Source organism: Mytilus californianus, unplaced genomic scaffold, assembly GCF_021869535.1.
Source record: "Mytilus californianus isolate M0D057914Y unplaced genomic scaffold, xbMytCali1.0.p SCAF_6, whole genome shotgun sequence".
Lineage (NCBI taxonomy): Eukaryota > Metazoa > Mollusca > Bivalvia > Mytilida > Mytilidae > Mytilus > Mytilus californianus.
Genome location: NW_026262712.1, coordinates 68,135,996 through 68,280,174, shown reverse-complemented (window position 1 = coordinate 68,280,174; position 144,179 = coordinate 68,135,996). Strand labels below are relative to the sequence as shown.

Below are 144,179 nucleotides of genomic sequence, written 5' to 3'. Positions count from 1 at the left end.
GCTAAATTATTCTGCTGTTGTTGTGAATATGGAATATTTAGTACAAATTTAGCATAGTACACACTATTGTTAGTTTTATTGAGGTATTTTTGTATTTTTAGCTTGTATTTGTTTGCCGCGGTCTTAAAAAGGCAAATTCAGGTGTTACGGCTTACTTTTGGGTTATCGACAGGACAAAAACACCCCAACAACAATATTCATCAAGGATCTATGAGTTTCAATGACTGCAAAGAGTAAATATAAGCACTTCTAAACAATTCAAATTACAAATATGCTTATATTATGAATTTATTTCGCATTCATGGCTTTAAGTACACTATGCATACTGTAAACTGTGAATTTATGCTGAGTCATCATAATTGAGGACCAGGATTTTCTCAATCTTCATGAAATATTTATAAAACTTTATACTGGAGTTAATTTCATTAAAATCTCTGAGATAAACCAGATTAGGTGAAATTCTATATGTTCTCTTTTTTCACCCAATATACAAACATTTATTCAAATAGAAAACTCTTGAAAAATACTTTTTCTCAAAACAATACTTATTTATCAAAATTATAGCCTAAAAGAAATCACTGCATATACTCTAACTTTTCTTTTACAGTACATTTTATACCCCACCACTGTTCCAATTTTTAAAGAATTTGAAAACAAGACTTTAACTATTGTCAGCTTACCCTATGTGCATGTTTGCTGACATGACATGGCTAGAACCTGTTTGAAATTATTCTGATAACAAATTGAAAGCATTTCAGAATACTATGAATGTAAAATTTAGTAGTTAATCATTCCAACATTCAAGACTATATAAAGTATCCAATCCTGCATCTGTGTCCAGTCCACATCTTACTGTATGCCTATTTGTCAATAAAAGTTCACAATTTCTGCCTCAAGTGGTCAGTTTAGAAATCTTGTCACAACAATATCATCTCTAACCATATATCTAACATAATTTAGCTAATATTTGAACTAGAAGTGTTTAAACAAAGCAATATTTGCAAAAGTTGTATTTATGAAATTACCAGTCTGATGTATGAATTCACCAAAAGTTTTATAGAACTGATTGCTAACATCTGTTTTTGCATAGCTTCCAAGCACAGTTATTTTTTTCTATACAAAAAACCTTTAAAATAATAAAATCATAGCATTTACAGGTTAAATTATCTGTTTTATGACTATGGGGTAGGCATTTTTCTCTGTTTTTTGCCACTGGGGCCTCACATTTGCTAAATTATTCTGCTGTTGTTGTGAATATGGAATATTTAGTAAATATTTAGGATAGAACACTAGTGTTAGTTTTATTGAGGTATTTTTGTATTTCTAGCTTGTACTTTTTTGCTGCGGTCACAAAAAAGCAAATTTAGGTGTTACGGCTTACTTTTGTGTTATCGACAGGACGAAAACACCCCAACAACAATTATCATCAAGGATCTATGAGTTTCAATGACTGCAAAGAGTAAATATAAGCACTTTTAAACAATTTAAATTTCAAATATGCATATATTATGAATTTATTTTGCATTCAGGGCTTTAAGTACACTATGCATACTGTAAACTGTGAATTTATGCTGAGTCATCATAATTGAGGCCCAGGATTTTCTCAATCTTCATGAAATATTTATAAAACTTTATATTTGAGTTAATTTCATTAAAATCTCTGAGATAAACCAGATTTAGGATAGAACACACTATTGTTAGTTTTATTGAGGTATTTTTGCATTTCTAGCGTGTATTTTTTTTAAATATATGTATGTTAAACTATTGTAAGTTTAAACTCATTTGATTTTTTCCCTGGTGAAGTGAGGCTGTTAAAATACAGGGGTCCCTAAGTATGCGACCTGGGCCAATCGTAATACTAATTTATCGTAGGACATGAAGAAAAATCCGTCCGTTCGGAACAAATCTTAACTTTAGTAGCTTTATGCATACGGGCCCTGGGATACTTCGGTATTTATATATCAGGAAATGATTGAATAAAAATATTTGTTATCGTTAAAAAAAAAAAAAAAAAAAAAGATTTTGGGGATAATCTCCCGAAAGGGTCATAATAACACATTTGAGGTATTATCGGCCAAAAGGGATATAATTTTTCAGTGCCAAAAATTTTAGTTTTGAATAATTTAGCAAAATTATTCAGAGAATGATCTCTGAATAATTTTGCTAAATTATTCAAAACTAAAATTTTTGGCACTGAAAAATTATATCCCTTTTGGCCGATAATACCTCAAATGTGTAAGATCAATAGTAGCACCTTTTTTGGTGGGGAACTTTTCCAGAAAATGAATAATTTCCTAGATTGATTCCTCTGAAAAAAAAGCATCTTCCAAGGGATCAATAGATAACCCATTTTTATGAGTAATTGCATATAGTATTAGATTTTCCAATTCATAAATCATAAACGTACGGTCGGAATGAGGATGTTTTAAATTTGATGCTTTGTGCAAAGAGAGTGCTGCACTCTCTACATGTTAAAGAATCCTTACAACTACTTTATGAGGTTCTAAGCATGCATGAAATATTTGCAACTGGATGTAAAGCAAACAAACGTTAGTCACATATCATTAAACCAATATATATACAATTCTTCAAAATTAAGGACGATAATCTATATAACTATGAGGAAGGGTTCATTTTATCGTCATTCTGAAAATTTATTACGAACCAGGCAAGCATTACATTTTTTGTTTGTTTTTTTTTTGTCATTCAAAGTGCTTAACATTCATGAATTTGATGAAATATCCTTTTGAATAAGACACAGATTTTTTCCCTGCTCCCTGGTCAAAATAAAGGTTTTTTCAATGTTGGGAATCAGATTTTTTATTAGAAAAAAAGCTATAGTTCAGAAAGAAATAGTTACTTTTGTATGCATGATATACAAAGTACTAACACGACTTATATAAAAATAAAAATAAAGAGTGGTTGTATGATTGCCAATTGCAATGAGACAACTATCTAACAGAGTCCTAATGACGTGAATGCAAGGAGCTTGAAGTAATCACACAGACTTCAAAAAGAAACAAAACCCATACTGTATAGTCTTCTTTAAAAAAAGGCCAAAACAAATATAACAGACAGCAACCAATGTCTACTTCTGAATTACAGATTCCTAAGAACGTGGCAACTTCGGACAGTCAAACTGTATATAGTTTTCTTCCCATGAAATTCTTCTGGTTTGAATACAGAGAATATATTTCCCCCATGAAATTCTTCTGGCTTGAATACAGAGGATGTTTTTTTCTTTCCAGGAAATTCTTCTCATTGAAAGACAAATGTATTAATTAGGACACATTAAGGAATATATTCCCTTAACTTAAATATGAAACCTCTACATCATGGATGAAATGTTGCTTTGAGCAAAATTCTGTGACAGGGAGAGAACGATTAGAATCCATCATATCTTTGAAAGATGTACATGTACAATATATGTCACGCATTCCTGCTGTGCATATAGAAATATCGGAGTAATACAATATTCTTTTGAGACCTTCTTCATTATACTGTTGCATTTATGATTTCATGTTGTATTTATAAAAGGGGTGGGCTGTTTGGTAAATTTTGGAAATGAAAGGCAATTTAAAATTTTTAAATTTATGTTTCATTTCATATTACATCTGATTCAATAGTCAAGTAAGGCTCCATTTGGTTAATGTTATTGTAGCTTGATTGACAAATAATTAGATGAAAAGTTCGCCGCCATCCAAAATTTTAGAGAACAATTCGTCAAACATGCAAGAATTTTATAAAAAATCTTAACTTGAGGGTATTTTTCATCTTATTCTTGAGTTTTGTCCTTGATAAAAAGTTAAAATGATGATATGCTATAGTCGTTTCGTTTAATTAACATTTAGCTAAAAAATAGACGTGCAAAATTTGAGATACTTTTGATATTGATCCAAGTGTCACAAATTGAAACTGGGTGTATCTTGTGACTAGGTATAATATTTGTTGGCCTGCAACCACATACACAATAAACAATACGAACATAATAAGAGCCTGCACGGACTCTGACTCTGGGACTAATTCTTCCAACAAATTACGACTCTGGTTAGCGCCGTGTATGATTTAATAGTTCAACATGAAATTGAGAATGGAAATGGGGAATGTGTCAAAGAGACAACAATCGTACAGTAAAACTCAGTTTAAAAGAAGTCCAAGTCCGATGTCAGAATAGGTAACTAAAGAAACTAGGCAAAATGACAATAATACATCAATTGACAAAGGACTACTAGCAGTTACTGATATGCCAGCTCCACTTAATTACTAAATTACTAAATCCAATCTGCCATATCGAAATAATGATTTGTAAAGAATAACTAATCGAAGAATTCAAATAGAGAAAAATATTCAACGAGTGACCGAACAACATATTAATTGACGAATGCGCGTAGCGCATGAGTTAATTATCAGTGTTGTTCGGTCACGAGTTGAATATTTTTCGATATTTGAATTCTTTGATTAGTTATTCTTTTTATTACATTGACAAATGGCTTTTTTTTTTATGAAATTAAAGTAGAAAATGTAAGGAACTATATCTTTTTCTACGCATTCACAATTTGTTTTGATCCGATGTAATCGACGTCTTGACAACGCCTATTGTTGTATGACGTCAGAGGAATGTGTTGTATGACGTCAGAGGAGTGAAATAACCACGTTTATTTCGCATGTAAAATCATCAGTTTTTATTTCACTGGGAAATCTATGTAATTCATTGCAACAAAAACAGTTTATATAAATAAACTGTTAACACAGAGATATGTCTCGCCTATTTGTTATTTTGATAATGCAAATGTTGAAATTAAAATAGCAATACTTTAACATGTAAGTTATGCAAATATTCAAAGTCAATAAACCATGACTAAAGGTACAGGGCTAAACAATCTCCATGGAAATGAGATGTGCCAATGCTAATACAACTGCAAACCAAATACCATTGAATTTTCATAAGTCGTTCCCTTTAAACAAACCTAAACACAAACATTAACATGTAAACTATGTAAAAGTTTCAGAGTCAATGAACCATAACTAGGAGGTGGTGTTATATAATCTCCATGGAAATGAAACTTGCAAAGAATATCATTGACTTTACATTAGTGGTTCATCTTAAACTGACCTAATCACAAACTAATACATGTAAACTAAGTAAACGTTTCAAAGTCAATAGACCATGACTGAGGGGTAAAGACCAAATATGCTTCATAGAAATGAGATGTGTTAATGCTTATGAAACTGCATACCAATTATCATTGACCTACCACTAACAGTTCCCCTTAAACTGACCTAATCACAAACTAATACATGAAAACTAAGCTAAAGTTTCAAAGTCAATTGACCATGAATGAGGGGGCGGGGCCAAATAATCTGAAAAAAGAGGTATGCCAATGCTTATACAACTGCATACCAAACATCATTGACCTACCACTAGTGGTTCCCCATAAACTGACCTAATCACAAACTAATACATGAAAACTAAGCAAAGTTTCAAAGTCAATAGACCTTGACTGAGGGGGCGGGCCTAAATAATCTCCATGGTAATGAGATGTGCCAATGTTAATACAACTGCATACCAAATATCATTGACCTACCACTAGTGGTTCCCCATAAACTGACCTAATCACAAACTAATACATGTAAACTAAGCAAAGTTTCAAAGTTAATAGACCTTGACTGAGGGGGCGGGGCCAAACAATCTCCATGGTAATGAGAAGTTCCAATGCTAAAACAACTGCAGACCAAATATCACTGACCTACCACTAGTGGTTCACCATGAACTAGACCTAATCACAAACTAATACATTGTTGATGCCGCCGTCGCCGTCGCCGCCTCTGACGCTGGAAACAGCATACCTATGTCTCGGCTGAGTCGCTTTTTGACTCCGTCAAGGCGAGACAAATCCAAAAATTACTAGAAAAGACTTGCAAAATATTTCTCTAAATGAGTGATTTTTTTTGAAAAAATAGCACATAGCTAATAATTAACAATAGAGCATATAGACTTATTTATCAAATTAAATATGTACAAGAATATTAGGTAAGATTGAAATAAATGTCACTAATATATAAACAAATTGAAACGTGAAATTTTATCAGCTTAATCTTCTAAACTTGACATAAACTTTTCACATAAAAAAAATAGAAAAATCCCTTATTGAAATATTACAAATATTAGAAAAAACAGTGATTTTACTAAATCTTTTACAAAATGTCTAAAAAGTCTCAAAATCAAACTTTGACAATTTTTCCACTGTGACACAAAGTCAAAATTGCTTGATTGCATATCCAGTCCTGCTAGAGTGAAGAATACATGTATGTACATGTATGTGAGCTGAAGTATTTTCATATACATGTAGCACCAGGGGATTTGAAAATAGCGTTGTATTCCTAAAATTATAGCAACGCTTTTAATATATAATACATTCCCTTATCCAATCGTTTCCGATATCAAATCAAATATAGCACCATAGTGCTGTGAGGCTCGTGGGAGAACAAATTAAAGTTCTTCATACAAGTTTGAATTTTAATGTACATGTATATACATCATGTATATTACTATAGTTTGCTATTTGCGTAAAGATACAATTCCATGGAATGTCACTGACATATGTACATTGATACATGTAAGAAGATTTACAATGATTGTGTACATATATATAAATTGAATGATTGAGTTATGGTGTGGAATACCACTTTCAATTCTCTTTGCTATATCAATGTCGTTGTGGTTGCCAGAAGAAGCCAAAGTACCAATAGAGAACAACAGACTTCGGCAGGAAAACTGGCAATCCTTAGATCGGAGTCTGATGAATATGTAATAGGGAAGGTTTAAACTCATACTCTCAGTGTTGACTAACGATCGCCGCTGTAGATCAACTACTTAGATGACTCGGCATCTGAGAACCTTTAACGAGAAAGGGTGGCACTCAATATATATGGGTAATAGGGATGAGCCCGTGAAATAAGTCACATTTTTTTGGATTAAATATATAATACAAGTATCTGAATTAGTTAGTATTTCTTCGGATGCAATTCAAATAATGTGATAAGGTTGAGAAAATTTGATTACATATATGATATAAGTATCTGAATGATTTTGTCTTTCTAAAGATGCAATTAAAACAACAGTCATGAATGCATAAGATATTTGACAAGTCTTATTTTACATTCTATGAAAGAGTGTAACAAGGCTAAAGGTCTTTTTTTAAATTCAAAATATATGAAAACTTTTTTGTAGCTGCTCACCCTTCTTCAAAAGGATAATAGTCATATCCTTTCATGAACATTATGTTTCAAAAAACATTGGAACACATTAACACTACTTTCACGTCTATTTTTTTTTATTGATATATTTTTGGCTTACATCTCAACTTGTATTACAATGAATTAGTAATTTTTTGTAAATTTTCTTTGACGTGTACATTTATTTTTTACAGTTGCAATCTATTAATTAGAAAATATAGAATTAAAGATCTTTCAACTTTTATGTTTCAAGAATATAGAATAATGCTATATTCTTTTTTTTGTAATGTGTTTATTGGCAAAAGCTACATATGTATAAATCATCATAGTAAGTAAGTCCTTAGTACATCAGCAAAATTGAGACAAGTACATATAGTTGGTATTTTGAATCATTTGAAAAACTTTAAAATAATAATAATGGAAAAAAAAAAAAAAGAGAAAACTAACCTGGGTAGCATGGATAATGCTTTATTCTAATTAAAATCTATTTAATGTAACATTTTAGGTTGGTCGCTCAAAAGCTATCTTTTTCTTGGCGTTGAGTATTTTTGTTATACTTTTTTCATTTCATTTTATTTCATTTCATTTCATTTCATTTCATTTCATTTCATTTCATTTCATTTCATTTCATTTCATTTCATTTCATTTCATTTCATTTCATTTCATTTCATTTCATTTCATTTCATTTTGATTTCTATAGTTTTAACAGCTTTGGTACAATTTTATTTAATTGGTTTGAAAATGTATGCGTATTTTAATAAATATATAAAACAGTGCTAATTTCTCTTTTCTATTTGAATAGCTTTTTGATCTGTCACCTTATAAGCAAATCCTACTGATGTTATATCTGTTTATTGTATTTTTGGTATCATATGATACAAAGTTTTCTCTAAAATTCTGAAGTATTGATGTATTGCTTTTTATATCTTGTATTAAATTCAAATTTTAAGATTTGATTTTTACCTATTTTTTTTAAATTCAAGTTTAGCCTTAGAAGACTATGCATGATGAAATCAAATACCGAATGGATACCCTACTGACACATTATATTATCACATTTGAATAGAATAATGAAACTCACAAGACCAAACACCCTCTAAATTTATGTATTGCATTATTTGTACCATTATCAAATTTTTTCAATGATATTTCGAAGTAGTAACACTTTTTTCTTGCATTGAATTCATATTTCAACGTTTCGATTACATTTAATTTTCATCTAAATCCTTTAAATTTTAGTTTGGTCTTGGGAATCTAGACATGAAAAAAACAAATATGCAACATATTTGCAGAACCACATCAGTCATGTTAATATTCAAATATTTTTCCTGAGATTTGTCCTTCATTGTTCATGTTTTGTGACTTCCTGATGTGTCTGTAGTATTACTATTTCAATGTAAAACAGCTAGTGTCAACATTCGCTCATGTGACAACACAACACAACTTTAAATTTGATAGTTGCATATGCTGTCACCCGCAAGAATCCACCCATTTACATATGATTTTCAAAATTAATTCATCATCAGATAACACTTGTTTTGAATAATAAAAAAAAAAAAACCAATAATTTTATACTAATGTATATGTTGCTAGATAAATTTTGTGTAGACAAATGATTTCTAAATATATAAATGTACAATCTAAGAAAGGAATGTTATAAATAATTTCAGTAAAGAAACAACGACTATTGAGCTAATGAGATCATCGGGGACTAATAGTCCAACAGCAGCGGATAATAAGCTTCAAAACTCGTTTTGTTTGAATATAAGGAAACATTGTATGATTTACAGCAGCGAAACGGCTGTCAATAAATCAACTTAAAAAGATGTGAACAAATACAAGACGACTTACGGTCTTCAACAATGAGCGAAACCCATACTACATAGTAAACTATCAATGCCTTGGTTACGGATCTGGTGTAACAAAATGTTCAAATACGGTTCAAAGAAAAGACTATGATAACATTATAAGGTCTCATAACATTGGTAAACAAGAAATGTATTGTTTCATTTCAACATTATTATATAGTATGAGTTATGCCGCTTTGTACAACAAAAAATGCATTCGGAATACAATTTACTATGACTTGACTATCTTGGCAAAGTTTTCCACTGTAGTTTTCCTTTTCATGTTCAAAATAATCATAAAATTCTGTAAAATGGCAAACATCTGAGTTATTTAAATTTCGCAATTTCTATGGTCAACATTGTTTTCGCGAGTTTTTACTCTCTCGGTTTGCTTATTCCTGGTTCAAAATTTTCTAAAAGAACTAATTGACGCGAGGGATGTTTTCCCAAATTAAATGAAATTTACAGTTAATTATTATTTGACAAATTATGCATGTGTAACGGTGATATTCAGATGAACCCAAGGATTTGCTAAGACTTGCTCATAGATTGAGTTCAAAAAAAATTTAAGCATGGCACTACTAAGATAATTTTGATAACAATCATTTAACAATAAAAAGAAAAAAAAAAAAAAAAAAAATACATGAGACATAGTGGAGATACAAAACTTTTGAAATATCTTTCTCTGCAGGACTTAATAGATTACTAAACCATTTTAATCCAATGAAAGTGTGGAAATAGAACAGTGCAGTTCTGACTACACTCGTAGAGTGTGCAAATCTCGTATTATAGCTGTATACGGACATGGACCATTGCATTTGGATCTCAGATATATAACTATCTCCTTTTTTTGTCAAAAGTGGACACATAACACGATAAGGTTAACACCACGAAATTATTCTTATGTGTTTCAGATGTTGTCATGATTAGTAAAATATTCTATTAAAGAAAAGTTTTTGCGAAAAATTCTATCGTGCTTTTACTTTTTTTAAATCATTTTATGTCCTCTTTTTCTTTTCTTACATAATCGTGTAAAATCTTATTTATTTCCGACAGTTAAAATTACTTGTGTATTCTCAAACTATGGATGTTAATTTTTAATGCACGGTGGCTGCAGATTGTTTTTGTTGGAGACTAGATCAATACCAAAGGAATAGTAAACAATCATAAAGCAAAGATTGGTACACGACATCATTGTCAAAAGACAAAACAAAGTACAATAAAAGTCAATCTAGTAAATAAATCTATTGTGTGTACCTTCACATGTGCTTTATGATAACAATGTATGTACATATGATATAAAAATTAGAAGATGTGGTATGCTTGCCAACGAGACAGCTCCCCACAAGAGATCAAATGACACAGACATCAACAACTATAGGTCACCGTTCAGCCTTCAACAATGGGTAAAATCCATACCGCATAGTCAACTATAAAAGGCCCCGAAATGACAAATGCAAAACAATTCAAACAAGAAAACTAACGACCTGAGTTATGTTCAAAATAATGAACGAAAACAACTATGATATGCAGCAACAAACGAAAACAACTGAATTACAGGCTCCTGGCCTGGGACAGGCACACACAGAATGTGGTGGGGTTAAACTAATTTGTTTGCGCCAAACCTTCGATCACCCTATCCTGGTACAGTGGTGTAACAGTTGAAAATAAGAATAAGCTATCAAAATCAGTTGAAAAGGGCTTAACTTATCAGATCCATAAAAGCAGAAAAACATCTAACAAAAACACAGCCCGGACTTGGTAGGGTATTAATACACCCCACAACAACAACAAAACACCGCTAAGTACAGATATGAGAGTATTCGCAGTTGCTGACAGCTAGTTCAAAGCCAATAACAACTAATTCAAAATCATGCATCTAACACTAAATGCATTTATAATCTGTTTAACCAAATTTTTGACATTAAGTTACACATCGTTAATATTAAATAAAATGAAAGGTAAACATAATTATTATGAAAAGAAACTAATAACGAGACTTAATAAATTGTTGCTTTAACATGTCATTTCTTTTACACTCAAAATGCCATAATTTACTACTACTAACATAGAACCGAACTAAAGTTTCCAATTATAAAGTTGAAGTCATCTCAATTTGATGGTAGTAAATATTATTGGTTGAACGTATGGAATATATGTGCAAAATTACTTTTCGAAGCTGCAATCCTGTCCTCGTTTCTTGTTTGTAAAATCAAAATATGCCCGATATGACAAGTTTTAATTTTTATATTTTATGAGGTACACGAGTGCTTGAAAATATTTGCCGGCTAAAATTCAGCAACTGATTGCTCATCCAAAATGTGTGTTGTAGTGTATTGTTTAGTGTTGTTTGTTCGTCTGTTCTTTTGGGGAACGGAGTTGTCTGCCTAGTTTTATTTTGCAAATCAATAATGCTCCCTTTGTATCTGTTATCGTTTGTTTTACTAAACACATGGCCCTAGAATGCATGTTGATAATGACGCTAATATGGTCATTATCTCAGGAACACACCAAATGAAGAGGACATCTTTAAAGATCAATTAATAATTTATATATTTAGATATCATGCCATCTGGGACTGTTACACTACACAGGGAAATTTCATTCACATCAATTTCACGTGAATTTAAATTCATGTGAATCTCACGTAAAATTCGCGAGAATTTTTACTTCAAACGACTTTATACGTGAAACTTACGTGATATCAGTTCATGCGAGTTTCACGTGAATCTCATTTGAAAATCGCATGCATTTCAAGTGAAAATCACATGAATTCTTTTCACGTGAAATTCATGTGAATTTTCAAAATAAATTAATTCAAATAACATCTTAACTTTCAAATTTGATTAAAATCATGAAAAATATCATTTTTTTGTTGTTGGTAAAATTCACATGAAATTCACGTGAAAATTACACGAGAAATTCACATGACAATTTTCACGTAAATTTCATGTATTAGCTCACTGGAGGTGTATCTCACATGACATTTTTCACATGAATGTCATGCGAGATTCGTGTAAAATTCACGAGAAAAAGTAAAATAACAAAAATAACGGAGTCCGAGGAAAATTCAAAACGGTAAGTCCGTAATCAAATGGCAAAATCAAAAGCTCAAACACATCAAACGAATGGATAACAACTGTCATATTCCTTTTTGGGAGCAAATTTTGCCTGAGTAACGTTAGTATGATAGTCCCAGCTAGTCCCAGTTTCCATGCAATGAATTTGATTGTGTCCTTTTGAATCTTAAATTCAAATTTAAACCCATCATTATAACCAATCTGTTTAACGACTTCAACTTTAATGTAAATAAATAATTCAGTTTCGCTTTTTAGTTTGACTTAAAAATAAAATGAATAAACAAAAAGCTGTGTTGAAAAGAAAGAGTCTATGACTACAAATGTATGCAGGAATTGTGGTAAATAAGTTTGGAAAGATCAAGTTCCGAATTCATTTTTTATACAATTACTAGAAAACACCCGCGACATCGCGGATCCGTGACTACATTAAAGTACCGACGCCTTATTTTAAGTCTGGAATTTTAGAATTCGTAAATGTCATCTGATAAAGTCGTGCTCAGATTATAAGGTGCATAGTTTTCCCTGCTATCAAAATCTCTCTGTTTGAAACCGTCCTGGTTTTCTTACTACAACCTGAAAATTCATGTGACAAATATTGAATTTAGTAGTATTAATCCTTGTATAATGACGAAGTTCATGACCTCGTTATTTTAGTATTATGGGCTGTGTTTGGATATACGCCTGAGACGGCTTATGGTTATCCATGGGTACCTTTGGGCAACCATATGGTTTGATATTATATATATCATAATATCAAACAATTGGTACCCACAGGTCTAGGCCACCTTAGGCGCATATCCAAACAGAGCCAAAGATTTCGCGGGCAATACGTCGACTGAGCATGCGCGAAAGCGTATAAGACAAGAATCGATAACGGAGGGGGTGGACAGGGAGTACCCTTCTCCCACCTCCCGCCCCCTATCTCCCACCTTCCACTTTTAGAATCTTTTTTTCTCTCCCACCTCCCGCCCCCTTCTCCACCTACCTACACCCCCTATCTCCCTCAAAAGCTGTCCACCCCCTCATAACGGTCTCCGAATTTGGATATTTTCTCAAAAATTGGTGTTTGCTGTTGAAAAAATATTGTTTCAAAGACAAATTAAGGAAGTACAAAACACCACATTTATACGTCATATCACAAATATTTCCGACTTTGTATGGTTCCAGAGGAGTTGCGGCTCAATGAAATCGGTCTCTTCCTTTAGTAGTATAGATAAGCTGGATGAAAAAAATAAGTGATATATAGATATAAGAAGATGTGGTATGAGTGCCAATGAGACAACTCTCCATCCAAGTCATAATTTAAAAGTAAACCATTATAGGTCAAAGTACGGTCTTCAACACGGAGCCTTGGCTCACACTAAACAGCAAGCTATAAAGGGCCCCCAAAAATGACTAGTGTAAAACCTTTCAAACGGGAAAACCAGCGGTCTAATCTATATAAAAAACGAGAAACGAGAAACACTTATAAACCACATCAACAAACGACACCCACTGAACATCAGGTTCCTGACTTAGGACAGGTGCAAACAAATGCAGCGGGTTTAAACGTTTTAATAGGTACCGACCTTCACCCTTACCTGAAACAATAGTGTAACATCACAACATAGATATGTATATATATAAAATCACTGTTCGAAATATTTATTAATAAACAATATCATTCATCCCTGAATATTTTACAATTTACCGAGAACCTTGTACCGGATACATTTCTAAGAATTACTGATAGACTTCGTAAAATCCGAAATCCCTATGTTTATATTTAGATAATGTAATGACCTAGAATTTGCTAACATATTTGCATGTCTTACAATTTTTACTGGTGATTTTTCAAAAATGTACATGATATAAATGTCATTTAAACTTTTAAAGGTACACATTATTATTCATACACTCAGGTAAAAGTCGATAATGCGAACAAACACGACAAAAGTCTGAACAAAATGGATGTTCTTTTAAATAATAAAAAAAATGAATTTGGAAAAAACCAACTTAGAAAAATAAACTTTTGATATTTCAGTATCGTTGCGAAAATCTTAAGACTTAATAATTTAATTTATTTCTCCATGTCTCTATTCTATATATATATAACAAGTGTAAAAGGGTACAACATCACCAAAAAAAAAACAATAAAATGAACAAATGTTAAATATTTCGGATAACAGATATCCTTCATCAGTATGAATATGATGTAAAATGAATCTATTTTGATTATAAAACTATGACAATCTTGAAATTTATACAATAAAACAGTTAAACCCGAACATCATAGAGACGCTTGTACAATTCTATTTTTTTTTTTTTTTTTTTTTTTTTTGTTAACATCTGTTATCCGAAATATTTAACATTTGTTCATATTATTGTTATGTTATGGTGATGTTGTACCCTTTTACACTTGTTATATACTATATTTTGTAGTGTACTGTATCATAATTATATGATCCATCGCCCCGTAAGATTTATCGTTAGCTATTATTCATTCATTTAATATATATATATATACACACAAGTCTAAATTGAAAACAACGTTCAAACCTATGATTGCGTTGGATAAAAACCGCAATTTTTATACGTGTGCTTGCAAAACAAATTTCTTGGTAGAGGGGTCTAAATACAGCACAAACAACATTTTCCAAAAGACCAAATGAGTGAAAAAGTATATTTTAACAAAACGCATTTGACTAGCAGGTCGAATAACTAATGTTCTAAAACCCTGCTGACTGCCATTGGCGATTGCCAGATAAACGGATCACAAGATGTAACAAAATAGATCTTATTAATAATTTATTACCAAATAGAAAACAATAAACTTGCGGAAAAGATGGTATACCGCAAACATGAGGTGCAAAAATTTGTACACCATATCCGGATTTCGACAATTAATGTCTCTTCAGTGATGTTAGGAATCGAAACGGTATTTGGAAGGCCATATAATTTACCTCAATTTAGGATAGACTCTTGAATTTTGAAAGAGTCAAAATAGGATGAACGGATCATATAAACCCGAAGGCAAATATAATACAAGCCCAAACGAAAAAATATAAACAAGTCTAAATTGAACACAACGTTCAAACCTATGATTGCGTTGGATAAAAACCGCAATTTTTATACGTGTGCTTGCAAAACAAATTTCTTGGTAGAGGGGTCTAAATACAACACAAACAACATTTTCCAAAAGACCAAATGAGTGAAAAAATATATTTTAACAAAACGCATTTGACTAGCAGGTCGAACAACTGATGTTCTTAAACCCTGCTGACTGCCATTGGCGATTGCCAAATAAACGGATCACAAGATGTAACAAAATAGATCTTATTAATAATTTATTACCAAACAGAAAACAATAAACTTGCGGAAAAGATGGTATACCGCAAACATGAGGTGCAAAAATTTGTACACCATATCCGGATTTCGACAATTAATGTCTCTTCAGTGATGTTAGGAATCGAAACGGTATTTGGAAGGCCATATACTTTACCTCAATTTAGGATAGACTCTTGAATTTTGAAAGAGTCAAAATAGGATGAACGGATCATATAAACCCGAAGGCAAATATAATACAAGCCCAAACGAAAAAATATAAATAAGTCTAAATTGAAAACAACGTTCAAACCTATGATTGCGTTGGATAAAAACCGCAATTTTTATACGTGTGCTTGCAAAACAAATTTCTTGGTAGAGGGGTCTAAATACAGCACAAACAACATTTTTCAAAAGACCAAATGAGTGAAAAAGTATATTTTAACAAAACGCATTTGACTAGCAGGTCGAATAACTAATGTTCTAAAACCCTGCTGACTGCCATTGGCGATTGCCAGATAAACGGATCACAAGATGTAACAAAATAGATCTTATTAATAATTTATTACCAAATAGAAAACAATAAACTTGCGGAAAAGATGGTATACCGCAAACATGAGGTGCAAAAATTTGTACACCATATCCGGATTTCGACAATTAATGTCTCTTCAGTGATGTTAGGAATCGAAACGGTATTTGGAAGGCCATATAATTTACCTCAATTTAGGATAGACTCTTGAATTTTGAAAGAGTCAAAATAGGATGAACGGATCATATAAACCCGAAGGCAAATATAATACAAGCCCAAACGAAAAAATATAAACAAGTCTAAATTGAACACAACGTTCAAACCTATGATTGCGTTGGATAAAAACCGCAATTTTTATACGTGTGCTTGCAAAACAAATTTCTTGGTAGAGGGGTCTAAATACAGCACAAACAACATTTTCCAAAAGACCAAATGAGTGAAAAAATATATTTTAACAAAACGCATTTGACTAGCAGGTCGAACAACTGATGTTCTTAAACCCTGCTGACTGCCATTGGCGATTGCCAAATAAACGGATCACAAGATGTAACAAAATAGATCTTATTAATAATTTATTACCAAACAGAAAACAATAAACTTGCGGAAAAGATGGTATACCGCAAACATGAGGTGCAAAAATTTGTACACCATATCCGGATTTCGACAATTAATGTCTCTTCAGTGATGTTAGGAATCGAAACGGTATTTGGAAGGCCATATACTTTACCTCAATTTAGGATAGACTCTTGAATTTTGAAAGAGTCAAAATAGGATGAACGGATCATATAAACCCGAAGGCAAATATAATACAAGCCCAAACGAAAAAATATAAATAAGTCTAAATTGAAAACAACGTTCAAACCTATGATTGCGTTGGATAAAAACCGCAATTTTTATACGTGTGCTTGCAAAACAAATTTCTTGGTAGCGGGGTCTAAATACAGCACAAACAACATTTTCAAAAAGACCAAATGAGTGAAAAAGTATATTTTAACAAAACGCATTTGACTAGCAGGTCGAACAACTGATGTTCTTAAACCCTGCTGACTGCCATTGGCGATTGCCAAATAAACGGATCACAAGATGTAACAAAATAGATCTTATTAATAATTTATTACCAAACAGAAAACAATAAACTTGCGGAAAAGATGGTATACCGCAAACATGAGGTGCAAAAATTTGTACACCATATCCGGATTTCGACAATTAATGTCTCTTCAGTGATGTTAGGAATCGAAACGGTATTTGGAAGGCCATATACTTTACCTCAATTTAGGATAGACTCTTGAATTTTGAAAGAGTCAAAATAGGATGAACGGATCATATAAACCCGAAGGCAAATATAATACAAGCCCAAACGAAAAATTATAAATAAGTCTAAATTGAAAACAACGTTCAAACCTATGATTGCGTTGGATAAAAACCGCAATTTTTATACGTGTGCTTTCAAAACAAATTTCTTGGTAGAGGGGTCTAAATACAGCACAAACAACATTTTCAAAAAGACCAAATGAGTGAAAAAGTATATTTTAACAAAACGCATTTGACTAGCAGGTCGAACAACTAATGTTCTAAAACCCTGCTGACTGCCATTGGCGATTGCCAGATAAACGGATCACAAGATGTAACAAAATAGATCTTATTAATAATTTATTACCAAATAGAAAACAATAAACTTGCGGAAAAGATGGTATACCGCAAACATGAGGTGCAAAAATTTGTACACCATATCCGGATTTCGACAATTAATGTCTCTTCAGTGATGTTAGGAATCGAAACGGTATTTGGAAGGCCATATAATTTACCTCAATTTAGGATAGACTCTTGAATTTTGAAAGAGTCAAAATAGGATGAACGGATCATATAAACCCGAAGGCAAATATAATACAAGCCCAAACGAAAAAATATAAACAAGTCTAAATTGAACACAACGTTCAAACCTATGATTGCGTTGGATAAAAACCGCAATTTTTATACGTGTGCTTGCAAAACAAATTTCTTGGTAGAGGTTTCTAAATACAGCACAAACAACATTTTCAAAAAGACCAAATGAGTGAAAAAATATATTTTAACAAAACGCATTTGACTAGCAGGTCGAACAACTGATGTTCTTAAACCCTGCTGACTGCCATTGGCGATTGCCAAATAAACGGATCACAAGATGTAACAAAATAGATCTTATTAATAATTTATTACCAAATAGAAAACAATAAACTTGCGGAAAAGATGGTATACCGCAAACATGAGGTGCAAAAATTTGTACACCATATCCGGATTTCGACAATTAATGTCTCTTCAGTGATGTTAGGAATCGAAACGGTATTTGGAAGGCCATATAATTTACCTCAATTTAGGATAGACTCTTGAATTTTGAAAGAGTCAAAATAGGATGAACGGATCATATAAACCCGAAGGCAAATATAATACAAGCCCAAACGAAAAATATAAACAAGTCTAAATTGAAAACAACGTTCAAACCTATGATTGCGTTGGATAAAAACCGCAATTTTTATACGTGTGCTTGCAAAACAAATTTCTTGGTAGAGGGGTCTAAATACAGCACAAACAACATTTTCAAAAAGACCAAATGAGTGAAAAAGTATATTTCAACGAAACGCATTTGACTAGCAGGTCGAACAACTAATGTTCTAAAACCCTGCTGACTGCCATTGGCGATTGCCAGATAAACGGATCACAAGATGTAACAAAATAGATCTTATTAATAATTTATTACCAAATAGAAAACAATAAACTTGCGGAAAAGATGGTATACCGCAAACATGAGGTGCAAAAATTTGTACACCATATCCGGATTTCGACAATTAATGTCTCTTCAGTGATGTTAGGAATCGAAACGGTATTTGGAAGGCCATATACTTTACCTCAATTTAGGATAGACTCTTGAATTTTGAAAGAGTCAAAATAGGATGAACGGATCATATAAACCCGATGGCAAATATAATACAAGCCCAAACGAAAAAATATAAATAAGTCTAAATTGAAAACAACGTTCAAACCTATGATTGCGTTGGATAAAAACCGCAATTTTTATACGTGTGCTTGCAAAACAAATTTCTTGGTAGAGGGGTCTAAATACAGCACAAACAACATTTTCAAAAAGACCAAATGAGTGAAAAAGTATATTTTAACAAAACGCATTTGACTAGCAGGTCGAACAACTGATGTTCTTAAACCCTGCTGACTGCCATTGGCGATTGCCAAATAAACGGATCACAAGATGTAACAAAATAGATCTTATAAATAATTTATTACCAAACAGAAAACAATAAACTTGCGGAAAAGATGGTATACCGCAAACATGAGGTGCAAAAATTTGTACACCATATCCGGATTTCGACAATTAATGTCTCTTCAGTGATGTTAGGAATCGAAACGGTATTTGGAAGGCCATATAATTTACCTCAATTTAGGATAGACTCTTGAATTTTGAAAGAGTCAAAATAGGATGAACGGATCATATAAACCCGAAGGCAAATATAATACAAGCCCAAAAGAAAAAATATAAACAAGTCTAAATTGAAAACAACGTTCAAACCTATGATTGCGTTGGATAAAAACCGCAATTTTTATAAGTGTGCTTGCAAAACAAATTTCTTGGTAGAGGGGTCTAAATACAGCACAAACAACATTTTCAAAAAGACCAAATGAGTGAAAAAGTATATTTTAACAAAACGCATTTGACAAGCAGGTCGAACAACTGATGTTCTTAAACCCTGGTCCAAAGTTATAAACAATATATTTTGTTTTATATAATTTTCAACTCTGACATGAACTATGCAAATACTTTTAACACTATTTGCGAATCAATTAAAAGTTGTACTAACTTAATTTGCAAATAACTAAAACCTAGGTTGCAACATGTCGAGCAGGAAGTTCCGAACTGTTTACCATTTACAGTACCTAAGTTCACCCATGTATTTTGTAGGTTTGTAATGCACACAGACGCGAATTTAGAGCACCCTGTCCCCCCCCCGCTTTTTGTGGGGAAAATTGGTTGATTATAAAGGGAATCACCGAAGCATGACTAGAGCGGCCCCGTCTTTAGCAGCCAGTGCCCCCGCCCCCCTCCTTTACCAAAATTTCTGGATCCGTCAATGGTACAATCATTAGTTTCTGTGAAATGGTAATGTTAAGTTATTATTGTTTTTATCTTTCATTCTTTTGGCTTTTCTCGTTTTATTGGATTTATGGTTATAAATTTCCACTTTAATTAGTATCCTCTTTCTATTTTACGGTTAACAAGTCAACAGACACACAGCTAAAGGCCATCATGGCATGTACTGTTATGTTAATTTTTATCCAACCCAAAAATAGTTTTTATTTTTCACTTGCAGGCCGGAGAAATCTGTCCAAAATTTCAGACTAAGGCTGTTTGGGTATCACAGTTTAAAAATGTTTTCATAGTTGATCTTAAACGACTTCTTTGCAGTACTTATTCAATGATCTTCAATGTATTCCCTCACAATTGTATTAATGCCTCCAACATTGATATTTTTGTTCCCCTTATAAATAGAATAAGAGAATTGAGGACACTTAGGCCTATTACACATGTTATTAACTTTGAAAGAACACAAGCAAAGGTAACTTTTGACACCACCTGCAGGACAGGAGGTGGTCACCAAGTCACTGGAGGTGGTAAGTTTATAACAGTAAACCCCTTTCAACCCATCAAATGCCGCTTGCTTGAAACAAAAGTAAAATAGATGAAGGTAATTATGTCCTTTGCTTTTATTCCACACCAAAGAAGAAGAAATGTATGATAAATGTACATTGTATAAGGGACGAAGTAAAACTTGTAATGACAATAATTGTTTGTCGTGATTTAAACACGTGTAACCGGAGAGAATGATTCTACTTGCAAAATCGTATGTCTCCACCATGTCGAACCCGGGACCTCTGTGTTACAAGGCAGCGCGTATACCGACTGAGCTAAAGAAGTACTTCCTTAGCTCAACCGCTTACGGCTGACTAAGTATCTACTAATGAAGGGAAGCAATCCCGTCACACTTCCCCCACCTCAAGAGTCATCATACCATTATGACTCTCACACACATACCCTAGCTAGAAATCCTCTCTAACTACCATGGGTTTTTATTGTTGGGCGCCAATGTAACCGGAGAGCATGGCTGTGTTCGGATATACGCATAAGGCAGCCTATGGTTAACCTTAGATACCTTTGGGTACCCATGGTTTGATATTTTGATATATAAAATATCAAACCATGGGTACCCGAAGGTATCTATGGGTAACCAAAGGCGTATATCCAAACACAGCCCATGATTCTACTTGCAAAATCGTATGTCTCTACCGGGACTCGAACCCGGGACCTCTGTGTTAAAAGGCAGCGCGTATACCGACTGAGCTAAAGAAGTACTTCCTTAGCTCAACCGCTTACGGCTGACTAAGTATCTACTAATGAAGGGAAGCAATCCCGTCACACACGATAATAGTGTTTCTTTCCCCTAAATCTTATGAGCCTCATTGAACAGGATGAAACTACCTCAGACTTCTAACAATCTGAAACTTTTCAAGTACTTTCTATATGCTCATGTGCATTGTCTTGTAAGCATATAGTTTTGTACTTGGACAGATAATCAGAATGATCAACAATCAAGTATTGACAATGTTAATTGGTCTCGTTTGTTTGAACAACCACTGTGAAACCAGGTAATTTTTAATTCAGCCTTGTACAATGTATATACAATCAGTCATTTTTATAACACAAGGGTTACAAATAAGAACATCCTAAACAAAATATGCAAATGACTAGTTTAATTTGATTATAGCGTCATAACTGTATGAAGCACATAAGACTAAAATATATCTTGCATGCCTTTTGCCAGTTTTGATCAAAGATAGTTGGGCAATGGCACACATGTAGTTGTACATATGAATAAAAAGAGATGTAAGAAGTTTTGTACTAATCTTTTGAGAAAGTTACCCAATAACAATAATAACAAAAACACATGTACAACATATCTTGATAATTTTGGCAATTGTTTAACTTAATTTAGCCATCCATCATTCATACCATTTGTTGTTTGTGGGGAAGACATCAGGCATTTTTTGTAATGACAAACATTAACAATAACTTCAAATTTAAGAAAAAGACTTTCTTTTTCAATTACATTTATTTTTCAATTACATACAGGAACAAATATTTTTTTAAATCAACATTGTTTTAATTTTTATATAATTTCACCATTCACAAGTTTACTCCTTTTCTCAAATTTTTTTTTGAAGAGATGTTAATGGTTGATGGAGAAGTACAACCATTTATGTACCTTAAATTAAATAATTGAAAAAAATTCAACAATCTTTTTATAATATGAAAGAATGTGAAACTGTTGAATCACCATGACTGTTGATCAGAAGCTTGCCAGTTTGTTTTGTAAATAACTATACCCTTATCATTAAATTGCTTTATTTAAATATTTAAATATTTCACACTTTTAGTCATGTGGTCTTTGCAGGATAGAACTCAATTCATGTGTACTTATATTATGCTAATAATTAAAGTTATAGGCTTGAAGTAGAGATTTACAATATGCATGTACATCTGGCATGCAGAATGTTGAAAGCAAGTTAAGAACTTACTTTATGCGATATCTGTAATGATTTATGCATACCTTCACTCCACACTGTAACTAAACTTACTATAACCTGTACTATATACAAAAGTATAGATACAACGCATGAGATTTACAACTTAACTACAATAATCGGATGAGTTGAGCATGATACACACATGACTTTCTCATGTACTTAGCTTTCATGCGTAAATCATGCGTTTACAATATATGCGATACACGCATGTTTTTATTACATGCGAAAAACGCATGTGAAGATCATGCGTTTTACGCATACTTCAAATAATGCATGATTTTCGCACGATTCACACATGATTTACGCATGTAATAGCCTTCATGCGTAAATCATGCGTTTAAAAAATTATGCGATACGCGCATGTGAAATACGTTCGAGAACCGCACGTGAAGATCATGCGATTTACGCATACTTCATATTTCGCATGATTTACGCATAATTCACGCATGGTTTTCGCATGTAATGGCATTCATGTGTATATCATGCGTGGCACTTTTGCCTGTGTAGCTATTAAACGAAGAATTCCAAGTGGTGAAGTTGAAATTATCCCTTCGAAAATTTACAGACGCTGTCATGAGTTGGTTATTGAATATCTGTTTCACAAATGAAGACACACATGATCCAATCGCCGTAATCACAATCCCGTCTTTCTTTTCCCAAAATGTGACCTACTGAGTTATACTCATCATTAGGTTTGTACTTACACGAGCAACAGAACGAGTGCCACAAGTAAAGCAGGATATGTTCACCCTTCCGGAGTACCTAAGATCACATCCGGTTTTTGGTGGAGTTCGTAATGCTTATTTAGTCTTTAGTTTCTATGTTGTGTTTTGTACACTGTTTGTCTTTTGGTCTTGTTTATTTGTTTGCCATGGCGTTGTCAGTTTATTTTCGACTTATTTGTTTGATTGTTCTTTTGGAATATTTCACAATATATCTGAAGATCATGTTTTACTGTGCATATAATGCTAGTAAGAACATAAAGGTGTTATGTCGATCATTTTGACGACTAGGCTACATATCGTTCTTTAGAAGGATTGTGGGGTTATGTTAAGGAATCAGTATAAAGACAGAGTTTTTGAAGCGCTTTTTTTAGGTTGATACCAAAGAAGAGAAGGACGGATCGATGACTTTATAAATTCTTTTAGTTCGTATATAATGTAGGGGTATATGCAGATTCATAGTTTTGCTGAGAGTTCTAAATTATATTGAACTATTCCAAATTATGATTTTTGAAAAATAAAAATAAATATTGTTTGAAGTGTTGAGATTGGTCCATTTTGGTTGTGCTTAATTCATTTTCTAGTGAAGTCTTCAACTGCATTAATCGTTAGCATGACGTAATCTTAGTTCATGGGCTTAAAAAATCTTTTAAGGGGTTTTTGGATAACATTTCTGTTATGTGTGCATTGTTTACGATGCCTGTTATGTGTGCATTGTTTACGATGCCAAGGTCTCCAGGAATAACATGACCAACGGGACTTTTTTGTCAATACGATATTTTCTTATCTTTTATCCATTTCGTTGCACAAATCGTACGTGCTTTATAGGTAAGAATTTAATCTGTTTCCAGTGTCAAATCGGTGTCCAATCCGTCACTTTGTCGTATGTGTCACAAATCTTTGTGCTTTTTTGATCAGATTTATGTTTTTTTTTAACCAGTCATGCTATGTCCTATGTATTGCCGTTAATAATTAAAACGTCAAACCATAAAGCAGCATTCTTACATCGGTACTTCCTGGCTTTTGTATTTTTGTTAGTAATAGTCTCGATGGTCTCAAAGTAGCTTGATCTTCTCGAGTGGGTTGGATCTACGGCCAGGTCAAACCATAATTGAAAATTGGTATTTGCTGTTTCTCCGCTAATCAAGCAACATTTAAAGGTAATGACATAAGCTAGTCGGTTTTAAGTAAGAAAAACATGATTGGGTTGATATTTATATCACAGGACCATGTTCCTGTTTTGAAAATACATCTGAAAATCCAATAAAAAAAAAAACATCATCATCTTTTTGGTTGTTGGCTTTTATACTTTGAGTCGATCTGATGAGTCAAGACCTTTCCTATTGATGATACAGTTTTTTTTTCTCACGCTGTGTCGCTACATCACATGATTATGTGAAATTGAGTGCTCTGAAACATGATTAACCCTCACCGGACACAGTTCTAAGGAAAGGACACATATTTGAAGCTTTGCATATATCATACTCTTACATATCATAGATCTGGGAACAAAGGCATTTAAAAAATACTAGGAATAATTGTTTAATTGACCTATTCAAACCATATCATTATTATTTGCTTTTATATATAAATCAGAAATAACCAATTTAAAATGGAAAATTTAAAAGAAAAAAAAAAGGAAAAAAAAATCCCCCCCTCAAATTTTTTGAACCCCCTTATGATTCATCACCCCCAAACTCAATCCCAGCCTTCCCTTTGTGGTATGGTACCTTGCAGTACAATTTCAGAGAGATCCATACACTTGAACACAAGTTATTGTCTGTAAACTAGAAAAATGCTTGTTTTGGCCCCTTTTTGGCCCCAAATTCCTATACATTTAGGACAATTACCCCCAAACTCAAACCCAGCTTTCCCTTTGTGTTATGGAACCTTGTAGTACAATTTCATAAAGATCCATACACTTACACACAAGTTATTGTCCTGAAACTAGAAAAATGCTTGTTTTTTGCCCCTTTTTGGCCCGTAATTCCTAAAATTTTGAGGCAATTACCCCCAAAATCAATTCCAGCCTTCCCTTTGTGGTATGGTACCTTGCAGTACAATTTCAGAGAGATCCACACTTGAACACAAGTTATTGTCTGGAAACTAGAAAAATGCTTATTTTTGGCCCCTTTTTGGCCCCTTATTCATAAACGTTTTGGGCAATTACCCCTTAACTCAATTCCAGCTTTTCCTTTGTGATATGGAACCTTGTAGTACAATTTCAGAAAGATCCATACACTTACACACAAGTTATTGTCATGAAACTAGAAAAATGCTTGTTTTTTGCCCCTTTTTTGGCCCCTAATTCCTAAACTTTCGAGGCAATTACCCCCAAAATCAATCCAAGCATTCACTTTGTGATATGGAACCTTGTGGTACAATGTCAGAGAGATCCATACACTAACACACAAGTTATGTCTGGAAGTTACAAAAATGCTTATTTCTGGCCCCTTTTTGGCTCCTAATTCCTTAACTGTTGGTACCATAACCCCCAAAATCAATCCCAACCTTCCTTTTGTGGTATTGAACCTTATGGTAAAATTTCATAGAGATCCATAAACTAAAGTTAGAGTGCGAAAACCAATGTGTCTTCGGACGATGACCCCGCCGGACGACGACGACGACGACGCGTACGACGCCAACGTCATACCAATATACGACCGCAAAATTTTTTTGCGGTCGTATAAAAACCTAAAAAGTATACTGAACAACACCAATAACTAAAAAAGGGAAACATTAAAGTATAATTTTAATGTAAAATGAATAATTTCAATCTTCTTTGATTAAACTATTACAATCTTAAAATCTATACAATAAAACAGGTTAAACGAACCTCATAGTTGAGACACTTGTATAATTGTCAAATTTTTAAACATGACGTAGGTTACATGTATATAGCTATTTATAACAGTGCTTCAAATAAAAAGGTAAAAGTTACACCACATCATCTTTGTTTTGTGGTTATAAGCATTGTGTATAAGTCTGATATCATTTGGTTAAGGCAAACTAAAGTAAGAGAATGGAAACCAAAGGAGTAGGGACAATAAGGCCCTTATTTGGCCCAAATATTAATGCAAATTTAAAAGTAATCATACATATTCTTAAATTACTGAAAACTTGTCTTAGGTTCAAGCTATTCAGAAAAAAAACAAAACAAATTTAACATGGAACAAGTTACCATGGCAACAAATCATGTCTTAATTTGCATATTTCGTAAAATTTTGGATTTTCCTTGTTTTTCATCAAATTTTAAGTATATTTTAGATTGAAAAAGTGTGTGCACACCCAAGAAACAACTTCATATTTGATGAGAATATGTCAATAGTTATAATAAAACTTCTGTTAAATTATTTGCTGTTTATTGGCTGCGCACGATGTTTCCACAACGGAAATAAAGATAGAAAACTGCATACATTCTGAATTTTTCATTTTTTTTTTGGTGAAAACAGTACATATTATGACGTAATTGTGACGTCATTAGATAAAAACTTAATGTTTTTCATTTATATTTCTTGGCCCTATGCATTTCTAAACATTATATGAAATTGTTATCTAACATTTTATTTTCTTGGGCCAAAACCAGGCCTTAATGCCCTTACTCCTTTGGGACGTACCTTTGGAAGGACATACATATTGACTAGTGTAAAACTTAACGTCCCCCTCAGCTACGCTTGGGGCATTAAAATATTTATAAATTTTGATACCACTTTGTAATAATAAGAAATATAGCCCAAATAAACTAGAGGCTCTAAAGAGCCTGTGTCGCCCACCTGTATTTACTGTTGCTTTGGAAATCATGTAAAATAAGGTTAAAATCATAATTTATAGTATAAGATATCATTAGATACTATAATAATATCTAAGATAATAGCAAAAAACTGCAAAATTTCCATAAAATTACTAACTGAGGGGCAGCAACCCAACAACTGGTTTTCGGATTTGTCTGAAAATTTCAGGGCAGATATATCTAAATCTGATGAACGTTTTTGCCACCAGTCAGATTTGCTCTAAATGCTTTAGTTTCACAGATTTAAACCAAAAACTGCATTTTACTCTATGTACTATTTTTAGCCATGTCTGCCATATTGGTTCGCGGGCAGGGTCATCGGACACACTTTTTAAACTAGATACTCTTATGATAATTGTGGACAAGTTTGGTTACATTTTGTTTTAGTAGTTTCAGAGGAGAAGATTTTTGTAAAAGATTACAAAAATTTAAGAAAAATTGGTAAAATTGACTATAAAGGGCAATAACTCCTGAAGGGGTCAACTGACCATTTTGGTCATTTGACTTATTTGTAGATCTTACTTTGCTGAACATTATTGCTGTTTACAGTTTATCTCTATCTATAATAATATTGAAGATAATAACCAAAAACGGCAAACTTTCCTTATTATTACCAATTAAGGGGTAGCAACCCAACAACCGGTTGTCCGATTCATCTGAAAATTTCAGGGCAGATAGATGTTGACTTGATAAACAATTTTAACTTGTCAGATTTGCTCTAAATGCTTTGGTTTCAGAGTGATAAGCCGAAATCTATATTTTCCCCTATGTTGTATTTTTAGCCATGGCGGCCATCTTGGTTGGCTGGCAGGGTCAACGGACACATTTTTTAAACTACATACCCAAATGATGATTGTGGACAAGTTTGGTTAAATTTGCCTTAGTAGTTTCAGAGGAGAAGATTTTTGTAAAAGATTACAAAAATTTACGAAAAATTGTTAAAAATTGACTATAAAGGGCAATTACTCCTTAAGGGGTCAATTGACCATTTTGATTATGTTAACTTATTTGTAGATCTTACTTTGCTGAACATATTTGCTGTTCACAGTTTACCTCTATCTATAATGATATTCAAGATAATAACCAAAATCGGCAAAATTTCCTTAAAATTACCAATTTAGGGGCAGCAACCCAACAACGGACTCTCCGATTCATCTGAAAATTTCAGAGCAGATAGATCTTGACCTGATAAAGAATTTTACCCCCTGTCAGATTTGCTCTAAATGCTCTGGTTTCAGAGATATAAGCCAAAATATACATTTTACCCCATATGTTCTATTTTTAGCCATGGCCAGGGTTCTCACTAAGGATTTTTGAAGGCGAGTCCAGGGACTCGTCATTTTTGGCCATGGTGAGTCCAACAGTAAGAAGAAGATATTTTATTGCAATCTGATTTATTATATTTGTCTCCTTGACCTTATAGAGCAATGTTATGACATTAAAATCAAATTACTTTTAAACTTTTGCTATAAAATGATGATATATGTGTTCAGTTTATACAAAATTTTACAATCTTGATGCATCTTTGGACTCACCAGTTTTGAAAATGGTGAGTCCAGACAGATTTAAATGAGTCCAGGACTCATGGACTCGCCTTAGTGAGAACCCTGGCCATGGCGGCCATCTTGGTTGGTTGGCCGGGTCACCGCACACATTTTTTAAACTAGATACCCCAATGACGATTGTGGCCAAGTTTGGTATAATTTGGCCCAGTAGTTTCAGAGGAGAAGATTTTTGTAAAAGTTAATAACGACGGACGACGACGACGGACGCAAAGTGATAAGAAAAACTCACTTGGCCCTTCGTTAAAAAGCACTACACAACAATACATCTTTTCATTTATCCAGTTTGGTGCCAAATTTTTTAATTATCTTTATGATCATAAACTAGCTTCTGTGTCTTTATCACATTTGCTCAAGTTTTCACTACAGTTTGGAAAGCTGGTCTTTGGCAAAATATTCTTATATATAAACAGTGAATGGGAAGATGTATGCTGCTTATTTAAAGCGTACAAAATGTCAAATAAAAAATGCTTTTGAACTTGGGAACATAATTATTTCCCATGTAATGTATGTGTACTATGAGAAGGAGGGTGGTCAAATGTAAAATGATTCTGATTTTTTTAAGTGCAAAAATATATGTCACTTGATTTATGTAGCACAAAAAATCAGTGAAAAAAATTACAAATCAGTTTAGAGATTATTTTTCTTTGAATGCTAAAAACAATTTTTTTAACAAATATAAATACATGAAATAATGGTTAAATAATTGCTACAAAAACAAAATGGCCTAGTGGCTTGGTACTTAAAAGGCTTCATGGAGCCAAGAAATGTATCATTCGCATGATTAGAATTATAAGTTCATTTATCTAGGTTTTAAATAACAATTTTCTAAACTGTAAAATAGAAATATGTTGCAAAAATCAATATTTCAAGATCTTTCTCTTATATATTTGGTCAATTGTCAACAAATTATTTGTGACTTTTGGTTCTTTGAAATATATGACTTTCTAACCATTTACAGAAATGAAGGACAGTCTTTACTAAGTTAGTATAGAAAGTCCCTGATGAAATACAACATGGTGAGCTAAATATTTAATGAAAATAATATTGTATTATCAGAGTATTTTTTTCTAAAGGTAAAGATTGACAAAGAATTTAATATTGGTATATCTTTTAGTTTCAAAAGGTTAAAAAGGCAAGAGCTGAAAAAGCAACAGGGGCTATGTACGATATTTCATAATTCAAATATCGGATATTGGATTTATTATACAGAATTGTAATGTTGATACTTTTGTATGGATTTGAAGTCTGTGAATTTGGTTTTAAGCTTTTGATATGAAAACTTGTGACACTAATCTCTGATACTAAAACCCAACTTCTTGATATATGTGGAACTTGGTCAAATTACACATTGTATATTTCATCAAATAAAAAAATATAAATTTTTGGTAAAGTTGTTACCAGAAATGAAATTCAACTCCCTGTTATTTTATTTAGAATGTAGGACAGAAAGTCACAGGACAAAAGCCACAATTCTGTTTTTAGATTATTTTTCTTTGGACAAGAAAAAAAAAATTTTGAAAATATAACTTTACTTTTTTCTTGAACTATTATACATGTTATATATGAAGCAACTTTGTAATTAAAATTTATTCAATAAATATCAATAATGATTGGAAAATTGTTATGAAAACAAAATGTTAATGTGGCTTGGTACTTAAATGGCTTCATGGTGCTAAGAAATATATCCTTTGCATGATTTAAATTTAATAAATGTTCATTTATCAAAGCTTATGAACAATTTCCTAAACTTAAGTTAAAAATGAATAGGCGTGCCATAAATATCTCGGTATTTTTAAAATGTGATTTGTTACTAACTTGCATCATGTAAACAAATTTCTAAAACACGACAGCTATCATTGTAGTAAACATTTGTTTACTAATTCCTAACACGCAGGTAACCATATTAACACCCACTTTACGTTTATATTTGCACCAATTAAACTGTCGACACAACCCGTCCCTCTACGTTTGAAGTACATGCGAATCCATCATTTTCTTTCACCTTGATTAGTATATTCGTTTCGGATTTAAGATATGTGATCATCCGTAAACTTCTGTTGACCTACATTCACAAAATTTAATGTTATAGAATTTGGTGTGCAATGTCTATCAACTTCGTAATTCTTTTGTTCGCCACTGATGATTTTGTTGTCGAAAAAACCTGCATACGGTGACATACCAACTTACAACCGGTTTATTCTTAAAGGATTTACATCAAGTAGTTAGCAGAGCTTAACTGATATCATTCATCAAGTACAGGGCCATGATTGTTATGAATATGTGTTAAAGTCCCAAGGCCTTACAGAATAAATACATGAAATAAATATGAAATGTCTCTTTAATGAATATATTTTGCTTCTTGATAACAATCATACGGTACAATGAATATTTGGCCTATACAAATAATAGCAACGCAATGCCTTCTTATTCAAGCATGGAAGTTTAAACATTGAATGCACTAAAGAATGAATATATCGATCATTTTTCTTGGTAACGATGTTAGTCATATCATAAAGTTATAACGGTTGGATAAGTAAAATACTTCCTGCTTGTAAACATTGTTGTGTAAGACACTTTTTTCTCTAAGGTAAAGTACTAGACGTAAATGATATTGTTAGATTTGTAAGAATAGTTTATAAAACATGTTAATTTCATAAAGGGTATATTAGTTTTAGTCTGAGCAAATGATAATATTCATCCGGTAGATATACTGGCAAAATGTGTTAAATTAAAAAGTTATGTATATATTGATATACTAAGAAATACAAATTGATACAAAGAAATAGCATTTTTGATAAGGTAATATAATCAAGGTCACAGCTCTTTATCTCTAGCATCTACAAAATGTTTTATGTATATCATATATATCACTGAATCGAATCTGATACGATATTTCTCCACTCGGGGAGGTTAGATTTTAAAATCTGAAATGTAAGGCCTGCCGAGCTTTTTAAATATATTTAACTGTCGAGAGTGGAGAAATATCGTATTGCCCTAGATTTAGTTCTGGACTCTCTAATGATTTTTAGACAATATCAAGACAACTTTCATAATTCGAAACAAATGTGTTCTTAAGCTTGCTACGTTGAGTTAGCATGGTCACCTTTTATATGACGACACCAAAGGAGACTTACAGAAAAATAAGACAATTTGACGTTATCAATAAAGGAGTAGGTCCGGTAAGGGCCGATTTTGGCCTCAAAATTCAGGTATATCTGATAAAAGCTTTTTGACACTTTTTAAATACTTCAGCGTCTACTTCAGTCGATTCAATCAGTTTGTGTGAAAGATTTGAACTGATTTAGTCATTAAAAACGCTCAAATTCAAGCTTAAATATGAAAAATCTATCAAATATGCCATAATATGTCACTTTTCAGATGGTTTTTGTCAAAAATGAAAGTGGACGCATCCGTGTTCATTCACAACCTTTATATATGTTATGTATTATCATCAAATACAACTTACATTTAAATATTAAGAATGAACACAAATGTGGCCACTTCCATTTCAGACGGAAACCGTCTAAAAATTAACCAAAATGCTGAAATTTCGAAGATTTCAGTAATTTAGCATGACTTAATGATGCTAGTACCCGATATATGTGCATTATATTGTCAAAAAACAGCCCATATTTATATAACAGAAATATTCTTCTTTCCAATAAATAGTTAAAAATTTACATTTTAACGATTTTGTTAAACTGCTTTATTTTGGGGCCAAAAAAGGGTCTTACTGGGCCTACTCCTTTATACCAATGAAGAACTGAGATAAAACGAACCAAACGTTGCTTATGAAAAAATACGAAAACCGGTCGGGGAAAGTATAAATCGGCTAAGAATAAAGGAAGTTGTTGTTTACACCTTTAAGGAACTGAGAAACAGAGAAACTAACTAAAAACCGCATTGTATACATTTGATCGTAACTTAGTTATATAGTACTGATTAACGTTATAAGATTTCTAGGAATAAATTGATATACAATTAGCATATGAAAACACTCACTTCATTATAAGGAAAATGACAATTTATTGATAAACTATTTCAAAGTTTCGAAATTTTTTCTAATAATATATGTTCTTATGTATGTTTTAAATTTGTTAAACCTGTTAGATCAAGGGAATTGGTTTGTGGTGTAATTCAGTTTAGTTCAATTAGTTCATCATGTTTATGGTCTAAAGTTAATCTGGTTAAGGTTGAAATAGTCAATTGTATATCTTATGTTTTGCTTTGGAACAAATGTTCATGTCTGTTAGAATGATTGGTAACAGGAACATGGCAATTCTGACATATTCAAAATACCAATATATGCTGCTTGTAAGGAAGCTCTTGAAGCAGTTGGTTTAAACGGTTGAGTTAAAATAATGTCGTATGAAATTTACTGAAGCCACCTTTATTTGGCTGATTTCTAGGAAATATCTGTGTCACGATGTTCGTCAATTTGGTAAATAATTTTGCCTTTTGAAAGTATTTGTAGTTAAAACACCTGCCTGATGTAATAAATTGTTAGTCTGGAACCACTTTCCACATTTACAACCAATGGGTCAATATCACTGCTTAAAGATGCTTTTTTCCCTATTGTATCATTAGCCAAGTCGTTTAGAGTTGTGTACTGACATGGATATCAATTAATAGTGTGTTTTCAACAAATTTATTGTTCATATTGTTTCATTAAAAAACTAACGATTGTTTTACCACCAGACAATAAATGTAAGGTTTTCACAATTTTCAAAGCTCCTCAATCTTCTTATTCTAACTGTTTTAATGCCCCCACCGTCGCGGAGGGGGAATTCAGTGTTACCCTTGTCCGTCCTGTCCGTCCTGAAAATTGGTTTCCGTTCTCTTACTTTAGTTTGCCACAACCAAATGTTATAAAACTTATAATTTGTTATACTCAATGCTTATTACCACAAAACACAGATCAAGTTCCTCAATTGAGTGGCGTCACTTTTACCGTTCATGAATTGCGCCCCTTTATAAACATTTAAATTGCTGAATTTTTCGTTTCCGTTCTCAAATTTCAGTTTTTCATCAACCAAATGTTATGAAACTTATTCAATGCTTGTTACCACATAACACAGATCAAGTTTGAAATTGGGTGGCGTCACTTTTGACGTTTCATGAGTAATACTCCTTTATAAACATAAACATTGCTGAATTTATCGTTTTCGTTCTCTAACATTAGTATGCTTCAACAAAATTTTATGAAACTTCTACACACTGCTTGTTATTACAGAACACAGATCAAGTTCGAAAAAGGGAGACGTCACTTTTACCGTTCGTGAGTTATGCTCCTTTATAAACATTTAAATTGCTGATTTTTTTGTTTCCGTTCTCTAACTTCAGTTTTCCTCAACAAAATGTTATAATACTTATACACAATGCTGATTGTTACCACATACCACAGATAAAGTTTTAAATTGGACTGGTTGCGTCACTTTTACCGTTCTTGTGTTATGCCCCTTTATAAAAAAAAAATTGCTAAATTTGTCTTTTCCGTTCTCTCACTTTAGTTTGTGTCAACCAAATGTTATGAAACTTATACACAATGCTTATACTCACAAAACTGTCTTTATTACGTGAATCCTCCATCTGTATATGGAAGTTCACTCATGCATATTTACAAGCGGGGGCATCTGTGGCCCATAGACCCTTTCATCATTTTTGGATTAATCCAGGGTCAATTGATGTCTTTTTGTAGACAAATTGCTCATCTTGTGGGTACTTAATAGTTATTGCTATATATGCCTGGTACTTTTGGTGACTATTTTAAACTGATAATGTTCTATACATTCCGCTGACCGTAGCCACACTCTGGTCCTCTTCTTTTTGATCTTAAACATCATCAAATTCAACTGGTCAACGTAATTTCATGTCAAGAATTCGATCAAAATAGTAGCAATAGTGGCACAAAAACTACTTAAATTGCCAGGGATCTGCGTTCTCACAAAGGTATTTTGGATTCATGTTGTTCAACGGCAAATTTTATGTGTAACGTATTGTGAATAATTAGGTCTTTCCACTTTTCCGTGGAAAGACCTATTGCTTTTGTTCTGATTATTATTTTTTTTCCTTCCGCCTAATTTTTGTTCTTGCGCAGTATTATTTCTTCACCAGATGTCGCTTAGATTTTTGGTATATGATATCGAACAGTTTATGCGCTTTTGGAACTGGCCCTATTTAAACAAACACTTTTCTTGTAAAAGTTATCTCCCCAAACACTGTTTTTCTACTACTCCTTTGCAACCGTAAAAGATAAAGACAAATTTATTTTACCAAACTACTCGCTTTATCTTCAGGATGTTGAGTTTGGTTTACACCGAATCGTTTCGGATACCCCATATGAGAGTTATTTCCCCTTATGCATTTGATTTAATTGATATGCATATGTAACTGGTAAACCATAAGTTATAAAGACGTAGGGTCTTTAGATTAGAGGTCCTTGGTCATAGAAAGAGATAATAAGGTCAAGGTCTAAGGTCAAGTTCATATTCTAAAATTTGAGTTTGGCTAATTTTCACTTTTTTTCCAAAACCGTATAAGATATTGAACACATTTTTTATTAAATTGTTAGTTGCGACATGTCGCAACACATACATTTTGAAAGGATACGTTGACATTTAATGGGAGTTTTCTCCCCTCTTATATCTAAAATTACGTGTATGGTGGTATTACTCATTAAACATACATAATAAAAACCTAGGGTCTTTTGATTTAAGGTCCTGGGTTAACGACCTTCAAATTGAGGTCAAAGGTAAATTTAACGTTCTAGATTTTAACCTTTGCTTTCACTTTATATGTATACATGATAAAGCCATGGGACTTTCTGCATTATAGTTGCAAGCCATTTAACCTTGGTAAAGCCAACCAGAAGTGACCAACGGTAAACCGGAAGTGGCTATTTTTTGTACTTATTCAATGTCAAAGTATATAGAACTATATATTTTTTGAATCAGTGTCAAGTTACCTATCAAATAAAACCTGAAATCACATTTTTCAAATCGGAAGTAACAAATCATCTCCCATATTTCAAACAAAAATGTATAGAAACCATATATTTTTGGAATCAGCATACAATAAGCTATTATGCGACAATGAATATGACATTTTAAACCTGATATTAAGATTTGCATATCGTTTCGTGTGGGAAAACCTTCAATTGGTTTTTAATTTTTTTTAAATATTTTTCGAAATGTTTGGCCATGTCGTCTAGTTATTCGATTGTGGTTTAGTTACTCCCTTGATATCTTCTTCACTATTGTACCCTAGACCTTCTCCGAACAAACTGTCACAGTCAAAAACCTCCTTAACATTAGCACTTGTAAATCTTTAAAGTTATTCAATTTGAAAAACGATTTTCAAATAAGTATATTAAGTACATTAACGACCTTGTTGTTCAACCATGCAATGTATTAGTAGGTCTTTTAACTTTTCCATGGGAAAACCTCACAGTTTTGATCTGATTATTTGTTTCTTCCACTTAATTATTTTCTTTCGATGTTTGGTTGTTTCGCAAGATGTGTAGCTTGGATATTTGGTATATTATATCGAACTGTTTATACACCTTTGAAACTGATACCGCTGAACCAAATACTTTTCCTTGAAAGAGTTATCTCCCCAAACACTTTTTTCTTGTTATTTCTAATACTTCGCAACCGTTAAAATACTTAACCTTGCTGTCATGTAATACCTGTATTTTTTTTCTATCCTAGTTCTTCACTGTCAACAGCATACATTTATAAACAATTTGTCATATACCGATCGTGTTGTTTTTCGTTTTCTAACTTTTGGGAAATTGAATATGAAGTTCACAGGTAATAACCTCGTCATATCGAGGAGCGTTTTGTACAGTGATTTTGTCATAGTTTGGTTAAGTTGAACATGGTTTAGTTAAGTTACTTCCCCGAACGATTGCCTCAGTTCTATTCAAAGGAGCAAATAAAAAGCAAATAAAATGTTTGGATCTGTATTGTAAGTCAAACGATCTACATTGGAAATGTTGTTTTCAAGAAATTAACGCAGAATAAGCAAACTATCGACTTTTTTATGGTTTGGTTAAGCGATTGACATGGTTTGGTTAAGTGTCTAGAAAATCGTCATGGTTTTGATCAAGTCTGTCATGGTTTAGATCAAAATAATATATATGTGTTTCAGCTCAATATTGATAGTTTGTTTTACATTTTTTTCTAGCAAACTAAACATCTGATGTTGTATTTTGAACCAGACTATAAAAGGAGATGTGGGGGTTATACGCCCATGATATAGTAACCCAAAACTAACCAAACGATATTAAGAGGACAACATAAGTCTTCAACCATCCACGAAACAAAATGTTAACGAGGGACATGGACAAAAGTTAAAAATTATTTGTTTTATAAACTAAAAGTGAAATTAAAATAACAAAATACTCACAAATTTCCGAATTTAAATATATAAAAGATCACAATTTCGAATTAGAATGAAGCCGATATAATTTCCATTTTTATCAATTATTATTACGAACGGTATGGATTTAGCTCATTGTTGAAGGCCGTACGGCGACATATTGTTGCTAACATCTATGTCATTTTGGTTTCGGGTGGATAGTTATCTCATTTGCAATCAAACCGCATGTACTTATTATATAATACTACATTGTATATGCGTTCATATATTCTTTTGTATTCCAAACAAAACAGTTTTATAAGAAAAAGTATTTCAAATAGTTGTATATTGTCTGTTTATTTTGGTCGTTACTCTTCCTTCATAAACGACAAGAATCACATAACTGAACCATGTCGAACATGAAATAAACCATGACACGACTTAACCAAGCCATGACACCGAATTTTCTGTAATCTTAAATTGAGTGCAAGAGTAGCTATTTTGGGGAATAGTTGACGGCAATTTTATATCATAACGAAATATGTGATGTAACAGACAGCAAACAAACAACTTTTCTTTATGCATTAGAAACGAATCACAACTTTTAAATTTTGACATACGCAAGCATTATTCTGTGTCAAATTATAAACTATATGATACAAATTTTGATGTACTAACATATTAGCTATAAACAAAGATACTTACAAGCTTGAATTTATGGTCAGAAGTTCCTTTAACAAACTATTTGAATGTTTATATTTTGGCATTGTTTGTCATCAAAAACACTTAACACAGTCATGTCTAACTTAACCAAACTATGACAAAATCACTGTACTAAACGCTCCTCGATATGACGAGGTTACTACCCGTGAAGTTTAAAAGGAGAATATTATAAATATTTGACTGAGACAAAAAAAGTTGAATTGGAATCGAATTTACGAACATGAAGAGTTGTCATATTTGTTTGTTTTTATAGTGATTAAGATTATAACACAATGTTGACTGATGTCCCCCTATTTTTGACATTTTTACCTATTATGTCTTGTTTTTTTGGCTCACACATAGTTGTCATTATAACATAATTTCATGCGACTGTCATACAAGTGAGAAATGTAACTAGTTATAAAACCAGGTTTAATTCATCAATTTTCTGAATAAGGAAATGCCTGTACCAAGTCAGGAACATGACAGTTGTTTTCCATGAGTTTGATGTGTTCCAGCTTTCGATTTTGGCATTTGATTAGGGACTTTCCGTTTTAAATTTTCCTTGGAGTTCGGTAATGTTTTTATGTTACCTTTTGCTCCATTATTTTTTTAATAGCCTAGCAACCATAGATAAATAAAGCACCCCCTTTTCTGGAGATAGACATACATTATAAAAACATGTATAATAGATTCATCCCTAGTTTTTTTTATTACAAAAGCGTAACTAGAGGATACAGACTTACGACTCCAAGTTGTTTTTTTTTTATATTTGTTAGATTCGTATAACCTTATTTAATAAAAAGTTGTATTGAGTGGTGCAGAATGTATGTGATATATTTAGCATTTTTGTTGTTTGGTAACTAACCCTTTGACGTATTATAGTTGTTGATGTTTTATGATTCTTCGGATGTTCGTAATTCTTTCTGGGGTTGTGTTGATATAGCAACACAAACCAGTAAAAGTCTGAAATGGCATATATCTGTACTCGACTGTACTGATTTTTACTCGACCAGTCTGAATTGGTCTGAACTTTACTTAATATTACTCGACCTAGTCTTAACCATACTCGACTGTACTGATTTGTACTTGACCCTTATCTTTGCTTTTGAAAATAGTCTGAACTATTACTCGACCAGTCTGAAACAGTCTTAACCCATTCTCGACCTGTAATCTACCAATACTTGACCAGCTTTCGACCTATTTTTTTCAGTCTGAACCTTACTCGACCAAAGGTCTGAACCTTACCCGACCAAAGGTCTGAACAATACTCGACCAGTCTGAACCATACTCGACCTATTATCTTTACATTTTATAATTTTGATTGTTACAATAACTTTCTTTTTAACTGACAAGACAACAGTCACAATAAAATAAATATATATATATTATATATATATATGAAAACAGATTTTCACATCCTTACATGATTCACGGATTAATCAAATTGAGATAGTTAAATTACCTAATTTTAAAGTCTGAGTCTTGTTAAATAAACCAGACTTTTTTAACCTGAAAACCACACATATACTGAGGGTAATAAAACCTTATTAAAATGCTTTTTGCTTGGCATGTGTTTTTTTAAACAAAATTTGAATTTCTTAAATTCCTGAATAAAAACTACATAGGTTTCATGGTTACATACAATTGTTATATAACTATCTTTTAATGAGGTAACAACAGCTAACAAAATCACTGACATTGTTAAACCTTGTATCAGAAATTAATTATATCTATTCTTAATATAATTTGGGATATACAAATATTTTAAAAAGGAATAAAAAATTAAAGAAATGAATACATTTTTTCTTCTGATTAAGGGTAAACTATAAAGTAATACATCCTGCTTGGGTCACACTAATTAAAAAGATCACGCATGGTCAGAGAGTAATACATTTTAGATAACATCCATTAAAGATTACAACATCCTGTAAAACTGAAATGCCTTTTGAATTCAATAGATAAGTAATACACGAGTTTAAGAAAAATAGGGTTTTCTTTTTACCTGTAAAACACACCTGTACTAAGGTAATTAAAACTTATTAAAGTGCTTCTTGTATGACAAAACTTATTTTGATTTAATGAAAATAAATTTCTACTGCAACATTGGAATACTTTTCCTTTTTAAAAGGTTATCAAGGATTGCTATGAAAGTCTTATTATTATTATATTAAATTCTTGGTTTTACAAAACAAAGATGTCAATGTTAACATTTATTAAGATGCTTTATATACTATTTTATTATACGTGTTGTTTTCAATTTTTTATATACATTTTGAAAAAACAATATCAATAAAATTTAAGATATTTGAATCATGGTTGAAAGTTCTAGTATATTTGATGTACATAAAGAAATGTGAACATGATATCATGTATATAAAAATTTATTTAACTAAACTTAATTTATTACATGATATTTTTTTAATCCAACCAGAAATTACTTACTTTGATCACCTTATTTTATTTTTATTTTAAATGAGATATACATTGCACATATATATGTATGTAAAACAGTTCCTAAATTGATGAAATAAAATAGATAGATACAAAAAACAAGTGTAGGTTGGTTAAGACTTGGTCGAGTATGATTCAGACTAGGTCGAGTATGGTTCAGACTAGGTCGAGTATGGTTCAGACTAGGTCGAGCATGGTTTAGGCTAGGTCGGGAATGGTTAACACTATGCCTAGTATGGTTCCGATTCGTATACAATGGTTAAGTGCTGGTCGAGTAAAGGTCTAGTACAAGTTCAGACTGTTAAGTAATATCAAGTAAATTTCAGACCAATTCAGACTTGTCGAGTAAAAATCAGTACAGTCGAGTACAGATATAGGTCATTTCAGACTTTTACTAATTTGTAGTGTAGTTTTATTCATATAAGAGGCAGATAAGTTTTTGAGTTGTAAAGTTAGGAAATTTGGATCCGACACTGTACCAAAAGAGGACAGACAGGGAAGTCCGTTGAAATGTGGCTTGAACATTTGAAAGAAACATACATTAACCTACTTTTCTCAAAAGCAGAAGTGGGTCAGTTGTTTTATTTAGCCCTAATCCAGTTGATCGCAGTATTTTGAAACAGTTGATAAAAGTATGATAAAATTAACTTGAAATTGATGATTGTGACTTTGGTTCATTCAGAGATGATATATCAAAGGAAAGTTTTGAAATAGTTTATTGATACGAATGATGCATTAATCAACATAACATAGCGGTGTTTACAGTCCTAATTGCAATTGGAAATACAGAACCTTCTCAAAGACTTGAAGAAAACCATTTTGCCTAGTTTTTTTTTCAATTTGAAGATTAGATATATCAAGATGTCCTGTCACTTTATAACCTACATTTCAGTCAGTGCTAACATTTCATATATCCCAGTGAGGATACTACTGAATCTAGAATGACTGCTTTATATCTTGACTTTTTCTTTGAAACTGACACAGATTGACGTCTTCAAACAAATATCTATGACAAACGTCACAGGATGGTTTTAGATTTCCAATATCCGTGTCCAAATTCTCAATAGTAGCATACTCTCTGCTCCATCGTATGGCGTTTGCGTATCTCAATTGATACTTAAGCTCGTGTATTTTGACACAGTGCCGAATTCATGAACAGGGATGTACTTCTGACACAAAACTGCTTAAAAAAAGGCGGCATATACCAAAAGAATATTCAAACTCAATATTCGAAGACAATCTCACAACGCCAGGGCAAAAGTCGAAGAACGACGTAAAGACAAATACAAGTATTGAAAACCCTACATGGAAAACTAAAGACTGACCAATACAAATCTAATTAAAAGCTGGGGTTATCTCATATGTCACGGAACGGTTAGCAGATTCTATTCTGCTCCACATGAGGTACCTGTGTGTTCTTCTCTTGTAAATATGAGTTCGTTTATATGTACACAGTTATTTAGCAGAACCGGCGACTGAAAAAGAAACAATTTATATTTGTTTTCGTAAATTGTTTTGTTATAAAATAGGCTGTTCTTTTTCTCAATTGAATCGTTATTTTTTTTTTCATGTTGGGGCTTATATAGCCGACTATACGGTATGCGTTGTTCTCATTGTTGAAGGCAATACATTTGCCTATAATAACTTTCATCCACCATGTCCACTTTTATTGAACTTTGGTGGACATTTGTCTGCAATCACACCACGTCTCCTTATTTTTGTACAAAGTAAAAAGTCACCACCACGTATTGAATTACATTTAAGCTTTACCGTGTCTCTACTCACTAACAACATCTTTTCGTGTTGTAAGATACTTTATTACTAAGTAGGAAACTTACCATTTGTGTCCGATTCCTATTTGTGACAATTTGACTAATTGTGATTTGCAAGTCGTGTAATGCATGCATAGCAAAAGACGCGTATGCTGATGACGCATCCGAACTCATCTTTTTAAAGTTCATGTGATTCCCTCAGTTTTTGTTTGAAAACACACGGATAACAAAGTGTAAATCAATCTATATTTTTCATATGCCTGCATACATTGTTATAAAAAAGCTACATTCAAGCAAGACAAGGGATTTGGACTCTAAAGAATAGATTCAGGTAAAATGTAACCTTTACGGGGATTCAAACTGTATTCATTAATTACATATTCAAATTTATAGGACAAACATTTTACCATAAGTACACGATATCAATGCTAACAAAAGTTCAGATATCAAATCAATTAATACATACCATGCTGTTAGGCAGATCAATCATGACAATCGAAAATTTTTGACAAACTTAAAATCATGTAAACAAAGCAAGCGTATGCTGTCGATCAGAGATGGGTTTCTTCTTGACTTTTGTTGCGGGATATTCAGAGCAGGACAATCTACTCCTTTCTGGACAGTGTTCATTTGTCGTTAGTCCTAGAATCGCCCCAGTGTTACAATTGTTTTATTTTCCCCATTATTTAATATTGATATGCCCAAAGTGTATTCTGCAATTTAGAAATGATTTGAAATGTCCTATGATGCTGGAGAAAGCTCGCTACATGTTTGCACAATCATTCGACCAGCACTCTATTCCATTGCAGAGCAAGTCAAATGTCCGAAGCTTAACGTTCATCATCGCAATATTATTAGGATTTGTGGTTTAAGAATATTTTCTTGACAGTTAACCACTATAGTGATACTTTGGACCAATTTTGATATTCATCATTAATTTTATGTAGTTTAACCTCGCATGTACGAATATAAATGTCTCAGCCAAATAGAAACTTGAAATAGCAATACAGAAGTCTTTTGAGGTCTGAATTACTTATTAAAGTAAAGTTTTTAGGTTATTCAGTACTATGTTAAATTATGCTGCTTTGAAGAAATTTTCTTTTCTTATGTCACTAAGTTTGGGATTGAACAACCGAAACTTTCACAATTTTTAAACGGATAAAACGCGTTTCTAGTCATCACAATGCCTTTTTAAAACTTTACGTCCAGTTTATAATGATTTATGTTCCTATTGATACATTTAGAAAAAGGTCCTAACATTGTTTAAACTCAAATATTAGTCTGTTCTGAAAGACCCAAATTCAACCTATATGCACCCGACCCTAAAATTTTCCGCTTTCATTGAGAAATAATATATAGTTATATTAACAAATACATATTTTTTTTCAAATTTGTCGATACAATTTTTATAGTTTCGACGTCCGTTGTTTTAATCTTTTTTTAAATACATTTTTTTTCGCTCTTCTTTTTGTAAAATCGAATACGGTTACAAGGGCAACTCATTAATTGATGGTTTTCCATTTTTTTTTTAAAAGTAATTAAGGAAGAAAAATATTCAATGTTTTTTTCTCATGAAAATAGTAAGTACCTTCGATCTTGATTTCTGAAAAAGAACTGCACCATATTTTCTTTTTACGACCACATAAATGTTTAAAGTACACATTTTCATGAGCCGTTTTTATGGTGTAGTAGTTTTGACGATAAAATTATGAAAATTCTGACTCTGGTCACCGGGCTATTAGCCATAAACGCTTTTCTTGAAGGATTCATCAAATAACTAAAGAAGTCTGGAAGACCAAGCAAACGGCGGTAAAATGGAATCGTGTATTCATTTTTTATTTGTTTCTTGTTAGATGAACTGTGACTTTTGTGCCGATCTAATGAATCTATCAGTCCTTTCTAACTGATTTTTACACTCTGCTTATATGCGTGTTAACGTTGTTACAAAATTGTCCACGATTAGGCCAGGGTTGACCCCATCGCATTCTATACCTGCCTATCCAAATTCACGTAACATAACTAATTGTCTACTTTTGATAAAGGACATTGACTTGTATAAACAATCATTGTTATGAAACCACGGGACACAGACCTTAGGAAAGATCACAAATATCGTGGCTGGAAAAAAACAACTGATTTGGGACACAGATCTTGAGACCGGACATATATTTGACTGAATATCTATATTACAAAGCATTGTGTTAGTTTCGAAATATGATTTATATATACATCATTTACCCCTTGGCACCAGACATATTAGCCATATTGGGAACATATATGAAATTTTTGTTTTGAATATTTTTCAACATTTCAATTGAAAGTTGCTGGTATTTGGAAAATTATGTTACAATAAATAAACGTATTTCGTATCTTTGCAGCTCTCTGACATTCATATTTAAGACAATGATATCTGCTGTATCGGAGCTGATTGTAGAAGACCTTGGAAGTTATAGTTTGAACCGTGTTCATGGAATCATTGAATCTAATCTTATTAAGCCTATGTCAGTGGTGGTCGAGAAAACTCCTGTACGAAGGAAGTTTTGGGCAGACAATCAGTACATAGTTTATAATTACCTTGTGAGTAAACTTAAGTCTGTTTTTATAACCAACTTCAGATATTTTATTGCACCAATAAATATTAAAAATGACCCTTGGTGCTACAACAATAATACATTTCATTAATTTAGCAAACTTCTTATAGATTCATATATTATGTGTAAGTTTCAATTTACAGAGTAATTTTGGCAAAGATGTATACGTTTTGGTAGCAGATCATAGATATATAGAAAAAGAAAAACGATTCTTTGGCTGTTTTTTGTTGCGCGTTTTATCTTCGGATCTTAAACCGAAATTAGAATTGATCGCAAAAAAATGGTTTCTAATCTTTAAGTCAACTTCATCTTAGGGGCTTTTTCGGAAATAGATTAACTGTTTACATCTATAAAGTATTAATTAGTGGTAATATTAATTGAAAGATATATTTTGTAAACGAAATTAAGCTCAAGGGATCAACTTAATATCACTTGTATAAATACATACATATAGAAATTGATTCGTTATAAACGATGATATTTTTCTAAACGTAGGACAATTGCAAGCTCCTACATTTCTTTCAGTGCGGAACCTTCAAATACTTTCAAACCTATGACGAGATCTACTAACTGTTTTGAGTACAGTACTCTTCCTGACAAATGAAATATACATATACAGTTTAAAGAGTACAATTATAGTATTAATAATAAAGACTCTTGACTTCATTCCTTTTCAATTGCAGTACTTTTAGTTCTAAAAAGTTAGGATCGATACCAAAAATATATTTTTTTTAATATTTTTTTTTTATAAAAACAGCAGCAACATAGTCCTGTCTGAGAACCTAATCCGCAGCTGCCTAAATTCCTGTCACCAAATATAACCCAAATTTTATGATTAGAGAGTGCGAGCATCTCATATATCCAAGTATTTTTCATATCTTGATCGTTTCAACAAAATTGAAACGGATAGACGACTTCAAACGAAAATTTATAACAAACGTAATGATTGTCAACTTTCTAATGAAGAACTTCCTGTTCTTATCAGTACCATTCCGTCTGCTCCATTATATGGCGTTTACATATATTAATAGATACTTTACTATTTTGTCATCATTTGAAATGCTTCCTTCTCATTTCTTTTCTTGTCTCTGGTGACAGTTCTTGGTTGGTAAAAGCCTAATTATCCTACTAGCGAGTATGTACTCTTTTTTCGCTCTCGAACGATACCCAGTTTCTTATTTTCTACGTTTTTGTTCTCTTTTCGCTTTTTATACATTGAACCTTTTAAAGGCTTTATTCTTATTTATTTTCTGGTGTTTGTTCTTAATTTGTATTAGTAAAATTACCCTTTTAGCGTGTATGTACACGTTTTTGCGCTCGACTGATACCCTGTTACTTATTCGCCACGTGTTGTTCCTTATTCATTTTTTTACGTAGAACCTTTTTAATACTTTATTATCTTTTATTTTCTTGTCTCTGGTGTCAATTTTTAGTTCGTAGTGGTAAAATTACCTTTTTGGCGTACAGTATGTACCCGTTTCCGCGCTCGACTGATACCCTGATGTATTAAGAGGTTAAATTGCCATTGAAACGCATGCGTACTCGTTTTTGCGCTTGACTGCTACCCTCTTACTCATCTGTTCCTTATTCGCTTTCTATTCGTTGCTCCTTTTAAATGGTTTTTTCTTTTTATTTTCTTGTCTTTGGTGTTTAGTTCTTGGTTCGTAGAGGTCATTTGCCATTTAAGCGCGTATGTACCCGTTTCTGCGCTCGACTGATACCTTGTTACTTGTTCGCTGCGTAATTGTTCCTTATTAGATTGTTCTACGTTGAACCTTTTTAAATGTTTTATTCTATTTTATTTTATTTGTCTCTGGCGTTAGATCTTAGTTAGTAGTGGTGAAATTACCGTATTAACTGGTATGTACCCGTTTTTACGCACGACTGATACCCTGTTACTTGTACGTTCCTTATTCGCTTTTCGCTTTTTATACATTGCATCTTTTGATGTTTTTCTTTTTTCTTTTACATGTTTTATTTTTCTTGTCTGTGGTGTTAGTTTTTTTGGTTCCCACAGATGAAATTATCCTTTATGTGCGTATGTACCCGTTTCCGCGCTCGACTGATACCCTATTACTTATTCGTTGCTCATTCGTGTTTTATACGTTGTACCTTTTCAATGATTTTTTTTCTTTTCTTTCCATGTCTCTTATGTTAGATCTTGGTGGTGGAGGTGAAATTACCCTATAAGCGCGTATGTACCCATTTCTGTTCTCGACCGATACTCTGTTACTTATTCGTTGCACATTCGATTTTTTAGGTTGAACTTATTTATTTTTTCTTTCCTTTTCTTTTTTTTTTTGTCTCCTGTGTTAGTTGTTGGTTCGGGGTGGTGAAATTATCTTGCAAGTGCGTATGCACCCGTCAATGCGTTCGACTTTACCCTATTCATGCTATTACTTATTCAGTTTTTATTTGTTCCTTATTCCATTTATATACGTTGCATCTTTTTAATTTTGTCTTTCCTTTCCTTTTCTTTTCTTCTTTCTTGTTTTTGTTCCTGGTTTGTATAGTTGAAATTATCCTAGCACGTATGTATCCGTTTCTGCGTTCGACTGATACCTTGTTACTTATTCGCTACCTCTTTGTTCCTTATTTGTATTTAATACTTTGCACCTTTTAAATAATTTCATTTTTTCCCTTTATTTAGCTCTGGTGTTTGTTCTGGGTTTATGGATTTGCAATAACCATGATAACGTATATGTACTAGTTTTTGCGCTCGACTTATACCCCTTTACTTATTTGTTCCTTATTCGTTTTTAATTACATTTGACGCCTTTTTATGATATGTTTTTAATGTACCTGTTGTGAGTTCCGGATTTCTTGGAATTGAAAGTATCCTTTAAGTGGACTAGGATAACTAAGAGATTCTCCACATGGTTCATAGTACCAGAGGTAGAGGTAAACATGGTGTTTAAAATAGCTCATCACACTTATGCGCTAGATTTGTACGAGTTTATCAGCATACGATTGGGGTATCCCGGTATGTTACTTAGACCAACTTAACTATTTCCGGCTGGTCAAACTAAGAGAATAGCCATGTGTCCCATAGTACTAGAGATAGAGGTAAACATTGCCGTTAAATAGGGCCCACAGCACTTGTGCCATTGACCCTCAGAAATTGATCAGCATACGAAGGGGGGTACCACGGTGTGTTACGTAGACCAACTTAACCATTGCCGGCTGGCTTAGCTAAGATATTCTCCACGGTGGCCATTGCACCAGAAATAGAGGTAAACTTAGCCTTTAATAAATGGCCCATTGCACTTATAGTCCAGTTCCTTACCAGTTTGTCAGCATATAATTGTGGGTATTAAATACGTCACGTAGTCCAATTTTACAATTGCTGGCTGGCCAAACCGAGCGATTATTCACGTGGTCCTGAGACCAGAGGTAGAGGTAGGAATGACCAATTGCAAAAACAACCTAGACATATACATGATATACGTGTTTGTAACATAGGGTGGGGTGTACCCAGTATGTGGCGTAATCCATCATATATTTGTGTAACCGTTGCCAGCTGGCCATACTTTAAGATTGTCCACATGAAGAATGATACAAAAGTACGTAGTAAGAAAGTGTAGATTATGAAAGTAAAAACTATAATTTGATTTTCGTTTTTTTTTAAGTTATTTTTTTTTTACCACGAAACCAAAATTGAAAAAAAATTAACAACATAATTAAAATATGGCATAAAAAGGACCTAATTAATGAAAGAATGGCATCAAAATAAAAATATAAAGTACATCTATGTTTGAGGAGGAGGTTGATAAATTTACTAGGGAATCCGTGTTGGGAGAGGAAGTCCATGAATAAAATTGTTTAGAGTTTAAATGGAAGGATCTCCTAACTGGAATGTTTTAATAACATTTTGAACGTGGAAGAGGTCAAGGGTAAGTTTGGATGACCAAGATTCTGACAACAAAAACCCGAATTGGGGAACATTGCAAGTATTGGCTTTACTGGGTAAGTATTGGTTAACAAGGATACAGACTTGAAAGGCGCATACATGAGAAGTAACGGTTTTAAATTTTATAAAGTCAAAGCAGGAATACTTTTCTTACTTAATGGTCAGAAACTAATGATCTAGGTTTGGAAAGAAAGATTTACAATTCAGGGAACATATTAAGGAGGCGTAAAACGTGTAGTGATTTGCGAATGCCCAGAAAGCTGTTTTATTTCGAATAATTTATTTTTATAAAGTAATTCTTGTAAACAAAACATGACACGAAATTACAATCGAACATCTGGAAAACGAACGGCGATCTCTAATAAACTCCTTTGAAGCCTGCTAGCTAACGAATCCCACGATCAATTGTGACGGGATATCACGTTAAACATATTGTTCTGGTTTGAGCTGTACCCTCCTTGTGAGATGGATTCGATCTTGACATCGCTGTTGCTTCTCCAATTAACTTGGCATGGGCCATCAACACTCCTGCATTCAGTTTATGTACGCACAATTTGAACGAGACATCGATGATATGTATTGTATTGAAGCCAGGAAGCTGGAATGCATTGCAACTGGCTTAAATTTCAGGGTAAGGGCCATTCCATTCAAAACGAAACGATTTTGCTGAAAAATGTCCAGGTGGATAAGACCTTCTAGTTCTGAGACGTGTCCTTCGTCTGTGAACCTCGAACAAACGAACAGTTCCTCGTTAGTGCCATTTTTGACGTTGACATGACATCCCGCCGCTTCTACACGAACAACTGAGATTACGACTGTAACCCGAACGTTTTCCCGATTTTGAACAGGGTGTCGATTTTAGCTGTCTATCCACTTCAGACTTGGCCATCTTGAGAGTCTGAGCCACGGAGGTTACCAGATCGACTTTCTGTGTATCAAGACTCCACGGAGCAACGCTTCCGACGTTGAATCATCCCTTGTGATCTGGTCTAAACATGCTTTCCGACACATCCGTAAAATGTTGCTTCGATTTCTTGAAGTCGGGCACTTATAGAACCCAACGTCTGATCTTGTGATCGTAGACTTCTAACGATTCCATCTTTTATGAATATTCGCTCTCAATTCCAGACGTTCTGACGAACTCTGATATAGAAGGGTCTACAAAACGATACATCCTATGTGGTTTAGTCTGTCGACGGGATACAACCCAACATTGGCAGGGACGTTTCTCTCACGTAGGATTCTTTCATAAGGTCGTTGCACAAGTACAGGCGATAAGTTGGGTGCTCCGTTTGCGGATGCAAGGTGAGTTATGTCAAGGCGCATTCCTATCGACCTTCTCATGGATACGATTTGGGCAAATCAATCATAAAGTCACCGGTGTGGTTATTGACATTGTTCAACAATTCCTTCTCGACACGTTCATCGAATCTGAGTGCGCTCTCTTATGATGTAAGCACACCTTGTCATGACGATTAGGTAAAGTTCTTGCCATTACTCTGTCTACCACTTTGAATCTTCGTCTGTGGCGAGTTTTGTAAACAACATCAGAACCAATACGCGTCTCAGATTCACGATACCGTCATCGAAAGCGAACGTTCCCTCAACCGAGCAACGTCTTGAGGGAGGATGCAGATGGACCTGCGCACAATGAAATGAACGACTTCGCTCACAGCCTCAATCTGTTCTCTCGTGATATATTGTACCATCAGTAGTCGGCTTGACCTAACTTGCGGAGAAAATGAATGCCTCTTTTTACGATGGAGTGATACATGGTTACACGGAGTCAGTGTTCCCGTCTCTTATAAGTCCTTCAGCGATGGTGCAGGGATTCAACTGTTGACTTTCGAAGGCCATTCTATCCACTTGACCAACGCTTTGTTTCGTTTGCTTCTTTATACTTTTTTGATTCGATACACGGTATTCTCCATAACTCTCGCCTTAAAGCTTACTGATGGTAAAAAGGCGGCCTGAACGGATTCTTCCATCGTGTCTTTTAGGACGTAGAACCGGAGACGTATCTTGATACTCGGTCGCTCACCCCGAGCTTTTCAATTGTCCATCGTTCGTCGTAATCCCTGTCGAAAGTCTGTCTCAGATGAGAGATACGAAGGGTGTCTCACTTTTTGAAAGCATATCGTTGCATGCCGGTAGTGGCTTTTCGGACGCCGTATTGCAGTTTCAATAATCCTGCTTCGTCTTTCTGCCTCAATGCTTGGGGTATTATCTGGATGGAACGATGGAGACTTTCGTTGAAACATTATGTTAAGGAGTTCAATACGTGGATCCAGCGATGCGTCTGATGAAAAGACATATTCCTGCTGATTGTTTGGTTTAATCGTCTTGATGGCTCCTTCTGAGAAAGAGTTTTTTGCTCGTTTTGTGTGAAAAAATATACCGTTTTTTCTGGTTTCAGCATATGCTGAAATTTTGTGTTTCAACAGTCTGTGCCTTTGTCGGTTCTCAGCTTGGTGGGTTTCTTTCCGGTGCGGAAAAAACGTTTCCAGGGCTGATGCCGTTTCTTGTCCACGAATGGAACGCAAAGGAAACGTATTCACAAAATAGAGAGAAGACGTCAATAGCCAGTAAGAAGTATCCATACCCATCATTTACCTTGGCGTACGATTTCAACACGACCGTATCGGCGTCCCAGTAATCTTCGCTTTTCTCAGGACGTGTTCCCCTTCTTTGCGTACGACTTTGTACAATTTATCCACACCAGTAAACGATCCCGGATGTTTCAAATCGTAATAAATCTGTTCCAAGTATTCTTGATACGTCGTTGTATTATTAGCTTATCGATTCATAAATGCATCGATCATGTCATATTTCCACTGAGGTTTTGACAAATATCGATCTTTCAAATAATCGGTCAATTGTTCGCGACTGTAGATGATTTTATTTAAAACCACGTACACGTCTAAATGTTTCTGAACAAACAGTAAGAGAATACAAGTCTTATCCATTTTTTTTTTATCCCTTTAGACATTCTGATTCTTATAGATGCAGCTCTAATTCTAATATAACGAGGAAAATGTTGAACAGATCGCATGATCTTTTGATCCCCGTGATCTGTAAACTTGTATTTAATTTTCAGTTATTAGTTTTTAGAGAATAAAGTAAATATCTGTCTATTATCGTTTTCCCAGTCAGATGACACATGAAATGCATGCCGTGAAGTCCGAACATAACGGCATGGAAAAGTTATGGTTCGAAGCGGAAGATTATATCGCCTAATTGATAGACAGCGGATGCAGTGATTGTTCGGATTCGAGTGAGACGAACTTCGTATCTCATCATTTGTAATTTTCTGACGTATTGTCGGAGACATCGTCGACCGTCTTTGATTGAAATCCGTTGCAGCTGAGTTTTTCGTTGGAAAAAAAAACCCAGCAATCTTCTTTTTTTTCCATGCTGTCAAATGAGCGCGTTAAACACTCCTCGATCGTATTGTACGTTAACTAATCCCTTGGTCAGATGTCGTAGATTAATCGTACACCCCAAAACTGCTTGTTCGACGACGTTAGTCAAGTGCATTCTAAACTATCTTCCAAGTCCCAACAGTTTACTGATCGGAGAGCTTCAACGAAAATGAAAAAAGCTCTAGGACCTGTTCTGATAATTTTTTTCCTCCGTGTGTTCATAAATAATGTCTTCGGTGTGTTCGACTGAGAAAATATCTTTCTCTAGTAAATAAAGAACAACAGGATCAATGGGTTTCTCTTCCAGCAGTCTGACAAAATTATTCGTGATTTTATGTTTATCAGGTGTGTCCATGGAAAAGTTTTTAGACTGAGTACATGATTTTGACAATCTTTGTATAAAAAGTAAATGAACGAACTCGATTAGATGACCAACTTACCTTTTTTATTAGATGGTTGGCAATCATATGTGTTTGGTAGTCAAATTTAATTGATCGACAAAAGAGAGCAAGAAATGGATAGCAGAGGCGTTTTCTAATTCTCATATTAAGGGATATAAGCTCTGATACATTTTTTTTGTTATTGATTAACTTAACGAATGTCAAAAGCCAAGATACATGAGGTAATGCATGACCTTGATTTATTAGATATATGGCGCCTGCAACTCCCTTTTGAAAAGGGGTACTCATGGCGGGGTCCAAATCACAAACAAAGTCGTTTGGACTACTTTATGATTACCTCTGATATAGAAGCATTTGTAATTTCATCAGATATAGGGATCAGTTATAGATGGGATCATTCTTCGCTACTTATTAATTTAAGATTTTCGAGCCAGTTAAGAGTTACAAAACCTAATGAGAAAGAGGTGGGTTCTTGTGAGGGACTTTCAACAAATGCAGGAATGTCTGTCTTCTTTTAAACATATGAAGAACTCCAAATCACGTAGAATAAATGGATTCACTGTTGAGTTTTATAAATTCTTGTGGAATGATTTTAAGATACCACTGGTAAGATGTTTAAATGAGGCTTTAGAATATGGAAAGTTCTCTATCACTCAAAGACAGGGACTCATTACTTGTATACCAAAGGAGGGTCTTCAAAATTTTATCTAAAGAACTGGCGACCTATCACACTGTTGTGTGTAGACGATAAGATTGCTACAGCAAGTCTAGCAAATAGACTAAAAAAGGTACTGGTAAATATAATAAGTCAAACACAAATAGTTTTCTTAAAGGTAAGTATATAGGCGAATGTACTAGATTTATTTATGATCTGATGGAAAAGATGGAGGATGACGACATTCCTGGACTTTTACTTTTAGTCGGTTTTGAAAAAGCTTTCGACACAGTCGAATGGTCTTTTATACTAGAGGCTTTGCAGTTTTATGCCTTTAATAACCATACATTTATTAGTTGAATAACTTAAGGGCATGCTACTGTGATGCCTCTAGTGCAGTGTTAAATAACGGATAATATTAGAATTGTTTTCATTGCAAAGGGGGGTTTGTCAATGGGATCCTCTATCTCCTTATCTATTTATTTTTGTGCTGGAATTACTCAATGCAGCTATTAAAATGACCCTGATGTTGCTGGTGAAACAATTAATGACTCGGAATTTTTGTTGAGTCAATATGCTGACGATTCTTCCGTAGTCCTAGATGGTGACCAAAAGTCCCTAAATCAATGTTTATATTTGTTTCATAAATTTTCAGAATGTGCTGGACTTAAATGTAATGTTGACAAAACTGAATCCATATGGATTGGGTCAAATAGGGTAGGATGGAAAAACTTTTGCCAGAAAAAAATCTTGTTTGGAACCTGTCTGGGAGGTTCAAACTATTAGGAAATGTAAATTCAGAAATAATTGCGTGCGTTTATTATAGCGATTTTGTAAATTTAGACTAAAATGCGATTTTAATTTTTTAGATATTGAGAAAAATCCTGTTTAATTCATATGAAAAATTTCAAAATGCGAGTTTGAATTATTGCGATTATAACCCAGTTGCATTATTCACAATAATAAAAACGTCGCAATAATTTCTGAATTTACAGTATATGGTTTGAGCTTGCTAAAGTGGATAAGACTCTATGTAACTTTACAGCCAAGATAAACAGTATCAAGTCATTGCTCAATACTTGGGCTTATAGAGAACTAACATATATTGGAAGGGTTGTAGTTATTAAAACTTTAGCACTTCCCATTTTGATTCAAGTTCTGATTCTCCTACCTAACCCCCCCCCCCCCCCCCCCCGAATCCCCCAGGAGGGGTTTTGAAGGAGATTCAGAATATATTTTTCAATTTTTAATGGAAAGGAAAACCTGACAAAGTGAAAAGAGCAGTGGTAATGTCCGAACACTGGGGGGGGACAACATTTTACATTTAAGTCAGGAAGGACTTTTGACATGATATTCTGGTAAATTTTTCCAAGTTGAAAAAAGTTGAAAGTTGAAAACAATACTGATATTCTGGCCCAGTCCATATGGCTGAACCCATACATCAAAATGGCTGGCAAGATGATTTTGAAGTTCAAATATATTGAAAAGTGTATATTTTGTTGTTAATGATCTGGTGTCAGATATTAATACAATATTCTCATTTAAAGAATTTAAAAAAAAGAATAATATCAATACTAATTTGGTAGAGTTTATGGTATTTTAAGTGCTATTCCAAATAGATGGAAAAGTATGATAGAAGGTAGTTCTAAACTTGATAATATTGAAGATAATTTAATAGATAAAGTTAAAAAGGAACCAAAATCTTGTAAATTTTTCTAAAAATTATTTTTGGAAGATAATAAAGTGTTATCTTTATCTTCTCGTAATAAATTGAAAATAGATTTAAATATGCAGATTGAAGATTGGAATGCTATTAATTCCATGCCCTTCATTATAACAAGAAATTCGTTTTTACAAAATTTTCAATTTAATATTGTTCATAGGATTCTACCATGTAATTCTTTTTTATTGAAATGTAAATTAAAAGAAACTGAACTATGTACATTTTGTTCAGAAATCAGAGAAAATATTTTTCACATTTTTGGGGAATGTAATGTTACACAAAACCTCTGGCTATCCATTATAGACTGGATTAAAAATTATGGCATTCTCTTGCCTTTCAGTGCAAAAGAAGTCATTTTAGGTGTGTCTGAGGATTTTGTCAGCAGTAAAACAGTTAATAATATTTTGTTGTTATTTAAATACTATATATACAAATGTAGATGTAAGACGTATCCCCCACAAAATATGGTGGGATAGAATATTTAAAATATTTAATTAATATAGAAAAATACTCTGTATATTTCTTAACCCCTGTACAAAAAGTAAAAAGGGATCAGAAATGGCATTTGTTAGAAGCAGCTTTTAATTAACAAAATCAATTGTAATAGTTATATCTTATTATATCTTTATGACTTGATCAATCTTACAAGTGTTACTTAATTTTTTTTTTATTTGTGTCTAATACTGTAGTATGTAATTTCACATGTTTCATCATGAAAATAAAAAAATTACAAAAAAAACTAAACGAATGAAAAATATGTCTTGAAATAGAAAAAAAAGATTGAAATGAGGCTGTGTCTACTGTACTATCAAGAAAATATACATAAATGCACCAAACATACATTGACTACTATAAATAAATCATACTGTATTGTATATATATAAAATGTACGAAAGTCATTTGTTCACCATTCTGTAAAATGATCCGGATTGCCCTCTGGACAGAATAGAATTCCCAAACAGATTCATGTTGTCGGATATTTAAGGGCACGGTATGACAGAAGACAGTTCAGGAACAAAGTTACCAACAACTCAGGCAGCCTCCGTTGTATTATGAAGGTCTTAAACAAATTTCTTTCTTGGTCGGTATCAACATCGGTCTGATTGGGCGGTAACCAGTGTTGTCTTATATTTAACTAAAATGCTGTCTGCCTTGATACTGCAATACATATTTACTCCTAGATGTGTCAAAAAATCCTTCCTCTCATTTAAAGCGTGGTCCAAAACTTCAAAACTGTCCACCAACATTTTCCAACGAATAAGGGGAGACTGATTCGCTTTTTCATTGGAAATCGCTACCTATTCTACGTTTTCCATTGCCGATATCGATTTTTTTTTATCTTTCCACTCTGTGGCCTGTACAAATCTAGCTGTTCTTAACTTAATGTTACAACATGCGTTTTCCATCTCGGTCGATTAATAAATAAGGCATCGGTGAAGAGACAATCGTCTTATAGATCGAGCCCTCATTTTCCTTGGTTGTTTCATTTCATGACCATGTTTGGTGTGAATCATTTTTTCTATTGTGTGCGCCATTTACGCAGGCAATTAAAAGGATGACGCTATTTCATCCTGTTTGAAGGATGTGGTCGCCTAATAAGGGTAGATGATACGAAGATGACGTTACTTTTGGTCTGCGTCATCGGGCAATACCCGGTATTGACTTTCGGTGACGTAGCAAGTGCCTTATATGGGTGCGCCTAATCGCCTTTGGTTTTCGACTTGCAGTAAATCAGTCCCACCTTACTACTTCTATGATCGAGTTTACGATGGTTTTGTTCCGATGGTTTTTTCGAAATTCTGGGCTTTGTAATTTGAAAATTTCGTGAAATTAACAGTTATGCTGATGTTTTTTTAAATTACTTTATTAATATTTAGCAGATTTTTAGTATGTGAGTCTACTATGATGAATTACAGATCTAGTTTACGTTTAGTTTCGCTCCGCTGATTTTTGCCGAAATTGCGGGCTTCGAACTTTGAAAATGTCATGAAAATGACAGTTATACGGACTTTCATTCTCAAATGTCCACTCCTAAAAATTGTTTCGTTCCGACACATATTTTTTTTCTGTGTAAATTTGATTTCGTTTATAACCCATACCAATTTGTATTTTTTCAACGAATTGTTCTGATTATAATCATGATAATATCTTTTTCAATAGAATACAAGCAAAAGTCAACACTGGATGCGAAGTTAGTTCTATTCATTTGTGTTTAAAGTTCTTTGAGTTAAGGTCATTAAATAGTCCTGATATTCATGGACTTACCCCTTACTTATGTTCTGTTTGTTCGACCTCGCCATATCTACAGTTGCACTTATATGTATATCTTACATTTTCTTTGAGTACAAACACATTTGAGGTTATACATTTATGCATTTCTCTGTATCATGCCACTTTAGTTTTATCTTTTGTTAAAGAAAAGGGCAATACATAGATATATTATTCTTATTACAGTATTTAGAAAAAAAAAACATATAAAAAGAAGAAGACATGGTATGATTGCCAATGCAAAAAACTTACCACAATAGACATATCACTTAGAAGTTAGCAACTATAGGTAACCAAATGGCCTTCAACAATGCACAAAACCCATTCGGCTTACCAAACTATAATAGGCATCGTCATGACAAAAGGAAACCAATTAAAAACGAGAAAACTATCGGCCTGATTTACGTAAAAACCAATAAGAGAAAACCAGTATGACTTACAGCAACAAATGACAACCACTGTTTTAAAGGCTCCTACATACATAATATGGCGGGGTAAACATGTTTTTCGGTGACTAACCCTTCCCAAAAATTTGAACAGTGGTGTAACAACAAAACATAAAAACAAACTATGAAAACTAGTTGAAAAGGGCTTGATTCATCAAATCAACACGGTGTAAACAAAAACAAACAGCTAAACAAGAGACTTTAGACACAAAGTATCGATCTGAGATCACTTACAGTTTTTCAAAATAGTTTAAAAGGCATAAAGAATTTATCAAAAAAATCCGGAATCCAAAACGAAAATATCAATCAGTACAATTCCAATAGTCTTAGTGTAAAGACTTCATAAACTGTCACAGAAAAAACACAGTTTTGCAAATATCGTGTTGTTCACATTTTGGTTTCATGTGTGAACGTTTCCTTTTAAAAAATATCAAACATATCTTTTGAGCCAATATCATAAATAGTCAATGTTTATGACACTGATATCTTTTCTTCAGATTTCAGATCTTTTATCAGGAGATTCCGATGGTTTTGCAAATATACCTATCGAAACAAAGAATTTTGTTAATTATTGCAAAGCCAAAGAAATAAGTTGTGGTGTAAGCGGAAAGCTTTCTTTGGAAGTATTCAACAAACTGCCACATTTAAAAGCAGATGCCAAAGCATCAGGTGGCATCTTAATCAAAATAAAAGAGGGTGGCCTCAAACTATCTACTTTAAAGGAAACAGAGTTTGAAAGACAGTTGAAAGGAAGGTGGGTTTCTATATCAGTTTTTATAATTATTATATATATAGTAGAATACATAGTTGAGATATTGTACAAACATTAAAACAAAAAACGACTTATAGACAAACAACAAATAAAAACAATATACATTGTAATTAAAAGAAGTGAAGATTGTGTAAAACACGAACCCTGAAAAACAGGCCGATGTTAAGCAATGCAATCATAGTAATTATTCATAACAATATAAAAAATACACATTCAACATAATTCAAATCTTTGATAAACAATGATGTGTTCATGTACAGTGCAATTTTCGCATTATTATAAACACACGATTAACGTTAGATGGCATATTATCACAAGTAATAGCTTTTCTAAAAAGCTTGCCGTATTTTAGCTGCTTATACATGTATTGAGATCGGTGGTTTGTGGGTATAGGTTTTTTTTTATTGGAATCTTGCACTCCAAGCATTAGAATATATGGTGTCTTTTTTCTCCTGGTTTTTATACGCCTGTCAAATTTTTGACGGGACGTATTATGGTATACAAATGTCCGGCGTCCGTCCGTCTGTCTGTCCGTCTGTCTGTCCGGCGAAACTTGTCGCACCGTAACTTGAGAATGACTTATCCAAATTTCATGAAACTTAACATAGTTGTTTCTTATGATGGTCAAACGATCTGTATACTTTTTGGTGAAAATAAGATTAAAACTTTTTGAGTTACGGGACTTAGTAACTAAAACAGGTGTGTGTTTTTTTTCACATGTCGCGCCGTATCTCAAAAACATTTTATGATTATTGCTTAAAACTTAACACACTTCTTAGTTATATTAACCTGAAGATCTGTATACTTTTTGGTGATGATTCAAAATTTTATTTTTGAGTTATTGAGTATTTTGTAAAAAAAAGGGGGAGGGGTTTTTCACATGTCGCGCCGTATCTCATAAACGATTTATGATTATTGCATAAAATTTTACACACTTCTTAGTTATATTAATCTAAAGATCTGTATACTTATTGGTTTTGATTCAAAATTTTATTTTCGAGATATTGATTTTTTTTTTAAAAGGGGGGTTTTCACATGTCACGCCGTATGTCAGAAACTATTTATGCTTATTGCATAAAAATTTTTTTAATCATAACATTAAGCTCACAGAAGAACAAAGAGATTTTTGTGAGGGAAATTTAACTTTTAGAGAGTGTGCTGATTCGTTAAAATTTATGACAAATGGTAAAAGTCCAGGTTCTGATGGGTACACAGTAGACTTTTATAAATTTTTTTGGAAAGATATTGGTCCTTTCATCTTTCGGTCTCTTCATTTTGGATACGAGGTTGGAAAATTTTCTGATTTTCAGTATCAAAGTGTAATTACATGCATTCCTAAGGAGGGGAAAGACAGACAGTATATAAGTAACTGGCGTCCTATTAGTCTTTTGAATACTGATATGAAAATAGCTTCTGCTGTTATAGCTAATAGACTTAAACCAGTTTTACCATTTGTCATAAGTGATACACAAAAAGGTTTCATCAAAGATAGATTTATGGGTGAGAACACACGCCTTTTATATGATTTAATGCACTATCTTGAAGAAAATAATAAGACAGGTCTTTTATTACTTGTTGATTTTGAAAAGGCCTTTGATTCCTTAGAATGGTTATTTTTAAAAAATTCTTTAAAAAGTTTTAATTTTGGGCCTTCAGTTTGTAAATGGTTTGAAACTTTATACTCAGGGGCATCAAGTTGTGTTATAAATAATGGACATACTTCAAAGTTTTTTCAATTGGAAAGAGGCTGCAGACAAGGAGATCCTCTTTCACCCTATTTATTTATAATTGGTGTTGAATTACTATCTTTAAAATTAAAAGATAATCCTGAAATAAGGGGAATAACTGTAAATGATAATGAATCACTTTTAAGCCAGTATGCAGATGACACATTCCTTATGTTAGATGGAAGGGAAATATCGTTGAGGGAAACACTTTCATGTTTTGAATCTTTTTATAAAATTTCAGGTATAAAAATAAATGCTTCAAAGACAAAAGCACTATGGGTTGGAAACAAAAAGTATTCAGATATGATTCTTTGTCCTGACTTAAAACTTCATTGGTCACATTCAAATTTTAAACTTTTGGGGATTGAATTTTCTTTAGATTTAAACTGTATCACAGAAATTAATTTTGCCAAGAAGATTAAAGAAGTCTCTGCAATCCTGAAGAGCTGGCAACATCGTAAACTAACATTATTGGGGAAAATTACAGTAGTTAAATCACTTGCTCTTTCGAAATTGGTACACTTAATGACTGCATTGCCAAACCTATCACAATCCAGGTTAACAGAGCTCACTTCATTATTTTATAATTTTATATGGAGTGGAAAACCAGACAGAATTAAGCGTAACACACTTATTGGTGATATTTCACAAGGTGGACTTAATATGGTACATCTTCATTCCTTTAATATCTATTTAAAAATTAGTTGGATAAAAAGACTGATGTCAAACCCAGTTGGTGGCTGGCAGCAGTTGTTACTGGCAGACCTTATACAGTATGGGGGTGAAAGGGTTTTACATCTACAGAAAGAAAAGCTGATTGAGATTTCTAAAAAATGTAAAAATCCTTTCTGGAAGGATGTTTTACTATGCTTTTCTATCGCAAAACCTAATACTGAGAATTCTGTCAGTGACATTTTATCATTAGATATTTTGAACTTTTCCTCTTTGGATGATTTCCCATATTATATTCAATGGAAACAAGGAGGTGTGCAGTCAGTAAGTGACCTAATTAATAAAGAAAATATGAATTTTTATAAATTTGAGCAATTTCAAGAAAGAGTAAAAATCAACAATTTTATCAAATATCATGGTCTGATTTCAAGAATCCCTCAGACTATGAAAAAATACCTTAAAGAGAACTGTTTAAAGCAAGATTTGGATAAGCCTGATAATGGTGATATTTTTTTAAAGAGAATTATAGGTAATGTGAAAGCCAAATTTGTATATAAAAATTTAGTAAATAAAGTTATTGAACTACCAACAGTCAAGTTTTCGAAATGGGAAGAACTGTTGATTATTTATACAACAGAATGGTCAGAATATTTCAGGATAACCAAAAAATCATGTAGAGATGTTTATTTAAGAACTTTTCAATACAAATTTTTGCATAGAATCATAGCAACTAATACCTTTTTATACAAAATTAAATTAAAAGACACCAAGATGTGTACTTTTTGTAAACTTGGTGAAGAAACCATTGAACACCTTTTTTTTGAATGCCCAATAACTTTTCAATTGTGGCAGTCTTTTTCAAATGCAGTAAAACTTTTTTTTGTAAACTTTGTTCTTAACAAAGAGAATGTGTTTCTTGGTTGCAAACATGAAAGTTTATTACTGAATCTGTTAGTCATAATTACAAAAAACTATATATACAAATGTAAATTAAATGAAACAAAACCAAATATGGTTGGGTTAAAGAATAGAATAAAGAAATACCAATTTCTTGAATATTATATTGCAAAGAAAAATAATAGAGTCCAAGTGTGTGAAAAATTTTGGTCTCCTTTACATGTAATATTTAATTAATTATTGTTTCATATAAGTGAGAGAATAAAATATCTATATATCATGAGCAAATATTTAGCCTTGAGTTTTTTTTGTTTTTTTTCTTCTTTAAAATATTTTGTTTTTAAAATGTAAGTCAAGATACATCATGTACATATTGTAGCAAAGCAAATGAGTGAAGAGTATTTGTATTGTATGAGAGAAAGTCAGAGAGCGAGAGAATATAATCAAATAAAATTTATATGTAACCTTAAATACTACATGTATAATTATAAAAATCAACTTGTCAGTGATATATATTGTATACTGAATTATTTTTTATATGTAACCCCTTGATACCCTTGTCAGGTGGTAGTGTAGGGGTACATGTATATTAAATCCTGACTATTGAAAAACAAATAAAAGATAAAAAAAAAAATAAAAATTCACCCACAAGACGACGGGCATATCATGCGCTCATGGCGCAGCTGTTTATTGATTTTAGTTGTAGTATTGGTGAATCAGGGTTATCATTGAAGGAGGCTTGATTGTCACATATGATAATATATATATATGGTTTGTAATAGCTAGAGTAACGATACAAACACTTTTTTGTTTGTTTTGTGGTATATGATTGTTTACTCTTTATGACAATGCAAGTAGTTTTAACATGCATACTGTGTCTTGACAGTTATGTAATAGTTAACAAGGTTATAATCAAGTTGATAAGAAAAACGTATTATTTACTTTTGAGGATTACTGCTAGACAAAATGGACTACCAGTGGCAGATCTAGAAATTTTCATAAGAGGGGGCCAGCTCCAGTCATGCTTCAGTGATTCACAAAATGTATATGATCAACCAAAGTTTTCCCACGAAAAGGGGGGGGGGGGGGGCCTGAAAAACTCTCTAAATCCGCCTCTGACTACTATAGTTGGTCGTTTGAATATGAGAATATTACATCTTATATGTATAAAAGACAGTGGTCTCTTCAGCCCAAATTAGAAGGGCGCCGCACCCTGGGTGCCCTTAGCCACGCCCTGGGTGCCTTCAATTGCGCCCCTCTCTGACGCCTTTTTCCAAGGGGGGGGGGAGAATAGTAAGTTTATTTCGCTTCTTTTGGTTATTAGTGATCTGATGTATGAATGTGTATTGCCATGTTTTATGAACATGTAGTATGAATGACTTTTCTAATGCAAATTTGATCGAGTAAATAATCAAAACAACAACTTATGCATCTTTATTAACAACATATACAGTAAAAAAAAAGTTAACTCGTGATACACACAGAAAGGTAGACAAAAGAAATGAGAAGTGCCTTTTCGTATCATAAAAAAGAGCCCTGCCCTTCACTGGCACCCTGCCCTTTTCTATTTCTAGCTGGAGCACTTCAAGTGATGAATATCTCATCTGGCTTTTGTCTTAGAAGAAGCAATTAGTTTTGAAGGTACAGGTTAAGTGTTGTTATTACTAATTTCCAGATGTAGTATAACTGTAAGAAGAAGTTTTGTGGTAATGGATTTGGAATGAAATATTAGTTGCAAATAATTTTCTAGAATATGTTGTCAGCTGGCTTCTTATATTTTTTATTATTTTGTTGCGGTTTGTAATCTTGACATTTTTTTTGTAAGTTCTATAGATGAGAGCTTCATATTGGTATTATCATTAAGTGCTTTATATTTGGTTGCATGTGTAAGCATATGCTTTTGTTATTTGGAATATTTATATTTTCATTTCTGATGGCAACAAGTTCATGTAATACATATAGTCAGGATTATTAGTAAGCGATAGTTGTTTTGTTTGTGTATGTTTATTGTCATGATTGATATGGACTATATAACTTGCTGTTTGGTGTGAACCAAGGCTTCATGTTGAAGACCGTACTTCAACCTATAATGGTTTACTTTTACAAATTGTGACTTGGATGGAGAGTTGTCTTTGGTACTGATATGACATTCTGTTATATCTATCGACAAGATTGAGAACACATTTTTTGTAATAAAACATATTTAATTCTATGATATCATATTTAACAATTTATCGGTAATTTGTGCATTTTTCCTTTGATGTGTACTCTCTGATAATGTAATTAAAATCTTCTTTCCCCTTTCATTCACAAAATCATGATTGATTTTGTTTTTTGCAGAATAGCAAGAGTGTTTTGGTGAATGAAACACCTCTCATATTGTTTGAAAGTTTCAGTAAAGTTAGTTTTGCCTTTTTGACAGTTTGTGTGAAAATTCAATCAGAATATGAATAAAAAACCTAATAAACTTTAAAAAAATGCACCATTATTAAAAGCTTTCCTTGCTTATTCACAATGATGTACAAAATGTATAAATATATCATCCATGCTATTCCGATCTGAGTTTTTATTCATACATAGTCTGGTGCTGTTCCAAGTAGTCTTCTTTTTCTGTTTCTTGAGAAGTATTTGTTTTACCTGTTCAGTCACTTTAAAGTGTTACAATTAATATTTAGACGCAACACAGAATAATGACCAAAAAGGTACTGCTATCATATGAGAGGAGCTAGAAAAAAAAATGAAATGTACACATTATCAACATTTTTGTGGGACCATCAAGATGTGGTTTCATTGACTTTTTTGTCAATATATAGACGGATATTCATAGACCAAATAAGCAACAAATTCAAAAGTAGATGTAGGATGAATTATAGAAAGAAGGAGTACCCGGGGGCCTGAAACTTGACAAGGTTTGGTTTGGAACAAGTAATATGTCTGCATTAACATTAAATGTAGGTTTTAAAAGGGGGACCCAGATCGCCTTTCCCTAATTCTTTTCTGAAATAAAAGGTAACCGCATATTTCTGGGTGCAGTTGAAAAATAAACGAACATGACTTTGAAAAAGCAAGAATATTAAGCTAAAAGAAATAGACCAAATTTGGATGACATCTATTAAAATGTTTGAAATAATTATGAAGTTGACAAGAAATGAACTTGTTCAGATAATATACAGTCAGCCTACAGACTTGTTGCTTCCTGAAATGTCTGCTCACACAGTGCTTTCCTAAAATGATTTGTAATGTGATCGTTTTCATGATGAATGATGAGCAAACATAGATTATGCCGTTGGTTTTCACGTTTGAATTGTTTTACATTGTTATTTCGGGGCCTTTTATAGCTGACTATGCAGTATGGGCTTTACTCATTGTTGAAGGCCATAAGGTGACCTATAGTTGTTTATTTCTGTGTCATTTTGGTCTTTTTTGGAGAGTTGTCTCATTGGCAATCATACCACATCTTCTTTTTTATATTATAATGACAAGATAAATGTTATGTTACCCACCCAACTAAGTAAAATATATAACTTCTCGTTGAACTTCTAAAACAACGATAAATCTGCTGATTCATATCGTATCATTCAATGCTGTCAGATGCTATGTGAAAAATAAAGAAATTTACCTTAATGTATGCTTCCATTATATTCGGCATTGTTATTCAGTTATGTCCAAAGCAGAACTTATGAAAGGCATGCAATAATTTATTTTCAATAGATGCATTTGAAAAATTTATTTTTCGGCACTAGTAAAGCGACGTCTATGTTCATGATGTCATGTGATCATCTATATATATATATATAAGAATATTTCATAAGAGTTGATTCATTAAAGATGGCTTTGAATCCTACTTATTGCTATTTGTCTGCAATTACTGGCCATCACAAAGGTTCACGTAAAATTTGGACGTCATATACAAAATATCTGACGCCACAATGGAAAAGTGATTGTAGTACGATGTCAATGGTTGAAGCAGGACAGATTCTCAGGTCAGCTGGGACAGAATTCCATAAAGTGATTAGGTGTATGGTTATTATATATGGGTACTATGTTCAGGAGGATGAATTCTAATATATATACGTAAAATACCTGTTGGGTTTTGGATTAACATCCTTGATCTGGATTTCCTTATCAACCACCATCATTGTTAACGCATCCAAGTCATAAACTAGAGCTTTTACATAGTCAGTTCAATCTGCCAATATCACATATTACAAATACTTATACAATACAGCCGATAGATTAAACTCAGCACCATTGTATATTGATGGTTATACCTAAGTATCAGCTCATTCAGATTTGAAAAGGTTAGCAAAATAGCAGCACCATCTGAAAATGGGAAACCTTGATGATCTCGAGCATGTGAATCAAAGCAAATAGTAATTATCATCACGACGAAATATACTTATTGCAAGACCTGATACATATGTACATTGTAATGTGAACAAATTAGAATTGGATTTATCTATATCAAACATTTTGTCAAATGCAGTTCTCAGTGCTGTTGATATATCAATTAACAATGACAGCTGAGCACCACTGTGTACAGTGGCAGATCCAGAACTTTTCATAAAGGGGGGCCTATATAATCAACCAAGGGGAGGGGAGGCCCCAGTCCCCCCTTTTGGATCCGCCTGGGGTGTAAAACGACTCCAAAGAATAAAGAACACTGGACACTTTTAATTTGCAAAACACTCATTTGCAAATCCGCCGCCGCCTCTCCTTAGAGCTACAGTGTCGTGTAAATAACCAAAATGTGCGGAATTACATGGGATTCAATAAATTCATTGCTTTTCTGCTGTTATTATTATATCTATTTTGTAATTTGATTTAGAAAAACATGGGATTTTCAATATCCCATGGGATACGGCAAATCCCATGGGATTGACCATTATCCCATGGGATTTTGGTTAAATCCCATAGGATTTTTTTGGGTCCCATGGGATAATTGTAGTCCCATGGGATATTTGTTGTCCCATGGGACAAAAAAAATCCCATGGGACTATAATTATCCCATGGGATTTTTAATATCCCATGGGACAAAATAAAATCCTATGATTCAAATTATAAATATACAGTAAATAAATGTGTATGTTACAATGAATTCTGTTTGGTAGTAAATTGTTTTAAGATGAATCTTTTTAGTTGAATATCTTTTTTTTCCTTGGAAATGTTAATGCAATTATATTGTTCTATAACTGTTCAAAACTAAACTTTTAAACAACAAAGCAGATAATGTAAGTATCAATATATGTTTATTTATGAATTCTAGAATACTTTTTGAAACACAATTTTTTCCCATTTGAAATCAATGAAAACTCTATTAATAGGCTTAACATACTAGTAGCTTTTTACATAAATCTATTATTTTTTTCAGGATATCCCTCCACCCCAAAAATTAATAGTTTCTTATCATCCAGCATTGTGTGATCGTAATGTATAGTCCACTTTTTTGCCATTCAGCACAGAACATTGTCATTATTGTGGTTTTAATATCTTTAGATATTTAATAGAACTTCAATTCATTGGCTGCATGAGTGATGAAAATAATAACTGATCTGACTTTTGTCTTTGAATTTATTTTGGTCTTGTTTCTGTGTTTTCTCCTTTTATTCTCAGTGATGAATTTTAATCCTTCTGAAAAAGAACCAATAAAATCCGAAGTTATGGATAATAAAAAATTGTTTGCATACATGTAGCAAGAACATATGATTTTCAATAAAAATAGCTATGCGGTATGGATTTTACTGATTGTTGAAGGTTGTCCAGTGTCATCAGTTGCTAACCTCCTACATCCTTTGGTCTCTGATGGAGAGTTGTCAAATTAGCAATATACCACATCTTCCTATTCTAATATTATATAACAATCAATTTATGTATTCTTCTTTATAACATTTGGGTATTTTCCCCAGTTATATATATATATAGATCAATGCTAAAACTTTAGGCAATTACAATAAAATTCCATTTTTCACAAGAATTTGCAATATATTATACAGAAAGCCAACAATAGAAACAGCACTTCTTTAAGCTTCTGAAGTTCTGAAAGAGTTCCACTTGTGTTTTATTTCAATTAAAAAATACATTGAACTCTTTGGACATGTTGGAAATTATAACATTGATACAAAAAATTATATTGGGTTTTTTTTTCTTATTTTTGTGTTGTTCGGTTGCTGTCTCATTTTTATATATGGTTATATATATATATACATATATCCTAAATCTTCTTTTTTATATACTTAATCATTAATACACAATGTAGTAAAAATGGGATATTTTTTATTTTGATAATCTCAAAACATTATTATTCTATCAAATAACTTATTTCCAAGTTCACAAAACACCAATGTGTCAGATATTAATTTTAAGACATGTATAAACATGATCAACAAGCAGTTGACAGGATGTCATGCAAAAATCTCACTAATATTAAACTTTCATACTCAGCGAGTACTATTAAAGTTCTTAGTACAGGACAAATTCCTAGTACAGGACACAATGCCTGGCAAACACTAGCATGTGTCAATGTCTAGTCTATCATGTAATCAGGCTCAAAATCTTAGTTTGGCACTGAATTTAAAAATTCACCACATAATGAACATGTGTATGAAATTCAACTTCATGATAAGCTATATGTACCTTAACCTAAAACTTTAACCTAAGAATGTACTATAATTTCACATTATGACATTTCTATGTTCAGTGATCCATTAAATCAGGGTAAAAACAGTAAATGTGGTGTTTAATGTATACACCAGAGTGCACACGCTGAAATGTTGTGCCTTCTTTACTAATCATTGATATCATGTTGATAGTCCTAAATATAAAGCTTTACTACAACTATCACATAAACTCAACATGATCCAAGAAAATGAATTCAAGGTCATATAAACCTGACAAGAAATATATGTACACCTTACAATCATTCAAATTACTAAATACAGTTGACCTACCGGTATTGCTTATAGTTCTTAAGAAGCAGACTTAACCAAGAAAACTAAACATTGACCAATGAACCATGGAAATGAGGTGAAGATCAGATGAACTATGCCAGGCAGACATGGACAGCTTACAATCCTTCCATACAACACATATAGTTGACCAATTGCTTATAGATTAAGAAAAACAGACCAAAACACAAAAACTTAACACTGAGCAATGAACCGTGAAAATAAGGTCAAGGTCAAATTAAACCTGCGGGACTGACATGTACATCATAAAATGTTTCCATACACCAAATATAGTTGACCTATTGCATTTAGTATTAGAAAAAAAGACCAAAACTCAAAAATTTAACTTTGACTACTGAACCATGAAAATGAGGTCATGGTCAGATGACACCTGCCAGCTAGACATGTACACCTTACAATCATTCCATACACCAAATATAGTAGACCTATTGCATACAGTATAAGAAAAACAGACCAAAACACAAAAACTTAACTATAACCACTGAACCATGAAAATGAGGTCAAGGTCAGATGACACCTGCCAGTTGGTCATGTACACCTTACAGTCCTTCCATACATCGAATATTCTAGACCTATTGCTTATAGTATCTGAGATATGGACTTGACCACCAAAACTTAACCTTAAATATAAAAAAGAAGATGTGGTATGATTGCCAATGAGACAACAACTCTCCACAAGAGACCAAATGACACAGAAATTAACAACTATAGGTCACTGTACGGCCTTCAACAATGAGCAAAGCCCATACCGCACAGTCAGCTATAAAAGGCCCCGAAATGACAATGTCAAACAATTCAAATGAAAAACTAACGGCCTAATTTATGTACAAAAAAATAAATTAAAAACAAATATGTAACACATAAACAAATGACAACCACTGAATTACAGGCTCCTGACTTGGGACAGGCACATACATACAGAATGTGGCAGGTTAAACATTTTAGCGGGATCCAAACCCTCCCCCTAACCTGGGACAGTGGTGTAACAGTACAACATAAGAACGAACAATAATAAAATGCTCCGCTGGGGCGCAGCTTGATACGACCGCAGAGGTCGAACCCTGAACAGTTGGGGCAAGTATGGACACAACATTCAAGCTTGATACAGCTCTGAATTTGGATTGTGATTAAATATTTGACACAGCATAGGTTTCTGACACAGAATGAATGTGGTCTAAGAAATTAAAAAAATTTAATTTACCTATTCAAACCATATCATTATTATTTGCTTTTATATATAAATCAGAAATAACCAATTTAAAATGGAAAATTTTAAAGAAAAGAAAAAGGAAAAAAAGGGGAAACCCCCCCCCCCCCAAATTTTTTGAACCCCCTTATGATTCATCACCCCAAAACTCAATAACTCAATAACACCCTTCCCTTTGTGGTATGGTACCTTGCAGTACAATTTCAGAGAGATTCATACACTTGAACACAAGTTATTGTATGGAAACTAGAAAAATGCTTGTTTTTTTGTCCCTTTTTGGCCCCAAATTCCTAAACGTTTAGGGCAATTACCCCCAAACTCAAACCCAGCTTTCCCTTTGTGATATGGAACCTTGTAGTACAATTTCATAAAGATCCATACACTTACACACAAGTTATTGTCCTGAAACTAGAAAAATGCTTGTTTTTTGCCCCCTTTTGGCCCCTAATTCCTAAAATGTTGAGGCAATTACCCCAAAAATCAATCCAAGCCTTCCCTTAGTGGTATGATACCTTGCAGTACAATTTCAGAGAGATCCATACACTTGAACACAAGTTATTGTCTAGAAACTAGAAAAATGCTTATTTTTGGTCCCTTTTTGGCCCCTTTTTCCTAAACGTTTTGGGCAATTACCCCCAAACTCAATTCCAGCTTTCTCTTTGAGATATAGAACCTTGTAGTACAATTTCAGAAATATCCATACACTTACACACAAGTTATTGTCATGAAACTAGAAAAATGCTTGTTTTTTGCCCCTTTTTTGGCCCCTAATTCCTAAAATTTTGAGACAATTACCCCCCAAAATCAATCCCAGCATTCCCTTTGTGATATGGAACCTTGTGGTACAATGTCAGAGAGATCCATACACTAACACACAAGTTATGTCTGGAAGTTACAAAAATGCTTATTTTTGGCCCCTTTTTGGCCCTTAATTCCTTAACTGTTGGTACCATAACCCTCAAAATCAATCCCAACCTTTCATTTGTGGTATTGAACCTTATGGTTAAATTTTATAGAGATCCATTCACTTAAACTAAAGTTAGAGTGCGAAAACCAATGTGTCTTCGGACGACGACGCCGACGTCATACCAATATACGATCGCATAAAAATCAGTTCAAAGAGGCTTAACTCATCAGATGGATAAAAATACAAAATCTACAAATACAAGTGGACGTGGCCGGGTACTTGTACATCCAAACAACAAAAAGACACTAAGTGCAGATCTGAGAGTACTCGCAGTTACTGACAGCTAGTACAAAGCCACTAACAACTAATAAAAAAATCATGCATCTAAGACTAAGTTCTTGTTCACTGATCCATGAAATGAGGTCTAGGTCAAGTGAAAACTCTGACGAGCATGAGGACCTTGCAAGGTACGCACATACCAAATATAGTTATCCTATTACTCATAATATGAGAGAAATTAACATTACAAAAAATCTGAACTTTTTTTTCAAGTAGTCACTGAACCATGAAAATGAGGTCAAGGACAATGGACATGTTTCAGACAGAATTCGTATCATGAGGCATCTATATACAAAGTATGAAGCATCCAGGTCTTCCACCTTCTAAAATATAAAGCTTTTAGGAAGTTAGCTAACACCCACTGGGGGGTCTCAACATGGGATTTTGGGTACAGTTGTGCAGCTGGATTTAAAAAACACCCCTCATTCATATATTGAATAATTGTGAAATCCCTACCTAAACATATATTTCACAGTGAAATCATAACCCATTAAGTGAAGATCGTTGCACAACAAACTGAAAAATTATGACCCATTGATATATTTCCTCAGTAAAATTGCACCCCATTGATATATTTGATGCATCAAAAAAGGGACCCATTCCAGCGGCACATATGTATATACCTTAATATAGGAAGAGACCCCCCCCCCCCCCCCCCCCCCCGTGCTAACGCCACCGCCGTAGCCGCCACCGGATCACGTTCCCTATGTCAAGCTTTCTGCGACAAAAGTTGCAGGCTCAACAAAAATACATGAACATTTTATACATGTATAACCACAAGTTACTAACTGAAGTTCATGGTGAACTGTAGCCAAAAACTTTAAGTGAATACAATTTAGAGAAAGACAGATGGATGCACAAACACTATCATAACAGAGCATAAAACTTACCAAACAAGATGTTTTACATTTATCCTTCAGAAGCAGGAAAACTGAAGTGTTCCTTTTCTTTCTCTGCCCTCCATGATATAAACTTCAAATTCATTCATGCAAAATATGAAAATCTGCAAAAGTAGGACCTTGTACCGCAGCTTATCCACATTTTGACTTTTGAACTGCATTGTTCTTTTCATCTTGCTGGCAACCTAAACAGAAAAAAAAATGATAAACACACATCGGCCTATGAATTTTTCTCAGCCAGGTAGGAGGCTTGGACAAAAAGTTTAAGCCCCTGCTTCGGAGATCCGCATCGGCCTATGAATTTTTCTCAGCCATAATTCTGGATTAACTTTGTGTATTTATTTTTGTTGGTACAAACAATTTTTTCCAACTTTAAACTAAATCTGCCTCTGCTTTAAAAAACAACTGAAAACCATGTATTTATCTTAATTGAAAACAATTTCTTGAGTTTTTCTCATTTGTATCACCCTGTTATTATATATAAATTTCATTTTTGTCCCTTTTTAAAAATAGGAATGGTTTAAATTCCTCAATAATCATGATAATTCTAGTCAGTCAATTAAAAATGTATGAATAAATTATTTAACCTGTATACTATTAATATCAATATATTTCATTTTTGATAAAAACTAGGCTCTGTGTTGAAGACCATACCTTGACCTATAATGGTTTACTTTTATAAATTGTGTGACTTGGATGGAGAGTTGTCTCATTGGCACTCATACCACATCTTCCTATATCTACAAACAGATTCTATGGGCGAGCAAACATTATACCCTGGAGGTGGTTTTGAAAAAAGCATACGACTTAGATGTACCATAAGCATGGAAAAACAATTCAGCAGTCAGTTTCACAAAAAAACTTACAAATAATATTGATAGTAATTAAGTCATGTACAATACAGTATACTTACGATAAATTGTAAGTTTTATTTTTCGTAAAACCGACTCAAGTATACTTATAATCAATCTTAGTCGTAAGTATTAAGTATTATTCATCTTTTGGATAATTTGTTGGTTTATTTTATGAATATACAGTGGCAGATCCAGAACTTTTCATAAGGGAGGGCCGCCTCCAGTCATGCTTCAGTGATCCCTATATTATCAACCATATTTTTCCCAAGAAAGCCCCCCCCCCCCCCCCAAATCAAATGTGTATTAAATAAAACTTTACACTAGAAAAGTAATGGATAGTTACTCATTTGGGAAACTTACAAGTTCACAGCATGCCGGTGCCTGTGACTGTGTTCAAAGTGGTGGGTTTTCACCCTCGTTGTATTGCGGAATAACGATTTAGGCAAATTGAGAAAAACATCATGTCTGTGGTTGATAATAGTGTGTGTGCATTAATTTAATTTTCTATACCTTCTTATTTAATATTTTTCCAATTTTGAGTATTGACGGCAAGTGTTGTAACCAATGTCTTGAGACCAATGTGCTATTTACAAGTGCGATCGAGAAATGCAGGGGAAAGAAACTTATCAATTATGTTTATTCTTAAGACAAAACTGAGCCGCCGTAAAAATGAACCGTGTCGAGGAGGTTACTGACACGTAATAGGGCAGAGACATATTTACACATATGTAATAGGGTCATCCCTCGAGAACATTAACTAGTACATTGATAATTTACTATGCAGTCAGTATCCCGAAGAAAAAAAACGTATGGATGCAAAACGCTTAGTGGTTTCGGCTCACTACTAATATGTGCACTTTGTCTAAAAAATATCCCGGCAGCGTTAAAGTTGAAGTCAGGATCTGTGGGGGGGGGGTCTTCATTTTCTGTGTTCTTTATTTTTTTTTTGCTATATTTCTACAAACTTACACTTTTTGCTCATCATCTCTTTCCTCATATTTTAGCATTTCATTATTCTTTAATCTTTATTGTTTGCCCGTTATTTTCTATTCTGTTAACCCCCATCCATACCCTGTTATGTGGACTTAAGCTTTCGGTGGTTTATTTTATCCTATTTCTGTCTAAATACATTATTTATCACAAAACAAAAACTTACTAAATATTTTTATATGAAGTCCTCACCAGTTGCGGATCCAAAAAATGTCATAAGGAGGCACTAACTGTCATGCATAAAGAGGGGGCCCGCTTCAGTGATTCTCTAAATAATCAACCAATTTTTTTCCAAAAAAGGGGCGGGCCCCCATGCCCTCACCTTAATCCACCTCTAAACCCTTCCCACTTCGTATTCTTGAATTCAGATTCAAGATCTCTCTGACTAAAGTAAGTAAGTAAGTCACATTTGATTATATCAAGTTTTTGAATTGAACTGGCGGATAGTTGTTTCATTACCAATCGTACCACATCTCCTTATTTATATATATACGAAAGCTTTATTCATATTTTTTGGTGTTTTGATGAATGTGTAAAGATGCAGCAATTGTAATACATTTTAAAATACAGCACAAGAGATGCAGATTATATAAAACCAATCTCACTATACAAATCCTTGATAAAACTTATAAGTCGAAGACATACTGACAAAGGCCATGGCAAAAACTTAAAAACGACCAAATGACGTACAACAGTCTATAAAACTTGACTATAGCATTTAAAACACATAAGAAGCACCCAGACAGTCAAACAGAAATTAAAAGAATAAATAATTTGTAAAGATTTTCAACTAGGCCTATACAGCTATATTTTCTTATCGTGTAACAGTAGGCTAAACATAGGTTCTGGTATTATGTGACAAGTCATTTTTTCATGCAGACCCAGTTTTATTGATACCTTGAACTTAAAGTGGTTTTATGCATATCAGCCCAGATTATGTGTGTAATTTTATTGAACAATTCAACAATACACGTTCTAAACAGGTTAAATTCAATTTAAAAATTTACAAACTCAGATCTACTGGCATTCAACACCCAATTACTTACTTGCTGTATATTGCTAACTTTGATTGTATATTGTCAATCCCTCCACATCGTGAATACGCCATGCGAGGTGTTGGATAAGTTTGATACAGGGTGGCGGCTTCGAAGCGTAGGAAAAAATCCAGGTAAATGAAAGTGTAAAATTTTGTTGTTGAAAATTTTAAGTACTAAATTCCTAAATTTGTACTTAACTCCGTTCTACGGGTAACATGGTTGTTTGATATGAAAATAGGATGAAAAGCATCCGGAAAAATTAATTATCACGTTATAGTATTCGTAAATGGATATGAAAAAACTTAACAAGGAATAAGTATTGGTAAACGGACAGAAAGTCGCAGGACAAAGGTTTAAATTAATTATTTTACAATTGTTTAAATATATGAGAGAAAGTTCTTGACGAATTGACTTTATTTATAGATAAATGTATTTAGTTGAAGAAATGATTAATTCGCCTTCAAATAGTTTTTTTTTATCAATAACTTATAAAAAGGAGACATTTTTGACAGCATGACTTCAGTTAATTACCAAACCACTTTGGGAGATTGTTTTCTTAACAATCATTGTTCATATTAATATTTAAAAATAAATTTTGTTTACAAGTCCGTTTCCTTTTAAAAATGTTTCAGAAAAATACTGAAACGTTTTTAAAATTAAGTTTATTCATAGAAAAAAATATCCCAAAACTGAATCGTGACTTTTTACTTGTTACTTTTTGTTGTACGTTCTAAGTGTCAATCCTAGCAAACACAAATTTGGAAATAAAATCGATTACAATGTAATTTTATAGAAGGAAAAAGGGGGGTTAATGAACAAATTATTACTATACACTCACATACTTCTAAAAAAAATTGCATATGTAAGCTGTCTATAGATAATGTTAAATTATTTCAGAAGTTTCAATTAATTTAGGAGAAAAAAAAGATTATAAACAGTTTAGTTTTCAACGCCTACTACTACAAAAAATAGTGATTCTTTTTGTAGATTTGGTACTTCAGTTTCGACTCAAAATTTCCAATTGTAATTGTTAGATGCCAAATATTTAGGAGAAGATTGTATTTGTACTTTATGTAATTGTGGTGATATTGGCGACGCGATTCATTATATTATAGCAAAGTTTACTTGTATGTGTTTATAACCATCACCAATCAGTCCTAATTATTAAAGATCAAACGTCGTAATCAAAATGATGATTGGTATTGAATATGATCATCGGTCATGCATGACGTATCCCAAATAACTTCTTTAATGTTGGTTTGATTTTATCAAAACCAAAATTATAAGATCAAATATTAAATTATCTATCGAATGTATACCCTCAACGCTCACTAAAACATATATACATGTTCTGAGTGACTTTTTATGTCATGTCTGCACTCAGGAGGTCCTGAGCGGTTTTTAGACGTACCGTTAATTTATAGGCATATATTTGAAGCTGTTAATTATGTACATTATCTATAGGTATACATGTATCAGACAAAAAGACTTTCCAATGAACTTAGTTCTAGTTATCTTAATTCCTAGTCACAGGCACTTGTCTCAGAAAAAAAATTTCCTATATACTTTTAATTTTATATTAAGCAGGGACTTTCTATACTAAGTTAGTATAGAAAGTCCCTGTATTAAGGTATATAGCAAACAAAATTCTGAGACAAGTGCCTGTGGTCCTAGTGTGAAATAAATCCACTGGGAATTGGCCTTTTTAAACACATCTATATATACGTTTTCTCAAGGGTTTGTACATGTAAAGTGATATTATGTTTACTCAATGCTTAGTTACATAAGTTTATTTGCTACTTTTTTCTTCTTTATTTTATATAAATGATTTTTGTTTTTTTTTTAATTTTAACATTTTTTTCTTCGAAAGAATTGTAGTGTTGCAATAGGGAATGGACACAGATACTTAACTACATTTAACGAAAAAAAATTTGTGTAATGTCATCAATCTGTATTACACATAGACAGGATGTTCTCTAGAAAACTATGATATTTCTAATACGTTATACACACCCCAGGGTACACGCACTGTCGTAATGGAAAATTACTGCATGCTTTAATTACCTGTAATCAGCCATGCAACAAATCAGTTGACTGACCATGTCATTACAGTTTAAAACGTTTTTCCTCAGATCAAAACGGAATATTCATTTTAACTTTAAAATTTAAAACTTTAAAAAGTATACTTTGATATAATTATGACGTAAAAGAATTTAACAATTTAATAATCGGATTTTTCCAAAGATTAAGATACAATTATATTTATTATTCTGGGACTGACAGATATATCACAGGCACTTGTCTCAGAATTTTTTTTCTATATACTTTTATTAAAGTATATAGGATTTTTTTTTCTGAGACAAGTGCCTGTGAGATATATACATGCATAAGTCCCAGACATATTTAATTGTAAATCAAAATGATTTACACAATTACTGGGAAATAATATAATGTTTCAGTTATGTTGATGTCACAAATACACATGAATTATTTGATGATGCATGCTGGAATTTCTTATCTAACTGCATGACGGTGACCACAGACATATATATATATATATATATATATTCATTTACTGATTCTATAATTTCTTGGGGGAAAAAATCAGATGGGAAGTCAGAGGGAAGTGAAACAAACATTTTAAGCTTTTATTAAAAATTGTTGGGAAAACAATAAAATACGACACTGGGTTTTGAAAAAAAAGTTTATGATTGGTCTTAATTTTTTTTTTAATAAAGATAGAAACAATTTTTTGTCCCAAGAAAAAAATACAATGCCCCCTTTTTAGCCAAACCGACACACGACGATGAATGAAGAATTCCAAGTAGGGTCACAAGGTCACATTTTAAAACTTTTTCAGTCGCCCAGTCTCAAAAAGCAATTTTGACTGGCATTGTTTTTAGTCAAATTATGTTTTTGCAGGTCAGGTTGCAAAGTGGCAGGTCGGATTTGACAATGTCAAGTTGACAACGGTCCTAAAAAATATCCGAAAAAACGTTGAATCAAACGATATGAACCTACGCAGTTTTATATTATAAGACTGACACACACCAGTGTGCTAACTGTAATGGGTGAGGTGCTGTAACTTGATATACATGTATCATTAAGTTACAGTCACGGTACTGTTAGGATTTGCCTGCCTTTTTACAGGGACTTTCTATACTAACTGTTAGTATAGACTGCCCCCTGGCTTGAAAGTATGGTTCTCTGCTCATCAACGGGTGCGTGATTAGCAAATCAAATATCTTGTAGCAGTAAAATACCTCCGGGGGGGGGGGGGGGAGGGGCACTTCAATACTTAATTGATAGGGGGTGTCGCTGGGGTTCTGTTTAACCCACACTATTCATATAATTTAGATCTTACAAATGTATACCTTTTCATATATTGCGTGGGTAAAATTGTAACCTTTTCCCATATTGGTTGGTTTTCGTGGGGTGTGTTGGAAAAGTGGAATATTTAAGGCTAAGATTCTGTATGTAATGTTTACTTACGGCGAGACTTTCGGCTGTGAAAAAATGACACGGCTTTTCATATACAAGTAATTGGAACTTTATCGACCTTATCATATATTTCTGATAGTTTTCCCCACTTATTCTCATAGTTTCAAGCTGGAAAAAGTGACCTATTCCAGCGGCACGTCCTATCACCTTGTATATAGGAAGTGCCCCCCCCGAGTAAAATACACAAATGTATAATACCTTAATTCAGGAGCACAGTCTGTCTTTACCGTAAATAACTTCGAGATTAATATGTAAGTTTACCTTGCTAATCGATGTTCCTGTAATTCAGATTTAAATTTATTTGTGAGACCCCCGTCACTATTTATATTCACTCAAAGAAAGGGGTTCTCCGTTACTGGGAAAATCCAAGGACGTATTGTGTTAGTTATACGTCCTTGGAAAATCTTATCTGATTCAGGATCTATCTATCTATCTATCTATCTTCATATTTCCGCACTCAGTCACAACTTTGACTATTACGTGCCGTTGCATGCGTGGCTTATTTACAATTTAAAAGAAATAAATTTTCAGTAATTTTACGTTACATTGCATTGGTGCATAGAAAATGAAGTAAAAATATAACAGTGATTTAATAAATTTTTTTGTGGATTGTTATCCTATGTATATTTCATGGTAAAACTATGTACATGTTATGCAGTTTTTAGAATATTTGTGAAAGAGCAGATATAGAAATCTGCTCTTTGAAGCCTTCGACTGTTGTACAAAGGATTGCTGGTGTAGGAAGTAGGTTCCATTGTACTATTGTATGTGGATAAAATGAGAACTTGTAAGAATCTTTATTTGTTTGAATTTGTTTAAAGTGGTTGGTATGTTTATATCTTGTTCTACTGTCTGATTTAACGAGAAGATCTTTAGGGTAGATTGCTATGTGTTGATGTATGATCTTATAGAATACCACTAGTCTTGTTTGTATACGTCTCAATTCTAATGTAGGCCACTGTAAGTGATCAAGCATATTTGAGACTGAGCTGGTATTGTGATATCTATTACATGTATAGCGAGCAGCTCTTCGTTGGACCATCTCAATTTGATTGATTTGGTTTTTGTTGTGAGGGTCCCAGACGCAAGAGCTGTACTCAAGCTTAGGTCTTACTAATGACATGTATGCCCTTTCTTTAATTTGTTTGGATGAAACTTTAAGGTTACGTTTTAGGAAATTAAGTTGTCGATTTGCATTAGCTGTTATATTATTTATGTGTTTATTCCATTTGAGATCAGATTGGATGGTTATGCCTAAATATTTTGTAGCTGTTTCAGTTTGGAGAATGTGACCATGAAGGATGTAGTCATGGTTGACTGGTTTCTTTTTTTGTGTAATTCTAAGTATGGAGCATTTGTCTGGGTGAAATGACATTAACCAGTCTTTTTCCCATTGTGCCGCTGAATTTAAATCCTGTTGTAGTTTGGATGCATCATCTATGTTTTTGATGTTTCTATAGATGATGCTGTCATCGGCAAATAACCTTAAGGTGCTGTGTTGTAAATATTCTGGGAAATCATTTATGTAAATGAGGAATAAGATTGGGCCAAGGACAGTGCCCTGTGGCACTCCAGATGTTACCCCAATTTTTTCTGATTGTTCTCCATCTAGCATGACTGTCTGTGTACGATGGTGTAAAAAATCAATTTATCGGTTACACTCCCCTATCACCAGTGATTCTTTGTGAACTGACATTCTGAAAAAGGTATACTATTGACTATCAATTTGCATGATTAGTTACAGATGTCGACTCGGACTACTGCAAAAGACAATAATTCAGTTCACTGATTTAGATTGAATAGTGGTTCGGTTAATCCCCTCTTCCCCAAACAAGTAAGAATTAGGTTACATCTTTTGGTAGTCCAAATAATTATGACGTCTAGCAAGGCTATTTTATTTTTTTTTATGCCCCCGCCGTAGCGGTGGGGGCATTAAGTTTTACCCTTGTCCGTCTGTACGTACATACGTCCGTACGTCCCAAAATTGGTTTCCGTTCTCTAACTTGAGTTTGCCTCAACCAAATGTTAAAGAGAAAACTTATACACAATGCTTATTACCACAAAACACAGATCAAGTTTGAATTTTGGTGGCGTCACTTTAACCGTTCTAGAGTTATGCCCCTTTATAAATGGAAAAATTGCAAAATTTTTATTTTCTTCTAAATATCAAGTAATTTTTAAAATTGGAATTATCTTCCTTTGTCCATTATTATAGTTGAATCAACTACAATCAATGCTTTATACAATGCAATGTTTAATTTTGACTTCCACTGATAAAACACAGATCAAGTTGAATTTGGGTAGTGTCACTTTAACCATTATTGAGTTATGCCCCTTTATAAATTGAAAGATTTGCAAATTTTTAGTTTCCATTCTGTAACTTAAGTTTGCCCCAACCAAACATTATGAAACCTATACCCAATATTCATTACCACAAAACTAAGATCAAGTACAAATTTTTTGTTTCCGTTTTCTAACTTTAGTTTGCCTCAACCAAATGTTATGAAACTTATACACAATGCTTATTACTACATAATACAGATTAAGTACAAAATTTGGTGACGATCCGACACTTTTACCATTCTTGAGTAATGTCCCTTTATAAACATAAAAATTGCTTTTTTTTTTCATATCCGTTCTCTGACTTTAGTTTGTCTCAACCAAATGTTATAAAACTTATACACAACCGTTCTAGAGTTATGCGTGTTTACAAATAGAAAAATTGCTGAATTTTTAGTTTCTGTTCTCTACTTAAGTTAGCCTCAACCAAATGTTATGAGACTAACACACAATGCTTATATTACCACAAAACTCAGATCAAGTTCAAATTTGGGTAGCGTCACTTTTACCGTTCTTCAGTTATGTCCCTTTATAATTTTTCTATCTATCTATCTTCATATTTCCGCACTCAGTCACAACTTTGACAATTACGTGCCCAGAAAAAAGTTAAAATAGCCTTGCAAGACGTCATAATTATTTGGACTAATCTTTTGGCAAATATGGTCGTACCACAGGGGTTTGTTACAATTTGCCGGGTTTTCTATCCTTATGAACCCTGAAAAACTTACCAGGCCAGGTGATAAAAAATCTGTCTCCACTTTTTATCCCACCAGAAAATCAAAAGGTTGTCTCCTTACACCTACCTACATGACAAAAACATATACAAATATGGTATCATTGCCAATGTGACGGCACTTCAACAGAAACTAAAAACGTAGAAGTTAACAACTATATAGGTCACCGTACAGATTTCAACAATGGGCTAAAAAGCCAAACTGCGTAATAAGCTACAAAAGGCTAAAATAGATAGACAATATCTGACAAGGGTAGAAATGTTCAGAATGTTGAAAAAAAAATCTACTGTCCATTTGCATCAAAACTGGCAGCTGACTCATAGGAGTTGTTGCCTTAAATACAGATTTTAACCATTTTTTTTTTCTTCATATTTCTTGAATTTGCCTTTTTATCTTGAAAACTGTAATAATTAAAGAGAAACTTAAATCTTATTAAAAAGTTATTGCTTTTCAATGATGATTTTGATCCAGTTTTTGCAAAAACTTGGAAACTTTAAATCTTGGGTAAACTCCTTATATTATACTGCCTGTTCTCTTGGTAGCGTGTTCACCTCACGTGCAGAAGGTTGTTTATTTTGAACCCAACCGGGTAAAACCAAAGACTTTAAAGTTGGTATTTGCTGCTTCTCCCCTAAACACGCAGTATTATTAAGGAGTAAGAGCAAATACTGGTTTGTTCAGAGTCAGAATAATGTGTCAAGGTAAGGTGACATGTCTCTCTGAGAACTAGTGTAAGAGATAAATTGTCTGGTCAGAAAAATATAACTAGTATAAAAAGTCCATGGATACAGAATTTACTAGTATATTTAGTCCGATGTCAGTAATTTATGTCCCCAGACTAATTTTCCTAGTCCATGACATCACTATTCCTAGGTAAAATGTCCAGTTTTTCTAATACTGGTGTATGAAAATTTTTAAGGATGTACATGTTAGTCTGGCATGTTTTATTCGACCTTGACCTCATTTTTATGGTTCATTGCTCAATGTTATTTTTTTGTTTTTTGGTCAGTTTTTCTATTTTCTTATTTTCAAATTAGCAATAGGTCAACCAACTATATTTGGTGTATGGAATGATTGTAAGGTGCATATGTCTGACTGAGAAGTTTCATCTTACCTGGACTTTATTTTCATAGTACATTGGACAATGTTTAGTTTTTGTGGTTTTTTTTCGGATACTGTAAGCAATAACATGAATAAGGCCCCTATATTTGGTGAATGGAATGATTGTGAGATGCACATGTCTGTCTGGCATGTTTTATATGACCTTGACCTCATTTTCATGGTTCATTGGTCAATGAAAAGTTTGCATTGTTTTGTCAGTTTATCATATGCTTTAAGCAACAGGTAAATTATATTTGGCGGATGTAACGATTGTAAGGTGTGCATGTCTGTCTGGCAGATTCATATAACCATGATCGCATTTTATGGTTCTTTGGTCAATGCTAAGTTTTCTTGGTTTTTTATACGACCGCTTTTTGCGGTCATATATTGGTATGACGTTGGCGTCGTCCGAAGACACATTGGTTTTCGCACTCTAACTTTAGTTTAAGTGAATGGATCTCTATGAAATTTTACCATAAGGATTGATTTTGGGGGTTATGGTACCAAAAGTTAAGGAATTAGGGGCCAAAAATAAGCATTTTTGTAACTTCCAGACATAACTTGTGTGTTAGTGTATGGATCTCTCTGACATTGTACCACAAGGTTCCATTTCACACAGGGAATGCTGGGATTGATTTTGGGGGTAATTGCCTCAAAATATTAGGAATTAGGGGCCAAAAAAGGGGCAAAAAACAAGCATTTTTCTAGTTTCATGACAATAACTTGTGTGTAAGTGTATGGATCTTTCTGAAATTGTACTACAAGGTTCCATATCTCAAAGGGAAAGCTGGAATTGAGTTTGGGGGTAATTGCCCAATACGTTTAGGAATAAGGGGCCAAAAGGGGGCCAAAAATAAGCATTTTTCTAGTTTGCAGACAATAACTTGTGTTCAAGTGTAAGGATCTCTCTGAAATTGTACTGCAAGGTTCCATACCACAAAGGGAAGGCTGGGATTGAATTTGGGGGCAATTGCTTTAAAATTTTAGGAATTAGGGGCCAAAAAAGGGGCAAAAAACAAGCATTTTTCTAGTTTCAGGACAATAACTTGTGTGTAAGTGTATGGATCTTTCTGAAATTGTACTACAAGGTTCCATATCACAAATGGAAAGCTGGAATTGAGTTTGGGGGTAATTGCCCAATACGTTTAGGAATAAGGGGCCAAAAGTAAGCATTTTTGTAACTTCCAGACATAACTTGTGTGTTAGTGTATGGATCTCTCTGACATTGTACCACAAGGTTCCATTTCACACAGGGAATGCTGGGATTGATTTTGGGGGTAATTGTCTCAAAATATTAGGAATTAGGGGCCAAAAAAGGGGCAAAAAACAAGCATTTTTCTAGGTTCATGACAATAACTTGTGTGTAAGTGTATGGATCTTTCTGAAATTGTACTACAAGGTTCCATATCACAAAGGGAAAGCTGGAATTGAGTTTGGGGGTAATTGCCCAAAATGTTTAGCAAAAAGGGGCCAAAAATAAGCATTTTTCTAGTTTCCAGACAATAACTTGTGTTCAAGTGTATGGATCTCTCTGAAATTGTACTGCAAGGTACCATACCACAAAGGGAAGGCTGGGAATGATTTTGGGGGTAATTGCCTCAAAATTTTAGGAATAAGGGGCCAAAAAGGGGCAAAAAACAAGCATTTTTCTAGTTTCAGGACAATAACTTGTGTGTAAGTGTATGGATCTTTATGAAATTGTACTACAAGGTTCCATATCACAAATGGAAAGATGGGTTTGAGTTTGGGGGTAATTGCCCTAAACGTTTAGGAATTTGGGGCCAAAAAGGGGCCAAAAAACAAGCATTTTTCTAGTTTCCAGACAATAACTTGTGTATAAGTGTATGGATCTCTCTGAAATTGTACTGCAAGGTACCATACCACAAAGGGAAGGCTTGGATTGAGTTTAGGGTGATGAATCATAAGGGGGTTCAAAAAATTGGGGGGGGGGGGGGATTTTTTTTCCCCTTTTTTTCCTTTTTTTTTCTTTAAAATTTTACATTTTAAATTGGTTATTTCTGATTTATATATAAAAGCAAATTATAATGATATGGTTTGAATAGGTAAATTAAAAATTTCTAAGTTCTTAGACCACATTCATTCTGTGTCAGAAACCTATGCTGTGTCAAATATTTAATCACAATCCAAATTCAGTGCTGTATCAAGCTTGAATGTTGTGTCCATACTTGCCCCAACTGTTCAGGGTTCGACCTCTGCAGTCGTATCAAGCTGCGCCCAGCTGAGCATTTTATTCATTTTATCAGATATTATAAGCATATGTCTACTTGTTGGTGTATGGAATGACTGCAAGGTTTCATATAAAAATAAGAAGATGTCTGTCTGCCAAGTTTAATATTTCTGTGACCTCATTTTCATAGAATATTGATAATATCAAGCAAAAATGATGAGCAAGACAAGATACAAATGATCTAAAATTGTCAGTTGCCTACTCATTATGTAATAGTAGTTATTGTCATTAAATGATAATTTTTACCCTTTTATGTGTAGGGCAAGAACATTAAAGATAAAGGGAAACTATAAACAAAAGAAATTATCAACAAAAATAGATTTACAGACGTCAACAAAGCCTAAATGGTAAGTTCACTTCTATAAAAGTTATTGCCCTTGAATAATGATTACTGTATTATGAAAATAAGATGTGGTATGATAAATGAGAAAACTATCCACCAGAGTTCAATTAAGTGGATGTAAGCAATGCAATTACTTATTAGAGGCCAATGATGACCTGTAAATAATGACAGGCAAAATATGGCAGGGTTGGTATAAAAATAAGAAGCGGTACGATTGCCAGTGAGACTTTTCTCCAATAGAGATCAAATGACATTAAATTTATCAAAATTAGTTCACTGTACAGCCTTCAACAATGGGCAAACACTATACTGCATAGTAATCCATAATAGGCCATGAAATAACAAATGTAAAACAATTCAATAAGGGCATGGCGTCATTTAAAAAGGGCATGGTGTCTATCCATGCTAAACATGCTTGGGGGAAACACCACAAAGGTGAAAGCTAAGTGCCTGATTTTTGCACAAAACAATAAACAAAAAACAAATATGATATATAGCAACAATTGACAACCACTGAATAATAGACCCCTGACTTGGGACAGACACTTACAAAATGTGGCATGGTTTAACATGTTTGCTGACGCCAAATCCTCCACTAATTAAGGACAGTGGTGTAAGTGTCAGTTCAATATAAAAACTATAAAATCAGTTGAAAAGGGTTTTTTTCTGCTCTTGGGTCAGGTTATTTTGATACATTCCCTTTTTCATTCTCAATTTTATTAACTCATTAGAATACAACAAAGCAGAAAAACAGACACAGACCGGATGTGGCTGGAAATTTATTCTTTCCCTTTAACAAAAAAGACTCAACATACAGATCTATTAGTACTCACAGTTACTGACAGCTAATTCAAAGCAAATATCAACTAATAAAATAAACATTTAGTGAGCACACAACCCACCCCTAACCTGGGACAGTGGTTTTAATAACAGCACAACATTTGAACAAACTAAACATTCGTTGCAATTGGCTTAACTCAAAAGACTGCAACAAGGCACAAAAAACAACTAATATGAAAACCATAGACACAAAGCACTGAAATAAGAGTTTTTACAATTTTAAATATTCAAATGAAATTTTTATCAAAATGTACATAAACATGATAAAATAGCCATTTTATTGCTGTATTTCTCTTCATTTATAATTTTTGAGTTTTGTGTATTTGTAGGTCAGACATCTTGCTTTTCATGATCATCATTCAACAGGTCAATACTGAACAGCAAACTTAAAGTTGATATTTTTCTACATAGTGTGACTTTTTTATTAATTTGAAATGGATTTTTTTTTTCCTACATTAGAAAGAGGAAATTTCAACATAATGACTATAAACAACAAGGAGTCATATCATCATGATCATAGATGCTCAAGAACTTAATCATGTAAATGCAACAACGTAATTATCAATTGAAAGAAGGGAGGAATGAAAAAATATATTAGTATTTTGTTGTCCAAATGAACTTGCTTTGTCCACTCATTTATATTGCTCCATCCAATAAAGATGTACGGAGGAAGATTTTTGAAGAACAGATTGCAAAAATGTTTTGTCTAAGAATTGTAGGAATATTCTAGTGGATGAAATAATTTATTTACTTGACTCTTATATAGTGAAATGAATAATTGTCCATAGCAAGCTGAAACAAGAAAACTAAAACTTAACAGGAAAAGTGTTTATTTTATAAATTTACAAATATAAACGTAATATTATGAACACCACAAAGGAATAAGATTCAAATCGTTTGCACATTCATGTATTGCAATGGAACTATAACAAAGAAAACTTTACCTCATGAAAAGAGTAAACTATTAACTGTGTTTTGTCAATTTATTCAGTCAGAATATGAAATATTTTTTTCAGTTCTATTTTTCATAATAAAACAAAGAAGACAAAGATTTCAAATCAATATTTTTTTCTTTTATTAAGACGTCATCATTTTATTTCAGTAAAAGGATTTTATTTTTTGACTTTAAATATTATTATATTTCCAAAATAATAATAATCTTTATTGTCATATAAACAAATTAAAAACATGTTTGTGACAAAATGAAAAAAACCAAAATACACTCATATATATATTATAAACTTTTTACTACCAAACAGAATTCATTGTAACATACACATTACTGTATATTTATGATTTGAATTCCATAGGATTTTATTTTGTCCCATGGGATATTAAAAATCCCATGGGATAATTATAGTCCCATGGGATTTTTTTTGTCCCATGGGACAACAAATATCCCATGGGACTACAATTATCCCATGGGACCCAAAAAAATCCTATGGGATTTAACCAAAATCCCATGGGATAATGGTCAATCCCATGGGATTTGCCCTATCCCATGGGATATTGAAAATCCCATGTTTTTCTAAATCAAATTACAAAATATATATAATAATATCAGCAGAAAAGCAATGAAATTATTGAATCCCATGTAATTCCGCACATTTTGGTTATTTACACGACACTGTAGGTCTAAGGAGAGGCGGCGGCGGATTTGCAAATGAGTGTTTTGCAAATTAAAAGTGTCCAGTGTTAAATCATTATGTACGAGTATATTAAACTGTCTACCCCACATGCGAACATCATTTGGGACCTCGCTGTGTTACAAGTATCTTGGGTTTTCAGGCATATTAATTCAAACTGCTCATTGCTGCCTTTTTTAAATTCATCTATCTATAGTCGTAGACGTCCAGCTAGAGGGGTCATTAAACAAACTATAGTGCACTGAAACCCTTGCCCATTACTTGGTGTTTGCTTCCTTGCACACACGCAACCATATTACTCACCTTGTTTGTTTTCTATTCTTCTAATCAGCTGTTTATCGGCAATTGTCTGTTTTGTTTACATCAGAAATTAATGAAGCGGTGAATGCGCGGGGGAAACGAAAGGACATCTTCGTATCAATACGGTAAATTCCGTGATTTGAATATTTTCTAATCAATGATCATCAATATGTTCAAGCAATGAAAAATATGAGGATAACATTTTTAATCATAGAGCACACGTTTTGTGTATTTACTATTTAAAATTATGGTTTATGAAGAAATATAGCAAAATATGTTTCAATACGCACTATAAAGTGAAGATTAGATGTATTATTGTTTTGTTTTTGAAAGAACATTAATAATCCATAAATACACACCTTTGTACCAAAATTGCAACAAAATTTCAAGATAACATAAATTTCATCATCACAGAATGATATTATTTGCTCAAATTGACAGGGCTTCGTGAACTAAATTTGGCTTAAATTATGATAGCAATTGAACACTTCATTATAGTTTCTACTGATGACCTACTATCATGATTTTTATCTGACCCCACTTACGGACGCGTTGACATATAATGCAAACAACTCAATAATAGCCAATCAGACGTTAAGATATCCTTCACTTCCTCCAGAAGCAGCCCGGAAGCAGCTGAGTTGCAGCCATTTAATGTTATTTATAACCAATGAGATACCGTTAACAGATTAACCACATTCCAGACGTCCAGCCTCTGACTAATCAGACCGTATCATCATGGTGATACGGTAAAAATTTGGGGTATTTCTATTTTCCAGAAAATCTCAACTAGAAAATGAGCTGAATTTAAAATATTTTCCTTCGCCCATTCAAATGCATAATATTTATTTAACACATGGCATAGGCAAAATCTCTTTGTCTCTTTTTCTCTTTGTTCTTACTGTGCTATAGTCTGGATAATGCAATGCTAAGGTGTGTATTAACTACCTCAGATTTACTGCACAGGTCAAATGCAAAGTTTAGATTTTTTAGGTTAAAACATCATATATTTCCCAATTAAAGGGGGCGTACACCCTCTCCTCCCTTTTGAACCCGCCACTGAACTGGCAATTACGCCAAAGTTGATCAATACACAACTGTATATATACTGTAGGGTTTTCCCTGTGTCAATTTTCGTTTCGCCACCTCTTTTGCCAAATAAATATTTTTTTAGCCAGTTAACAACTAACATAATATAAAAAAGAAGATGTGGTATAATTGGCAATGAGACAACACACCACAAGAGACCAAATGACACAGAAGCACATTTTTCTTTATAATTTTCCTTTTTTTCTAACAACAAAAAAGTCAGATTGCCCTTTTGTTGTCCATGGTAATCCTACAAATCTTTTTTTTTAATCTACATTGTAATGTATAAACACTAAACATTTACTTGTCAAAAGATACTGTAAAATTGCAATTTAGATCATGAAATCATAATTTTTACTTCTGGGAACACCAGATTCGTCTTCAATAAGTTTATCGGATATATTTTTTCCCGTCTAGTTGAAGAATAAAGATTAAAGTCAGAGATTTTTCTTTCTTTTGAATACATTATTTCGAAGCAACAGTTTCCATTTCCGAACCATCGTACAAAGAAAAAGTCGAGACGTAAAACTATACTTGAAACACAAGCGTCGCCAAAACGATTGAAAAGTACTGGTACCCACTTCTAATCAATTATTTCTATCAAAGTTAAAGGATAAAGTTTAAAGTCGGGGATTTTTCTTGCATTTGAACACTTCTCATCATAACAACAATTTTCTTTTCTGGGCCATCGTTAAAAAGAAAACGAGGAGACGTAAAACTATGCTTCAAACACGTGCTTTGCAAAGTTGTTATTAAATCCTTAAAGGTGACATGTGATGCCATTTAACCACATCATTTCGTAAATAATACAATCAACACCTTTATTAATTAGTCTATTGTTGCCTACAGCTATAAAATGCAATCAGCTGATTATTGATTTTCTGTGAAAATCGTAACGAGTTCAAGGTGAATTCCGAATATTGTCCGATCAGGTAAAGTCCGAGAAACCCGAAAAAAGTAAACAAGATGGATGGAAATTGAAATCAAATTAATCGTTATATTTCTTTCTCCAAATTCTTTCGCCAATAATGAATCTTAATCGCCACAATTTTTATTTTTTCGCAAAATGCGAAAATGGTGACCGCCAGCGGAAACCCTATTATAAATACTTTGTCATTTCATGTTATGAAGTAGTAAGCGATTTTTATTCTTTAGAACACGTTATGATATCATGTGTACAATTTAAAAAAAAACCTTACATCAGTGTTTCAAAGTCAAACAAGACAGATAAAAAATGTAATTTTTCAAAATATCCAAATAGCGGCAAACCGATTTAAATTAGATAAAATTTTGTACTCAATAAAAAATAAATTTCAACTTTTTACATGTTAACCGCTTTTAAGAGACTATTTTGGGGATCGAGTTTAATGAGATTTGTATTTTAGTATGTACCATAAAACAAAATATATACTAGAGCGATGGAAATCAATCAGACTTCGTCTTGATTGGACATGTCTTCAGAATGAATAAAGATAAAAATTATGGGGCAATTTGGGAGGGGGCGGTGGGGGAGGTTAAAGATTAAAAAGTGAAACTTTTTTGGCTTTGTTCACTTTGCACTACAAATTCAAGTATATCTCTCTTCGATTAATCTTCCTCCGAGCATATTTTTTGGAAAGATTTCATACACCGATTTTAAAGTACATCAAACGGAACTAAAAATGTAGATGTGGGTTATACTCCAGTAAGACAGCAACCAAACGACAAAAGCCATATAAGCACATCTAGAAGGCACCATGTAGTGTTCAACAATTATAGACAGGTGTCTAAACCATTATATGTCAAGTTCTAAATCGTTTATGGCGGTTCAAAAACTCACTTATAAGAGCTTATGTTGTATTGTTATTTATTATGTTGCTGATTTAAGTCACAACGTATTTGATTTGCTATGTTCGTCACGACTTTATATAAACATTGTGAATAAATTTAAAAGAAACAATCAAATATATTCTATTAAAACACAATTCTACAAATACTGTAAAGGTTTTGGAGAAAGCCTGAATATCAAAAAAGTTATCATTCTAAAGTTACCAACCTTTTACTACTTAAAAACGTATTTTCCCATTTTAGTGTGGCGGCTTAGTACCGAAATTTGATAAAATCATGCAAATGGCGATGCAAACATAGGATTTGGCTAACATGTTCTTTATGGTGTACTTGAACATATTAGAGGGGCAGACAACATATTTTTGATTTTTTCACATTGGCCATCTTGAATTTAAAATTGACATCATCTTGCTCAATAGTTGAGATTGAAAACAGATCCACATCTTTTTTAACGTGATATAGGTGATGACAACTATTGGAAATGCAACAAAATGACTTGAAAATATGTCAAACAGACAGGAATTGTAAAAATAAATCACCACTTCCGGCTGTGGTGGTTAAAGTTCATATTTAAAATCGAGTGAAATAAGATGGGTAAGGATACACGATAAAAATGTCCGTTTGCTATATAGGAAATTATTTAAGATATACAGGAAGGTCGGTTAATGTATTATTCTATCATATTTTCCGATGTATTTAGTTCTAACAGCTTCAGGAACACAATGTTGTACAGGTCAAACCAGCTTTATTTGTTTTTCTATGTTGTGTTTTGTGTAATGTTGTTTGTCTATTTGTCTTTTTCTTTTTTAGCCATGCCGTTGTCAGTTTATTTTCGATTTATGAGTTTGAATGTCCCTCTGGTATCTTTCGCCCCTCTTCAAACCAGCTTTATAACACTTGCATCTACCAGAACAATTTGTCTTGCGTCCACATATGAATTACTCCTGGTAAGATGCTGCAATTGCTGCTAATTGTGTCCAATTGGGAATCCACAACCCATCTAAAGTCTCCTTAATCCATCCCCGATCACCCGGACTAGGTAGATGTTGTTCATGTGTGACTGCCTGTCCCCTCACATGACCACCTTGATATGCAGATCGTTCGGTGTGATCTAGCAGGGCAGCTCTGGTTGGGGGCATTGTGTCATACTATCTTTGTTTCCGTGCAAACAATTCAAGCCTGGATTTATTGATGTCAAATGTTGTTGTAGTCCTGTCGTACATAACTAAAAAGATACCTCTATCAACTCCTTACCAGCTTCACTGATCAATGCAGGTTTGTTACTCAATCGCACAAACACCTCCGGTACGTCTCCAAATATTTCCCACGTCTGCCATGCGACTTCTTTCCCTTTTCATGAAAAGTGGAGACAATGTCACATCCAGTGAAAGCATGAACAAATGACAAAGCCTCTGATTTGGACCAAGAGCATAATCAATTTCGTGAATCGGAAGCCATCGCAGGTCTTTTCTTTTTCCAAATGCAACCCAAAGTTTGTCTACTTGTAGTGTTTTGAATAGAAACACTGCCAAACCACTACACCAGTGTCTTGAGCTGATGATCTGTGTCCACTTACATTCCCTTTCAGCTGCACTTTTGATATGAACAAATATCCGTGTGTCTGCTTATTCGTGATTACACGGACTTTATCATTGGTCATCATATAAATTTACCATAGCCGCATCATCAACTACTACCATGACTGACTGAGGTTTATCTCTTGGTAAATCCCCCTTAGCTTCCAGAATTTCCATAAACTGTGATTTAACGCCAATATTGATTTTGCCAATTTGAGACAAATGAGGGAGGAAATTTATGAGTTTCGTGACTGAAAAACTGAAAAACTCTCCCAAGTCGCATTGTCTGTTTTGACAGGATATGAAAAGCATTAAAAACAGACTGCAATCATTTTGCTTTTTGTTTCACTAGAACTTTTCTTTGGTTGGCGACTGAACAACAGAAACTTGTTTATTTTTAATATGTTCATAAATATTTGCCTTGTTTTTCATTCGAGTTCTTAAGTCAGCGTACTAATTGCATCCAGTTTGTTTAATTTTCGACAGCTTCCATGTGTCTTCTTGTACAATATCTTTACTGTCTATCTTGTAGATATCTCAAGAATTCTCAAGAAATGAATTTCCATTATCATTCATGACAGTCTTCATTTTTTTCACTTTGTCAATGAAAACTCATTGCATTAACACATAATTGTCATCTGGGTTCCTTCTTCCAGATGAACATTGTTCAAACTGGCTTATCAGTCTACTGATTTCTGGTCCGGCTACCATCCAACGTCTCAAGACAGCTTAATCCTCGGTAAGCCCTTCATCCCCCCGTCAACTTTAACAATATCGTTGTTCTGTTCATGAGTCGGTCTATCGCCATGTTGGAGAACAATGCGATTTGAATTTTTCACAGTGAAATGCCCTTTTATGAATTCTCTGTAAATATCTGGGATTTTTGTTTCCAATGAAGCCATATCGCGTAGTAAAATAGGAAACAATCTAGCATTCGGGTACGACTCCATGACTTTATAATTGGGGCAATCATGGAGTATTTGGGAGCACTTAAATCCTATAAAGATGATAATGTACCCCATTATGAGTTTATCGGCATTAATTTATATCAGTGTGCAGTGGTAGTGCAAATAAATTACTCTCTACTTCTAGTGATAAGTGATGAACATTAAGTAATGACTGGTAATGAATGAATGGCATTTGACAAAGTCAAGCAACATCACAATGCATTGATCCCAAGCAATGGTTAAGGACGGACGCCAAGTAAAGACTAAACATTAAGAATTAATTATAAATAAGGTCCGAAGACCAACACAAACGATGATTTAAATTAATAACTATCAAAGTACTATGATTTAAACATTGGCGTGTGGTAGTATGGGTCAAATGTAGGATAACTGGAAGTGAGTTATCGACCGAGATTTGACCGGAAGAGATTGTTTATTACTACAATAGGACACATAAACCTTCATTCACTCAACCTAGTAAAATGTTTTATAAAATACAACAAAATGTATGCAAAAAGGAACGTACATTGTATATGTTTGACCTTGATAGACACCATTTTGAAAATCAAAAATGGCTGCCATGATCGGATGGATTTTTTTGTGGCTACCCCCTTAATATGATTAAATACACCAAAAGGCATGTTCTTACAAAGTTTCATGCTTGTATTACCATTTGCATGATTTTTGTGGTAAGCTGCTCAACTATTTCTTTACCCTACAAGAAAACTTTCCAAAGAGCAGTGGATTGAATATCGTTCGAATATTTCCAAAATGTTCATGTAAATTTATGGTGTCATGTGTTAAAACAGTTATTGTCCAATTAAATCGGTTTATATCATTTTATCTGCACGGTCGGGATGACCCATTAAGTAAGTAAGTAAGTTAATTTTATTTAAAGTCGGCATATATATACATAATAACAGACAAAACATGAGCTCTGGTGAGCTCTTTAAACGACTATCACATAAAAAACCATACAGCTTCATGAAAATACTAAAAAATAAGAATAGAAAAGCATGCAAATATATTGAAAGCAAATTAATTTTGATTTCTGAGTCTCCAGATTCAATGCTCATGCGGCAAACACCTGTATGGGGGAACCAGCAAATCACTGGAATATAATAAAATACTAACAAACTAAAAAGCATAAAATCAATTTATAAATAAATTGAGCACTGGCATTTAATAGCAGGTATATATAATAAACTAGATCTTGAATAAATTAAGGAAATATTTTATTAATTATTTTAAAGGTCTCCAAGGCAATTGTGCACATTCTACGAGTTTTTAGTGATGGAAGGTCTGATGCTCTTCATAAATATAACGAAGTGCCCGTTCTTGTATTTTTTCTATTTTTCTTGTAGTTTTATCCCCACAGAAATGCCAAGTCAAAGGACAGTAACTAAATTTTGACATAACAAATAAGTAATAACTTGTAGGTTTTAGTACTCAGTTTGATTAGGTGTTTCCAAATTCTTTTCAAAACATGTAATTGATATCGTAATTGCCTTGCAGCTTTTTACAAATATTTGAAATATGTAAATTGAAGTTTAATTTAACACCATGTTGTTTTACCTCATCCTCACATGATATATTAATACCATTAAAATTAAACACAGTCTTTTTATCATGTGTTTTTTTTTTTGCCCAGAGAGATAGCTTGAAATTTCTCTGGGCTGGCCTGCATTTTATTTGAAGAAAACCACTGTATTAAAAAATTGCTGTCTTCCTCAATAGCAGAAATTACATCTTGTAAGGAATTTCCAGACTTTGACAAAGTATTGTTCAGCATATTTATATAAAGGACATTTTTTTACAAAAAAAGAACAAATCATTTATAAAAATATCAAATAGGATGGGTCCAAGGATGGATCCTTGTGGTACTCTTTTAAATATGTCAAGCACAACACTTAAAATTTGGTTTACTTTCACACACGCTGTTTTCTTTTTGTTTAATGACTATATAACATGTCAAGTGGGGATTTTGAGAGACCATAAGCTTTTAGTTTCAGTAGCAGTAAGTCACGGGGGAGACAGTCAAAACCTTTTGACAAGTCGATAAGGATAGCTGCAAGGTATTATTTTGGTCTAAGGGTATTTTCCAATCTTTAATCACTCTTAATAAAGTTGACTGACATCCAAAACCTGATCTAAAAGCTGTCAAAAATGGATTGAAGATATTATCAAAGAACTGTACTAATTGTAATGCTATGGCATTTTCAAAAATTTTAGAAATGGCCGGTGATACACTTACCGGTCTATAATTTCCTACAGAGGTTTTATAATAGCAGGTTTAGCAAAATGTAGTAATTTAGGTGAAATACCATCTATTCCCCAGGCTGTTTTAAACATTAATTTTACGTATACGTTTCTCAACAAAGTCTTGATCAATAGGGGAAAATGTAAAACTGTCTAGATCACGATCTGGAAGATTATCTTTAATGGCCAAAATACTCGGGTGATCATCATCAACCTTTATTTGACTGCTTCCTATATTCTTTGCAACATTTACAAAATAGTCATTAAATATCTCACACACCTTCTCTTGTTTTGTAATTAAAACATTATTTTCAGAGAGGACAGTTTCCTTTTGGTGTACATAACCTTTACTTGTAAGAAAAGTTTTCACTGTTGGCCAGAAATCTTTAGATTTCGGGTCCCCAGCACACCTCTCTACAAAATATTGGTTAATAGATTTATTTTTATGCCCCCGCCGTAGCGGAGGGGGCAGTAAGTTTTGCCCTTGTCCGTCTGGCCGTCCGTCCGTCCATACGTCCGTCCATACATCCCAAAGTTGGTTTCCCTTCTCTAACTTTAGTTTGCCTCAATCAAATGTTATGAAACTTATACATAATGCTTATTACCACAAAACACAGATCAAGTTTGAAATTTGGTGGCGTCACTTTAACCGTTCTTGAGTTATACCCCTTTACAAATGGAAAAATTGCTGAATTTTTCGTTTCCGTTCTCTAACTTTAGTTTGCCTCAATCAAATACTATGAAACTTATACACAATGCTTATTACCACAAAATACAGATCAAGTTTGAATTTTGGTGGTGTCACTTTAACCGTTCTAGAGTTATGCCCCTTTACAAATGGAAAAATTGCTGAATTTTTCGTTTCCCTTCTCTTCTTTAGTTTGCCTCAACCAAATGCTATGAAACTTATACACAATGCTTATTACCACAAAACACAGATCAAGTGTGAATTATGGTGGTGTCACTTTAACCGTTCTAGAGTTATGCCCCTTTACAAATGGAAAAAATGCTGAATTTTTCGTTTCCGTTCTCTAACTTTAGTTAGCCTCAACCAAATTTTATGAAACTTATATACAATACTTATTACCACAACACTCAAATCAAGTTCAAATTTGGGTAGCGTCACTTTTACCGTTCTTCAGTTAAGTCCCTTTATAACTTTATATGATATGCAAGCGGGGGCATCACCTGTGTCTCATGGACACATTCCACATTTATTTAGTTTTGTAACATAGTTGCGTTGACGCCTATATTCTTCCCAGTCCTTATTATCACTGACTTTTGAAATTTATTAGACAGCATTTTTTTCCTATAAATAACACTTTTAAGATCTGCATTCATATATAGTACCTGATTTGGAAATATTTTTCTTTCCGTCAAAGGTGCATGTTTCTCGGCTAACTCAATTAAACGTTTACTAAAATTATCATATGCTGCATTTACATTATCAAATTCAGATTTATCAAAATTCTGATTTTCTAAATCTTTTTAAAAATTTGGAGCATGAAAATTCTTAAAACTTCTGCATATCTTCCTTTTTGGTAAAATGTTTGGTAAATCACAATTTAGCTGCACCGATATAAAGTTGTGCACATCACTTATTCCAGTACCAACATTACATAGCTTTTTAAAATCGCAGTCATGATTCATTGAAATCAAATCTAAAAGGGTTGCTTAAGCAATTTTGTAAAACATGTAGCTTTCTCAATGATGTTTTTTAAATTAAAAATATCACAGATTTCTCATTAGCCCGAACTCCTACGTCGTTCGTGTCAAGTATGGTCACCCGAGCCGAAGAGATTAAATGACCTATAACGACTTGCTTGGTCAATAACTATAACATATCGAAGGGCGTTTAGTACAGTGATTTTGTCATGGTTTGGTTCAGTTGGATAAGATTGTGTTCAGTGTTTTTAATAACAAACAATGACACAATATAAACATTCTTATATTTACTTAAGGGACTTCCGAACATGAATTGAAGCTGGTAATTATCTTGGTTTATGGCTAATTTGTTAGTTAGTTCGAATTTGTATCATATAGTAAATAATTTAACACAGAAAAATGCTTGTGTATGTAAAAAATTAAAAGTTGTTTTCTCGTTTACAAACAATTTAAAGAAAATTTGTTTATTGTCTGTAATATCCCATATTTCGTTATATTATACTTTTGCCGTCATTTGTTACGAAAAAATAGTTACTTTTGCACATAATTTAAGATTACTGAAAATTCAGTGTCATGGTGTCATGGTTCATGTTCACGTTCATGTTCGACATGGTTAAGTTCTGTGATTCTTATCGTGTTTGAAGGAAAGGTGACGATGAAATAAAATATACGTTATACAACTAATATAATAAAATTATTTCGCGGACTCTTTATTTTTGCGTTTAATCCATTCTATCCTATTTCGCGGCAATATAGTGTCGCCATTTCCAAATGTTCTTGTTTTGTTCATATATGGATAAAGTTTTACATATTAACGTGGATTTCTAACTCGCGAAAAAGCAAATAGCTCTTGAAAAAAGTCGTTAACAGTAAATCTAAAATACTAGCATTATAGAATACGCATGTATATCGAAATCACGAGGATAATACATTAATGCGTTTCAATAGAAATTTACTTTAAAAATTGTTTTATTTGGTATAAAAAAAAGACGTTTGAAATTACATAGTAATATATAATAAGTAGATGCGGTATGATTGCCAATGAGACAACTATCCACCCGAGAACAAATTACGTAGATGTTAGTAACTATAGGTTATCGTACGACCTTCAACAATTAGCAAAACCCATACCGCATAGCAAGCTATAAAAGACCCCGGCAACATAAAATGTAAAACAATTAAAATGATAACTAAATGCCTGATCTATGTACAAAACAATCAACAAAACACAAACATGATATACAGTAACAAATGACAGCCACTGCTTTCCAGGCTTTCTTTATATAACGTGTATCTTGGAATTCAAATAATTTCAATCATATTTAATATGCACAATTTCTCATACTTAATACTAGATCGACTGAACTTTTTCTTTTTCTCCAAACTTTATATCATAAAAGAATAAAATGCGCTGCAAGACGCAGCTTGACACGACAGCAAAGGTCGAACCCTGAACAGTTGGGCGAGTAAAGACCCAACATGCAAGCTTGATACAGCTCTGAATTTGGATTTTGATAAAATATTTGACACAGCATAGGTTTCTGACAAAGAATGATTGGTTTAAAAAATTAAAATATTGTAATTTGACATTTACCTATTATGGTTCAATATCCAAAATTTAAATACATGGTTAGATTAAGCATATCAAAGATCCCTAAGAATTCAATTTTTCGTGAAATCAAACAGTTTAATTTTGACCCTTTGGACCTCATAGTTGACAAATTTAAGAACGGGGTCCAAAATCTAAAATCTAAATACCCGGTTAGATTCAGCATATCAAAGGACTCCACATATTTATGTTTTGTTGAAATCAAACAAAGTTTAATTTTGGAACCTGATTTGGACCAACTTGAAAACATGGCCCCAAATAAAAAAAAAAAAAAACATATTACTAGTAACATGATTAAGATTCAGCATATGAAAAAAAACCCCAAAAAATGATTTTAATTAAAATCAAACTTACTTGGTGTAATTTTGGACACTTTGGACTTTATGTTGATCAATTTGAAAACCAGGTCCAAAATCAAAAATCATAATACACGGTTAGATTCAGTATATCAAAAAACCCCAAAAGGTCATTTTTTGCTGAAATCAAATAAAGTTTTTATTTTTGACTCTTTGGACCTTAATATGGACCAATTTGAAAACGTGGCCCAAATAAAAAATATAAATACATGGTTAGAATCATCATATTTAAGAACCACCAGAATTTCAAGAAAAGTATTATTGTTGGCCCATTTTTCTTAGACGGTTAGAGCCATATCCCCCAAAATTAATCCCATCCATCTGTTTTGGTATGGAACCTTGTGGTACAATTTCATGGGGATCCTTAGACTTATACTCAAGTTAATGTCTGGAAACAACAAAACACTTGTTTTTTTGCCCCTTTTTTTGCCCAAAATTTCTAAACGGCTTGGGTCTTAACCCCCAAAATCAACCACAATCTTCATTTTGAGGTATATAACTTGTGGTAAAATAAATATTTGATAGAGATCTATACACTTATGCACAAGCTATTGTCCAGAAACAATGAGCATGCTTGTTGTTTACCCATAATTCCTACACAGCTAAGACAATAACCTCCAAAATCGATCACAATCTTCCTTTTGTGGTATGGGACCTTGTGGTACAATTTCACAGAGATCCATACAATGATACTGAAGCTATTGTCTGGAAACCAAATATCTTCGGACGAGGACGATCAAGACGAAGACGAAACATCATACCATTAAATGTATAAAAAAGCCCAAACGGATTAAGCGATACTACACAATACAATTATACAATATGACAACATAATCGTTCTTTTATATATCTATTCGTAAAATTAATATACTTGATAAAAATGGACATTATCTTGATCTGTTCCATTAATAAAATTTTTTTTGACTCCGATGCACAACTTTATGGAATATTTTGTTTTCAATGCTCTTAAACTTAATCATTTTTTATACTTCGAAAGGTTTAAATGCGGGCACCGCCGACGAGTCACAAAAATATTTCAATTTAGTGTTACATATTCAAGAAATAAGGATTTTGAGGGGATATGTGCACCTTAATCTTATGTTTGTCCTAAACCATTTTGACTGTCTGTGTTTAATTTATTCACAACTTTATAGACTTGGGGCGATTAGGAGATTGGCATACAGTATAGACAGCTGTCTTTTGTATTTATTTTGTTTTAGCTTTGATGGATATAAAAATAAGGAGAAGTGGTATGATTGCAAATGAGACAACTATCCACTCAAGCTCAAATGAAGTGGATGTAAGCCGTTACAGGCAACTATACGGCCTTCAACAATGAGAAAATTCATACCGTATAGTCGGCTATAAAAAGGCACCGACATGAAAAATATAAAACAATTTAATTGAAAAAAATAACGGCCTAATCTATAACAAAACATATAACGAAAAAAAATATAAGACAGGAAACATGAATGTGCACTGATTTATATTTTAGTCTAAGATGCATGCTTTTTTATTAGTTTTTATTGGTTTTGAACTAGCTGTCAGATCTGTCCTTAGTGTCTTTTTTGTTGTTGGGATGTACAAGTACCCTGCCACGTCCACTTTGTGTTTTGTTAGATGTATTTCTGCTTTGTATCTATCTGTTGAGTTAAGCACTTTTCAACTGAATTTTATAGTTTGTTCTTATGCTGTACTGTTACATCAGGAGCTGGTAATGTAGTGGTTGTCGTTTATTGCTGTTTCTCATATTTGATTTTCTTTTGTATAGTTTGTTCTTGTGTTATGCCGTTGCTCCATTGTCCCACGTTATGGAGAGGGTGTGGCGCCAACAAACTAGATTAACCCCGCAACATTCTGTATGTGTCTGTCCCAAGTCAGGAGCCTGTAATTCAGTGATTGTCGTTTATGTGAAGTATTTTTTATTAAATTTTTCTTGACATTTGTTTCCCTGCTCGTTTTATTCTAAACAATTACACAATGTTCTGTTACAAAATCATTACTACGCATACTAGGTGTTATAACTTCTTAAAATTGAAGACAGAAGAAATAACTATCCTTTTATTTGTAAATCTTTTGTAATATTGACACAGTACCATAATCTTGTAGGCACAACATTGTTGAACGCAAATAAGTACTAAATATGCTACGGTCATGTCCTTCACATCTGTATGCATTTAAGCTTTATAAACAAACTTCGGGCTTCTTTCGGCAGGAGTGTTAAAAAAGATCACGATTTTCTGACCAGTTTTTTTGATAAACCAAGACGTCGCATTTGTGTTGTAACATCTATATTGGAAACTGCTGACAAAACAGTTATTGAGTGTTGCAGCAAAAGTAGAGCCCATGGTAGCGTTTCGGCAGAGGTATGTATCTTTGTGAATTATTTTTACAATAAAAAAGCAAATATTTTGAAAGACCTGTATCATATCCTGGACTGTTAAATAAGAGGCTGTTTTGTTTGTGTGATTGTTGTATTACTAAGAGAGGAATTATTCCACTGGTATATTTTCCAATAATTTACCGAAGATTATTTTTTCCCTTTTATGTCAGATTGTGGTTGTAAAGGTAAGAAAAACAGCCAATGCAAAAACATGTTTTTATAAGGAATTAAGTAATGTATCGAGCCCTAAAGCCCCCTTCTTAATCAGGCCGTGACAAACATTGCAAGTTAAGGAAAACGACATTCATGATTATCACAAGGATAGTTTCTGTTTTTTTCTGAAATTAATACTTTTTCTATTTTGTAGATATAAATTCTTAAGCATTGTGACAGTCTTTCTACATTCGTGTTTCAGAGATAGGGTAGAGTAACGCTCTCACCGAGGCTAACTAAAATCATATATTTTTCCTTAATACTGAATCATGATGTACTGTACAGTACAAATCCATACATTGGCGGTTTGTTAAAGCTTGTATTCAGTAAAGAATGTATTATTAAGAATTACAGCATTTAATAGAGTGTTCTTCTGCTTTGGACCTTGTCGAGTCTTTGTAGCAGTTAGGCATAAATTAAGTATTCGGAAAAATTTATGTCTTATCCTTAAGAAAAGTTTACAATGTGAGCAAACTAAACCGTGTTATTTTTAAAACTTGAATAATCAAACGATATCCAATCTCTTTTCATTAATTTCTAATTTCCTTCCTTATTATATAAATTCTCGGAAACTTACATTATCAAGATGCTTGATATCTTGATTGACATCATATTCATTACATTTGGAGGACGTGTTTGTCAACAAATAATTAGTATTCCCATGGGAACCAACTTAAAGGAAGCTTATTTCATACAGGAGTTTTTGAGGAAAAATGAAAAGAAACTACCTTTACTTTTTCACTTCACGTTCCACTTTATAAATTATGTCCTCTCAATAAATAATTCAAAGTTTGGTGAGTATGTTGAAAGCAACTATCCAATCGCACTTGTAATAAAAGATACAACAGATACAGTTAAATCTACATCATATCTTGAATTAAATCTAGAAAGGGATAATGAAGATCGGTTTAGAACTTAACTTTACGACCAAAATATCTTTCAGTTTATACTATATTACAGAGCTTGCATTTTGTATTATGATTTCATGATAGAGGGTTGCTTCTTACAAGGACGCTAAGTGGTGAAGTTAAAACCATCCCATTGAGATAATTTTACGGACGCCATCACGAGTCGGTTGTCCGTTATGGAATATCTGTTTCACAGATGTTTCAATTGTTGTAACCACAATCCCAAATGTGACATACCGAATTATAATCATCACCAGGCTTAAAGTTACACGAGCAACAAGACGGGTGTCACATGTGAATCAGGATCTGCTTAGATTTCTCGAAGACCTTAGATTACCTCTTTTTTATTGTGTTTGTGTTGCTTACTCCTTAGTATTCTATGTTGTGTGTTGTGCACTGTTGTTTGTCCTTTTATCATTTTTGATTTTTTCCATTGGCACCGTCAGTTTGTTTTCGACTTATGATTTTGAAGATTACTTTTTGGTATCTGTCGCCTCTCTTTGACATTTGGAGACTTGCTTAAGTTAATGACTCATTAAAATTAATTTCCTTTAAAATGATATACCAATATAAACTTATACTGTTAGTCGATAAATGGTTTTTTATATAAATTATTTACACAAAAACTAATTTTAAGGGAGAATGTACACACATTTCATGGTAAGGTACAATCAGCAAATTTGTGAAAATCTTCGTAAAAGCATCTACAGAATAGTCGATTTGTCTTACTTATTACACTAGTTCATGAATTTTCGTCTTAAAAGTGTCATTTTGATCTTAACATCATCTGAAAAGTTTGAACCTAATAACGTTAAGTTTTGTTCAAGTTATATGTCATATGTCGGATATTTTCTTGATTCGAAATCAGAATGGTTGAAACTTTTTGCTTGCAGTCAATTTATACTGATCTGTACCCTTTCAGACAATTCAGTATGTTGTTGTTTAGTACAAGTAAATAATAGCAAAAGCGTATTAACAAAAATACCGAACTCCAAGATAAATTGAAATAGGGGGAAGTCCATAATATACCTGACAATATCAAATATTAGACCGTATCAACATAGCCACAAACGAAACGACTGATACACCACTACAATATTCCTGACTTGGTTCATGTCTTTTTTTCGAAGAAATGGTGGGTTAAACCTTGTTTTATAGCTAGCTAGCTAAACCTCCTACTCGTATGGCATTTGTTAAGTTTCGTTATTTTGACAAAATAGAGTGGGCAACTGAGAAATTTGAACAAAAACTGAACAGATTTTAATTGATCACGAGAAAATTGTTTGAATAGTAATGAATTTACTCAGTGAATATTTCTGAAAATTAACTGAAAAATTTAATTTGTCTCAATAATCTACTGTTCAGTCTTTTTTTAAAAGAGAGATGGAAGATACCAAATTATATTCAACTCATAAGTCAAAAACGAACTGACCGGCAAAAAAAAACACAAAAAAAACGAACAAACATACATACCAGTTACAGAACACAACGCAGACATATAAAGATTGAGCAACACGACCCCCACTTAAAGCCGAGAGTGATGTCAAGTACTCCAGGAAAGGTAACCATATCATGCTCCACATTTGACACTTGTCGTGTTGCTCATGTAAGTCAAAAAAAGTAATATCGTTTTGTTTTATTTCATTCATTTGAGACGGATGTCTAAAAGTTTCCAAACCAAATTGACAAAAATACGTTCGTGAAATGTAAAAGAAACAAATCAAACAATGTATTTATAATTATTAATCAACACAGTAATGTAAACAAACATTGTACGATTCATTTTTTCATGCAAAAACATCAATTCTGAGGTACAAATTATCCTTATTTTTAATAATTGTAAAGGATTTACATTTGACTGTAAAAAATATTGAAACTTTTAATGAAAAAAAGTAAGGTTTAATTATATTTACTCTTATATTTCATGAAAACAACCAAACTTTAATTTATAATTATAATAACAAATGACGGTTAATGATTTGTATTAAAAGGATGAAATAATTGCTTTCTTACTCACTAAATGCACTCAAATATCTGATTGAAAATAAAAGGTATATTCATTTGTTAATTATTCACGTAAGCTGGTACTTGGCTTAATATAAAAATAAGGAGATGTGGTATGATTGCCAATGAGGAAACTTTCCACCAAAGTTAAAATGAAGTGGATGTAAGCAATTATAGGCAACCGTACGGCCTTCAACAATAAGAAAACCCATACCCTATGGTCGGCTATGAAAGGTCCAGACATGAAAGATATGAAACAATTCAATGAGAAAACTAACGGCCTAATTTATAACAAAACAATTTACGAAAAACAAATATGACAGACATGAACCAACGACAACCACTAAAACTACAGGCTCCTGACTTGGGACAGGTACATAAAGTATGTGGCGGGTTAAACATGTTTGTGAGCGCTAAATCCCCCCCTTCCCCCCAACATGAAAAAGTGGTGTAACAAAAACACAGACAAGACGTGGCAGGGTATATATACATCCCTCATCCCTAACAACAACAAAAACACTAAGTACATATCTGGGAGTACTCGCAGTTACCGACTTGTTCAAAGCCAATAAAAACTTATAAAAGAAATCGTGTATCTATGACTGAAATATGTCAATCATTTCACATCCAATGGATTGAGTGTAAAGACGTCATTATCAGTCAGAGAAAAACATGACCTTATGCAATGCCAAAATAAAGGGATCGACAGCTTGTTGTACCGTGAAAGTAATATTTAGTATGGTTTTAATTTACTGATTGAAAAATCAATATTTATACCAATAAAAACAATATTCAAAGATTTAATTAAAGTGTTGAATAGGTAACATCAAAATAAGTTTATTTGAAGGACCGATAAGTTTACCCGGATCGTATCTAAATTTCCGGCCTCGTTTAACAACATCACCGTAAAAGTTAGGATGTGCTATGACGTTTGAAATAAATTTTCTACAGGTACAGCCAAACTTGGAAACCAATTCTTTATATACATGGAAGAATTTAGTAAACGTATTAAGTAGTGTGTGGTAACAAAATCTTTGACTTTATAATTTACTAGTAATAGATAGATTACTCTCATTGAAATCAAAATGGTCACTAAAGACATGAGCATAGTGAACGAATTGGGATATATAAACACCATAAGACAATGCCAAAGGAACATCACCAAGCATCGTTCAAAAAAAAGGAAAATTAACAATAGGGAAAGAAAAATCACCCCTTTTGTGGTATTTTTGTGTAGCGTTTCTGATGTTATATTGAAATATCTTAATCTAGGAAAGGACAGTTATTGCTGTTAATATTTGATTTATTTAAAGTAAGTTCCTTTTGGTCAATTTTAGCAGTAAATTTAGAGAATTCTTGATTATCTAACGAAAAAATATCAGAAAGTGATGTTGAATTTATGAATTAAATTACTCAATATTCTTTCTTCATAGGCAGTTAGTCTCTATTGATGACATATATATTATCGTTGACTGCGTGTTTCTGTTTTTAAAAAACGTCTTTTCCCCGGTGATTTTTACTCTCTCTTTTAATTTTTATTCAAAACCGAACTCTTTTGTTTTAAATGTTCTCGTTTGAATTTTATATTCACTTTGGCTTTGTTATTTTGTTTTTCTATTCTTTGTATATTGGAAAGTCTTTTCTGAATTGTTTCCATTTCTTTAGTAAAGATGTTTCAACAATGTTTCATTTTGGAAAGAGTTTATCTGTAGCCGATAATAGAAAAGGAGAGTAAAGTTGAAGTTGTCGGAAAGGACAGTTGAATAAAATATCTTCCCGACGTTTTATATTCATTTTGAACTTCATCCTCGGTGTTGGGCAGTGTCAATTTGATAACTAAACCTTTTGATATTGTTGCTATCTGTGTACGTTATGAAATTTGAAGCATGATGTTCAGTAAGTTGTATTTTCTTTTTTGTTAAACTTCTGAATTTGTTGGAATGTGTTTTGTTTTCTTTGCTCTTACTATGAACTAACTATAAACGGATAACACAAATCAATACATACCTGATTTGTGTTTTACAATGGTTGTTGATGTCTATTCCTCATCATCATATTAAATGTCTTATTATTAGCTATCTACTTATCTATTTTAAACTTAAACATTAACATGGTAATTGTTCATCTCATTGAATTGTGATTATAGGTTGTAGGACAAGGTGCTAACGTTCAAGCAGAAGGTAGTAGTACTGCGTTTGGTACGCTGACTCTGGAACCAGGAACGGTTTTAGCATGCAATTGGAAGATTTTGAAACTTGACAGAGAAACAGGTGAAATTGGACTTGATTATCCACTTTCAGCACCAAAAAATAAAAGTAAGTATCATTATGATATTAATCAACAGAAATATACAATCTTATTTATATATATGTCTTACGATTTGTGCAACGAAACTAATATAAGATATATATTTATCGAAATAAATGTTGATGAATCCACACGAGTAGTGAAGAACGTACCATAAATAAAGACAGAAATGCAGTAATATATTCAAAATGCTATAAAACAATATTTTATCACATAAAGTATCCATTGTGTCACATTTGTTTCCACCCGCTTTAAGTGTTCAATAACAGATAGATGGCTGTGAAACTCTGTGTCATTAACGAGTTTGTCTAGCGTTACTAAATAGCGAAACAAAAACGTTCCTATGCATGTAAAAATAATATGAAGCAAGTTAATCGAAATAAAGAAAACGATTGTCCTGAAAAATTATAAGTTGAATGTGAATTTTGAAAAATGTATAAAATGACCTGTTAAATTTAGGTTTATACTTGTTAAAATAAATGTTGCGTTATTAATGCGTTCTTGATTTTTTGTTCCATCCGGAAATTGATAGAAAGCGAATAGTTTTAAATATATATAAATAATTTATTTTACTTCAAACGTTCAGATGACCAAAAGTATTTGAATCCTTTATGCGTTGTCGATGAGCAGACTGCAGTGTTATTACAATACAGTTTTCGCGATAACCTTCTTATATAGTTACATTCTAAATTCCACTGTGCACAATTAAAAATATTAATATCCAAGACTTCGTCTGTTTAAAATGGAAATGATTACCCTTCCAACATATTTGAACATATACACCAGTTCGATCGAAGCCATCTTTTCACGTACGTTTCAAAAATCTTAAAATTGTGCTTGAGGTTAAATTACGCTAGACAACGTCGTTTGGACAACAGAATGAAACATAAATGAATATCTGTTATAGAAAAAATTAACCGGTTGTAAGAAGTGAAGATTACATGTCACTTTACAGATATAATGTGACAATCTTCTCTTCTCAATTGGAAAATATATTTCCATTCCTGACTTAACGCTTAAAATTATATGTATGATGGTTCCGAGTTTTATTTTAGACAAAGCTTTGTATTTAAAATAAAAAATCTGATTTTACGCTTCTGCAACTTTAGATACTTTTTTCCATTCTATCAATGTGCCAAGGGAACAACAGAACCGCAGAGAATTAATGAAGATACAATTTTCATTCATTAATTTTTTTTTCTGTATAACGGACACATTCTTATATTCTAACCTCAACATAAGGACTGCGTTACACTTATATCAACGTTACTTCCCTTGTTACGTAGTGTGGTTTTGTATCGCGACGATACCATCGACAACGTTTATATTATCATATTGTACTTTGAATGTTTACCATGAATATATTCCTTGAGTATTGAACCAGGTAGGAATAATGTAAACGACGTTTAATACAACGATATATATGCATTTTCTTCTTTTTTAAAACTTATATATTCGTACTTGTGCGGTTTATAATTGATATTTTTACTGTATATACTATGTATATACATTTTAAACAATCCATATAATTATTGCTAGAATTTGATTTGTGTATTTGTTTGATTTCAGAATGTACAGTGATAGCAAATTCTACTGCTGCAGACTTTATTGATGGCGACGACAAATCTATGGACTGTGAACTGCCTGAACTGTTTGATCTAAAGAGCGCAAGTGAAGATGAACGACACAAATTTAAGACTGCAATTACAGCTATCAAGAAATGTTCCCGTGACATAGATGAACTAATGAAAATGGTAAGCATGACACAATGTCTAAGCCTCTAAGGCATTTTCGCTGTGTAAGTAACCTAATTATAGACACCAGGCTTAAAATTTCGTACGCCAGACGCGCTTTTCGTTTGAAATAAAGATTCATCATTGAGAAAAATTCCGAATGGTTTTACCAAACACAGCTTAGGATTTTGTTGTTTATACATATTTATGTATACCGTTTGATCATTTGTTTTAGTTCGTTCAGTAAATTGTACTTTTCTCCTACTTTAGAATAACTAGCTATTCTTATTTTGTCGTCAGATTCATGTATAAGTCATAATGATTACATTTCTTGTATATGTATCAATAATAAAGCGTTTCAATTTAATGGTGTTTCTGTCATCACAAATATTGATTATTCGCTCTATTCCATTCTTTTGATTAATCTATGATAAACTGTCTTTTGATTTAATAGCTTGTTTTCTTTTCAAATTACATTGCATCAAGTAATGTACTATTTGCTAAAACATATCATTGTTTATAAACATAAACGTTAAATACCATCTTTGATTTAATATGATGATATATCTATCTTATAAAATATAGATGCTTTCAATTGAATCAAGGTTTGAAAGGAAACATGGATATCTTGTATGGGGTTCAAACCCCAACGAGCTTTATCCAAAAATGCATTGAAACGTCGATTTTAGTTTTTTAAAAGGTAGTTTCATCCGCCAGGGCAGTTATGTATTTGTTATGTCAAGGTATGGTTCTCTACAGTTACAAATGTAAGCTTGGAACTGCTGGTTGTCCCCCTAAGTAACATATTAAGTTAGAGTATTTATCAGAGAAGAAGAAAAATGCCCCCTTGTATTTCGTATTGCATCGGTGTAATTCCGGAGTTTGAAGATGGGAACGTTTACATATAATGGGATCATAAAATTTATACCGTATTCAAAACAAACGTTTCTATTGTGAACCTATTTACAAATAGTTTCATGTAATGAACACTGGTTTCACATCTGTACATCTATTCTAATTACCTGTACATGATAATTTTTCACCAAGGTAAACTTCTTGTACACGTGATTTACACGCACATTACATATGTCTGTAAATGTTTTATACCAGTAAGGCGCAGACCATTTAAGAAAAAAATATATTTGTGTTAGGAAGGAAAATTAAGTGGGAAAAATCTTTTGATTCCATTGAAAATGAAGGGCGGTGGGATTCAACATGGAACTTAAGATGATACGTAGGCTAAAACAGCGCAACAATAGGCGAAAAAAGGATTTTTGAAATGATTGTTTGATTGATTTTTGTTTGCTTAACGTCCAATGGCAAATATTTCATGTATGTTCAAGACGAGAAATAATTCACCATAAATACAAAAAATTGGTACTGTAATAGAGGCCGTCCGGGAAATTTGGGCTGCCTTTGGAAAGTGAGAGCATATTATAGGGGCTGATATTTTGCCTTGCAACAGGCCACCTATGGACATCTTAAAAAGTTGTTGCCATGGTGGTTTTTAACCTGCAAAGAGCGCGGCACTTTCTCTACACGAGGCATCGGATTTAATGTCCCCATTATGACTGAACGTGGTTTAGTACCTGTATATCCCGCATAGCCGAACGGACTCCCTTCTTTGGCAAGAGTTTAACTGCCGATCGGAATGGGCACAATTCTGAAAATGACGAATATAATATGAAATATAACTGGTAAGCCACACGGGATCAAGATAGCGTGATATCAAAAAATTAATTGTTTGAATCTTTTTCAAACCAGACATGTAAACACATCTAAGTGTAATAGTCTAATAGCAGAAGATATTCAGTGTCTCATTTCTTTTTATTTGTTGATTTAAAAAAAAATTGCCATAGAGTGAAAGGAGTGGTTGGGGTTATCTTATTTTAAAAACAGAGTATTAGGTAATTTCGATTTATTCTATATTCCAACGGACGGTCATTCCAAATGCTAATTTTGTGAGGTAAAAGTATGAGATCTGACAAGTGCTGATGCAAACTAATGTGGTCTCTTTTATTTTGGGATAATCAAATAGGTGTATATTGAAAATTTGAATGTGGATTTCAAATGTCAGATTTGCGATGTCTGCGAAAATTACAAGAAACTATGACGTCAGATTCAGTGTTCCGAAGAAAGACAACTCTTTTCTTATTTTCTTAAAAACAAATAAGCAAACAAAACATGAAATTACTCATAACTTGTTTTAAAGTTCATATACTTTTCTTGGGTAGATTTGAAATAGTACATACAGCACTATACCTTATAGAAATATTCATGGAGAAATCACTGGTAACTGGAAAAGTTTTTCATTCTTACATATTAATTTTACCGAGAATAAAACAAGTCGTTCTGTTAAAGATCATAAACACCTAGGAACATTAACTCTAGAATTTTTAATTGATAGATTCGATCTACTGTTTAACGTGAGAACAAGAATGATGCTTGTAGGCCTAGGTTCTATATCAATGGATTATTTGAAGCTTCAAATTACAACCAAAATTTTTTTAAATATAAAATCACGAAACTGAGGTTGCTATAGTGAAAACATTAAGTCAGTGACCACCAATTTTTCTCATTATATTTTCCTCCCTAAATCATGAAATACCCTGTGCCAAAATTTGAAAAACAAATCACTGGTAGAACTGAATATGCTGTTTGGTCTTTTAGTAGTTTCACAGAAATTATGAAGCATGCTTTCGATTGGTGAAAAAATAGTTATAATTTGGCAAATAGGTTTGTTTCGTGGAGCAATAAGCTGACCAAGAAACTTTGTACGCAAGAATACTTAATATGTAATTTGGGTATATAGTAAATTGAGGAAAAAATTATGTTTATCTTTCGAAGTTTGCTTTAGTATGTGTCTTTATATGTACTGTTAACAAACTGAATTGTAATTTACATCATGTAATTCACAAAAAAAGGCTGGACAACAACATATTTTTCATTGTGGTAAGACAAGAGCTTAGCAACATTTTTGGCTTTGAGATCGGTATAGCACGAGTGTTAATAAAATGGTCTTCCTTTCTTAACCTTAAGATTCAGGGCCCCAACTCAACGATTTTACAATGTGATTTTATTTCCATATTAACGATTTTAGATCTGTAAAGGATGGGTTGTTAATTTATATATAATTCAACACGGTGTTTCATTTAAATGTAGTTTGAAAACAAGATTGCAAACACAAAGACATTGCAAGAGAAAGTAAAGCACAGTGAAGCTGTATTTTCACTCCTGAGTTTAGCCGGGTACACCGTGGAAGTAAGTATTAATATGTAGGTTCTTTTTAAGAAGCATCGAGAAGAGTTTGGAAAGGAAGTCAATTCAGATTGTACAAAATATAAGAAATTATACTCCGATATATAGCTGTGTTCTATAATGAATCATTATCTTTCAATCAATGACAAATGATAATTGGATACGACGAAAATTGTTAAAAAATAAAGAGGAAAATTATAAGAGGACTATAAAAAAATCACACGCCTTAGTAAACCAATGCCAAAGCAAAAAAGACAAAATCGACGAAAAAAACAACAGTCTATTTAACACTCCTACAGAAATAAGTCTGAACAGTACGAACCTCGCACCCCACCAAAACAACTGGTTGATTTTGGGAAACCTCGGAAAGGTATTCCATTTCTTAAGAAATTGATTTATTAAATGCTGCAATTTCACATTAGTAAGATAAGTTTGTCATGGAGCCGTAATTTTATCTCAAGTGTATAACAATTTCATTGCCGCTAGTAAGTTCATACGGTCATCGCTGTTTTGAACATGACCGTTAAATTCAATGTATAACGCATTTGTGTTTCTTTACTCATTGTTTTAATACAGATATCATATTACAGGTCTTTTTTGGTTTTCATTCTGTCCTTATTGCTGTGTAGTCTTGATGTTAATGATTCTTAAAAACTGTTAGATAGTGTTGAATGCGGCCTTCATGGTATGGAAATAAAAGTATGAGGATGTTGACGTGCGAGAGAGCAGAGTCTGACTAGTCATTGACAATTGACATGTAGTAATGATATCATATAATCATAACATAAAGTGTATATGAAAACAACAAATTCATAATATATATGTAGATATAAACATGAGTGATATTAAATGGTGCCTTTGACGAGTAACATGGGAAATTTCACTGTTGCAAATAAACATAACGAGAACGTGCCGATATTTTATTTTTCCCCTACCGTTAAGATAAGTTTACAAATGCATTTCATAGACAGACAAATGACTTGAAATTTCATGTAAAAATGCTGCAGACGTAACCTCTGTTGCAGTGAATGTCTATTTGATCAGTGTTAATGCATATATGTGTGTATGTAGCTCATAGGTAAATATAATTTCAAAAAGATATAATAAGAATCTGGGGCATATATATTTTCCATGTCCGCGTCATTCCGCCATTCCGTAAAAATCAAACAGGTTTTCAGGCTTATTTCGTTTTGATTTAAATTTGGAATGTATAATGACAAACAGACCAAGTTCTGATTAGCCGACTTTCCGCAAAATCATGGACCTTGGACGAAGACAGTTTTAGAAATTGTATTTGTCCGGAGTATATTTTTTTTTACAATATTGACTTATATTTTGAACTTGGGTTTGCTCCAGTTTAGTGAATTTTGCGAAATGTTAAATATTTCGACAGGCAATAAACAGCAGACCAGCAGGCATTTAAAACAAATGTACACGTTCAATGAATTTTTTTAAAACAAATAAGTGATATAGTCCTTCACGGTTCACGCATATATATTCGTGGATTGCAATCTGCAAGAATATATCGCATCTGTTATCGGAATACATTTGTACGTTTATAGTCAACTGTGAGATTCGGATTACTGCCGAGTTCATATACATGTAGCTTACAATCGGTTCAATTTGGGGAAAAAAATGAACCGATTGTAACCTTGATTTTACTTCTTTCGTTTGCTCTTATTTGACCGAGTACTAGGTTGTTCTACCACAGAGTAGGTAACCTGTCGAAAAAGTTTATAATCCGGAGTCAAAGTCGGTAATATAAAAAATAGTATATTGTCCTGTTTATTGTGAGGAATATTTTAAGCGAAAATGGAAATGAATGTGGCATTTTTCAACTTTATGCAGATTTAGCGAAAGAGACCCACATAAAATTCTACTTTCAATATGCAAATGAACAAGAAGTTTCTTAAATTTAAAATTTCGTTTTTATATAAAGTTAAGTGGCAATATTAATTAGGAAACAATAAAAATTTTGTAATAACCATTGCAAATGGTATAGCTTTCAATAAAAGAGTTACCACATATATCTTTATATAAGATAGACTGGTCAAGGAATGGTAAACTTACATTAAACAGCACATATTATATTCTGAAAAACTTAATTTCTTTCTGTTTAGTGATATGTTATCAAATTACATGTTTTTTTTTCTGGATGTTTAAACCCAATTGTCCACATGAAAAAATATCTTACTCGAATGGGATATACTGCTCTGTAGTTTTTAATTCCCTCTGTTTTTCAGAAAATCATGTCACAACATTTCTTATTTTTTTGTTTAATGATTTTGTCGATTATTCCTAAAAAAAAACCATATATATATGATATTTTAGGGTGAATTTGTTCGAACAATCTGTTAAGTATATCATGAATAATACCGATTTTGGGGGGAATGTGTTGTCTGTGTAATGCTTTGATTGATATCAAACTATCTATTACAATTTAAACCAGCGTAATTTGATTGGTTTTATATACCACTTTCAGTTTTGGATTTATAAATGAGAATTCATTATTTTCGAACGGGTCTTTAAAACATATATATATATATATATATATATATATATATAGATTGCCTAACAATGTAATTTTAACACACTATTTAGTATGTAAATATAAGAATGTTTAAAATATTTACAAAATGATGAAAATAAACGCAATATTTCGCTAGACTAACTAGCTTTATCAAGCGTGCATCTATCCAGGTGAAATCGGATGTAGATGATAAGAAACTTTTGCAGCTCAATGTATATGTTGCACTTGAATTTAGCTGCCTTGAAAATAATACACAATTTGGATGAAGTTCAAGATTTTTACAAAATTGGTAGTTGAAGTTAGCAACGTCCATTGGCCAATATTACAGGATAAAAAGGACGATGCTGTGTACTAAATTATTCTTTATCTTTCCTGTATCTTTTCTCATCTTTTTCGTTAAGACCATCAAGTTCTAAAGTGTGGAGTTGGTGGATCCAAAAATTTTCTCTTCTCCTTCTCGCCGTGGTGTCCCACTCGTTGTTGACTTCTATGATTTGGAAGGTAACATTATCAAAAGAATGTTTCGTTGAACGAAGATGTCTTGTAAGAGGACAGTTTTTGTTGGTTTTGTACCATGAACGATGGTTATTGAGCCGAATATTAAATTTGTCCATTGTTTCTCCCACATACTGAATGCCACATGTGTCACATGTTAATATATAAATTGAGTTCTCCGTTTTACAGTTAGAATTTGAGTAGATGGTATAATTTTGTTTAGTAACGGAGCTGATGAAAGAACTGCTTGTATTGGCAGTTTTACAACACAAGCAGTTCCTTCGACCACATTGTTTGTAGCAACCGGGAGATGGAGTAGGCTGCTTTGCTAATACAGATGTCACTAATTTTTCACGGATGTTTTTAGGTCTTCTGAAGGCCATGACTGGTGGTGAGGAAAATACTTTTTTAAGATTTGAATCGTTTTCTATAATTTTCCAATGCTTCTGAACAATGGAAGACACATTTTTAAAATCAGGATGGTAAGTGAGTACAAGGGGTGTTCTGTTAGCTGCTTTATTCTTATCTTTGTACTCTAGAAGTTCTTGGCGACTAGTTTTGTTTGCTCTTTCGAAAGCGCTATCAATGATGTTGTTATTGTATCCTCGAACAACTAGATGTTTACGTAACAAGACACTTCGTTCAACGAAACATTCTTTTGATAATGTTACCTTCCAAATCATAGAAGTCAACAACGAGTGGGACACCACGGCGAGAAGGAGAAGGGAAATTTTTGGATCCACCAACTCCACACTTTAGAACCTAATGGTCTTAACGAAAAAGATGAGAAAAGATACAGGAAAGATAAAGAATAATTTAGTACACAGCATCGTCCATTTTATCCTGTAATTTTGGCCAATGGACGTTGATAACTTCAACTACCAATTTTGTAAAAATCTTGAACTTCATCCAAATTATGTATTATTTTCAAGGCAGCTAAATTCAAGTGCAACATATACATTGAGCTGCAAAAGTTTCTTATCATCTACATCCGATTTCACCTGGATAGATGCACGCTTGATAAAGCTAGTTAGTCTAGCGAAATATTGCGTTTATTTTCATCATTTTGTAAATATTTTAAACATTCTTATATTTACATACTAAATAGTGTGTTAAAATTACATTGTTAGGCAATCTATAATTTTATTTGTGTAATTGAATTAATCTCTGTACTGATTAATCCACACTCCCATAGATTTGTATGTCATGTGCTGCTATTTATAGGCACTTATATATATATATATATATATATATATATATATATATATATATATATATATTATTCAATTCAATTTCTTTCAAACAAACATTTATTTCACATTAATAAATTGGATTGTTCTTAAACAGTACTTACCAATTGCCCAAATTTGACGAATGACATTGGCCATGGCGTTGTCAGTTTGTTTTCGATCTATGAGTTTCACTGTCCCTCTGGTATCTTTCGTCCCTCTTTTCAAAAAGACGCTTAGTTAACGACTTCAATGCACCCAAATAACATACGGCTATATTATATATCATTCGAAAGCTTATTGTCTGTACTTTCTGTTTTGCCCGGTCGTCAATAATTCGTACGATGCAATTTTTGTAAAATCAAGGTCAAAGGTCAAGAATGAACAGTCCTAAATTTCGCAAGAATAAAACAAAAAGCCCTTTGTTGGTTCATGTATGATATTTTTTTTCTAAAAAGCATATGGACACAATGGAATAGAATACCATAATTCCAAATCAAATGCATATTAAAATTTTAATTACGCAATATTTACAGAAAGTTGCAATTCTCTATGAATTGTTCAAAAATGATAAAATTGCGCTAAAAGCAAAATATATCTTTCGGTATCAATATGAATATGTCACAAATAAAATAAAATGGTTTATAGAAGAAGGGATTTTATTTTCGCCATTTTAAACTGCAATTGAAATAATAATGGCCAGGAATCAGCCTTCTAATGAACCTTTAATTAAATACCACCTTCTGCTAATAGGGATCAATTTGCTTTTCATTGTTTAGATTAAACATCGATTGTTGTCAGTATCATGAAAAAGTAATTTAGCATATTAAAAAAGGGGTAATAAAAGTGATTAAGGAGTATATAAGGTATATACAGTAAAACTATGTTTTTTTATGTCGAAAGTGTAAGACATGTTAAGAAGTTTATTCTCGTTCATTATTTGAATGAATACTGTTTGCACCACGCGCTGAACAATCACCAATCAGGCAATTTTGTGTTTATGTTAGCACATTATTACATACTATATTAGTTGTTTTATCAAATATGAATGACATTGAATATCGTGGAAGATTGAATACCTTTCCTGAGCAATTTCAATCACTGGTTTAAGGTAGTGTTCGTACATTTCGGTGTAGTGTTTTGAGGACTGTTATTTGTTTGTCCTACTTTTATCGCGTTGGTTATGGTGTCATATGTGTGTTTATCGGAAATGAAGGGATAATCTTGTCCTTACGCTTATAAGTTTTTGTTCTTTCCATTCATATATAGATATAAGAAGATGTGGTATGAGTGCCAATGAGACAACTCTCCATCCAAGTCAAAATTTATAAAAGTAAACCATTATAGGTCAAAGTACGGTCTTCAACACGGAGCCTTGGCTCACACCGAACAGCAAGCTATAAAGGGCCCCAAAAATTACTAGTGTAAAACCATTCAAACGGGAAAACCAACTGTCTGATCTATATAAAAAACGAGAAACACTTATGAACCACATCAACAAACGACAACTACTGAACATCAGATTCCTGACTTAGGACAGGTGCAAACAATTGCAGCGGGTTTAAACGTTTTAATGGTACCAAACCTTCACCCTTATCTGAAGCAATAATGTAACATCACAACATAGAAAGACACACTACAAAATATCAATATGTCCATCTGTAAGTCTAAAAAAAACTTTGTAATGAGCAATACTCCTCCTACGTATACATCGCTTGGTAAATATTAGTGAAGTTCAACGTTTTGAAGTGTACACATGAATTGATTGTATTCATGATAACTACATTCAAATAGAGATCAATAGCAACCATTACAGACCTGATTTTTAGGTTTTTCATTTTTGACGCTTGTTTTTCTGACATTTATAAACATACCATTTTGTATGTTTTTTTCTATGTCAACTAATAATAGACACTTATTGCAGTAATGGAAACTTATCACCATTAGAAAACCAAACGAACAGATTATAGCTTGCAAAACATTGGCATGTAAAAAACTAATGTTACTTATTCATGTCATTGTTTGGATAAAGTTTTAAGGGTTTATTATAATTTAGTTTTAGTAAAACGATATTACATCAAACCAACTAGTTTTGGCAACCAATTTGTTTAAGCGACGATTTTATTAGAAAAATAACGCGAATAGAATTAACCTCGTTCTTCTCTAGTATTATACATGTTATAATAAAATGTGAAAATCGCCAAAATATCCTTGCCAGGTAAACAACAAAGGGCTTAACGCAGAATCATGAAAAGTGCTTAATATGTTTTGTCAGAGTTTGCCTACTTTTACAAAACGTTCTTGGTGATGATTGGTTGAATTGTTGCTGTGACACCTACACAGTAATTTCCTTCTTTATAGCTTTTTATTCTTTTTGTAATAATTCAACTATTTAGGAAGTCGAATTATAACTATAATTATTTATTGCAAATTACTAGAATTTTCAAATCATAACACATAGACTGTAAGGTGATGTAAATAAACTCCTCATAGATACTAGGCTCAAAATGCTGTACGCCAGATGCGCGTTTCGTCTACAAAAGACTCATCAGTGAAACCCGAATCAAAAAAGTTAAAAAGGCCAAAAAAGCACGAAGTTGAAGAGCATGTAGGACCCAAAATTCCGAAAGGTTTTGCCAAATACAGCTAAAGTTATCTATTCCTGGGGTAAAAATCTATAGTTTTTCAAAAAATGAAATGGATTTTATTGGTGAGGAAACCTCCTTTTTGCAAATGGTGGTATTTTGGGCAACTGCGCATGCATGGGTTGCTATAATTGGCAATGTAATTAGAAAGAAGCATTATTGCAGTAATTGTAAGATGTCAAAAACTTCCATAGCACTAAATGAAATATGTCATTTGGTTTTATGGTGTTTAACAATTCAATTACAGACCAACATTTTGGTTTTCACTCAATTTTATCCTTTTCACCGGAATTTCAGGAAAAAGGCGTTATTTATTAAAAATACGTCATTAATATTTTAAAGTGCGTTTGAAAATTGACTAATAGTCTCTGTTTTAAAAGTTTTTCATATTTTCATACAAAATTTTATTATCTAAAAGACAGAATATGCAGAAATGTTGACGTCTTGTAAATAAGAAATTGTTCGTCCTTGACCTTTCATCGTGATTTGACAGAAATTGCACCGTTCGAATATTAAAGATAGTACAGATGAATTGCTTTCGATTGATATATGTTTTAGCCGTATGTTAGGTGGGTGCATTAAAAATTAAATTTTATGGTTAATGTCACTCGACTAAATAGCACGTCAAAATGGACCATACAGTGATTTTATTCTGTATGTTCAAGGTTGCGTTATCGTTCGGGAATGATTTCATAAAAAAAAATTATTTCCTTTCAAATAAATCATTGTATTCCTGATTATCAAACAGCTGTAACAGTAAGAATCTATGTCAGTTTTCTACATTTAATTTACAAAATGAAGTTAAATCGTGCAATTATATTTAATTTTTTCTGTGATCTCTTGGATCAAACTGAAAATCAGGTTCACGTATTTCAATTTTTCTTTCAGAGAAAGCATCTTGCTGTATGCAATGACTTTCACATTGACCAACTATTTGTGTAATGGCTGTAGTCGGGGATAATCTTATAATACCAATAAATGAATTGCTATATACATTATTACATATACCACACTACATTATCAAGCTAAACTTAACCTGTATCTTTATGCAACACACTTATTCTTAATATATTTTATAAAAGATGTTAATACAACATTAGGATTTGTGTAAAATTTATCACCTGCAATTCTTAAATATATAGTAAATATGCATCATGAACTATCATGTCAATGCCCGCTCGGGCTTTTAGAATAGCGCCATTTATTTATTTAATAAAACGATGATTGATCGATTGTTTATATGAACATGGTGTAAGTCTGCTGCTAAACGATAGCCTGTTGTATCTATGATGAGTTTATACAATGTTTGCAAATAATATCTGATTATAACAAAGTGTGTATTATAAGGAAGATCGGGTGTATTCCGCCATCTTGGATTGTAAAATAGGATATCAGTGTAGATCTTTCATGGAATATACAGATTTTAAAGAGGGAATGTAATTGATTTGTAATACAATCTTGCAAAACCTATAATGAAAAAAGCCCCATGACATATTTTGAAAAAAAAAAGAATATAAAAGAAACCCTAGATACAAGTGAGAGGTTTAGCTAGCTATAAAACCAGGTTTAATCCACCATTTTCTACATTAGGAAATGTCTGTACCAAGCCAGGAATATGATAGTTGTTTTCCGTACGTTTGGTGTGTTTGAGCTTTTAATTTTGTTATTTGATAAGGGACTTTCCTTTTTGAATTATCCTTGGAGTTCGGTATTTATGTAATTTTACTTTTTTTTTTAATATTTATTGATTTTTTATCAGTTTGTAGAGGTGTTTTAAACTGCAATTCTGTAAAAAAATATTTAGCAATTGGTTTTGTCTAAGGTAACGCCTTCGGAACAAGCACAGTAAAAGTGTGATATAAACTACATGAACATTTTGGCACATTGTTAAAAAATTATATCGATTTGAATTGAAACCCCTGATCAAGCTTGAATTTATCCGTGTTGTTTTTATTTTAGGGTGCATCATACATGTTTATTTTAAGTTATTACCTGTTATTATTAAGAAATATAACATCAGTTACAATATGTTGTGAAGATATTTTCGATCATTTTCCCTCTGTCGTCAATATGTACATCAGAGTTTGCTTTTTTAGGTAAGCATATGTGTACACTTTAAGGCATACACTATTTCTATCAGATATCTTCTTTTGTCGAATTATTTTCAACAATCCTATTTTGTTTAATTCTTGGTTAAATTATGTGTGATAAAATTATAAATGCAAAAGCCTTTAATCAATCTTTTTTACCAAGCCAAGTTTAATCACATATTTATGTAAGATTAAAAGAAAAAAAAAAACAGTTTTGCTTATTTACACCGTATTGATATCGCACTATGACGTCCGATTTATATTACGATGTTGTGCTCTCTTCGTGCAAGTTTGTGATTGTTTAAGGGTATTTTTTTCATTACTTTTATGCTATCAAAGTACTAAATATTCTCAATTCCTATTGTCTATGGATGACAATAATTCAATTTAATCGGGGGATAGGGGAGGACGTGTAGGGCTATAATATTCTATCCTAATTCTAAACAGATAAAACAATTATTCTGAAATATGATTTTTTTCAATTGTTTATAAGATAATAGTATATGCTTTACCATGGTAAATGTGTCAGGAAACGGGAAACAAAAACATAGTAACAAAATTAATAAAGTAAATACAGAGGACATTGGTCCTATTTTTTTCATATTTTCCTCCATTCCGTGTTTTTTAGCCAGAGATAGTGTGAAACTAATAAAAAATGAAGATGTTTCATATGAATACCAGTATTCACTCATTTGTCCGGTGATATGAAGACACATTTAGGGCTATGTGCATCATTTGTAACATTATTATTATACTTTTACAATGAACTATTGTTTCCAAATATTCTATTATATTTTGACGTAGATTATAACAAGGATTAGTGAAAGCAGAGTAATACGGTACTTCATTAAATGTTTAAATTTTCGAGGCGGTATTTAAGAATTATATAAGTTCAAATCGCACAGTCTTTGTTGTAAATCCTTATGTCTAAAATTTGAAGTTCTCTACGAATATAGTTCCCAGTATTGGTTTTAAATAGTATACTGGGATAACGCAAGAGCATTGACGCCGTACAGTGTATATACAAACACAAATAAGCAAGTATAACCAGCATCATTTGTTCATTTCGTGAAAAACACAACAGTAGTTGACCTATGTTCATATAACAGAAATTCAGAACGAAGATGCGAGACAACGGATAAAACACCGAGGAATCGCATTATAAAAGACTATAGCTCATCTGTTCATAAGGTCACTTGATCTGAAGTCAGCACATCAACTTCGTCGTTAGACGAATCATATTTTCATTATTTCCTCTGAAACAATAATTTGCAGAAATGATAAAAGTGAAATTTTAATGATAAATCCTATTGAATGAAAAACATTGTCGCCATACATGTATGCAATGGTCGATTTTTATCATTAATTTAAAAACATTTCATTCGAATTAAAACGAGTAAATGATTTTTTTCTAATTCAAAGGATTGATCGTATAACGATTTTTATAAAGGACCTCTACAACTAATGTTCATTTTACAATGTTTTATGTTGATCAAATTGCAAATATGGTCACTTGTGGTACATACACTTGTAACGAAAAATAAAATAACAAAAATACCACACTCCCTGGAAAAATCAAAATTGAAAGTCCCTTATAAAATGGTAAAATGAAAAGCTCAAACAAATCAAGCGAATGGAAAACAACTCTCATATTCCTGAATTGAACGGTTTTTACTACTATTTTCATAATTTTATCTGAAACAGGTCAAACCAACCAATCAATACAGAAATAACGGAGGAAGGCTTTCTACAAATGAGTCATTCTCAGAATCTACAAGGCGAAAGTTTTGATAATGTAGGATTGCGACGGTCCTGTTTCAAAACCGTCCGTAAAAATAATTTAATGATGAGTTGAAGGGAAAAAAATCGACATTGGAGAAAAATGCCAAATGTATTAAGTGAAAAAGATGGAAATATAATTTTCATCCTTTTCACTTAATACATTTGGCCTTTTTCTCCAAACTTTGTAGGAATGAATCAGCGATAGTCAATGACAAAATAATCTTATGTGATTTGCATCGGATGAAACATAACCGGAAAGACAATCTCACATTAGGATTTGCAAATTCAAAAATAGAAAATCCTATGAAACTGTTTAAAGCTATTGGAATTAACTATTTGACAATGAAAATCGTGTTTAAAGTCTAGTGGCAAATATAATACGTATACATGTATTTTTACTAGATGATGTTTTTTCTCTTCATCCTAATAGCCGCATACCTTTCATATCATATTAAAAAAAAGTTATCGCTTATTTCTTAATCAATATTAACAACACTTTTTAAAAATAATGTATTGTAATGTAGATTTTAAAAAATTAGTTAATTCCAAAAGATTTTGAAAAAAATGTAGTCATCAGAGCTTATTTTTGATATTTATTGACCAATTTTCAAAAGGTTCTCTGGACTTATATGGTTCCTGCATAGGAATATTTTATTCCAAATTCAAGGGGCAAAAGGTTTTTGACATCAGGCTCCTTTGATGGTTCAATATCTTACATGACCGATCATGTATAGAAAGGTGAACGATACATCTATTTTGAAATACGAAACTCTATTTTAAGGGAAAATATATTAAAAAGACAAGAGATACTACGATTGAAACAGCAGTAGAAGCAGTTGTGGAAGCTTTGGATACCTTTAATAGAGCCGATGTGGAGTGTATTACAAACTGCAATCAATACCAAAAGGAGGGTTTTTTAAATATTGTAAGTATAGTTTGTTACGTCATTGTTTAGCGTTGAGACATTAAATTTACAGAGTTCATGTCATGAACATATGTACAGATACAATTAAAATAAAAGTTGAACAATGCAGAAAAAAACCCAGCAAAATAAGGTGATGTGTCCTTTTTATTTTGTCAAACAATATTATTAAGAAAAATATTGGGGTATGTTAATAAGTAACCAAGCAAAAGACAACAATAACAACCAAAAACCTTTCAGTTGTCAATGTAGAGTCACCAACAATAGACTGAAGTATATACAAGTATGAGTTATAAATACACTTTACAGAAAAAACAAAAGAGCTACCATCAACACCTAATTATTCACATAACGTACATCATTAAGATATAATGAAACAGGGTTCCTAGCTTGTGACAGCGACCTGAAATTGTGACAGGTTTGAATTTGTTTTTGAGATCTCAATCATCTATACATTTACATACTGTTGGTAATTTCAAAACAAAAGATTACTAATAATTTGAAAATAAACTTTTGCGATGTGTTCTTATGTTTACAACCATTTTCTCACAATAAAATGGGGAAAAAAAATAAAGATAAATGCTAACAATTATAGATTTGTTTAATTAATCATGGGCAAGTGATTTTTGTTTTTATTTATCATTTCCTATGTGTTTTTAAGATCATATATATCTTCATCAACTCCTACATTCTAGAAAAAATGCAACATATTAGGATATTACATATGAAACATACTGACGAGATTCTAAACTATTGACAAGTTCACGAAAATTGGCATTCATTAAATGATTTATTTAATCTCAACTCTCTATGTTAATATCAATTTTGTTAAGTTCCGGGAAATCTATTACGAACTATTTTTGCTAGTTGGTTGTTTTTCTTAAAACTCAATAAAGATATACAAATTTTTAAAAAGTCCAACACTGATAAGAACAATCATGTTTAACATAACTTTCATTAACTCATCAAAGAGACCAGTCTTCGTGGAAATATATGAAAAATGTATTTGTAGGAATGCTGAATTTCTTTCACAATTTCGTATCTGTATTAGCCCGGTGACCAGAGTCAGAATTTTCAAAATTTAATCGTCAGAACTACTACACGGCTATATGATATATCATTAGATTCGAATATTTGTTAAATTTTAAATTAATTTGGTCGTCAAAAGAAAACATGGTGCAGTTTTTCAGAAATCAAGATCAAAGACAACAAACCATTTTCATGAGGAAAAAACATTGAATATCTAATTTCAATTTGAATACCCTTTTTGCAGTAGAATAATGGCAAACTCGCATCTGTTTTCTTCCTTATTCAATTTTTCATCCAAAAAGTGAAAAACCATCATTAAATGAGTTTCATGAGTTGACGTATGCGATTTTACAAAAAGGGGGATGATTTTCATTTCAAAAAGATGTATTTTTTCAAATAATGAAAACAACGGCCGTCGAAACTGTACAAAATGTATAGACAAATAAGAAAACATATGTATTTGTTAATATAAATATATTTTACTTCAATGAATGTGGAACATTTGAGTTTTTGGCATAAAGGTTGAATTCGGGACATGGCAAACTGGCAGCAAAAGTTCTTTCAAAACAGACTTATATTTGAGTTTAAACATTGTCATGACTTTTTTTTTTAAATAAGATGTATCAATAGAAATATAAATCATTATAAAATAGACTAAGAACATTAAAAAGGCATTTTGATTACTAGAACTGCCTTTTATTCGTTTAGAAATTGTTTCGGTTGTTCACTCCCAAACTTAGTGACACAAGACAAATAATTTCTTCTAAGGAGGATAGTTTAATATCACACTAAGCATTCTAAAAACTTTACTGTAATAAGTAATTCTGACTTCTTTATTGTGGGAACGTTATTAGATGTGTCTGACCCTTGCCTGGAACATATATATTCGTACATGCAAGGTAAAGCTAAATAAATCACTAATATCAACATTATTTCAAAGTTCTTCTGTAGTGGTGAACGAACACGACAAAATTCTTAAACCACAAATCCTAATAATATTGAGTTTATGAATGTTAAGCTTCGGACATTTGACTCATTCTGCAATAGAATGGAGTGCTGGTAGACTGTTTGTGTTAAACATGTATAGTGCTTTTGTCCAGCATCAAAGGACATTTTCTCATTGGGCATATACATATGAAATTATTGGAATATGAAACAACTGTAACATCGGGGCGCTTCTAAGACAGATGACAAACTCACCCTGTCCAGAAAGGAATAGTTTGTCCTGCTTGCAACTGTACATATCCCTCAACAAAAGTCAAGAAAAAAGCCTTCTCTGATCGACAGTATACACTTGCCATGATCACATGATTGTAGTTTGTCGAAAGTTTCCGATTGTCGTGATTGTTCTGCCCTACAGACTAGTCTGTTGAATTTGATTTGATATTTGAATTAGGGTTAGCATTGATATAGCACTGCTTATGGTAAAACGCTTGTTCTGTAAATTTGTATTTGTAATTTATGAAAAACGTTTGAACCCCCGTAAAGTGATAGAGTGGTAGCATTTACCTGAATCTATTCAAGAGCACACTATTCCTATTATTGCTTGTAGCTGTTTTATGACAATATATGCAAGCATATGCAAAAATATCAATTGCTTTAAACTTTTTTACCCGTGTTTTTCAAACAAAAACTGAGGGAATCCTTTGACCTTCAAAAACTCCGAGAATATATCAGCTCAGTAGTCAGTACCTCGGTATATATATATATAATGTATATATGTAAGGTTTCATCTACCTCAGGCAAAGTTGAATTTAGATTGATTTTGTTATTGTTTTAGGTCCTTTTTGGTCATATAGTTCTTTAACTGTTTCGGTTTCTATATATCCTTGGCTTTCAAATATGTCGCTTTGAACGTTCCTGATGAAGGTAAATCCAGAAAGCCTGGACGCATTAAAATTAATAACGTATTGTTTTCATTTTTTTTCAAAAAGAGTTGAAATCGTATGCGCTAACAGCATACGCGTCTTTCGCTATGCATGCATCAGACGCCATGCGAATCACAATTAGTCAAAATGTAACAAACAGGAATGGGACACAAATGCTAGATTTAAATATCTGATCTGTTACTTAGTATTTAATCATCATAAACCGCGAAAAGATGTTGCTAGTGAGATGAGACAGGATAAAGCTTTAAGGTAACGCAAATCGTGATGGTGACTTTAAAATTTACTTTGTGTTCACTTCTGTCGCCGGTTCCCCTCATCACTTTGTATTTTGCCACATGTGGAGCAGAATCTGCTAATGTTTTGTTATTATAAATCACCCATGCAACCACGCATCCCATATTGCCTGATAAGACCCGACGCTATTTTAGTGTTTCGGCAGTTAAAGCTTGGGATGGTCATCTTTAGATGCATTTCTTTAATATAATCAAATATGAAAATAATTCATGTATATATTGATATATTTATATTGTAATTCTTCGTCACTAGATCTAGATATTATGACTGATCTGCCATCATCAGGGGTCCAACTTTCAATTTTATGTTAAAGTTTCTAACTTTGATCTAGTAAACATGTCTCTCACATTTTTATGTTTGCTATACATGCTATATGCAACTACTGGTGCAACATTGAATGCTCTTACACCTTTTTCGTCAAACTGCAATAAATGCCAGAGTTTCATGATACGTTTTGTTTTATTTTAAGTATATATGGGTTATATTTAGTTATGAAAACTAACGGAATACTTTCTTTTTCCTTTGATTTGTTTTGCTGTAATAATTCAGTACGGTCAATTGATATAGCATCAGTAATACTATCATCTATTTCGACGTTATCATAACCTCTATCTAATAATTTCACTTTGAAATTAGTTAGATTGTTAATTAATTTGTTATGGTCACTTGTGTCTCTTATCTGCGGTATTGCTTCACCTTTAATAAATCCTCGGAATACATGCTGTGAGTGACAGCTTTTTCGAAGCAGATATAGAATAGAATTTGTTTCTTTAATATGAATTTCAAGGTCAAAAATACCATGTGTTGTAAATCTTTGATATTTACTTACAACAACATCTAAGAGCGACAAATTTATCGTTTGAGATTTCATAGGTGAACTTCAATAAGAGGTTATAATTATTTGCTAGACGAAAAAAATCTGTAATTTCATCTGATGTTCCATCATATATTAGAAGAGAGAAGACGTTATTAAAGTCAAAATATATTTTATTGGCGGAGTAAGATCATGGCTTCTGTCGGTTACCAACCCATAAACAATGGGTCTTTGGCAACCGTAAATTAGATGCATATTCAAAATGCAAATCAAATCATTAAAATAAAGTAGATAAATAAAATTCAATATTCAAATCAAATCATTAAAATAAAATAGATCAATAAAAATCAAAATTCAAATAAAAACTAAAATGAAATGAAATGTTGAAATAATGGGGTGCTGAATCAAACCCTGGCAACAGATGTCCAAAATCAACATGAGAAACTACGTTTGAGGTGGAAATGAAGATTACATGGATTAATATTCTAAATTAAATACTAATATAGTGATAAATCAAGTTCATCGGTACTGGTGCAGCCTTTAAATTCCGACCTAGTGATGAACTCTGTTAAAAGACTGTCATAACATTATTTTTCGGTACAATATGACTGTTAATCCGTTATCACTCGTCAGATGGACGTCGTACTGTGTTTAGTTCTGTTTATAGACTGGCGAAGAGTTGTAAATCCAGATGCCGCGACAGGGGTTCTTTGTTGGAGTTAGAGACCAGCAGAAATCTGTAAAATAAGACACAAAACAGCAGTATCGAAAAACTAAAAGAGGAGGGAAGGGTGGGTTTACATTAACTATGCATACAATAAACTCAACAATCGGACCTTAGATATATTCAGTTACTTCCTAGCAGACCGTGCATTCAAAATATTGTGAGGAGTGCTATAGCTGTTAAAATTGATATGCCGTGTAATCGAATTAAAACATGCGCGTAACATTGACCTGTGCATGATGTGCAAAAGTCTTTCCTTCCTCTGATGACGTGATTTAACGGTCAAGCCCTTTAAATCGAATTATGAATCCATCGTCCCTATATCTGCCATGATAGAATATTTTGTCTTATTGTTGAAATGCAGAAATTATTTGATTCATTATTTCATACATAAGTATGTCACAGATTTACAGTGAAGGGACTGCACTTATTTCTTAAATATACAACTGAAAAACGTATTTTGGCTCGTATATAAATAAAACTATATAACACAACCTCAAAAAAGAAGTACGAACACCCAAAACAATCGAAGAAACAATAAAACACCAACAAATATAAGTAATAGCAAGTCCAAACTATATGAGGAAAACTAAGCATTCAGCACAATCAGTGACCGGACACAACTTGCTGGAATTTATTTAAGTTAATGATTTAATAGTAGATATTTTGAAAGTTTTAAAAAAATCCTTTAAAGGATCTTATTTCATAAAATCTTGTGTATATGAAAACAGAAATTGTAGTTTTATTAATTCATAGTAGTTACGATACAATTTATACATTAGAGCTTTATTGTATGATGTTGGAATCAGGTGAAACATAAAATGTTCCCATTTACAGTACTGTATACCTTCATACTATGTCATCAAAAGATTTTTATGATTTTTTTTTCGATTAATGTATAAAGCATTATGTGAGTTATTTGGATAAAATTATAAAATAAATATTTCAGTTCAGCCTTTGAAAAACAAGTCAAACTACATGCCATTCATAATCTGCATATGTACTCAAATTTGCTAGCTAAACGCAAAAAAAAAACCCCGCACCAAACGACTTTTTGACGACCAATCTAAAATTCAAGTAAAATCAATTTTCTAAGACTGTATAATTTTTTAGTCGTGTAATATGAAGTGAAATTAAAGTCTTTTAATAATCGACTTTTTCTATTTCGTCATCGCACTATATAGTGTATTATCTCTTATTGTGGTTGTATAAGTTTGTACATATTATTGCAGTTTTATTAATTCATAGTAGTTACGATACAATTTCTACATTAGAGCTTTATTGTATGATGTTGAAATCTGGTGAAACATAAAATGTCTCCATTTGAAGTAATATGTCATCAAAAGGCTTTTTTGATTTTTGATATTGTTTTTTTGATTAATCAATAAAGCATTATATGAGATGTTTGAATTAAATAAAAAAAGAAATATATTTCAGTGCAGCCTTTGAAAAAAGTCAAACTGCATGTCATTCATGATCTGCATACTTACGCAAAAAACGCTCCATACGACTATTTGACGACCAATCTTTAATTCAAGTAAAATCATTTTTATATAGACTGTGTAAATTTTAAGTCGTGTAATATAAAGTGAAATTAAAGTCGCTGTTAAAGTCGACGTGGTTCGGTATTTATACATCCCGCTTTCGGCCATTTTGTGGTTATTTTCTTATTTGTGTGGGTCCGGTGGGTCATTTTGTGCTGAGTTGTTGTCTGTTTATTTCGTTTGTGGTTTGAATTCTGTATTTTCGGTACATTTCACATATGTCTTATTTGTCAGTATAGTCGAGTTACTCGTGGTTCGTCTACAGGGTTTTTGTTTAATGTTGTTTGTTTTCGTGTGTGTTTACTATTTAGTCTTGCATAATCTTGCCTTATATTACAATTATTTTATTTTTATTTTCTATATATATGTAAAAGTTAGGATAAAAAATCAGCTACTTCATTTATATGATTTTAAGTTTAAACAACTATATGCACAGGATTTTTTTGCTTATACATGTACAGTTTTGATTTAGAAGAAAAACCGACATAGTTAGAAAATTCAAATAATAACACCATTACAAACGCAATTCCAATTTGAAATTCTTGTACGTGACTATAAATAAAACAAATCTATTTTATATTTAGAAATTTACCTGTGATAATATAAACGTCACAAAAAATACGTCACTTTTTGTGACGTTGATCCATTCATGTAACGCGCAGTTTATATTTCGTTTTTGGTGTCCTGGTGTCCGTTGTTTTTCTGCGGTTTACATGTTGTAATGTACTATTATATTATTTATTTATGTATTTCTTTGTGCTGAGTGTTCTTGCGTTTGTTTGTACTGTATTCTTGTCACGTAGTGTTGTCATTTTAGCGGTATTTGTAACATTGCCATATAAGCGGGAGGTTTGGCTAGCCATAAAGCCATGTAATACGTTCTCATCTAACATTAGAAATTCTCATATGCCATTTAACTCATTTTTGTGTGAAAAAGCTACATCTTTTGGCATGATTGATATATTTCGCGTTAAAAAGTCACTGTATAGCCTTATTTATATTTGTCTGTAATTTTTTTGCAACAATTTTGGTCTTTTTTTGTTTATGCGAATCCAAAACTTCATCATTTTATCATTAACCTTTTTCATAGGATGCTAGAATGAACTATTTCAACACCCAGGAAATAGTTGAAGCAAATAAACCTAAAAATATTACTCATTCTGCATTTTTGTTATACGTTTATGCCATTTTTGCTATATATACATAACATAGCATTTACCCATCTTTATTTCAGATGTTTCAATGAATAATATGCTAAATTCAGTCTTTTTCTCTTACTTGTATTTCTCAGGTCTGTATGCCTGCATACCGACCTGGTGTATGCTAAACTCTCACTCTATGCGTATACTAGAATTTGTCAGGTCTGTATGCCAGCATACTGACCTGGTGTATGCTAAACTCTCACGTACTGTATGCGTATACTATAGTATTTGTCAGGTCTGTATGCTGCGACCTGGCGTATGCCAAACTCTCACTCTCTGCGTATACTAGTATTTGTCAGGTCTGTATGCCTGCATACAAATCTGTTGTATTTAGAACCTTTAATATATTTATTTTGGCATAGTTTAGGTCTGTATGCCTGCATACGAACCTGGTGTATGTAGACTTAAATTATTATTTATTTTGGCATTTTTCAGCCAGGTATGCCTCCATGGATTCTAAAACCTTATTCTGGATACATGTTTGTAGTGGCAAGTCTGTATGCCTGAATGCTAAGCATTTACTGTGTAGTAACATTTCTTATTTACTATGTACATAAATAAGGAGATGTGTATGATTGTGAAAGAGACATATCTCCATCAAAGGCTGAATTACATGGATGTAAGGAATTACTTATGTATAGCCTTCAACTTCGTTTGAATTTGAAAGAAAGCTCTCAATTCTTAACTGCAGAGGTTTATTCCTGTATATCAACCCGCTTTTCAATAAACTCTTGTGAAAAAAATGGAATTCATAGGTTTGCTTGTCGGCATACCGACCTATAGTCCTATACACATTTGAACATGAAAGTTTTCATATTTGTTTGACATTTTCAGTTCACGGTATTCTTGCATACAACACTGGTGTACGGTGAACACTTATTTATTTTAACTTGGATATATACAAGATTTGATTGCCTGTATACCCACCTATGTTCTATTGGATCATAGTTTTACATACATTTAAGTATTGTCCAACCAAGCTGGTGTTCAATGAGCTAGTGTAATTGTGTAGGGTTTGCCTCCAGTCTAAAATTTCTGCATATTTGGTGGAACTTATTGGATATTTAGCAAGCTGAACGGTTTGCATTCTAACTAGCCGTATGTTGTATTCATATTTTAAATTGTAAAACTATTATTTTTCATCATGCTCTAAGTTAGTAACTTCAATTGATGGATAGAAAATGGAACTGTCTTAAAATCTGATATAGATGGCAATATGCATACTAAATAGATAGTGATACAGCAAAGTTTTTAAGTCATTGTGTTTGCATTTCTGCCTGTCAACATGGTGTATGACAAAATTCTTGTTTGGTATTTTTTTAAATGCTTTAAGGGGGGATGTCTGTATACAATTTGCTGTAAAAAGATGTATGCCAAACATGCATGTATTTTAATTATCGTTAATTTAAACAATTTGCAATGATCTGTCTTGACTGCATATCATAAGTCGGTATCTAACTGGACTGGCTTAGATATGAAAATTAGTGAATTTATAGTACTATACTATGGTAAAAATTATGTATACTGGCATATACACTGGAGTTATGAAAATAAATTCTTCAATCAGGAAAGCCAAAGAATTGATGCTTTTTCTAGGTGTCGTCCTTTTCTAGTGAAGCTATTTTTACTTTATAAGCAGGAACAGCAAAAGGTCAGGTGCTGTTCATTGGTGTCGTAGTTTTCTAGGAAGGCATTGGTTTAACCTATCCAGTCACTAAGAAGTGTTACAATTCAATTCATAAGCAACACATAAATAGTTACATGAAAGGTATAGCCACTGTTTGAAAAATGTTGAAACGAGAAATTGAAACTACATATTATATACATATATATATATGTAAATATTATACACTTCATAACTTTAACATTATCACAGTTACTGATTTTAGAATTTATTGAACTAAGGGTTCTTAGTGGTTGAATTGAAGTCATTCCCTTGAAAGTTTTTTTGTAACCATGCATATGATTGAAGATCAATGAAATATGTAATTTCCTTAATAACATTCATTTTTTCCAATTTGAACACTCTTGAAATGTGCTGTTCAGATCCTTTCGCAATAAATATATGTTTGATTTGTTTGAATTACTTCTTTTTTGTTTTTTATTGATCACTAAATTTCAAAAGTTTTCTGTCTGTCTTTCGATTTTGTTGATAGTTTTTCATAAATTACCCTGTAACAGCTTCTTACATACACACATCACAGAATGCTGCAGTGATCATGTGACAAATGTACTCTACGGTTTTCCCAAACAAGGAGAACATCATACAACCTCCTTGTAAAAATAAGGAGATGTGGGATGAATGCTAATGAGACAACTATCCACCAAAGTCCAAATGAAGTGGATGTAAGCAAGTATAGGCAACCGTACGGACTTCACCAATGAGAAAAAACCAATATCGTATAGTCAGATGATAAAAGGTCCCAACATGAAAAATAAGAAACAATGCATTTGAGAAAACTAACGACCTAATTTATAGCAAAACAATTTACGAAAAAGAAATACGACATACATGAACCAATTATTAATGACATCTTCAAATACAGGCTCCTGACTTGGGACAGGCACATAAAGACTAGTGTGGCCGGTTTTAACATGTGAGCGCTCAACCCTCGCCTTTACCTGGGACAGTTGTTTCCCTAAGAATTGTTAGAATAAGAACTGAATGGGTTAACTGAAGGACATTGGTCATGCATTTTGAAAATCTGGTTAGGGGCTGAATTTCAATTTAAAACAAAAGCCGGGAGACTTAACTCAGTGGCAGATCCACAGTTGCATATGGGGGGATGGGGGTGGACACTGACTACCTCAGAGATGGATCGCTCCAGTCATGCTTTCCTCAATAATCAACCAATTTTTTCCCACAAAGCACCCCCTAAATCCGCCTCTGGCTTTCGGGGTGGGGGGTAGTCCAAATACTTATGACGTCTTGCAAGGCTATTTTGGTTTTTTTTTTGGGAGGGGGGCAGCTTGATAGTTAGTCACACATGTCAATATGAAAGTGATCATAGTCGTGGAACTTGAGAATCGGTTTTCATTTTTAGATTTACAACAGTAAACGCTTTAACAGTTTGCTTTGCAAATTAACGCTTTTCTGTTTACCTATGAGGAGAAAAAATAGAGGTCAGTCGTAGACTTGTGGTTTAAAAAAAATCGAAATCGGTGTTAAAACACAACTACTGAAGTAAAGGATTTTGGCAACACCATGTTTGTATGCTCTACTGATTCGAATGCATTACATTGAAGATTCTGGAAACATCCAGGTTCGTATGCTGGCATACAGACCTGCGAAATACAACATTTGATTCAATATTGGCCGTTCTGCATACACCAGGTTCGTATGCAGGCATACAGACCTGAGAAATACAATGTATAAATTAAATGTAGACTTTAGCATACACCAGGTTCGTATGCTGGCATACAGGCCTGAGAAATGCAAGTTAATTTATTAAGATTCAGTTCAGCATTCCCCAGGTGTTCAATATGCCAGATTCTCGATTTTCAAATGTTTGATAAAAAGAAAAACGTGTTTTCCTTTATTTTTCTCGTTTTTGCATACGTTTGTCTTATGAGCAATAATTCGACATATTTGAGTACGAATTATGGCAAATGACCGTGAATGAGAATTTTTAATTTTAGATGAGAACGTATTATGTTCAACCCACCATTTTTTTCTTAAAATGCCCTGTACTAAGTCAGGAATATGACAGTTGTTATCTACAGTCCGTTTCCATGTATGTTGGCGTTTGCTTTTGTTGAAGTTCAGTGTTTCTGTTGTTCCGTTGTTTTCCTGTTATAGTTGATGTGTTTCCCTCGGTTTTAGTTTGTTACCTGGATTTGGTTTTGTTAGTCGAATTATGACTATTGAACAGCGGTATACTAATGTTGCCTTTATTTTTCTCTTATTATGGTTGTATAAGTTTGAACATGTTCATCCGTCTCGTAAAAACGAATGGCTGACTACTGTAACTAAGAAGATACACTATTATTTTAACATCAAATTATTCACAGATCAGGTCTGCACAGTTTTTACTAGCAGTTCAATCTATTGACCATTTTACTCTCATAATATCCCTGAAAAATGAAAACAATACGTTACAAATTTAATGCGTCCGAAGCGTTTTTCTGGATTTACCTTCATCAGGAACGCTCAAAGCCGATTATTTGAATGCCAAGGATGTATTAGAACCGAAACAGTTGAAGAGCTATATGACTAAAAGTACCTAAAAAATAGCCAAATCTATCTAAGGTCAACTTTCCCAATTTTTGCCTGATGGTGTTGAAACCTTAGTTTCTTAAGTAGTGTAGACATACCTTCGACACCTGCTAACTGAAAACTACGAAATTTGAAAATAAAATAGTTCTTACATTTCAATCGTATATATACTATTCGTGTAAACAAGTAATTTACGTCCTTACTTGCATTGGTTGCTATGTTTGTTATTTTAGTTTTCGTTTAAAACAACTCGTTTGATACGTCCGTGTCATTATTTGCCTTTCCAGATTTCATGCACGTAATATATGTGCTACTGGTAAATGTTTACGACAGAGATTTCGTAACAACTGAATTTGAAAATTTGTTTTGGCGGAGCCAACTTTGATAAATTATTAGATATTTGGTTATTTAAAAAGATGTACGTTAGAAATATGTAGTACAAATGCTACCCCTTAATAGATCGAATGTAGTGCATAAAATTGCAACCTAAACTATACATTTTGTTCATGCAACTGAAAAAAACCTTTTAAATTGAAAAATAGTTATTGCTCAATTATCTATCGATGTTGATATAATTTGAATGTCCTATCTTTGTAACTTTTCCTTTCATATTTTGTATATTACATTTCCTTGTATTACCCCCACTTGGTCAATGTTCAGAAAACGGAAAATGTTGTGAAAACTAAGGAATTTTCTTTATTTTTTCTTTTTGTGCGTTCCAGTGCGACAGTTTTATTGTTTCAACTCGTAGTTTTTCCTATGATCATAATGAATATCAAGAGCTGTCATCCGTACACTATGGAATTGACTTCATGTATTTTAGGACCAAAAGTTATTTGGGAGTAAATTTCAGTAGTCTCCAATAAAGAGCAGCTTGTGTGGTGGTTCAAATTTTTTTATAAGCTATATTTTCTTCAGATAACAATTTTAAAACCGTAAATAAAGTAAATTCCACCCAATTACAAAACTTCTTATGCCAATACATTAAGTGAAATGAAAAAAAAACGATAGGTGATAAGGCTTAGTTAGGCTGAACTTTTGTTTTTTTGTTTGTTTGTTTTTTCGGCTTCTTGATCAGTTCTTCAACATTTGTAAAAGGTTTATGACTTTCAAATAATACCGTATCAACCGTTAGTTTAATGTAGTGTATCTGTCAAAATCAATCAAAACGGTTCTAAGAAATTATGTAAATTCAATGTAGATAGTTGACCAATAACTATGCAAGTAAATCAGACCCTTTGAATAAATATTAAGAAAAAATACCACTTCAAAATCATGCATAGAGTTTGTTTTTTTTTTTTTTTTTTTCTTTCTTTTATATTAATGCCACTTGGTCATATGGAATGTTTTATATATTTCTAATTATGCATCTTTGTAGCGTAACATCTGGCCTTTTTTTATTTTCCAAGGTGAATAAGTGAAAGGAGATGTGAACGGTATAGAAGTTGAATGTAATAATGTAATGCATTATATTCCCATTTTGATAATTAATGTCTTTACAGTTCATACCAAAAAAAAAAGAGGAAACATTGGAAACCTAGTACAAACGGTAAAGTGCTGATCAAATAAAAAAGATCTAATTTTGAATTTCATTCAATTTGATAAAATAATAATTTTTGTCTGACTGAATTTGATATTTGCTTTGGCGGAACCAACTTTGCAAAAGTATAAGATTTCTGTTTTTTTTTTAAAGACGTACTTTAAAAATACAAATGTTTAAATCGTGCATACATTTTCTACTTGCGACTGAAACATCTTTAAATCTGGAAAATTAGCTCGATTATTTATTTTGGTTAATCTATTTTGAACTGCCTATGTACATATAACTATAATTGTAACTTTTCCTATCATATTTTGTATATTACCACTAATCTAATATTTTTCAGACTCGCATTCTGTATTATTCGATGAATTACTATTAGCCAACACACCGACAAGAATGTTATTTAAATTATACAACTCAGTTTCTTACTGATTTCAGATCAAACGAGCAATGAAGGGTGAGACAGTGATACAAATTGACACCAAGTTCGTCGAAGAACTACAGAAAAAACCCGTTGAACACGTTTTGGCAGTCTTGAATTTTGAAATTGATCCGAGATCTTCATCAGTTATAACACCATCAAAGAACGTTTGTTCACTTAAAGGCATGTGCTATCTTTTTGCGTACCTTTAATCTTATCCAGGAGAGTTTTACATTTACTATATGACAAACAGCTGTATATGATTTTGTTTCTCCTTACAATTATTTCGATTGAAAAATAATTTTTAAATCGCCTTTTTTCTATTTCGTCACCGGATTATTGCGGTAATAGTTTGACATTACACAACTGCTATGAGATGAAGCAATGCTTCATCCCCTTATAGGAAGTCATCTTGTTCCGGTTGGTTGACGGAGTGTCCATGTCAATGGGGCTTGGTCCATCTATACCAAGTGTCGTCGACAGGGCCTGAGGTTAAATTTCCCTTTGCTGAGTACTTGACTCCCAAGGGCCAAATTATTTATATATTTTATCAATAAAAAATAGAAATTAAATAATCTTGTTGTCAGCAGCAAACTCATTGATATACTATTGGGTTATACTGGATTGTCTGTTTCAATCTTATAGGAATGTCCAAGTCTGAAGATCACATATAATTGTCAAGGTTGTCATCACTGCAGGAGTATGTTAAGGAATAAGTTACAAATACAGGGTATAAAAGAATACCAGAGAACACCTAAACAAGAGATCTACAAATACAGGGTATAAAAGAATACCAGAGAACACCTTAACAAGAGAACTACAAATACAGGGTAAAAAAGAATACCAGAGAACACCTAAACAAGAGAACTACAAATACAGGGTATAAAAGAATACCAGAGAACACCTTAACAAGAGAACTACAAATACAGGGTAAAAAAGAATACCAGAGAACACCTAAACAAGAGAACTACAAATACAGGGTATAAAAGAATACCAGAGAACACCTAAACAAGAGAACTACAAATACAGGGTATAAAAGAATACCAGAGAACACCTTAACAAGAGAACTACAAATACAGGGTAAAAAAGAATACCAGAGAACACCTAAACAAGAGAACTACAAATACAGGGTATAAAAGAATACCAGAGAACACCTAAACAAGAGAACTACAAATACAGGGTATAAAAGAATACCAGAGAACACCTTAACAAGAGAACTACAAATACAGGGTAAAAAAGAATACCAGAGAACACCTAAACAAGAGAACTACAAATACAGGGTATAAAAGAATACCAGAGAACACCTTAACAAGAGAACTACAAATACAGTATATAAAAGAATCACCAAGAACACCTTTTAAAAGAGGAGTTCTAACAAAGTCACAGTTTACGTAATCATGAGGTCACCTAAACAAGAATCAACTAGCTAAACAAGGTACATGAATCATTATCGATAAACCACAGAAAATGAAATGCAGACTCAACAATGAATAAAGTCATTACTTGCTGCATCTATCGAATCGTAAATGTCATAGTAGCTACTGTGTAGTCATGGATTTCAGCTTTTCTGTTATACCCCTAAAGTCTCTGGAGTCGTAGAATAACCCCTAGCTTTAATACACTTTTTTCATTCTTCAAAATAATGTTATTTTGTGTTTTATACTTACAGGTGATTTATATCTGATTAAGAGTGAATATCAAAAGTTAATTAAGCATTATAATTAAGTATTTGAACTTCTTCAGATCAAATTTAAAGCTCTAATTTGTTTAGAAAAGTTGGATATGTATAATATGAGAAACAAAAGAAAATAGGATAAATTAGACCTCTGATTCCTTGTATTGGTACTTGAGATACATCATTTGAGTTGATTTGATTTCTTTATTAAATATAAGGAGATGTTGTATGATTGCAAATGAGACAACTACCAACCAGTTCATCATGATGTTGAATGATGTAAACAATTATAGGCCATAGTATGGCCTTCAACAATGAGAAAAATCCATACCGTATAGTCTGCTATGAAAGGCCCCGAATTGAAAAATGTAAAACAATTCAAACGAAAAAGCAAATGACCTAATATTTAACAAAACAATTATTGAAAAACAAAGTTGACAGACATGAACGATTGACAACTACTGAACCAAAGGCTCCTGACTTGGGACGGACACTTAAAGAATGTTACAGGGTTAAACATGTTTGTGAGCGCTCAACCCTCCCCTTACATGCAGCTAGGACAGTGGTGTAACGGATCAACATAACATCAAACTGTAAAAATCAGTTGCAATTAGCTTAACTCAAAAAATCGGTACGAGGCACAAAAACGACTAACAAAATAACAATAAACACAAAGCACCGAAATAAGAGTACTCGCAGTTAATGAAAACTAGTTCAAAGCCAATTACAAATAATGTTCTTCCAGACTAAAGTATCAATCAGTACGCATCCAACAGAATTAGTGTACAGACTTCATAAACAGGCTGAGAAACGCCTGACCTTGTACAATACCAACATGTACCTAAACAATCTAGGCAGATAGTAGGATCATGAGTTCTCATAACTATACATGTATATCAATATATATCTAGTTATATTTGAACTTTTCAAAAACAAAAGCAATGTTAGTATCGATAAAATAAATTTTCAAAGTTTTGACTATTGTGTTTAATTGATAACCTTTAAGAATATGTTGATTCAAAGGATCAATTAGTTTACAAAATGAATCTCATCTAAATATTGTGGTTTTATGATAATAATCATTGACGTAGATATTAGGATGTGATATTCCATTATTTCCATATGCTAGATTACAAAAACTAATAAGAAATTCGAAAATAGAAGTAAGAGAATTAGTTAACAACACAAAAAGACTTCCGTGTAGTATTTACGTCATACCACCACCACCACATTGTTGGCTGCTTTGTCTGTCGGTACGAAAACAAACTGCCCTAATAATTGGGTGTGTACATCCTGCGATAAGGATTATCATAAGCAAAGTGCATGTCCGGAGGCTGACCTTTTTGAAAAAAAAAACAGCAATCTGATATTAATGCAAAATTTAATGACCCTTCTAAGACTAATACACAACTGGATATGATTATTGTTCTATAAATATCTAAATCCTGTTTTGTAAGCAAAATGATGTGCAAACTATCCTACGATTGAATATATCAACGATCAAATTCCAGGTGTAATATGAGAAAATGTTTAACACAAATTCACATCTCTTATAACTGGGTTCTTATTTTGAATTTACATTTATGCCACATGCAATATTGTATGTCTTAATTCCAAATGTTACAGTGTCAACTCCTAGCTGTTGAATGCCACATCTCTTTGCAAAAGACACACATGCCGTTTTTCAATAACACACGAAAATTAATGAAAACAAGATTAAAAAATTGTAATGACATAGAAAAACTAGTACCAGTCTCTGGTTCTGATAAAGATAGATTTACCGATGAACAAATCTATTCCGATTTGCCTGAATTAAAAAAAAAATGAACATTGTAAATAAGATTTTGTAGTATAAATTCTTGTATATTTTTCCGATTGTTCATTCGGAACTATTGTGTGCTTTTGAGCGTGTTTTACTACTTAAGTCAAGATGTTGTTCTTAATAATGACTCACGAAATAAAATCATAATATATGTGAAATATATATACTGAAAAATAATGTGTGATATGGTGAAAATACTTGTGATGACGCTTAAAATCAATGACAATTAATGATTAACAAGTTTAAATATGAACAATGTTCAAATTACTGAAGCATAATTATAACTAATATTCGGAAAAAATTAAGATAGTAACTCGAATTTTTAATAACTTCACTGCTGAAAACATAAGTTAAATACATGATTTTTAGTCTTATTAGTTTTATTAATTGTTATTGGCTTAGAATTGGTTTTCAGTACCTGTGAGTACTCTCAGATCTTTACTTTGTATCTTTATTTGTCTTTGTTAGTAGTTTTAATATATTGTATCGATCTGATGAGTTAAGCAAATTTTAACGATTTTTATATGTTGTTCTTATTTTGTGCTGTTACACCACGGGACTAATTTCTTTAAATAAAACCCTCAAATTAACAGATAATTCATATGTCAAAACAAAAAGAACGTTTATAAAACTCAATTCACTTGGTCATGCTGGTGTAAAAAGATTATACAAAAGCAGCAATAGTTGACTTATATCTTGCTTGTACTGAAAACAATAATCCTCCTGTGATATCAGATAAATTGTGATTTAATATTGTGTCATTTAGACAGCAATGTCAAGAAATTTAAAAGGGCGGGGATATTATGAAATAAATATTAATTTCTTACTTGACAAAAATTATCAAAACATAATAGTCAATCTTAAATAAATCAAAATAATTATAGAATAACAAATCGAAGAATTCAAATAGAGAAAAATATTCAACGAGTGACCGATCAACACATTAATTCACGAATGCGCGTAGCGCATGAGTTAATTATCAGTGTTGTTCGGTCACGAGTTGAATATTTCTCGATATTTGAATTCTTTGATTAGTTATTCTTTTTATTACATTGGCAAATGGCTTTTTTTAATGAAATTAATGTAGAAAACGTAAGGAACTATATCTTTTTTCTACGCATTCACAATTTGTTTTGATCCGACGTTATCGACGTCTTGACAACGCCTATTGTTGTTTGACGTCAGAGAGTGAAATAACCACGTTTATTTCACATGTGAAATTATCGGTTTTTATTTGACTTGGAAATCAATGTAATTCATTGCTACCAATGTAATAAATGATTAAAAACCCTTGATATTAAATGGGGTGATCTAAATGTACAGTTTTGGATTGCACAATTCGATTTCGCAATAAAAAAAAAATTAAAAGAGACACAATGAAAGCCATTCAATTGCTTATTTGTTTGATAATAGGAATGAGATGTCATCGAAAAAAATTTGAACGCAGTAAAGCAATAAGGGAATTGTACAATGAAAAAATAAAAGGGCAGTCAAATAAGATCACGTGCAAAATGGATTAAAGAGGGGAAAAGAATAGATCATACTTTGTAGGGCTAGAAAAATCTATGCAATGCAAACAAACTATTATCGATTTTAATATGCAATCAAGAATAAAATATTTGCTCCGTGTTGAAGGCCTAACTTTGAGATAAAGAACAGCAATAAAAGCGCTGTGTCTTTATTTGTGTATTTTTTACTCTGCATGTACTGATTTTGCGTCATGGATGGATACCCGATATCATTTCATGTATGTTCATGATAGGAGAAAGTACTTAACTTCGAAGTAATTTTCTACAAGGAATGCACACATGTCATATAACCTTGTTAAATTACATTGTACAATTACTGACTGACGCAATTGCCCAAAGATTAAAATTAATATTACAAAAAAGCATTCACACATATTATATATATATAATGTCTAAAAATAGCAACAATCAACATCCAATCTATTTAGGCGTGGATCAGTTTGTGAAAATAAACTGATACAGTTACTAAATTAAAATTATATAAATGTCTATGAATATAACTTAAACACGCTAATTAATACATTAAAAAGTTCTATTAGATTTTAAATAGAAATACGCAATATTTCGCTAAACAAATTAGCTTCATCAGGCGTGTGCATCTCTCAAGGTGAAATAGGATTCATGACAAAAAAATATTTTTGTAGCTTGATCTACACAAAATTTGAGTAAAAGTTTAACACAATTTATTGATGTTCTATAAAAAATATATTTTTGTAGCTTCAACTACATAAAGTTGGAGTAAAAGTTTAACATATTTGTTGATGTTCGATAAATTGTATATATTTCTATAAATTGTATGAATTTTGTATAAAATGACCGATGGTTATTTTGTCGGATGTTAAATGGTGTTTCTGTCTCACCAACATATTGCAACATGCATGTTCCACACGTTAGAACATGAATACAATTTTACGTTTTGCAATTTGATGTTATAAATATGGTGTATTTTTTCTTTGTGACTGTGCTGACGTATTAGGTTTTGATGTTGACGACTTTGCAGCACTTACAATTGTCCCTTCCGCAAGGTTTATAACCTTCTATTGTCGATACCTCCTGTTTAGATACGTTGGATGTTACTAGAATATCTTTGAGGTTTTTGGGTCTGCAGTAAGCCATGACGGGAGGTGATGGAAAAATCTCTTTTAAGGAAGGATCATTTTCAATAAGACGCCAGTGTTTGTGGACAATAGATGAAAGATTTGTCAGGTCAGGATGAAAGCTAACAACAAACGGGATTTTATTTGTCTGGGCCGTCTTTTCTTTGTATTCAAGTAGGTTTGTTCGGTCTTTTTCTTTTGCTTTACCGAAAGCTTCTGAAATATTTTTGTTCTTATAACCTCTTGATTTAAGTTGCTGTCTGAGTTGTCCCAAACGGTGGTTTAATTTTGATTCCGATGAACAATTCCGTTTTAACCTGATGGCTTGGCTGTACGGAATGCTCCGGGAACAGTGTTTAGGGTGACAACTCTTCGGAGAGAGAAATTGGTGTTTATCAGTTTTTTTGGTGTGAAGGTCGCTTGTCATGACTCCGTTTTCTAAAGTTATGGTGGTGTCAAGAAACGCAATTTTCTCATTTGAAACTTCAGATGTGCACTTTATAGATTGATGAAAATTATTACAGAAATCGAGAAATTCTTGCAGTCTTTCTGCAGTTTCGTTCCATTTGATGTCGATGTCATCAATATAACGGAGCCAAGACAAGGGTTTGTATGGTACACTCGAAAGGATGCGTTCTTCGAGACTCCCCATGAAAATGTTGGCAAAAGAAGGTGCCATTTTTGATTCTAATACTGGTACCGTCAATCTGCAAGTAGTGCTGGTCATTGAATACAAAATTGTTGTTTTCGAGCACTAGTCTCAGCAACTGAACCAGGCAGTCTGTTGGGGGATGTTTATCCTTACGATTGTTCCATACTTGTTCACAAG

At 32.7% G+C, this 144,179-nt stretch overlaps 1 protein-coding gene across 2 annotated transcripts; it reads left to right on the top strand.

Moving 5' to 3' along the window:
- The first annotated feature begins 31,151 nt into the window (after positions 1 to 31,151).
- On the top strand, positions 31,152 to 137,815 carry LOC127706854 (uncharacterized). Of its 2 annotated transcripts, XM_052211575.1 has the most exons (10): positions 31,152 to 31,286; positions 33,933 to 33,977; positions 44,367 to 44,565; positions 57,902 to 58,158; positions 101,268 to 101,418; positions 106,707 to 106,875; positions 108,437 to 108,621; positions 111,763 to 111,861; positions 123,411 to 123,554; positions 137,245 to 137,815. In XM_052211575.1, the coding sequence occupies exons 3-10, from the start codon at positions 44,392 to 44,394 to the stop codon at positions 137,437 to 137,439; spliced, it is 1,374 nt and encodes a 457-aa protein (XP_052067535.1). In that variant the 5' UTR covers positions 31,152 to 31,286; positions 33,933 to 33,977; positions 44,367 to 44,391; the 3' UTR covers positions 137,440 to 137,815. The 2 variants fall into 2 exon arrangements, with proteins under 2 accessions (XP_052067535.1, XP_052067536.1); XM_052211576.1 differs by lacking the exon at positions 33,933 to 33,977.
- Positions 137,816 to 144,179: the final 6,364 nt, after the last annotated feature.

Coding starts and splice junctions, on each gene's coding strand:
- LOC127706854 (XM_052211576.1), top strand. CDS start 44,392: ATGATATCTGCTGTATCGGAGCTGATTGTAGAAGACCTTGGAAGTTAT. Junction 58,159..101,267: donor GAAAGACAGTTGAAAGGAAG/GTGGGTTTCTAT, acceptor TTCTTTCGGCAG/GAGTGTTAAAAAAGATCACG. Junction 108,622..111,762: donor TAGATGAACTAATGAAAATG/GTAAGCATGACA, acceptor ATTTAAATGTAG/TTTGAAAACAAGATTGCAAA.